This window comes from Leptosomus discolor, chromosome 2 (assembly GCF_034619465.1).
Source record: "Leptosomus discolor isolate bLepDis1 chromosome 2, bLepDis1.hap2, whole genome shotgun sequence".
NCBI classification, from domain to species: Eukaryota; Metazoa; Chordata; class Aves; order Leptosomiformes; family Leptosomidae; genus Leptosomus; species Leptosomus discolor.
In genome coordinates, this window is record NC_141392.1 from 104,355,921 (window position 1) to 104,500,099 (window position 144,179).

Below are 144,179 nucleotides of genomic sequence, written 5' to 3' on the forward strand. Positions count from 1 at the left end.
CACAAGGATGACTTGGAAAAATAAACGTTGCAGCATCAAAATTCTGGAACTGGCATAGGTGAAACCCGGTAGTATTCCTCCTGTGCGTACCAGAGTATCAGATACATGGTGGCAGCAGCTGATGTCGGTGGTCCCTGCAGTACCCAGAGATCTGGTTCATGGCCAGAAGCCAAAATGTAAACCCAAACCAAACAGAAAAGAAAACCTGACTCCTTTTGCTCATCCTGTGTTTCACAGCTGAACACTCCCATGTGAAATGCTTCTTGGTATTATAACACAATGCCTCAAGGATTGTTTGATGCTATTGCTGGCACAAACAGAATGCTTATTATATTTGTGCTGAGCAGCCAAAGATGCCTGAAACGCATTCTGCGTATTTGGAATACAAAAGCCATACGTGCTGCAGGCATGTTACACAGCATACGTTGTGTAGGTCTGATGCTGACCCCAGCTGATCTGCCTTTGTGTATCAAGTTTTCACACCTCCCTGTGATACACCCAAATAGTAGAATTGAAAGAAAAGGACTGGTTGCATCGGGAGGGTTATCAGCTTGTAGCAGATAGAGTGGTGATAGTCATAACGAAAAAGAGATCGTAAAGGCTTCTTCAGTGTTGGGCTGCATGCTTCTATGCACTGATCAATATTGGTTTTAATTTAAGAAAAAACCCAAACAGCATAACAAAAGAGACTGTATTAGTGCAGACTTTTATCACCTGAAACAATGCTCTGAACAGTCAGAACAGCTTTTAATGAGGTTGAAAGCATTTGATAAGGTTAAAAGATGGAGAACACACAGCATTTACTTAGATGAACAATTGAGAAAATGTGCACATTATCTTCCAATTCACTAAAAAGATAATAAAAACCTGAAGAATTTGAAAAAGAGAATGAAAGCCTACCCTTGCTTTTTACAGTGTTCTGAGATGATCCAGTTGACTTTTCTTCCCAGCTGCTGTCAGTCATGGATTGTCCCACCACGTGTCTCGTCAACACGTGCCTATGACTGTGGCTTGTGAGCAAAATACCTCATGATCACTACATTTCTCCCAAAATACTGTTATATCAACGAAATGCCATCACGTATAGGTGTAGGCTATAACCAGCTTTGCTCGCCCGGACAGTAGGGTTTGCACAGGGAAGGGATGGGCACGTGGACCCCACCTGATACAGCCTCAGGATGTGTGTCAGCAACGTCTGAGTCGAGTTCAGCAGTGTAGATGCAGCTTAAGTTAACTGATGGTGTCAGTTGCTTGTGATCAGGATTAAGAGCATCACAGACTGCTCTGAGCAACATCGCAGAAAAGTTGTTGCACTTACAAATCTTGGCTGAGCTAGGGGTAATCTTCCTTGTTAATGTATGCAGCCTGTGCTACCAACTCTCCAGAAAAAAAAAAAATCTTTAGAAAAGGAACATTAAAAAAGCATTTAGTGTAGTCTGACAGACATGTTCTGCAACTTGAAATGCACACAGACCGAACCAGAAAAGGCCACGGGAAACAACTTTTACCAGGTGCTTTAGAAAGCGTGAGTTAATACATTTTTTGTACCAACATTCAAGGTGACCCCGATGCTCAAGGTGAAACCCATACAATTTCTCTCCAATGTGGAATAATGGAAAGCAAAAATGAAAATTCTGTAGCCTTGCAGCTAAGCTGTATCTAGTTTCTTGAATTTAAAACCTTTCTCTTTATCTGCATTTGGGCATGTAAATATACCGATTTCAGTGGAAATTAGGTGCTTGAGAAAACTGCTGGATGCTCAGCTGAATCTTTTGATGTCAAAATACTCCTTAAATTGGATTTCCAGTGAACTCTTACAACTATTTCATCTGCCCCAAGGTGTGTCATTTTAATCCTAGGCGTTCTGGCTCATCTTCCAGCTTGGGACACACATTAATGGTACCTGCGATTATCCCTGGAGTATAACAATATGCACCACAGGAGAACTCGCAGTTCTGCTGTCAAGGCCTGTTTTGCTGGAGGAAAAAAAATTCCCTTTGAACATCTTTGAAGGTCATGCTGTGAAAGACTAACTGCCTTTATAGTGTGGTTCATGGAGCCTGGCCAAAGCACTTGAAGTGCTTTCGGTCATATATCGACACGTTGCATTTCAACACAGTAAATCTTCATTGCCTAGGAAATTTTCAGATCCTTTCATCTGAAGCTGTTGCAGCGTTGCTATTTTGACTCTTTGTTTGAGGAGGTGAAGAATGTTTCTGGCAGTTTGGTAGCTGGGCATGCCTTTAAGGAAAGTGCTATGAACAAGTAAGCCCAAGTACGACGCAGCAGCAAAATCAACCGATTCTGAGAAATCTTGAGCTAGATTTCTCAAATCAAATAGCAGATAGATCTAGCAGCGTGCAAGCTGCATTTGTGAGGACATGGGATGTTCTGTGGCACAGTGCAAGCAGCTGATGAGCCATCGCAGACTAACGATGAGAATCCTCGTGCCAACCTGTACAGTAGGCGTCACAAGTCTACGCTAGTACATATCTCTACCTCCTGACTGCAAGAGACTAGTCTCAAGTTCTAGACTGCTAGGCAACCATCCCCCATGAAGTAGGTTGTACGGATGCATGTTAGGCTACATCAGGATGAAGAAACCAGAGGCGGAGAGCCTGTTCTGCGGGTGGCACCGCACAGTTTTCATCCATGCAGTTAACCAGTCACCAAAATGTCCCAGATAAGCGGCCTTGGCCACGCTGTTTGATGGGAGCAGCGCAGGCCGTGCTCAATCCCACAGAGCCAGCTCTGCCCACCAGTCAGCGCTCAAGTTGTCGCCCTAGTCCTGGCCAGTTTAACGGCACACCCAGTTTCAACAACCACGCGTACAGGATGCCTGCAAGTAGGCGGCTGTTTAAAGGGCTAATCATGGGCTTCAGAAGCAGCAATGGCCTTAATCTGTGTGCTTTTATAGACTCACGTGGCTTCAAGTCAGGCAAACACTTTTCAACTCCAGTTTCCTCCTAGCTACGGATGATACTGATCTGCCTTCTTCGCAGGACTATTATTATGTGAAGTAGTATTACTAGGAAGATATGTAAAGCAATCTAAAAATACTGTATCAACTACGTGCTATCACTCATTGCAACACAGATTTACAGACCCCTCCAATATAGTTGCACATTTCAAACCACAGATTTTTCTCACTCCCAAATGCCTTTTACAAAAATGAATTTGTCTCTATGAGGTCAGAAAATTAAACAGGACAGAAGAGAGAGGAACAGTGAAGTCTAAGCACTGAACCACAGTTCAGGAAACCCTTCCCAATATTCAGTCCTCTCTCAAAGGGGCAGTAAGCAATTTTTAGCCCTCAGCCTCCCACCCATAAATAATGACAGATCTGGGGACAGAATCTGTCTTCAGGTGTGTGAATGTCCAGTATCCTGCACTTGTGCGATCTGTTGTCTTTCAGAACCATGTATTAAAGAAATGTCGTATAGAAACAGGAGCAAAAAGGCAGGCTTTACTAACCCAAACCATTCTCAATAACTTCTCATTTGTAACAACACAGGTACGCACAAAAAGGCTATTGCCGAGTCTGATGAATACAAGTCTCAGTATTTAAGCACAATCACGGGATTCTGCATATGTCCTTTAGGGCAGATTAATTAGAACGAATTGCCAGTTAGCAACTGAAAATTAATTTTCTCTGTTAATGCTTTTGCTCTGCAATAGTAATTTTGAATATTAATGCTTTTCATTTTTATGCTTCATGCATGCTGCCCAAGTGCTGATACATACTCCACATAGACAGCAGAGTAGAAATTCTACTCCTTAGACACTATTTGGGTCCATTGATACAAGGGTCAAACTTGCTACGTCAGACTGCATCACTTTCAGAAATTGCATTTGCTTGTGTTTAAATGGTAGAAGATATAAAATGAAAAAATACACATCTTTGTTGTCCTAATCACATATCCTATTTTCCCTTTCATGAGTCCATTAATACATATTATTCATTAATGCATGCCATAAATTCTCGCCTTCTAGTTAAAATGACGACCCGAGAAATGTACTTCTGAAGTTAATTTTATCACATTTTTTATTAAACATTTTTCTCAGTTTATACTTTGAACATAAATACCCAAGTTTTATGGCTCATGTTATAAAAGACGCTACTATGTGTTAGAAAACTTAAACAGAATATATCGTAGTGGTTATATGTGCTTCTCTTTTCCAATATTTTCCATATCTTCTATTAATCTAGAAAAGCGGTATCAGAAAGCAAAATCCAGCCTGCCTAGCAGCACAGTCTACAACAGCTATATTTGCCCGCTGCAAGAGAAACTTTGGTTCCTGCCTGTTTTCACAGTAAGGCAATACCAGTTAGCTGTGTATCAGAAAACAAACATTGCACCCTGTGCTCAGTTAGTTACTAAAAATCTAGTTCGTGGCAATGAGTATTTTTAAAGACAGACATACAGCTTCTCTTTCGCTTTACAGCTTAGTAAGTAAGATAAATAGGTACGTATTTTCAAAACAGTTGAATGTAAATCAAGTTCTGTTCTTACCGAAGTCACTGGCAAAACTCAGATGTACTTTCAGAAGAGCAGGTTTTATTGATAAAACTGAAGAGAATTACATATCAGCTGGGATACAGGATGACTTCCACTTTACCACTCTCATGCACTACTGCTAGCAGACCCTGTAATAATGCCATGCATGGGCTTCCAGTTGACTGCGTGGTGGACTCTGCTTACTGCTCCTAGTGATGAAGATCCCCAAGAAAGCAGACGTGGTCCTTCAGTCTCAAAGGCACGGACGTCGAATCCCATGCCCAAGGAGCATGCAGAATAAAACCTGTCGTCCTTTCACTGCAGTGTAGCAAAGGGATACTAGAGTATACATGCTTTATACACAGACGAATCTTTTAACTTGTTTTTCAATATACATACATTAAACTGTACAATGTCGTACTTCCACAAAGTGGGCAAAGAGCAGCTCCCAGAGCCATAGCTACGGAAGAGCGTAGAAAATGCAACTGACCTCGATCCGTCGAGGCCAGGGAGAAGGGGAAAAGTTTGGGAAAGTGTTGCCGGCTGCCTGGCTTAGAGGCACTTTGCCTTTTTTTTTTTTTTGCACCAGGGCTCGTGCCAACACCAAGCCCACGCCAGCACTGACAACACCCAACTAAAGCTGCAAGCTATGCAGCACGAGACACAGAATAAAAGCACAGAACAGAAATGAAGACCCTAAGCCTACAATCCCAACTGCAACAAGCGTCCTTCATGACTCACTGAAGTCCGTGCTATTATGGCTCAAGAATCCTGTTTCGATCAGGGTGTAGGTTGTGGGCAAAACCTCAGAAGAGAAACTGGGGTGCGTATCTGATTTTTGAAATGCCTATTTTGGTGCCACCTAGCAGGCCAAGACTGACTGCACGGTCATTCCCTCTGTCCTGCGCACTTGCTGTCAGGTGGCAGGGAAGAGCTGACATCACTCCGGTGCTCTGCCAAACTTGGCAAGTCAGCCCATGCACCGATTTTGGGGTCACCTTGACAGGTTTGCCTTTTAGAGCAATGAAAATGAAACAGAATGAAAATTTGAGAGATACACAAATCTGCTACAAAACAAAGGAAATTACTTTCAGCAACACTTTTAAAAAAACCCTACTGCTATTTTGAAAAACCCAAACCCCCCCGTATCTCATACCTAACAAAATAATTCAGTCTCTAGTACTGTTTACCTTGAAGTGTCATGTGCTGGGAAACGTACGTTGTAATGATGGCTGATGTTGACTTAAACTACGCTGACCGAAACAAAACATGGTGGGATCAAGGAGTTTGTATTAGAAGAAGCAGAAATAATTTCAGGGCAAGCCACCTCCTACTGGCATAGTAACAGTACCAAAGTAGCCAAAAGTTTTCCTTTATTCTAGTCAATGCATACGTCTGTCAAACGTTCTGCTATGGATATATTTAATTTGTGTTTTACTGAACCGATGGACAGTATTAGAGTTCTTAACATATTCAACTGAAACGTAATCGTCCTAATTTCTCTGTATCTTTCAGTCTGTTGACAAGGGAAAAGGATGTTCCTAGTGGCTCCATTCAACATGTTACCTGTATTAAAGATATTTTGACTGAAGGATGTGTCTCATCACCATTTTTGGCAATGTCTTTCTGAGCTGAAGGCTTTGTCTTATGTTTCACATGTGTAGACACCAGCGCAAAAAGCCATTTTAGTAGGAATCCCAAGTTCAAACTTTCTTTTGGAAATACATTGATTAATTAAGGAATGACAAATAGGTCTCTGCTTAGAATTCCGCCCTCTAACACTACCCAAGCAACCGCTTGCCCAACTGAGTGAATGAAGCTCTGCACGCTATTTTCACAATACCCACTTACACGACCACGCTTTGCTGAAACTCTGGGTGAAGAGAGGTGACCACCACTCAGCCATACCTCTGCTGTTGGGCTGTGACGTTATTTGATTGATGTTTGCCTGAGGATGTAGCACAGATCAGTTGATGCAGGATCTATGCCCACAGTGATTGCCTGCACTTCCTATAGATATTTCTGTATTGGCCTATTTCTCCCCAGTTATGGATTTAATTAATAATTTCATTATTAATTTACTGGATGTGCAGGCCTCCTTAGAAACGGCATAGTCCATCTCTAGCTTTGATAGGGAGCTGCCGGGGGACAATGTGTCAGCAGCACTGCAATGCACAGCTGTCCTGTATCTGCACTTTCTATTTGCCCCAACCCACAGCATCCTTAGAACTCTCTCACGACCATGAGCCACATACACAGTGCACCTACCACGAAAATTAATGCGCTTTTTGTACTGCAACAGTTTTAATAATACTGAGCATTAGAAATAATAATAATTAAAAAAAATAATCTATTTTCTATGTTGAAATAAACAAATACCAATCAATTAATGTAACTGCTTTTGTCCAGACCACACTCTGGCTTGTGGAATGATGTTACAAACTATTAGAGTAATTATCAAATTAATATTAGGTTGCATTAGACTATTTATTGTTTAAAAATATTTGCTAATTTGTTAAAATCTACAGTCCATGCGATATGTCACTTTGGAAAAAGAAACAACAGCTGATTTACATAAGCAAAAACCAGCATGAGACATGGCATGTGTTCCTTGCCTTCCCTAAGTGCTATAGAACATAATTATGATATTTATAAATGTGAATATAAATAAGGTAGAGATTCTAAAACCATTTAAAAGTGTCTAAGAGATCCTTTTTGTTCTAAGTATCAAGGACAGCATCAATGGCTAGACATTTTCCAACACCCTAACACTGCAGAATGTTCTAAGTATGTGAAGACTGTCTTGCAAACCTTGATCCTGTGATCAAAGCCTACTGAAATCGCTCCCAGGTGTATAAAGTCTATCCATTTGGGTCCTAAGCTGGCACTTGCTGCAAATGGATATCAGACTCCTTTTAATAGCAGAAAATATCTTGGATTTAGTTCAGTTATATATTTAATAGTGGGATTTCCCAGACCATCACTGAAGACACTAGTTCATCTTGTCGCTGCTGCTTGGTCTTCTTGTTCACTCTTCTGTGTCCCTGGCCACCAGAAATGACTAATACTGAACTTGCTTTCATTTTCTTTGATCTCTGTCTTTTACTTTTTAATGAGATATTTTGATCCTTCAAAAGCTCGTAAATGTTACTGTCCTCTGGCCTATGTTCTAGGGAACTCGATCCATGAGACAAAGTAAGCGATCCAGAAGAGGACGACAAGTCGCTTTTCTGTGCAATGGATCCTACTGAACCCCCCAGCCAAACTGCAGTGTCATGGGTGTTACTAAGGGAAGAGCCTGGTCTCTCGTTGGGCAGAACATTCTTTTGGTCGTCGTCTTTAGGTTCGGAGCCAGGCGGCGGGCTGTTCTTCAGTTTGTTTCTGTTCTTCTTATTTATAGACGTAGCCATTACAAGAAACTTGACTGGGCCATGGTGTGCGTGATACGACACCATTCCTCTTCCTGGAGCCAAAAGAAAAAGACAGTTAAAGAACATTATTTATTTATCACAGTGTTGCACCATAATTAGTTCACAAAATTTGCTCTGAAAAGCATAACCGTTAAAACCCTATTACATGCATCCAGTCTGTCTTTCGCCTTGTGGGTACACAATTTACAGAAAAAACCGTACAAGACAAAAACGTATTGTACCACCAGTGTTTTAGGACTGTACTAATAAATCAGCTGAAACACGGCACTACGAATTTTAGTTGACTTACTGTTGAGTTCTGTTCTCACAACCGCACGAGTACAGAAATGCTGGTAACTTCTTTTTGTTGGCATTGACACAAATGCGACACCGTGAGTTTTCTCCAGTAATTCACAATCAAAATATGTGGTTTTCAATTAATCCTATTGTACCTCTGTACCTCACCAGAACAGCGTAAGAACATCTGTTTCCTTGTAACAGAACCCTCTACACTATAAAGCAGGAACTAAAACTCATCCTTCTGGCTGGTTGTCTAGCTGCCACGGTAGATTCATGAGGAAATGACTGAACAATTATTATTTTTTTTCTTTTTTTTTTTTTTTTTTAAAGTACTTGAACAGTGGGATGTTGGTGGTATAAGGAAGATTTACACTGTGCACGTAATTAGAACATAGGAAAAACAAACTGAATGTGGCCAAATTCAGCAGCTGTAACAGTATCAGTATTTGCGGCTTTTACTACAAAAAAGAAGGAAAAAAAAATGGATTCCACAAAATCAGCTACAGTATGGAAAAGAGCTAGGCTATCAAGGGGAAAAGTCCACATCCCTGTAAATCACTCTGTCCATCCCTAACTCCCTAATGCCTTCCAGGTTATAATAAAACATACTCTGCTTTTACAGAAAGTGCCACGATATAAAGATGAATTATCGCTATTGGAAGCACAACTGCAAAGAGTCACAATTTTTTAGTTCAAATTCCAAATATGGTATCAAAGACTATAAAAATAGATCTCTAAATGTAAAGTTGCTGGATCTGTGAAATCTGACAAATCTTGACCCAAAATAAATGCAAGAATATACAGATGACACACAATAATAATCAAAACAGAAAATGGAAGAATAAAATGAGAGGTTTTTTGATTCTGCAACTATGCATTTTCTTGTACTGCATTTATTTTCATCTAACATAGGTTCTGTATTTTTAAGAAACACGTATCCTGTGTCATACTGGATTATTGCTGCGTATTTTGGTGAACACAGAGGATTTCGTTTTCATTTTGCAAAGTTACATAACCTTTTTTTTTTTTTTTTTTCCCCTGAAAGAAGCTGCAAACAGCTTGCCTCATAAAATCTGCCGGCTTCCCTCCACAGCGCAGAAGCTCAAGCAGAATTCTGAACCCAAAATGTAGCATGGCAAAGCCCCTACTAAACACACTTCTAAAATCTTGCTTCTGACGGAAGATTAAACATTTGCAAAGTGATACAGCAGCATTCAGGCATTTGTATTTCAAATGGGGTGATATGAAAGTAACCCAATAAATGCATCTCTCCAAAACGCAAACACCTTGACCATTATAAAAAAAATGAAATATATACTCTATACATTCCAAGTCTCCTGTTTGAGGAGAAAGGACACAAAACCAATTTACTGAATAACCAGTCAGACCACATACTAGATTTTCAGTACCTATGTCTCTAAACCTAATGCATCTATCTTCCCCAAATCTGGAAGAAAGATGGTTTGCATTCTCTTCTCATCCCCCACAGTATTTAATGGCACTCTGACAGGATTAATGCTTATCCTATTCTTATGCCCTAAGGAAAAACAGTTGTCCCAGCTCAAACGACCGAGACAAAACTAGAGGAGTATCTGGATATACTGTAAAGCTCAAGAAGAACAACAAATATTATTTCATCACAAAGTGCTAATGTATATCTAAACTATACATATAATTTGGCAGGTTCACCTTAAGCTATGGACAGAAGATAAATGAAATCGCCAGTATAAAACCTTTGTACTCAATCCGTTTGAGAAATCTCACTCACCAGTTACTTTGGGAATCCCCTGCAAGCGCGGCACTGGTAATGCTACGATTATACCCAGGTTTGTTCCAACCAGCAATAAACCATGGCACACCAGGAGGCTGGTCACAGAAACACACTGCTGCCCTGCAAAGTTTAGGAAGTGCGCCGTTACTTGAGAGTGAAGAGCTTTGCCCAGACCAAAGTAACTTCAGGCAAACACAGTCAGCTGTACCGTCTCATTCAGCAAAGCACTCATCACAAAGACAAACATTTGGCTGGACTGTGGTATTAAACTTTACATACATGACAATGTAAATACTACTAAACTTCTGAAACATTCAGTCCTAAATCTCTAAGCCACAGTATCTGAAAGTAGACATGGATTGTCTGTACAAATATGCTTTACGAATGGACTATGTTTATATATTCTCAATAATAAAACTGAAAGGCATTTCACTTCACAGTACTCAATAATATACTGCCATAACACACTATATGTATCTTGACACTATAGTCAAGACACAAACCTGTTCACAATCACTTTTTTCTCCCAGTTTTTATTTTGGGAAACTATCGGAAGTGCTGTGTCCCCCTGTTTGAGTGTGGGTCCCCTCATACAGGAGTGGCATTGGCATATTGGAACAAGTCCAGTGGAAGGCGACCAAGATGATCAGGAGACTGGAGCACACAGTGCACACAGAGAAGTTAAAAGTAGTGCTGTCTGCACCCATCCGACAGGAGGGTGCACAGAAGCCAGAGTCAGACTCTATTCAGATGTGCACAGTGACAGGATACGACACAATGGATCAAATTTGGAACATGGGAAATCTGGACTGTAAGTAGGACTTCTTCATCGTAAGGGTGGTCAAACACTGCACCAGGCTGCTCAGAGAAGTTGTGGAATGTCCATCCTACTCAAAGATATTTAAAAATAACAAGATGACCTCCAGAGTAATTGCCAATCAAAATTATTCTATGATTCTATGGTTTTCTACAACATATTATTTATGGGATTAACATTTTTCCAATAAAAAATGAGTAATTTTTGCTTGTAACGCTTACTAAATACGTTTGATTCAGTTTAGGTGGATTTTCAAAACAGCCTTGACAAGTTTCAGAAAGGGAAGCTACAGCCTGTCCAAACTTTTGCCACGGCCCAAGTACATGTGGAGGAGCATTTAAACACTCTTGGAATCCTCCAGGCTCAAAACCTACACGTGCTTGGATTTATGATTAACTTTACATGCAAGACAGCAGCCATTCCCATCTTCATCACAGCTCAAGTTGTTAATCACTTCATCAGTAAGTAAGGAATTTGGATTCCACCTCTGATATAACTTGGATGAACCCCCATGCTCCACACTTTGGAAAAGGACGTTAATTACAGCGTATCACAAGTGAATGCGTTTTCCATCTCGCCCCTTGAAGCTGAGCCAATCTACATCCAAGAATATATGAATCACGGACCCAGTGGGAAAGCAGGGAAGGAGCAGCTTGACTGCAGCCCAAAGCACTCAACTGGAAAGCAGGAGGCAGACCACAGTTCAAGTCTTTCCTCACAGAACTTCACAAAAACAAAGTATTAACCCAGCAATGGTGTGTCATAAAAGGCACATATATGGCCAGATCTGGAATTCCAGCTCTGGATACCCAAAGCCACACTCTAAAATACCCTAAAGGCATGATGATTAGGTCACTCTCAGCAGGTCTAACAAGCACAAGTAAGTTGAAGAGGCTCCATCTGCTCATATAGACCTTCACACCTATGCTGTCTTCCATAAACTGTAGGTGTTTACACTGGTAGGATTGCATCATCCCTCTTCAGCTAGATAAGCATGGATGGTCTATGACTACAGATAAATTACAAGCCTTTTGAAGCTTGGTGTTTGCGTTTTTGATTTTTGTTTTTGGTTGGTTGGCTTGGTTTTGGTGTTTGTTTTGGTTTTTTTTTTTTTAATGTTAATGGGATTAATTTAGTTTCCAAAACAAAGCACACAAAGGCGGTCCTTCAGCACAGAAGTTCAAACAGTGATGGCCAAACACCCCTGTGTATTGGAGTTTTCAAAAATCAGTATTTGAATTCTGTGATTTATAGCTCACCTTGCTCAAGCTATGTGTGACAAGCAAGTCCTCTCCCACTCTGGTGCCACAGCAAGTGCAAGGCAACTGCGGGTTCACTTAACCTCACTCCATTTCACTTAAAGCTTGTTTTATAAACTACAAACAGAAATACTTAACTACAATTTTTAAAGTTTTAAAATTATCAAAAACTCCAATTGTATTTTTGCCTCTCAAACTCCTTGCAGAAGCAAGATGCTCACATTTTTAAACAACAGATTTTTTTTTTTTTTAAGTGTTTAAAATGTAAAATAATATGCATGATTTCATACTGCACCCCTGAAGCAGCTTCTAACCAGTAATTTTTACCAGGGAAAACGAGCAATATGCAGTACTGCTTCCACAGGTGAAAACTGCAAATTATCAGCCAGCAACTTAGAATCTTGCACACTGAGCACAACCTTAAGTGTGAACCGTACAGTGAGGTCAAAAGGAAAACCACTCGCTTTGAAATCTCGGAAAAGCAGGAAACATCTGCATCTGAAAATATACTTTGAAACAGCATACAACAACTAAAAAAATTATATATAGATTTAAACTCCCCTATTCAAATACTAAGTTAAAAATATTAATTTGTTATCTCCTAGCCAAGATTTGAAACCATACTTTTCTTTGTTATTTTGTGACTTTTTTATTTTGATGTATTTCAAATTCAGAGGAAAAAAAAGTAGTAAAACCAATTCTCCAGAATGCGCTGTGCAGGAAGCCCAGAATTTAACAAGAAGGGAAAAGGATAAACATAAATGCCAAAACCAATCAAATACTCTTATCTTTAAGTGACAACTTTTGGATCGCACTATCTCAATGCAGACAGAACTGTTAAAACCTGTAAAATAATCTGACCAAGGTCTTGGCTTTACAAAGAACTGAAGCCAACGATTAAGCTCATACATGGACATACGGTTTAACTGCCTATGTTTTGCTCCATGTTCACCTTTCTCGGGTCTCAATTCCAACAACCACCAGACCTGGATAAATCCTCATGCGTTCCCACACAGATCTTCTGAAGTCAACCCTAGGGAGGTGCAAGGGCGCACTGGTGCATATCCTCTTACATGACCACGCTGCTCTTATTATGTAAAAAACAAGCCCACTGTACAGATCTGTTGAGCTGACCTAAAGTTTTTCCCAATCTTTTTATCGTTTTCCATCAGTAAAATCATAAACCAACTGCATTTTATGGTCTGGCACCTGGTGGGGTGGGGACGAAAAAGCTGTAAGCTTCAAGCGCAGTTTGTTTTCCGCAGAGGGGAAATGATACTTTTTTCTTCTTTTCTTTTCCCATCTGTTTCCAGGAAACACACATGCCACTAGAGGATATATGGATATAAACAGAATATAGCAACTTAAGCAGAAATCGCCTCTCTGTTAAACAGGTAACCTGCCATCGTCCTTATGAGCAATGCAATTACATGTATCAAGGTCACAGCAATCTCTTTAAAAGGACAAACTCTTTTAGAGCTGAAAGGAAAAACATGTTTAAGGATGTTCTTGAATAATGGAATACTGAATGTGACTATGAAAAAAAGAAGTGGACTGTCTATTCATGTACAGCATGTTGGTAGGGTTTTTTTGGCGTGAGCTGTGGCAAAGGCTGGTGAAAAGCTGCCTTGGTTGAGATTTCAACTACAGACCACAAACGCTAAGCGTAACTTTGCTCTACAAATGGAGTACGTTGCACTAGTGAAGTGTGTAGGTTCGTCTTCAATGTTAATAGATTTTTTTTTTTTTTCCCTGCTGCTCACAATGCCCTCTGGTCAGCTAACAGAGCTGTCCTTGGGCCACTTAAAAGCAATCCAGCTGTAAGCTGGTTTACTAGATAGTGAAACAGTTACCTGGACTTGTAACAATGATGATGCTCTTCCTCTCAACTATTCTCGTCCTTTCTCTTATGGCATTTGTGCTTTTTTGGCGTTCTGTTCCAGAACACAAGCTTGTTACATATTGATAGGAAGCATTTCTGACGATAGATGAAGTAAACGTACTGCGGGCTGCTCTGGACTCAATGTCTATCCCACGGTTGCCTCTGTGACCCTGGTTTAATTTCCAGCCCTGCATTCCTACACTCAAACTTCCCAAAACTCCAGAAATCAGGAAGCCTCCCAGCTCCATTCTTCACAATTAGACTGCCACAGATTTTAAAAAGTTACGTCCAGCAGATAAAAGATTCTGCCAGACACAGTCTGCTTTTTCACATTACTAAACTTTGTCAAATCATACGGACAATTGCCTCCTGTGCCACTTCAGAGTAACCATTCCTGACAGTGACAGTAAATTTTTCTTTTAGTTCTACTGTCTAACAACAAAATAATTTCATTAATTTCATGGACTGACATTCCTCTCACTCACATTGCTTTAAATGAAGACATAGATGACATCTCCAGGTAGCCTATCAGGCTAATATTACATATTATTGTCCTTACTAAAGTCTTGGCAAAAGAAGTCCAGCTTCTTCAAAGTTATGTCGAGATCTTGCCTTTTTAATCTCTCTTAAAACTCTTAGGAATACTTTTACGCCAATTTCTTCTCTCTCATTTCAACAGCAGTTGAATTTTTACTTATCTTTTATTTTTGCATATTAAGGAACTCCTGTTGGATTTCAGAAAACTAACGGAGCTGTTTCCTAGAAAAAGTCCTAGAAATCCTCAGGAGAGGCAAATACATATTGTGTAAATATGCAGCTATTTCTCTCCTTTTCAGTTTGTTTTGTTTTGTTTTTTTTTTTTCTTTTTTAATCTCAATATATACTACACAGAGCTTGACTTATTCTTTGCCTGCTTTTAGTTCCAAAGGTCCTTACTGCTGCTTTATTATGTAAAACTCCTACTCCTCTGTCTTTTAGCCTTTGTTGTTGCAGCGTTATTGGGATCACACAAACATGCCCAAGAGCTGCTGCTAAATAATTGAAATTCATTTCATTTTTAGAATGGATTCTCCCTTGGAACATTTGCTATAATAATGTTCTACGCCTGAAATAAATTTCCATTTCCATTCACTGGCGTGCTTTTCGTGAAAACACTGAGAAATAAAAAAAGGAACTAAAATGGATAAGAATGACACTGATGAGATATAATTAGCTAAAACTCTTTTACAAAAAATATTGTTACATCAGCAGTTTTATTACCATGGCAATGAACACTAAAGCTAAACTTCTGAAGATTTTATTATGCAGAAAATACGTATAAGGGAGGCCCTACTTCCCTTTTCTCCCCTGCTATGAACAGCAGAACATATTAAAAGTTGATCTTCCTTTTACAACTGATCTTAATTTCTTTGCACAACTGTCATGAATTCAGTCAAATGACGTATTTAAAGGCAGGCGATTTGCTGCTGTTCTGCTTTGGAAATACAAACACCACATGTGAAAAACACCCTGTCTAGAACATGATACAAATGGACACAATTTAACATAGGGCTTTATTGCAAACCTAAAGTCATTTGAAAGAAAGCAGGGTAAGACGACAGAGACCGAAGAAGTGAAACATTTTTTATGCAAGATTTATACCTAACTCTTGTAAGACTACAAATATAATCTCAGCACGGGAAGAACTGGCTTCTGCCAGAAATGAAGCAATAAAGCTGGTGCACACATTGCCCATAAAAACTGCAGGAGCTCAGTCTGTTGTACTCTGTAAGCAGGGAGAGAGACAGAAGGAACGGCTGTCCCCTCATGGACACTTTGTGCTCGGCCATGGCAGCATCACTTTTCTGTCCGTCTCTCCTCCTCGTGCTGCCACAGCTCCCACCTCATGCGCTTGCTGATGCTCAGGTGCTAGCCGCTCGCTTGCAGAACTGATAGAGGCCAGTGTAACTGTCTGTGACACTGATGATTGGGGGATGACTGAACAGCTTCTGTCTTAAAACACTTAAAGATCTGTTAAACTTTATCCTGACAACCACAGATTCCATCTTTATTTATAAGACTAACCTTTTAATTCAACAAATTAAAGCTCCAATCAGCAAAACACTGAACACGCTCCGAAATGGCAGCATGTGGGTGGTTCAACTGAGTTCACTGGGACTACTGATCACAGAATCAGAGCGTCATTAGATTGGAAGAGACCTCTAAGATCAGCAAGTCCAACTGCTGACTTAATACCACCGTGCCCACTAAACCATGTCTAGAAGCACTACATCGACACATTTTTTGAACACCTCCAGGGATGGTGACTCTGACTTCCCTGGGCAGCCTGTTCCAATGTCTAACCAACCTCCCCTGGCACAACTTGAGGCCATTTCCTCTTGTCCTGTCACTTGTTACTTGGGAGAAGAGACCAACACCCACCTCACTACAACCTCCTCTCAGGTAGTTGTAGAGAGCAATAAGGTGTCCCCTCAGCCTCCTCTTCCCCAGACTAAACAGCCCCAGTTCCTTCATCTGCTCCTCATAAGACCTGTTCTCCAGGCCCTTCACCAGCTTCGTTGCCCTTCTCTGGACATGCTCCAGCACCTCAATGTCTTTCTTGTAGTGAGGGCCCCAAAACTGCACACGGTATTCGAGGTGCGGCCTCACCAGTGCCGAGTACAGGGGCACAATCACCTCCCTAAATGATGTAACTAAACTTAAGCAAGTAGGTTTTTGCTCTGGATCCTAGATAAATTGACTCCATAATGTACTTTGATACTAAGTTCCAGAAGCAAATGCTAAGCTCTGCAAAATAAACACATTTTCATGGCAGACTGCATCGTCCTACTGCTTCACAGTCACGTTAAAAAAAAAAAAAAAAAGACTAAACAGAAGAGTCCACCTGCTTATCCATATAACTACATTTATAATCTCTAAGGAGGAAAGCTGCTACTCAACTAGCTCACTGCACACATTGTTCTTCCGGGCAGGCGGCAGACTGTGATTTACTAAAGCAAACAGTCACAAGACGGTTATCAGACTAAGTCCAAGATGGACCTTCTGATTCTGACCTAATCTACAACACTCCGGAGAACGATGGCGATAAAGACAAAACAAAAATGTTATCAGACAATGTGAGTCAGCTACCTGGCAACATATTGTGAATTGGTGTGGCAATGTTAATATCCTGGAGGTGTTTCAGTGTCTCGGTGTGAAACAGGCGAAGCGTAGATCCAGATGTGAAGGCAATCCAGATTCCCACTCCAGCAACAGCCATGTGAGAGATCACCATCCCTTCCTCTTGGTGGGCTTCAAAATGGCTCTGTAAGAAAAACAAGGACTCTGTGGGGAGATGCCACTGAACAACATCACTGAACCTTCCGTATCAGCTCTTCAGTGTAGGCACTGTATCTGTACAGTCAAGGACAAAGCTGGCTTCCTCTGCTTTGCTCAGGATATGTTCTGACTGCTGCGTATGATGTGCTAATTTTCCTGTCACTTTTTCTCGAGAGTACATCATCATTAGTATGGAAGGATTCTCAGCTCTTGAGCCAAAATTCTACCTAATGATAGAATAACTTCACAGTAACTTAGATATTGTATTTATTAAAAATAGTGCATGGTAAGGGCTGGCAAGCCCGTAACAGTTCAGACTTAAAAGGATTTTGTATTTCTTTACTGATACTCCTTTGGGAAAACTACCACAGATGAGGTTTCTGGGAGTGGGCAGAATTTTTCCTAACATGTTTTTATCTACAGCAGAACTCCTCTTTAAACAATAAAAAAATATTTTTCTTCTGTTCTGTTAGGGGGTCTTTTCAGAACACGGATAACAGAATCAAAGAAAAAGTAATCTTTAGAAAGTAGAGTGTTTATGAATACAAATACACAATTATTTGCTCAGCTATGTACATAACAATGTAAGCCTTAATACTGTGGCTTGCTTTTCGACTCATAGGCACTTCTGAATTTCACAAATATTAGCTCTTTTGTTTTCCTGTCCCTCGAAATACTGATGCTTCTCATTAGAAAGGCCAAAATCCTCCTTCTGAAGGTAAGTAATGCAAGACTTTGAGGATAGACCTTTTTCCTTGATCCAGTGCCTTCACAGTTACAACTCCTGCATGGCTCCATGAAGGCCAAAACCTCTCTACAGGCCCCTGTTAACATGCAAGATAAAGCTGTAGCAAAGTTCTTTAATCATTAACAAGAAGTAGGGATATTTTTTTTTCCAGTTTTGTCTTGTAAGTGAACTGTCTCTGAAGTTAAACACAGCCTTTTAATGTTGTGCCAGCTATTATCAAATACAGACAGCTATTCTGATAAACATAAAACTTGGCTAAATAAGTGACAAACTGTTCCTTGGATACAAATCTCTGAGGGATATGGAAGTAAATACCTGCTCTAATATTCACACTATGTATTATATACTATTAATTATATTTGCAGATGAAATGCAAAAGTATTCCCTTCCTCCTTGTAGAAGTACACTTAAATTTTCCATGCATTACAAGTTACATGTTGGTCACTGCATCAAAATCTAAATTACATGTTTCTCAGGATAACCTCTTAGCCTAAGACAGTTATGTTTTGTATACATTAGGGTTATAGATACATTGTTCAAATTCGCCATCTAAATTCAACACACAAACTAAGATCAGAGATAAACAACAGAAGTTTAAGCTTGCACAAACTGTAACTTTTGATATTATAAGCTTTCATACTTTATTACCCCACTTTCCACTGAGAAACTGGCTGTTTGAAAGTAAGGGGAATGATTGGTTTTTTCCCTTTTAATTTGTTAACACTATTCTTCAAATGTTCACTTTTTAGTAAATGAACAGAGAAGTTTCTTTTCAGCTGTTGGGGAGTGGTTCAGTTTTTGAGTTTTACTATATTACCTTTTGACTCTTTGAATAACAACACTGGAGAATGCAAGGTAAGCACCTCTGGCATGCACATTTATTTTCACTGTTTTCCTCAAGTAACTCCATTCATTCTTTACCCAACGATATATGCAATTTGAAAATCATACAATTTATTCAACAGAAGAATTCATCCACAAACATCTTTCAAAGTCAGAAACAGTTCTTATGACTAAATTTCCTGATGTTCTCATCATGCATGTTTCATTGAAAAAAGGATTTTAAAACAGTTATTCCCGTTTACGAACTCATACATCCCTACAGCAATGACCAATAAAACTTCTCAGGGACAGATCCAAGGTGACCAAAGTGAACCTGACCAGCAACTTGCACTGCTTGAGAGTAGAAGAAAAATAAAGCAGATCAAAAGAAATGAATTTTCTCTGTAGTAGTCTGACCACAGCTGATAATTCTGTTGGTGCCACTGTAAACAACTTGCACATGCATTTTTGTCACATTCCGTTTTTACCAGCCAACTCATTATACTCCCACTTAGTCCGACCTGCCATTTGTACAGCTGTCTGCTGAAACACATAGACACATTTAAAGTAAAACTGTAGCACTGTCAACCCACAAGAAGTATGTAAAAAGAACTGTTCTTCTCATTCAAAGGGTCTTCTAACATAGAACAGGAACATACCCTAAGCCTCTATGGTCTTTTACAAACACAGAAGTTTTTGTGTAAAGGATAGCTTTGACATCTGTTTCAACTACATCTATCTGAAAGTCATTAGCTGGCATTTTTCTTCAATTTTTTTTTCTTCTTATAACAAGAAATACGGATAAAAAGGAACAAAAACCATCTTAATCCCTTTGTTATCGAGAAAATTGAACCTCATTTTACTTTTCTCTTTTAGTTTTCATACCTACATTCCTCTCTACTCAGAGCCCAGCTTTCTCCCCTCAGGCTCTCTCATTCAAACTCTATAGCAACACGAGAGCTGCAGAAGACACTCTGGATGCTCCAGCCTGCCTGCACAGCAGCGCAGCCCGACACAGCTCACCATTGTTCCAGCAGCGCGCGGCATAGCCGGAGTCTTTCTTTTGAGGGAGCGCTCACTTGCACCAAACAGCTGTGCCAAGAACTGAACTACGATTTCTCAAGCTTCATGAGAGATGCATAATGGGTATCATTGTCCACAAGGTAAAACAAATGACTTTTACTACTTTAAAGAAGTAACAGCACTCAGGCAGAATACAGTCACGTATGGGGATTTTCATTTGTTTTGTTTATTCAGCTGAACATTTCAGAGTAACTTGCGTATAGCTAGCCAAGTTTTAAAAACAAGACAAGACAAACCAGGATGGAATGCCATTCAGTTGGTGACTTCATTCTGTTAAATGCTCACATTTGTTCTTGCTTTTAAACAGATACTGCCTTTGCAGAGCGTAAGGGTCTATAGGCACAGAGAGCATCATGGGATCAAGGTCTATCCCCAACAGCAATACAACCGTCAGATCTAGGGTCAAGACTAAGGACAAATGTCTTCTCCATGGAAAGAGTATCAGAGTATGTAACTAATATATAACAGCCATTGATGCATTTCTCACGTGTCCCTTGTCAAGAAGCTTCAGGCATTGTGCCCATCTGAGGCACTGTGACAATAAAAGACATTTCCTAAAACATTCTATTACAGTAACATATCCTTAAAACAAGGGAATTGAGGGTCTTACCTGTATCGGAGGGGAAAAAAGGCAGGAAAGGTGGAAAACTTCCAAACCCAATATATAGGATACCAAATCTGCTCATTTACTAATAGTTATTAAAAAAAAGCTTAAATAAGAATCTTAGAAAAGCAAGGAGACACGGCATGAGATTTTTTCAAAGATAATACACTTTGCACTTAGCAAATGCACAGACAGTTAAACATGAGGTGCCTGTGAAGCAGTGGGTGCCTCACAAGGACAAAGTTTACAAAATGCTCTTGAATATGCTCAGGGGCTTGCACAAATACGGCCTTAAGAACTAGTCAAGTGCCTTTATAGACAACGTGTATGACACCGAGCATATAATACATATGTGTGATAGTAGAAAGCAATGAACAAACAAGCAGCTGTAATTTGACGTATATAGAGCTATAAAGGGAGTTCAGCAAAGAGGCAAGAATAACAGGACCTTTGCACCACCTGGATCCCTGTTGAGGGAGCAAAGATGAATATGATGCAAAAGATCTTGCGTCAAATCATTACTACTAACTCTCCGCAGGAGAAAGCACAGAGGGAGAACAAACATTTCCTTGCTGCTGTTTCCCCTCATACAGCAACGCTTCTGCTCTGCACAGTAACAAAGAGGAAGCTCAGATGTATTCAGCTGCTGATATTGTCAAAATATTCCCTATAGACAGAGTCTAAACTGCCTCACATATAAAATAATATTGAGACAATATTGCCAATGAACATGGTATGGACATCAGAGCATATCACTTCTGGAAATATAAACTCGGGAAGTTACCAAAACAAGTCAGGTAACTGAGCAGGTAACAAAAGTGAAAACATAAGTGAGCTGTTCATAGTCTGGTGAGATGATGGAAACAAGATCAGTAGTTGCCTATAGGTTAAGACCAGTGAAGAGGCAACAGAAAATCATCACTTGTTCACCATTCTACAAGGAAGATGATATGCTATGGTATGGATATTTGTGTGGAATAAAAAAGATGACCCTCAGCCAGTCATACAAAAAAATCATCACATTCTTCCATAAAATTGTGTCAAGAAAACATTATTGAACCCATACGCACCATTTCCAGTTGTACCACTTCTTATATGTTGTTTGCTGCAGCACTGCCCGTATATTAATTATAGCTATAAAGTCAGTGGATCTATAATACTCTGAGCTCTGAATACAATGGACGGGTTAGTTTACAGAGCACTCTGGAAATGAAAAGAAACCTCCTGTGATGGTTTTGTAGGAAAATTTGTAGCAATAGCTGAAAAATGAAACTACCATGTCTGAGAGATATTGATAAAATGTTATTTTATGTCTCTGAACTTCTGTTTTCAATACTACAATCCATTAAGCTACATTGTATTTTGACAGAGGAAGCTTTATATATTCTTTAATCCTTAAAGCTTGTCTAACTCCAGTTTTGTTCTCTTGTGCCTAAACAGCACAGCATAGCCCACACTGCAGCCATACCACCTGACCTAGGAAGACCTTTGTGACAGAACTAGGCCAGAATTACCAAACATATTTACAGAGACCTGTATGTAACCAACCTCACCCAGGAACAATCTGGCTATGATCTCTCACTATTGCTTTGTATTTCTTGGTGAGAATCAGAGATTCATCATCAAAGTCTGTAGGACAGTAACCAGGTGTCCCAGAGGCTACCCTGGCCCCCCAGTGAAGTTAACCAAAGTCCATTTCAAGCACCTATCCAAACCACTCTTCCAGATCTTTCCCTCATCATATCATTCAAACTAACAACAAAACAAGCCTTAATAAAGAAAAACACAGTAGGAAAACATATATTCCGAGCATCTACTTGGACGAAACAAATCATCCAGAAAGCACAGATAAAGACAGAGGAAATTAGGATGTTAGCTATTTCCCTGCAAACCCATGACAATGACTCACAGAATCAATTGTACCAAATACACGATTGTTGGGAGAAAACACGATCATCAATGAAACAAAAAAGCAGCAACAAAGCACACAAAGAAGGAGGCTGTGAGCTCATCACGACTCCTGTTTGAAAGAACTTCACGGCTGTAAACATCATGAAACTCAGTGTAACTGTATTGTAGGCTGAAGGAGAGGCTTAATTCCTGACATTTCATCAACTAAATTTTAGACCACTAAAACATTCTTTTGGTGGAGGCTGCAATTTTGACAGAAATGAGGGCTTAATGCTTTCTGGAAAATGTGGTCACAACTAGAGCTTGATTCCTTAACACTCTTCTCTCCTTCCAGAAAAGCTGACTTTTGTATGATTTTTCATTAGAAAACGTCCTTACACAAAGCAAGTTTTTGTAGGCCACCGAGAAGCAAAAATGTGAAGAAATATATTACGAAATCATCACAACGTCCAAGTAACATCTAACTATGTAGAGGCAGTCTCTTAATTAAATCCTCTTCTGGAATTAACAGGCAATTCCTATAGGCACACACTTCTTTGCTGCCTTTCCTCAGATCTTATTTTTAAGCAGACCTCTTGCCTCAAATACTCTATGACTTTCAAGAACCTTGTGGAAACCTGGGGGAATTCGGAAACAAACCTAGGTCTAATGAGACATCAGCAGAGAACATAACATCACGGCTGAATTTCAAACCGTAGGGCGTGGGATTTAATAAACTGAAACGATATTTCATTAAAAGCTTCCTGAATGAACCTTCTTAAACAGATTTTAATGTTTAAAATTCCACCATTTATACCCTGTAGCATACTGTGTGAGCAATGCTTTTAAAAGTGCTTACCTCTATGGAATGTGTCACAGTGCTGATTATAAAAATTTGTCCACCACATGCAGCCCAAATGGTCTCCTCCATCACAAGCAGACTTCTGACAGGCAGAACTCCCAGTTTAACTATCTTCTGAGGTTCTGTGTTCCACGTCCCATCTTCAACAAAAAAGAAGAAAAAAGGTTATAACAACAAAACGATAATCTTTGTTTTAAGACAGTTTTGAAAATACTGTCTCTCAAGCCTGCTGCTCAAATCTCTGCAAGTTGCCACTTCAAGCTACACTGTGACTTACACGTTTAATTTTAGCTTCCAGGGTAAGTTTGTATGGGTAATACAACATTAAGGGGAAAACCCAAAACCAAACACTCATATATTTGTTAATTGAACAGATTTGATCTGGATTAATTGATAAACAAGGAAACCCACATAGCCGTTCTAGTACAACTGCTTTTCTTTCCAAAGGAAATACAGTCAGAAAGCCATGGCTGACAATTTTCTCCAGCTCAGGAGGAGCTCACAACTGACCTATTTCAAGATGAATCAACTTCCAACGAGGACAGAATCATCTTTTATGTGAAAAGTAGTCATCAAGATTTTTACTGTAGGTTCCAATGAGCTGAGAAGACTCTCTAAAAGCATGTTGATGGAATGGACTTCCTGCTACCCGATGCTTCATTTAAGAAATTTTTTTTTTTTAAAAAAAAAGAAATGAAAACTTAATTTTGTGCTATATCTTCACTTTTCCTATTTTTTCCCCAACTCTAATCCATAGTGTTTTCTGTGGACTGCATTTAGCAGAACCAAATTACTTCATGCACATGTATGTGGCACAATCAATTATTCAGAGACCTTCTGATAAAAACTGCATGCTGCCACTTTGGTCACTCTCCCTTGCCATCTCTTTGAATCAAGGATTAGCGGATTATTTCTCTCCAAATTTAAGAGCTAGCAGCATGGGCTTATTGAAATAGTTTTATTTCTGTCTTTTATACACACAAGTTGACATACTAAATAAATCAATAATAATTTTAATACTATTATAGTAGTTTATTTCTGTTGTAAGCACTCCTTGAACATAGTCTCAAAGACTGCATTTCTATCCATTAAGCTTCAGTAATAATATCAAAAATCTGTCAAAATCTGTTTTTACACTGAGATAAAATATGTCAAAAAGGCCCTATTTCCTCACTTTAAAGCCTTCTTCATATCATAGAATCATAGAACAGTTTGGGTTGGAAGGGACCTCAAAGATCACCTAGTTCCAACCCCCCTGCCATGGGCAGGGACACCTCCCACTAGACCAGGTTGCTCCCAGCCCCCATCCAACCTGGCCTTGAACACTGCCAGGGAGGGGGCAGCCACAGCTTCTCTGGGCAACCTGTGCCAGTGTCTCACCACCCTCACAGTAAAGAGCTTCTTCCTAATATCTGATCTAAATCTACCCTCTTGCAGTTTGAAACTGTTACCCCTCATCCTATCACTGCACTCCCTGATCAAAAGTCCCTCCCCACCTTTCCTGTAGGCCCCCTTCAAGTAGTGGGAGGCCGCTATAAGGTCTCCCTGGAACCTTCTCTTCTCCAGGCTGAACAACCCCAACTCTCTCAGCCTGTCCTTGCAGGGGAGCTGCTCCAGCCCCCTGATCATCTTTGTGGCCCTCCTCTGGACCCGCTCAAGCAGGTCCATGTCTGTCTTGTGCTGAGGAACCCAGAGCTGGATGCAGCACTGCAGGTGGGGTCTCATGAAAGTGGAGTAGAGGGGCAGAACCACCTCCCTTAACCTGCTGGACACACACTTCCTGCATAAGCTACAAAAAAAGTTGTCTACTGACACCGGCTTCAACTTGGTAACCACTTAAATTTTGATTGATGAAACCACGGTAAACATATCTTTAGGCAAGCACTTAAGTACAACTTTTTTTCTTTTTCTCCTGATACCAAGTACACCTTTTGTTATCTGCTTAGGTAAAGGGGTACAAAATATCCTCCTTCACAATAACAGCAGTAACAACAATAATGAGAAGTCTCAGCTCTGGAATGCTTCTCATTGCTTCTCCCATCTGCATGATACAACCTTCGCTGAGTCATTCCCAGGACGTGGCTCTCTTCCAAAAGCATCTTTGTAAAAATGACATTTAGTTTCAGGCCGTCAAAATAATTTTCATTATTTTAGTTTGCAAGTGAGAAGAGTGTTTCCAGTCATTAGCCTGCAAACTCTCCCAGCAATGTAAAAGTCACTTCGTGTTCTTCATGACTCATATGTACCATTAGTACATTTCAATTTCTGGAAAAGTTTTCATTTGCTAGCAACCACATTATCCTCAGATTAAATTCTCATGTGGTGGCTGCCCATACCCTGTGAATGCTTTAACCAGCGTAGGCAGTTCAGTGCCAAGCCTTCAGAGAGCGGAGCTGCACATGTGTGCGTAACCTGACTTTCGCTGCATAAGTTATGCTGACTGCAGAAGTCGTAACAGCATCCAGTACATAACACCCTTGTGTTTCCTTTTTAGGGATAAAAGCAGAACAATTCTAGAATATTCTTACTGTCTCTCTGAAGGATAAAGACCATGAATTTGGGCAAAGAGCAGATATGCTGAGCAAGAAGCTATCTTTTTCGTCTGTATCATTTTCACATTGAACAACACATTCATGTACAGACAAAACCACCCACTGAACTCAACAGCTCTTTCTCTTAAGTACATTCAAACTATACATTAATGTATATATAAAATATAGCTGATACTGAAGTGACAGGTGAACATGGATTTTCAGGATCTCAACTGTGGACTCAAATTTAAATTTTGCTTAAATTTCATTTCAAGCATCTAAGTGTTGGGTTTTTTTAAAATCTGGATCTTTATGCCCTCAACTTCCATGCAGCTCCTCAGATGGCTAAGCATTAAGCCATGTTACTAATTTTGATCAAGTCTTCTTCAAAATTACTATCTAGCATTTGCAATAGTTTTGAGTGAAAAGGAAAATTTGCATTGGTGACAAGTGGATGTCAACTGCAAAATAAAAATTCTAGAACAACTTCTGCAAGGTAAGATGGTGAGTTCAATATTACCACCATCATGAATACTACCACTGTTAAGAATATTTGATTAAACAAATCTGCATGTCAAAACTCAGTTCTCGCAAAACCATTTTCTGTTGGTGCTGTTAGCACAGCACTTAACAATCCATTAGCTTTAAGAGTTCAGTGGGACTGGACACATGAAAAAGGCGAGCTAGAGACCTGATGTCTTTCACGTTATTATGACTTCATGCAAAGAAACTGCAATCCCACTTGATGTATTGGCCCAGGAAAAATTCAAAGCTATCACTCCACCCAGATACCCTAGCCATGTGATAAGGCTATGCTTCCTGCAAACATTTCTGTCTTCCAGATCAGACAGCATCTGAGACAGACGAGGGGAAAAACAGGGCAGGGGGAGACTCTCTAGTCTGGTAATTAGGGCAGTACTTAAACGATAGGTCAGCTGTGTTCTGGTCCCGGCCTCAGCAAATGCTTAATTAATTATACAAAGTGGAATGGCACCAGGAGGAGAAGCTAAGCACTGTGAATCTCTCTCTTCTTTTGTGGCAGCCAGGGCAATCTCTTGAGAGTTGGAAGCATGGGTACAAATCCTCTCAAGCAAGGCAAGGGATTAAGCCTGGTAATCCAATACACTTCTGTGAATGCTTTAACCACAGGCCGCTGGCTAAAGGTAAGATCATGACTTCATTTTGCTGATCAAGAATTTTATCGCCCATCGCCAAAATTACTTAGCAAGTCTATGTCTAGTTCACAAGTTGTTTAAAGACTATCAAAATCACAGTTTTAAGAAACTTAATACTCTTTCTGCCACTCTCTCCAGATCTCAGCAGACCCTATTCAATACCTGCCTACACAGACTTCAGGTTTGATGTTGGCTATTTCATGCTCTTGTCTGATCCAAAGTTCATTGCTTCTGAAATCTAAGTGAAAAGAAGTATTATCTCTACTCTGCTTGTGTAAACACCTGCAGATTCAAGACATACTTATGGCAGCAGGTCCAACAACTGTCACTATCCCTGTATTTAAAATTAGGCACAGCACTTGCAAAAGATATGGAACGGCATCATTTGATGTTATAAGTCCTTGGTTAGTTACTGATTTAATAAACAGATTTTTTCCTACAAAAAAAAAGAGGCAAGAAATAGTAGCTGAGACAAAACTTTTGCCTACAGAATCTCAAGGCATACAATAGGACAAAGCCAGTGCAAGAAGCCCAGGAAACTATTTTCTGAAAAGCAGGAATTGAGCAAAAGAAAAATAAGCAATGGAGATGTATATAATGTGGCTCCTGGAGACCTGGCTGGAGAATACCTACAGGAGTGCCCACAGAAGCATGGTTTGCCTTAAAATTCTGTTCCATCGATGCCTTGTTTCTACTCTCTCTTATGGTCATTGTTGTCTCTAGAATGCTGAAAAGCCATAGACAATAAAGTCTTCTACCTATGAGGTAAGCATATAGATACCGAACGAGGTGCAATACGCAGTACATGTGTGCTATAACCAGAGGCTGGTCTGTATGTGGGAAAATCAGTTATCTGCACCTTGACCAAATAAGAGATTCAAGCCTGACACCTGTGGAAACAGAAAAGAAACAGTGGAAGAAGAGATAGGGGGTTTCCTTCTGCTTTGTGAGAAAAGCCCACACAAGTATTAATAACATGAAGATTACTGTATTTGCAAATTGTAGTTGTCTTGGATCTTACACTGACCACATCAAATCAGGCATAGACTTACTACAGGTACACCCAATGTCTAGCACACTAGACACAACAGCCTCTGGCAGTCTCTGTAACTTTACTGCAATAGAATATAGGCATCTATACGAATTGCAGGCACAGCTACTTCACAGAATCATAGAAACATAGAATCATCAGGTTGGAATAGACCTCTAAGATCATCAAGTCCAACTGTTGACCTAATACCACCATGCCCACTAACCCACGTCTAGAAGCACTACATTGACACGTTTTTTGAACACCTCCAGGGATGACGACTCCACCACTTCCCTGGGCAGCCTGTTCCAATGCTTGACTACTCTTTTCGGTAAAGAAATTTTTCTTAATGTCCAATCTAAACTTCCCCAGTGCAACTTGAGGCCATCTCCTCTTGTCCTGTATTTGCAGGAATGACTGCATATACAAAATCTGAGAACAAATATAGAAACAAATCAAGGGGCTTCTAGAAGTAAAATGTCATAACTTCTGATATTTGTATATTAGGTGAACATTTAAAACATGAGAACACAGTTTTTAGACACAACAGTGCTTATGCACTAACAGATCTGTGTTATACCACTATTTGTAATAGCCTCTGTAAGTTGTGTTACTCCACCGGCTACATGCCATAGTTTACAGCCCAATGTTGAACAGTATCTTGCAATGCTTGTATCAGGCTGTTTAGCTGCATCAAACTAAGGTATCTTATGCTTGTAAAATATTTCTAAGTCTTTAATGTATAAGGACATTATTTCCATTAGTGCATTTTGTTATTAGTCTCGTGTTTTTTAAGAATTTTAGAAAATCAGTTATCCTTCTATTCACTCAAATTTAATCAGATAGGAAAAGTTTTAAAACAATGTTCATTTTATAGGACAGAATGTTGGCTATTTTATCTTTTTGTGGTTTGTTTCCATAAAACCAAATGAAGGAAAGTAATATCATTTTACAATAATTTATAAAAATAAGTTTCTTCTTATAATTTAATTTCTAAATAATTTATTAATATTTAGCATTTGTAGTAATTATAATTTGGGGGTGCTCTCAGGTCTTCATACAATATAACCTAATAAAACATAGTTTACCTCCTCAGGAAGTCTTTTTAAAAGTTTGTGGAAGTTTTCTTTTCCTTTACACTTTCAGTCGAGCTGAACTGAACATGCTTTTTTGTTGGTAGCTTCCTTTCTCGCTTAGCAGCACTATTGATGATTTCAGCAGAGCTGCCAACACAGCCCTGGGAACAGTGGTTGTTGGTTAATTTGTGCAGTGGAGCACAAACATTTTTTCCATCACATGGTACATAAACCAGCACTGCTGAGGAATAAGATGGTAGCTACAGAAGTAAAAATTTTAGCACATTTCTTATCACTTGGAAATAAACCAAAGGACTCAGGTCTCCTCTTCTAAACAAAGTGTAACTAGGAATGTCCTGTGCTACACATGCATATAGTCATTTTATTCCTACATATGCAACAAATTCTTCATGCTAAATAGCTGACAGAGCTCCACCTAAAATTATAGAGGGGGGTGACACTTGAAGTCCCAGCATGAGATACGCAAATCAGACTGACAGCTACGTCAACATATTTCTGGTAACAAGTATTAGGTGATATTACTAACAGTGACAACACAGTCAAGACAACAGCATATATTTCTTTTTCAGTATCGCTGCTCCAGTCCTCTCCCTAACAGCTTAACCATTCCTTACTGTTCATAGCAATACTCCTCACCACGTCGACTTTAAGTCGTGATCACATGCCAGAACTGCACTCCAGAAATGCTGGAGCAGTGAGTGGATCCACCCAAGCTCTGAAGTTTGAATCCTTTACATTCCACATATTCCTCCTTTCCTGCATCTGTCAAAGTACACAGCTGTCTTCCCAAACTGATCAAGGTATCTTGCTAATGAACTGATCAGCTACCCCTTCACTGTTGTAACTGTTTCCCCTTACTTTTATATTTCCTTTCAGTTTTGGTCCTTTTCCTTGATATTAATCCTCTGAAAATGACCACTGATTAGTGTCACGAGGCCTCTTTGGACAGCTAAGTCATCAAAACTCTTGACCAACTTGAGAGCTGCCTAAGTTTTTACCAGTGAAGTCTCTCTGAAGAATGTAAACTTCTATTCAGTGCACGGCCAGAATTGCCTCAGCTGTTCCTGTTCTCGTTTCACATTAAACTGTAATCCTCCAAGTTGAGATTTTCTTCCTTTTGTAAACCTCAGAGCCAGAACTTAGCAGTGTACACTTACAGGAAAAGGCTCTGCAAAAACTTACTAGAAACACAGCTTCCACTAAAATATGCTAGAGGCTTCCCCTTATGGGTGTGTGGGCTTAGTTTTCTCTACAGCAAAAGAAGATTCACATCAGTATCTCTGGGCTTCCAGAACAGACCTCTAGCCACCCAGGTGAGGGCCACTCGGAGTGGCAATGGCAGCATTCCCAATCCCTTCTTCATGTTAAAGCTGAGCCACTCTTAAAAAAAGTGTGAAAGACTGGGTGAGAGGCAACAGAGTGAAAGTTTCTGTATTAAATAATTATTGGATAAAATAGAGATCTCTTCAGCTGAGATCTCTTCAGCCTAGTGCCTTAGCCATTAGCATACTAGATGAGAAGTTCTACATGTCCTATTTCTCCTATCCTGTTTTAAAAATAAAAGGCATGATTTGCCCTCAGCTTAAGAAACTGATCATAGGTGCAAGCTCTGCACTGTGAACCACAAGTGGCACTTCTCTAGCTTAGTGGCACCTGGAAGTAGGATGACATTAAGAAACGCCTAGTTTCAATTTCTTACTAGCTTGTTTGGACAGGCCAGGTTGGAAGGGGCTTTGAGCAACCTGCTCTAGTGGAAGGTGTCCCTGCCCATGGGGGGGGGGTGTGTGTTGGAACTAGATGATCTTAAAAGGTCCCTTCCAACCCAAACCGTTCTGTGATCAGATCACAGTCACAGAACAACTGAGGTAGGAAGAGGCCTCTGGAGGTCATCTCGTCCAAACACCCTGCTCAAGCAGAGCCACTTGGTGCTGGCTGCACAGGATCATGTCCAGATGGCTTTTGTATATCTCCAAGGATGGAGACTCCACAACCTCTCTGGGCAACCTGTGCCAGTGCTCAGTCACTCTCACAATAAAAAAAGTGTTTCCTGGTGTTCAGAGGGAACCTCCTGTGTTTCAGTTTGTGCTTGTTGCCACTGATCTGGTCATGAGTGGTGTCCCCCAGGGCTCAGTACTGGGGCCACTCCTGCTTAACATCTTTATCAATGATTTGGACAAGGGGATGGAGTGCACCCTTAGGAAGTTTGCAGATGACACCAAGCTGGGTGGAAGTGTCTATCTGCTTGAGGGTAGGAAAGCTCTACAGAGGGATCTAGATAGGCTGGATCACTGGGCCAAGGCCAATTCCATGAGTTTCAATAAGGCCAAGTGCCGGGTCCTGCATTTGAACCACAACAACCCCATGCAGCGCTACAGGCTTAGGGATGAGTGGCTGGAGAGCTGCCAGGCAGAGGGGGACCTGGGGGTGTTGGTTGACAGCCGGCTGAACATGAGCCAGCGGTGTGCCCAGGCAGCCAAGAAGGCCAACAGCATCCCGGCCTGTACCAGAAATAGTGTGGCCAGCAGGAGTAGGGAGGTGATCATTCTCCTGTACTTGGCTTTGGTGAGGCCGCACCTTGAGCACTGTGTCCAGTTTTGGGACCTTCCCTACAAGGACATTGAGGTGCTGGAGAGAGTATAGAGGTGGGCTATCAAGCTAGTGAAGGATTTGGAGCATGTCTCGTACGAGGAACGGCTGAGGGACCTGGGGCTGTTTAGCCTGGAGAAAAGAAGGCTGAGGGGAGACCTTATGGCTCTCTACAACTACCTGAAAGAAGGTTGTAGTGAGGTGGGGGTTGGTCTGTTCTCCCTAGTAACAAGCGATAGAACAAGGAGAAATGGCCTTAAGCTGCCCCAGGGGAGGTTCAGGCTGGATATTAGGAAGAATTTCTTTACTGAAAGGGTTGTCAGGCACTGGAACAGCCTGCCCAGGGAGGTGGTGGAGTCACCATCCCTGGAGGTGTTTAAGAGACAGGGTAGATGTTGTACTTAGGGACATGGTTTAGTGGTGTTGACAGAGCTAGGACAAAGGTTGGACTCGATGATCTTGAAGGTCTCTTCCAACTAGGACTGTTCTATGATTCTATAACCCTGTTGCTGGGGACACTGAAAATAGCCTGGTTCCCCCCTCTTTTCACCCTCCCTTCAGGTATTTATAGACATTGATGAGATCCCCTGAGCCTTCTCCAGGTTGAATAGTCCCAGCTCTCTCAGCTTTCCTCACGAGAGAGGTGCTCCCAATCCTTCATCATCTGAATGGCCCAGTGCTGGACTCTCTCCAGATTGCCCCTGTCTCTCTCATACTGAGAAACACAGAAACTGGACCCAGCACTCCAAGTGTGGCCTCACCAGTGCTAAGCAGTGGGGAAGGATCACCAAGCATGCTAAGCGCTGTGAATTTAATTCTAGGGGTGAGCGTGCAAGGGCTCGCTGTGGGTGCTGTACACATGAGAAAATGGTTACATATGCCAAAGTGACAGCCATTGTAATCAAAGCAGTATGTCTTTTCTGTGCATCTATTTTCTCAGCTAACTCTTTCTGAAACTACTAATATATTCATTCTTCTACTCTCTGCCACAATCACTCTGAGTTTTCTTTTTTCCTCTTTCTCTCCATACTCTTTACAGGACTTTATGGAAAGGAAATGTATATCAATGCCTAGAAGAAAGGAAGTAGCTGGAACTCACTACAGTATACTAGGAACAATACACCTATATTATATAAAGATTGCAATTTCCCTTTCCTAAGATACTTTTATGAATGGAGATCAAACATGCGCTGACCTTTTTTGCTATTACATCACTCAGAACACATCTGCTGGGCCGTCTGCAATCATCACAAAGGGGTTTTGTTTTGTTTTTTAAACAAAGACAATACAACGTACTTTTTCCTTAACCTCATCTAGGAGTGTTTTGCCTATAAATCTTCCTAATAATCAAGCCTGAGGCAAACACTAAATACACAGTATTTCAGACTGATAACCATTCAAAAGTAAACAGCACTGTAAACAAGTTTCCAACACACAAGGTGTCAGAAACTTTACAATCTGTTATCACTACTATTCCTATATCACAGAATCACAAAATCACAGAGTGTTAGGGGCTGGAAGGGACCTGGAAAGATCATCTAGTCCAACCCCCCTGCCAGAGCAGAACCACCTACAGCAGATCACATAGGAACGCGTCCAGGCAGGTTTTGAATATATAACAGCTTTTAATGCATTAGCTGTTTCACTGTTCCCGAAATTAGTCTTCTCATCCACATAAAATTAAAGATTACTGAGGATAATTATCAGGGCTCCTATTTTTAGGATTAACATATTAACTGACCTACATCCGAGTCTTTCTGTGACATTTTCACAGATCACCATGTTAGCTCACATTTAAGAACTGAGGAGATTTCACAATATCAGTGCCTCATTGACTTTGCTTTTAATTTATGTTCAAACACATTCAGCCTTAAGTACTTTTAAACTCATAAGTGAAAATACATGGATACAAAGGTGTCTCAGTGAAACAATGACTACTCTCCATAAAGGAAAAAATCTCACTGTGCTCCTTCAACACTCCCACTAACATAGAATAGTTTCAGTTGGAAGAGACCTTCAGATCATTGAGTCCAACCTTTGTTCTAGCGCTACCAACACGATTAAACCACATCTCTAAGTACAACACCTACCCGTCTCTTAAACGCCTCCAGGGATGGTGACTCCATCACCTCCCCGGGCAGGCTGTTCCAGTGCCTGACAACCCTTTCAGTAAAGAAATTTGGCATGTGTTTCCTGGTTTACTATACATACTTCTTAGCTTCCATTTTAAATTACTTCAACACAAGACTTTCTGCAGCCAGAGAGCACTCTGGATGCTGTCTACCTTACAAAGTTCTCTTGTGAAGAAAGTCAGAGGACAGCCCTTGCTAGTTGTGAACAAGCTGGGTATTCAGGTGCATTGAGCCATCTGAAAACAACAGGAGAAATCAGTGCTATTTGGGTACTGAAAACCAAATGACAGAAGTTGTGGGTCTTGTGACTACATACACATGAAGGCTTCAAGCCTCAGTGACCAAACTGATCCATTACACTTTCTGCCCAGAGAGGAAGACACAAGGATCATAACTCTGTGGATTTTCATCCTAGAAGAAAGACTATCCCTTTCCATTCACGGAGTCCCACAACAGGCTGCACAACCATTTTGCGTGTTCCTCCCACAGCATTTGTCCTTCTCAGGCTTCAAATCAAGATGTCTTGTAATGCAGTGACCATACTTCACGTTCACTTTTAAATCTTCCCTTAATCTCCTTTATGCTGACAGACCAAAACTCAAGTTGAAGTGCATGGCTGGAAAGTAACCCCCTCTGTAGAACAGAAGGCGACCCTGATGAATTGGACAAAGCTCTTCCGAGGCTGCATTCCCCCTCCCTCCCGTTTCACCACTTGGATCCCTTTGTTTGGTAAAATAGGTCAGTGCTCATAAAAACACCCCTCCAGGGCTGACTGCCTCACATGACTGCAGCAGCCAACTACAAGGAATACGCCAACATGGGAGCAGCTGATTTGCACAACTTTCATGAGGCATGCAGAACTGAAATAACACACACAGCCCAAACTGTAAGGACAGAGACTACAAGATGAATCAGAAAAAACATGAATGCCTATTTCCCATCTCAGAGCTTCAGCAATCCTGAAACAGACTGTGATAGGCTCTATGAAAACCTAGCTGCACAAAACTGATGTCTTTAGAGGAAGATAAACAGGGGACACTATGATCCTGGTCAATACAACATAACCTCCAGCTGATAACATAATTCAGTCTGGTTAACAGCTCTGCCCCGTCCTTAACATCCTCTGTAGATTTGCAACCCATTCATCCTTTCTAACCTACACTGCCAAGGATGCCACCCACGTTTTTGAAGTGGTCTTTTCTGGAAGGAGTGACAGCAATTGCAGTCCTCAAACAGCTTAAATACAACAATCCCTTTCAGAGAAAACGACAGATTTGTTTTACTATCCCAACCAGGTACAGAAACATCAAAAATTATGTTATTAGACTAGGATCAAGGCCTCACTCCTGTGTCTCCAAAATACAGAAAAAATTGCTATTCAGTCATTAAAAAAAACTAAGGGGAACCGAAAACTAATGTCTGGCTTCAGATCAGAGTCGACAGCTCAACAGGAAACCCACTGGGCTGAAGATGATAACTGGTGAAAGGAAACGTCTTTCCCAACACTTTTTTCAGATTCTTTGTTGCTTGAAAAAAAAAAAATTGCATCCTGTACCTTTCCCAAACTACATCTTTATATGATCTAACACTGGACATATGATTTGTTCCAAGATTCAAGATACTAGCTGGGCTCCTCAGTTATGGACTGGCAGGATTTAGTAGCGGAGGTATAGTGCCACACAAATGCAACTGCGCTGTGTACAGGGCCTACCTCATGAAGCAGTACAACAACTCTCATTACACAGCTCACACTAATAAGGTACACCAGATCTCTGCTGGCTCTGCAGTTTGCAAAGTTAGGTGTCTCTGTGCTAACATCTCACTTAAAAACTCAGGTTTCAAACCTTGAGTAAAGCCTTGCTGATTTTGAACTGAATTAACTACATATGTACGCAGTACTGCAGGCAAGTTAGTGAGAGGTGCTGGAGGTACGCAGAGAAGCACCCAAAACAGCTCTGGAGAAGACAGTTCCAGTTCAGAAGTATTACCTGGGGTTCTCCTTTATTCAAATTATTTTAGCCAATTACTTAGCTAGATACAAAACAGCCAGCTGTGATGCTAATGGAAGGAGTCCCACTGTGAAATACTTGAGCCACACACAAAGGAAAGACTTCTATCTGTACAGTAAAAATGGAGTTGCCATTTCAAAGGAGATATACAGGAATCTTTATCAATAGGGAATTTTTGTCTTTCATAAACACCAATACTGGGTAGTTGAGTGGAATTAGCATTGTGCTGCGTAAAATAAAGTATACTGCCCGTTATCACATAAACTTCTGGACTCTTGTAACACTAAAAACCTTAGGGTTTAAGCTAAGGGGCATAAATCAGTTTCCATATGTGTTGTATGGTAAAAGCGGGAACCGTAACAAAGTTCCTACTAAGTTCGAAAAGAGAAAACAAGTCTTTTCAGAAGTATGGAAAAGTGTAGTAACCTTAGTTCAGCAGTTTTACAAAGACTTTTCGGAAAATATAATAGTGGAAAACTACTTTTGCCAAAATATACTGACATGCAAGTTCCTCAGGATGTTATCATATCATATCACTACATTACCTTCTGCTTTTGTGTAGATTGAGATGTTTCCATTTACCAAGCCAGCAAACAAGTATTGAGACATATATGTTAAGCTCATAACAGTTGATTTTTCAGGAGTGAAGAAGTGTTGAAGTCGAATTTTCTTTGAGCCTTGGCAACTTTTGTAAACAGAAATGCTATACAGAGAAGCAAAAAAAAATAAAACTGTGAAATTATGTTTTATTTATTTCTTATTAGAATATGCCCAAAAGAGGTTTAGAATTAAAACATTTTTTGAGGAAATATTTTCTCCTTCCATTTATAGGAAGATAAGTATGGAAAAAGAGTGTCTTGACCCTCCAAAATGCCTATGTAGACAATCTGTAATCACTTAACATTGACATATGACAACAGTTTTCATAATACCTTGTCTGGAGAAACATGTATTCAACAAAGAGATATAATAAAAATTTTGCTCAAAGTCCTTATTATGAGTCTATTCAAAACTTCCTATTAGTTTAAAAAAAAAAAAAAAAAAAAGGATTAAGTGTTACCTGGGGAACTAGGGAAAAAGAGAACTAAACCTCATTACCAGTCATCAATTACACTTAAAATTCCCACCATTCCTACAGATTATTACCATGGATATGCTAGGAATACTGATTGTTAAATATGGAACTAATTGCACCTCACAGTAAAGATAATCAGTACAATTAGATGTTGGAATTTCTGGAAACAGCATTTTGCTTGGAGAATTTTGTTCTCCTTCATTCATACCAGTTAGAAACACCTTAAAAAAAATCACACATAGTTACATACTTATGCCCTCACATAACATATAACATCTATAACAAGATCTATTTGCTTCCTGACCTGTAAGCTTAGAAAATGTAGCTTTGTTCTTCAATTTAAATCAATTGATGACTCAAGTAAGGTCATCAGTTCAAACAGAGTAAAATAATTCATGTCGATAGTGAACAGCAGTATTATTTATTTGCATGACAAATCCTGCACAATATCAGTGTAGGTTAATGGGTTCCTCATTAAAACTTTGTCATTATGAAAATTTTCCAATACCGAAAGATTATGTTATAACATTACATAAGTAATATTCATATTTTTGTTATGTTGTAACATAAGTAATATTTATACTTTTCAGACATGGTGTATTATGAATTAATCCTCTTTAATCAAAGATATGCATTATTTTAATTTCAAATACAACAGTGTATTTTTAAATCACGTAGAGTTATTTTTTCCTTGATATAGGTGGAAAGGATAAGTTGAAGTCACTGCAATATCATATGAATATTTTTTTAAAAATCTTTTAAAAAGATTTTCTTGAAAGTATCTCACACAGTTTTGCTACAGAATAGTAAACCTAATGAATAAATCATACACAGTACACTAAAAATGAGAATCACCTTCCTTCTTCCATGCCAAGGCAAACAGTAGGCACATTAGAAGCTTTTGCAAGAACATTTTCAGAGTCGAGAGCCTTATTTTGCTCTTTCAGTTTCTCCTCCTCTGGTATGTAGACCATGCAGAGAATCCGTGATTCCACATTGAAGCACTCAATAACCTTGGGGCTGGAGCTTTGAAATGAGACTATTGCAATCTGGCCCATCTGATTAGTACAACTGCCAATCTGAATTGGAAAGAGGAAAGAAAAAACGAGACTAAGATTGATACCTGTCTCCAGGAAGATCAGCATTAACAAGAAGGAATGACTGGCATGTTAACTGAAAAGTGCATCTCAAGTTATATGCATGAATATGAGTTTTCATGCATTAAGACATAAACAAGAAAATAAACTAGTACAAATACAAGGGATTTCAAAACACTATATAGGCAAAATTCCCTCGTATACTCACAAAAACAGTTCGTTCTTTTTTGAAAGGTGGAATATTAAGGCCTATTCTGATGTCTGACTCCTATATACACACAATGTAACGCAATTATAGTAAGTACCTGTGTAATATATTATTTTAATAACTGGTGTTCTAAGTCATCTCTGATTCCCTTGAAACAGATAACGTAGCTGAGGCCTGTTCGTTGCACAGTAACAGGTCTACAAAGAAATGCTGTGTCCCACCAGAACGAAGGATTACTAATATAACACCCTTTGTAAACTTGCTGATACAGGATCCTAAGCTTCTCCCTGATCCAGAACTAAGTAACTCTCTTACATTTATATGAATGAAAAAAACACATAAAAGAAAGAACGAACATTTTGTGGCAGTAGAAATACTTTATTGGCATGTATTTGTGATGACTGTTTACAAATAGTGAAGACAAAAAGAAACTACATGGGTCACCTTGAAAAAGGCCACTGACAAAAGCTATTTCTAACTTCTACTTTTAATTCACCAGGGTTCCTCTAAAACTTCAGTACTGCAGTAACAAGAAAAGCTACTGAAATCATTAGCTTTTTTTTAAAAAAAAAAGTATTGGCTATCTCATTTTGTCTGCTGGAATATCTGCATATTTGGGGTCATAACAATATGCCAGAATAGTGGGTGGGTTTTTTTTTCCTATGTGCAGGCTTAAACAGATTATTTATGGCTAAAACGTTTTTAAAATATGGAAACGGACAATAGGACAGTGTGAGCTCATATGTGGTTTAGCAGCCCTCATTACAAATTAGCACATAACTCACTTCTGAATGTGCTCAGCACTTTGGAATTCGTTCTGTGCAGCACTAACAAATCACGTAAGTGACACCCTACAGAGAACAGCGAGATCACATGGACTAGCTGCCCTTCATAGAAGTCCATCCTAAAACACAAAAAACTCAAACAAATAGAAAAAAAACCCTAAACAACCCGAAATTATTTTGAGAGTCACAAAAACCAGTGCAGAGAAACAGGACACAACCCCCTTTTTAGCTTTTAAAGATTATGCTTACCCAAAGAAAACCATGTTCCACAGCACAGGAATCTGGCTCCGTTTCACCAGAGAGGTATGGTTCAGGATTATAAGCAGCACACTCAACCTTCAAACAAAGGAAAAGAGAGCAGTTACCACATTAAAAAGATACACCTATTTCTGCCTAATTTAGTCTGTAATTAACTAAAGCATTTATGGATATCAAAGAATCACAGAAGTCAAGAAGTCAGTTCAGTTCGTCCAGCTTCCCACTGGCAGGGTCAGCTGCACGTGTGTTGTTGCTGATACATTCCTTATCCACTCTCACAGACATTAAAAGCCAAAGACCACAAAGTCTGTAGCTGATCTGCCCAAGTGCTTCGTGACCTTTATTAAAGTTTTTCCAAATACTCAACCTAATGTCACCCTTGCTGTAATCGTGGGTCTGTTACTTCTCATCTCAGCCACCAGGTACTTCCCTTCTGCAGAGTCCTTTTACATATAAGGCTGATAGATGCCATGACCCTGCCTGGGTCTCCTCTTCATTAGGCTAAATTAATATTATCACTTAATTCAATTTAAAAATAGATTTTTTTAATCCTTGTTTTTAAAATTCTTGATTATTATCACTTTTCCAACTAGCATCTCTCCAGCAGATATACCAGCTTCACATATGTGACAGTCCAGAACTTTCTCACCTGAACACGCTATTCCAGCATAGCTGGGAGCGGCACTATCATGATTGCCTCTTCCGAAGCCTGTTTGTACACATCCCAGTGATTATTTGCTTATTGTAACAATACTGCATTCTTAACCAACCCTTAGCTTGCTGGTTTATTAAAAATTACTTTTACAGACCTTCTACTCAACCACCTCCTCAATCTGTACTTGTGAATTTCTTTATTTCTGCCTGAGCATACCATGTGTCTCTCCTACTGACTATCATCCTTTTTTTTTTTTTCCCCTCAAATTATTTCTCCAGATGCTTTACTCATTTTGAATGCTAATGTTATCACCCATAATACTCCAACTCCCTCTCAACTTCATGTCATCATGTTACTGTCAGTAAATTAATAACCATACTCATGATTTTATTACATGGACAGGCCATTTAAGAAAAACCTGAAAGCTACGCCAGACTCAAGAGCTGTATTTAAGTCAATCTCAACTCTGAAAATCACTGAAGCACCAAGGCTCTGAAAACAGGCACTTTTATGAGCAGTCATGGATTTCTGTTTTCCCTAATTTCCCTAATATCAATGGCAGAGCTCCCTAAAGCTTATGTAAACACTTTAAAATATATACAAGCAATTCATAACCGTGTAGAGACTAAAAAGGTTTCTGATGAGGTGCGATATTACATTTTTAGACAAGACTTTCTGTAATTCACACTAACGTTCTCGTCTCAGAGTTCAATGTCATTGTGATTACACTGCAGTACTAGAGTCGACTTGGTTAGTATTAACTCAGACAACTTCACCATAACCTGGCAACATCACCTCCCAACAGTGAATAACTTACAAAAAAAAAAAAAAAACCAAAAAAGGAAACGAGTAACCATAAGTTAAGAGTTCTAAATTTACAGTTTAGCTAATTTTTAGTTAATTTTCAAAAGTGCAAAGAATTTCACAAATCTCCCTGAAGTCAGCAGGCATCCCCAAGTGATTAGCAGTAGCAAAAATAATGTTATGTATTCACCAAAGCAATTCACTATAAGGATAAAAGATGGAAATAGATAGATGAGAAAAAGAAAAAAGAAAAAAAAAAAGAGCTATCCATGCCAGTCTTAGCATGTTTCATTTAACCCATGCTGAAGCTATCTGCTTGTAGTGGTGATTTACAGTAGTTGTGTGTGACAGCTAAATACATCACTAGTGAAAAGACAGCCTGCATGCTGGGTATTTCTCAGGCTGCTTGTTACATCTCTGTTACTTTGCATCTTAGTCAAAACTGATGCTGTTTTTCCATAGTTAAACCCTGGTAGTTCAGCTCTCAGTCTTGACAGAAGGCCTTTACCTGGGGTGTAAATGTGCTCTGATGGAAGAAGTCGAGGCAGGCTCATTACACCACTGGGCAGCCTGAGCAGCACGCAGAGAGGTAACAAGCAGAATCAGCCAAGCAAAGGATGTCTTCCCACTCCAAGCTGTGACCTGACACCCGAACTGCAGCTGAGGCTGCAGAAAACCATCATTAATACTTCAATCATCTGTTCCAGTAATACTGAGGACTTAGGAGCATCAGGCATGACAGCTGGGCTCACGCCCATGTTATCTTCAGGAACTGCAAAACTGGCAAAGTTGACCCAGAGCTCAACCAAATACTGCCACACGCTGTGTTCTCCTGAGATGACCAAGGCAAGGACCATCACCCAGCTGTACAGACAACAGGCTTTCTTTTTCTTTCAAAACAAGCAGATCCTGTTGTAACTTGATTACAGGAGTTGAGCCTCGGCCTTCAAGGCTCCTGGCATGGACCTACAGGACTCAAAACCGCACCGGCTCCAAGGACACATAATTATTTTAAATTTCCGCAAAAAATTAAATTAGCTTGGTTATTTCACCAGTGGTGACTTCAGAAAGTATTCAATACAGAAAAAAGCTGACTGTTCAGTAAGACAAGAATGACTACAGCGGTATGGCAGACCAGAGACTTGCAGTAGACTTTGGCTGCTGTAAATCGCTGCTCTGTTCTGAAAACCAGTATCATAGGAATGGCTTGATTTAACACCATTACACACTTCAAATGTATTTCCAGCTAGCAACTATTTTCCCCCAACATCCAGGCCTGTATACTCACACTTGAAGGGAAGCTGCTAGCTGAACTTCCCTCCTGTGTGGGCTGTCCTAGCAATGAGGGTCTGCAGACTTACCGCTTTAAGCAATACCCATGCAATGATGTTAGTTTAACATTGGGATCCTGGCCATACATATACAATTTTATTTCCATCAGTGTTTTTGCATAAGCCTAACTGACTGATAATGATCAATAAGAAATCCTGTTGATGCACAGGAAAAAAACAGTATCCAGCACCCTTCCCTTCCATCTGTTGATCTGGACATGCTGTACTTATTTTCATCATTAAAGCCAGTGGTCAATAAGACTTCAAAATGATATATTACTTCAGGAAATGAACCATTAAGATGATTTCTGTATCACTGTTCAGAACATAACTAGATTTTCTATAAGACTCCATAAAACTGAATTTTAAAAATTATTTTAAAACTATTGCTGTCTGTGCACTACTGAAAATCAGAAATTTGAGAAGGATTCAACATAGTTACACAGGTACAGGGCAGCTATCATGGAGATCACACACACTTTGTAAGCTGCAAGTTACTTTGTGGCCTCAAATCTTGGAAAGCTTAAGACAATTCAAAATTCCCAGCAGTTCTGTTTTCACTGACTGATGAGCTTACATCTGAAAGTGAATGTCATACCACATAAAAATAAACACCATGTTCCTTAGTGCCCAAAGATCGCAGTATTTTGCATTCCTGTGATCCTCTTGGATGTTCCATTGCTACTGGTCTTACACCAAGGCAGTAACTCTAGAGAACTAACAGATGTGAACAAACAGATTTATTTACAATATGGTATTTTTTGGCAGTTATATCACATAAGAAAAGCAATTGTAATCTCATAAAAATTCTGTTCACCTTAAACTCCTGTTGCTTGGCCATCATCACTGGCATGTGTCTAACAAGCAGAGGATGTTTCTCCTTTTTGATTTGATTCCCATCATCTTCTACACAGAACCAACCTAACAGGTTATCCTCCGCTGTAATGCAAAGAACAAACAACAAACATCCCACAGTTCTTTCGCTGAATAATCACTTACACCTCTCTACAGGAACAGAAGAGAATTCTGTTAGGATCGGTTAATACTGATCAGGCTGTTATTATGCCACATATGCATAAATGACAATGTAAAACAATGAGCAAAAAATCAATATAGTAGATTACATACATATTGATAATGCAAAAAAAGAACACCTTACACTAGCAAAACGTTAAGGGTGTTCTCTTAATGATCTTGTCAGTAGGTATTGCAATTTTAACATCTGCAGATAGATTTTCACAAAAAAATAATTTTCTAAAAAATAAAAATAAATACACTGTACATTGAGAGCTATCTTAAATTGATAGGAAATTAAAGTAACTAAGAATTACCAAGGGCCAGTTTAGCCATTTGTAAATTGTTGATCCAAGACTGTTTGATGGCAGGGGTAAAAGTATTGAATACAGCTGTAAAGAAAGTGGGTCGCCCAGACCTGCAAGACAAAAAAAAGAAAAAAAGCCACTCTAAATACACTGAGTATGAGATACAGTCAAGGCTAGAAACGTTGAGCAAGACAAAATGTCATCATTTTCTAATACTCAGACAAAGACACAGCTCCGATATAAGCATGCAGGCTATGATATGCCATACGCCCAACCTTCAAACACTTTACGTGAAATGGTATGAGAACACCCTCCTTGGTGAAAGAATCTAACAGTGGCTGTTCCCTATTAGCTGTCACTGCCATGGCTCCTCTCTTGCTTCTTGCACCTGGAATGCAGGCTGAGGAACGGAAGAAAGACAACAACACTGCCCTGGATCATGCAAGTTCCCAGGGCTGAGGCATGAGAACAGAAGTCTGAGGCTAACTGTGGAGACAGAAGAGGGGGAAGAGCTACAGATGCCCAAATCCTCCCTGGTACATCTGTGTCTAATACATAAACCCATTTAGAAAGTTTTGTAATCAAGATTACTACTGACTTGTCCTGTTTTCCTGGGAGTTGCAGCTGAATTCTACAGCGATCTGCCGCTCTGATTTCATCTTCTTTTTTCAAAATCAGTTTTTGTAAACCTGAGGTCCAGTCATGGGCTACAGATTGGTTTAAGTTCTGAAAAATTAAAAAAAACTAAGATTCAACGCCAGCCTACTGGCCTATTTCCAACAGCCTAACTAAGGCAATCTCTGCAAATAACAAACAATTCCTGGCACCTGAGCCTCACTTAGTCCACATTTTACTCATGGATAATTTAGCCATATTTATAAACACATTTCAAAAATACTTGTAAAAAATTTGCTAATGTATTTTATCTGATGATTTAATCTCACATTGCTCAGTTTGATGATACACAATTGACATTCCCAAGTATTTTTCAGATTAAGAAATACAAATTTGCAGCAGGTGTACACACAACCCTTTTACTTCATTTCAATGAGTAGTTATATAGTACCCAAAAATTCTGTTTCTAAAGAAAACCAGAAAAATGAAAATGTCTACAAATCATACTGCCAAACACATGGTTTTGCTTAAATCTTTGAGCCAAAATGTTTACAGAACCACCATGAACACTGTCTGTGTTTGGAATCTGTTTAAGTAGGTTGCTGAAACAATAGCCCTCTGCAAGCTGAGTGTTCAGTCACAGAGGGTAAAAGCACACCTGAGTGGCACTTAAAGCATCAATACTGATGAGTGTTCACACACAAAAGTACACTAATTTTCTGTAGTCAGAATTTTATGAAAATTTATATCTTTTTCAAAAATAGAGAAGCTGACTTCATTCCCCAACTGAGCTATTTATCTTACACATCTCTACTTGGAAACATTGACTGAATTCTGAGTTTTCAAAATGCAGTTGTCTCTGGCTGGCAGTACAGGCAGAAAGGGTTTGTACATGTTAATGAGTGAAGGTCTTACGGTATCTGTGCTATACATATTCCAAATAATGCAGCTGAAATTCACCTTCAAATACATGTGAAATTTTGTCCAAAAGTACTGTTCTCAAACTTCCATCACAGAATATATTTTCACAAAACATTATGTTTTATTTAATGCCCTTGACTTTGAAGGTAAGACATCCCAAGAGAAACTCAGCTTCATATACATATTCACACACACACACACATACATATATATTAACAGCCTATGGTGGCAAGTAGGAGTTAAAAATTGTGCCTAAGCATACATAAAGCAAATTAAACAAAAGGCATAAAAGCAATTTTTTTTAAAGTCTTAAGACCGTGGAGAACTCGCTTTGAAACTCAGTGTTAAAGTACTGTATCTGTTTGCCAGAACATAAGCTAAATAAAAGGGATGTAAACAAAGCCAAGGCAAATTACTTTCAAAATTCCACTGAAAATCCTTTTATATTTTTATGATTTGCACTCAATTTTAAGTAGAGCTCCCCCCAAAAGCCAGGATTATAAACTTGGATGGGCATCAAGAGCTTCCTCCAAACAACCATCCTCCTCCTAACTCGTCTAACTGCAAGAATCCAATTTCTTAAGATCAAAATGTAATTCTGTTTCCACATAAGCTTATCAGCTACTGAGCAAATGCAGACACTTGTAGTATCCACCTACGCTTAAAAACAATAAAGAAAAACAAGATTACAGCTGTAATCTACTTATAATGCTAAACAGTTAACAGTAAATGGATTACTAGAGGTAAAAATTACTACACCCTTTACAGAGAGAACTAAAGAATGTCTTGCACAGGTCCTAGGGAGAGACAATTATGCTACTTTACAACAGGAATGTATTTGAAAAAATAAATCCAGCTTTGGTTATTACCTGATAGTTTCCTTTAAGGCTGCTTATTAATTGACTAATTTGACCAACTACATTCAAGTCATGTAAAAGGTTCTGCAGATCATGGTACAGTTGACCCGGTCCCATACAGAGCTTGTCTAAAATGAATAAAACCAGAAGGTTATATATAATAAAAAGTGTAATTCTCAGTTGAAGGAGAAAAGCATGACAAAGATAATAATATTGACATATATTGCTATTTCTTAACACTATGAAAATTAAGCTTATTCAAATTGGTGATGATCTCTCTAGATTGTAAAAACAACTAATGCACCGATTTGCAGCTAGGGTCTTCATTGCTTCTGAAAGATCAGATTTATTCATACATATTTCATCGATATTTCACTTTGCTGCTCCAGGTGCTTTTAACATCCCTGCAGACGGGTAATTGTGAAATGCATCCGGGAAATTATAGGTAATAGTATGTTACCACATATTAGCTTCACATGTCCAGGAGTTACCACAGGAGGCATTTCCTTCTAGCTCACCTTATCATCACCTTCTACAATTAAGATTCAAGTTTGTTCACCTAGTATGACAAAGAGCAATATGCACGAGAACTGCAGCAAGTATCAAAGCTTCACTGGCCCGAAAGTCTCTTGCTGACGTGGCAGTTCTGCTTAGCACCAAGCAGCAGACTTGCTGTTACACCTTAGTTTAAATATCCTGAAGGCTGCTTCCGGTCACGTGATGAAGCCAAAAAATGTATTTGTAGCTTTCACTATGGTGGTTTAAAACTCAGAATTTGTTTACTTGATCGCAAGACAGTTCTGGATCATATATCCACATCCTAACTCTAGCACGAGCCTGCAATTTCACTGAACCACTTGAAATTTTATTGCAATCATGGTTAAGTGAAAAAAGGATCTGCACTGAGATCAGCAACAAATCTTAACTCCAGCAGAAATATTCAGCCCTAACCATCAATAAGTATATATGTTTATGAGGTAACATTAACTCAGAAAAATATTATGGTTAGTAGGATAAGGATTTAAATATGCGCGCAAAGCTTGCAGAACCCTGCTAATACACTCTGACTCCCAGACATGATGTTAGGAGCAGGATGGCTATGTAATTCTTGCGGAAACAACATTCTCCCTCTCCTCTAAAAAGCCCCACCCTGACTCACACAGAATCAGCATGTTCTCCCTTGGCTGAATGACAGGAACCAGGCTGGATTATCTGTCCAGGAAACCCCGGCCGATCATTTAGCTCACGCAGTGTAGTATTCAAACATCAGATCCTTTACCCTTACCACAACTTTGGAAGCTAGTCTGCGGGCAGCAAACTCCCCTGGACCAGAAGGATTTCAACCCTGTGTTGGCAAGAACATGGTCTAAATACAACGGCTACCCACTCTGCAGACAGACCAGAAGCATGGACACAGCGCGGCTGCCAGCCAAGACACCAATAGCACCTCCGTTCCCCAAGTCTGCTACAGGGGCCGGTGTATAAACCAAAATGCAACAAACCAAACACAAATTTATCAAAATAGCATAAGCCAGAATAAACATGAAAAATAAACAGACAGGAAACAGTTCTTAAATCATTAGTTTATTTTCAGTTATGTATCAAAATAAACTGTATTTTCTAAAGGCATGTCCTATTTGGAGGCATCATCACCGTTTTTTCTTTACTGCAATTCACTGTATTAAGCTAGGAGTCTGCCTTAAACCTTGAAAGGCACAAAATTTCAAGGCTAAAGGAAAATGTTACGGGCTACTTTATCTCCGAATTCTCCACTGCAGGAAAATGAAACATAAACCTGAGATGCTACACATTCACGTAAAATTTCAAGTTATGCTCTTGCCTTTAAATCTTCTGGTAAACTGAATCAATGAAAAGATTCCTGTGTATTGCCCTTGAGCACTAAACAGGGGAATGACTGCACTTACCATGATTTACCCAGACAGAGAACAGATGCAACTTTCATCCACCCTTCTTTGCCTGTTCTGAATGTTAATTAAAAGAACAATCTAGCCTTTTTTACCCTTAAAAACAAATCAGCCCATAAGAAAAGATCATTACATTTATTGTCCACAATGAAAAGAAATGACTGCAAAGTAGATTTAAGAGGAAGAGTTTTAAGATTATGGTCAGCAGAGTATGTTTGCAGATTTCTTAAAAAAAAAAACAACCAACCAACAAACCACTTTTCTGGAACTGCAGACTACATACTTTCATTAAGCTGCATTTTTACTTCCTTCAATCCAGATGCTTGAAAAATCAACATCTGAGAGTTGTAAACACTTCTCCTTGCATCCCTCTTCTGCTAGCTTACACCTTTTTTCTTACTGCAGTATCTGCAATAATTGTAATTTGTTAGGAACCAGAATTGCTAGTTCCCAGACACATTAAATTGTTGATTTTGATGTGGCTACTTGCAAAGACAGGGATGGGTCATTGTTAGCAGAAGTCTGGTGAAATCTAGCCAAAAGCCTTGATAGTGTGTTTGGCTCTGTGAAGAACACAAACGAAATCCTTCTTGCCCCAAATTTCTGTAATAAAAAGATAACTTCTGCAAAACAAAAATTTAGACTGACTAGAAGTAATTGGCAGTTTAGTTGAGTTTTTGGCAGAAGTCCATTCACTTACCTGTCATTTATAAACTCCACTACTAAACAAACCAAAATGCTGCACTAGAGAACATACTACCAGTATTTCTGAAATTCATCCTTGTGGGTTTGAACCAAGAGAAAAATCTACAACTGGTGGCTGTGAAAAGCTGAAAGTTTGTGAGGATTCCCTTGTATAGTATGGGTATTTTCATTCAAGTGAATTATATTATTTTGAAGTTTTAAAAGCCAGGATCACTCTTTCCAGCTTCATGAAGACAAAGCCACCAGACATTTCATTTTATTATTGAAAGCAGGTTGGAGAATGGACACTAACCTGCAACACGTAACAGCAAGCACTCAGGCAACTCGGATGCTGCAGGACTTTCTGCCACAGTCTTCAACTGAGGCCATACAGAAAGCTTTAACTGCTTACACAGATGGACTTGCCCTGTGCAGTACACACATCAACTGTGCCTGAAAAGAGCCGTCATCTACAATCCTCTTCCTGGACCTTCAAATGCTCTTACGAATATGCTCATTCCAGCCTTGCGAATAAGGCATAAATCTTGAATTTCCTGCAGTAATTGTCACCTGAGTCTATTTTATCTGCACCATGCATATTTTATAAGCTTTTAATAAGTTAAGATAAAAAGGATGCAACAAGAGTGTCAAAGCAAATAAACTAACCTGGCATCTGAAATTTTGTCACAGACAAACCAAATGGAAGTCATTTTAGGCTCATTCATTAAACACCACGTTCCTAGCACAGGAAAGGAAGCCAAAAAGCAAATCAATAAATAATAAAGAGAGCCTACTTCTACCCTCCGATGTGCTAGAGAAGACAAGTGGCCAAATTAAGAAGAAATTTTAATAGTCAATCAAGGACTAGATCAATAGCCACAGCTAGTATCATTCTTTCGTGGAGGTCCTTAGTGAGTACGAAGTGGAATGCAGAAAGGTAACCGGGCTTCAGAGATCAGCAGTGATGGACTCATCAGAAGAGAGCTCTCTGAGAACTGATCACTTGGTTTGTGTCTAGATAACGAGTTACAAGTTAAAGCAACTTCATTGCAGAACTGGGTCCTGTAAGGGTTACTCACAACACCTTTTAAAACAGATTTAGCTTCCCAGTGGTTAACAAAAAGTTGACTGCCAGTTGATCTGCCTGAGAATTGTCTGACAGCATTTTTCCTGGGTGAAGGGGGGGGGGGGCACACTGGTCTGTTCATCAGATGCGTTTCTCAGTTCACAGCCAAAGACTGGCTGCTTCAGCCCACACATGTTCCCTGACCAGTCGATTGCAGGCTATTTTGGGGTGGGTGTTCACTTTCTTTTTTTCCATGGAAAGCATTGAAAAGCTTCCTGGCTTCACTCCAAAGCAGATATGTGGTCAGTTCCTTTTTATACTTTGAAATATTTCACAAATGATGAAGCCATTTCCTTCGCATTTCTAAGCCACTCTTGCCAATTATCAAGCTACAAAACCAACTTATTTTTCCAATATGAAAAAAAAATCTCCATGAGTTTAGAGAAGATTCTCCCCAGATCTACAAATCCTACGTGTTAACAGCGGACGGTGTGCCCGGGCAGGAGAGAAGGCAACATGCTGTAACCGATAACCACACATGTGGCTTCGGAGGCAACGTTTTTTGCATTCCACCTACAGATCAAGGGTGAAATCTTGGCCACGTGTAAGTTAGCAGGAATTTTTTTCATCAACTCCTTTGTTGCTAAGATTTTACCAGAGGAATTCACGTCTCCCTGCACCAGGCGAGTTTACTGCCAACAACCAGTAATGCATGCAAAATACCTCAGTCCTTGCTAAGCATTATTATGAGATATATTCAAGGTTAAAAAGAAAACAAAACTGCCACTTGCTTTAGAGGGAGGAAAGGAGGCTAAAGTTTAAATTTATTTTTGCTGCGGAAAGATTCTGCTTTTTAAAACAATTGCTCCTTAGCCAAGATATATTTGAACATAATACTAAATACTTCATCTTACCTGCTTGTCTTCCAGTGTTTGTCTCAACACCACAGCTTTAAATTCACCGGTTTTGCCTGGTTTGAAGTAATTATAATTGAAACAGAAACAAACTTATCCTATTTACATCCAGGCATTTTCAAAGCCTGCAGGAAACTCCCTGGGTGTGGTTCAAGTCAGTTTACCTTGGCTTGGGCAAAATTAGGATTCGGAAGGTTGTGCATAAATATACACGTGCAAGAGAAGTGTCTGTGTACTAGTGCTTGGGTGTGGGCAGAGGGGCAGAATTCCCACCTCTGGCAGCAGGCTGCTTTCCTAGGAAGCACAGCCAGCATCTGCAGCTCTTTCCCTGCCTGGCCAGCACAGGAGCAGCTGCTTTAATGCGTGGGCAGAGCAGCCGCACCCTTGGGATTGCTGTCTGTTTGGTTCCTCTAAATTTCCAATTCTCACGTGCCCCACAAGCATATTGGACATTGTAATCCTGAACTGATCACGCCCTATTCTTCCTCTCAAACAATTGCCGAGGGACACATTTATTTACCGTGGTGATTTGTTGTTTGTACACGTTTTCCAGTAGCTTTTGCTGTGTGCTCCGAGTCTCACTTGTGAATTACTAATTTATCACAGATTTAGGCTACTAAAGGGGAAAGACAAAGTGTTACAATGCCTAGAGCAGATGCAGTCACCCATAATTTAAACATCTATTCCAAGGTAAGCAAACATAATGGCTTCAGTGGTCCCTTCCCATACTAAACTCCTGTTTATTCCCAATTAGGAGGATTTTTTTAAGCAATATATATTACATAAATCCAAACGGCATGCAAATAAAAATAAAAGCCTCATTCAGCATATTCTCAATATTGCAACTATTCTTGCAAACATTTCTGTACTGTATAACATGTTAAAGCCAAATACTGCTAATAGATACACTCCTGGATATCTCTTTTACTGCAGAGTAACTAATCTTGACAAGATCTGCCTTGAGTATGACTATGGTAATGACCTTTCTCTCACATGGTTCAAAACCACAACATGTCACTATAAATTGATTTGGCAAAAGCCATATTGACATGAAGTGAGAACCGATGTGTCATGGAAATTCAAGGTCTTTAGAAAGACTACTTTGCTTCTGGGAGATGCAGAGCCCTGAAGTCAGACGAGGTGCTACACGAAACAGCAGCTCACGAATGCTCACATGTGAAAATCAACCAAAACTGAGAAAGACCACGTCCCTGGCTATAGTTCCAGCATTATTGAGGGGTAACACAAAATTAATGATACGCTTGAAGAACATGCCAGATTTGACGACTACTCTGAAAGGCTGGTAGATCCCAAATTTGACTTGCCATTTGCAATCTGGTTTTTGAGGCTGCGCGCATTTGTATTGCTTCCTCCCACTGAGCCATCTGCGTGCATCCAGGCAGCATACTGAAACGTCAAGTGTTATGAAGGGAAGAGATCTGGAAAAGAGTCAATCCTCATCTTGAGCATAAAAATCACCTGGGATGGGGGAAGAAGTTACATATGTGGGAGGTAACTTTAAAAGTTGCTGTGTCTGAGGAAGGCATAACAAGTTGGTACTTGTATAGAATTATACACTCAGAACAAATAATAAAAAAAAAGAGGCCTCTTCTGCAACATTTAAGTCTACATTTAAATCTGAGAAGCTTATATAGTGTTCTGGAAAGCAAAGCATCATGACACCAGCTGAATTCTTGATCAATTCATAATAAACTGGACAGATTTCATGAGATTGTTAACATGTTTAGGTTAAACTATGATGTTGTAGCAGTAATATATTTAAAACTCCTAAAAGCAGTCACAACTACTCAACTGTTTTGTTTTAAATGTGACTTTGATTGTCCTGGAAATGTTTTACTGATTTTTTTTCATCAAGTAATAATATAGGCAGACAGGATCCCACTGCTCAGTTTAAGATGCCCACCTTCAGGAAGGACAAGAACGGAGACTGAGAGACAATGTTACACCTGAAGTAAAACAGTTTCCTGTACTCTGAAGAGCTTGATAATTAATTTAAAGAAGGAAAACAAGAAACCATTAATAAGGCCCAAGATTCAGTTACTGCAATTGAGGAATTCTTCCTCTATACTTGGTACTGGATCCTGCTCCTGCAGATACACTGGTATACAAAACACACAGGACAAATGCCTTACAGCTGCTCTGCGGAAAAGAACTCATCAAATAGAGGAAAAACATTCTCCCTGCGGAGGTCTAGTAGAACTAATTTTCTCAGTGCAAGTAGAAAAGAAGACCTTTACGTGGAATTTTCATATACAAGCCATCTATTTCAGCAATGGATTAACAGACCTAGCAAAAGATTATGAATATTGGGAATACCAGAAACATTGTCATTCATTTAGCAGTTGATATTGGTGCCCATCTGTTGAGTACTATTCCCTTTCCCTTTACAAAACCCTTTGCACCAGAACACCTAGCTTTTGCTGGAAGGCCAGTGATGCAGATACCCTGCGGCACTGAAACCTGCTCTTGCACAGAACTGGACAAATCCAAACACCATCTATGCACAAGGGAGGTGCCCCTGTATCTCCGATCCCTTCTGCCTGGAAATTCTGTATGAGTGTTAAAGCCAGTGACAAAGCAGAAGAGATTTTATTTTTAGATGCTGAACTACAAGCTTCCTGCACCTTGTGTTATGTAAGCAAAGCCCCTGACAGGTTCCCCACCACCCTCTTCCTATCTGTGTCCTTCCACTTGCTCACTCATGCTGCTCCTGTTTCCATAGACACCTCAGACAAGCATGTGGGTGGGTTATGTCTTCTCATTTCTCCATTATGAGAACATTTTAATAGCCATTTGGAATTTCAGTAAAATAAAAAAAAAAAAGTGAATTCAAAATCCTGGTTTAAGATGTAAGTATAAGAAAAGCAGACATTCTGCCTTACCTGTTTGTTCCTTCACACCAAATCCAACTCTTGACCTCCACAGTTGCATGCTCCTGAAAAATCTGAGCCACCATAACTAAACTGTAGCTCACCTAAGATTACATCATACTCTCAGGTCCAAACTACACAAATATTTAGAAGGTGCTATCAGCCTTCAGGTTTAGAAACTGAAGCAAATGGCAAGTCAGGAACGACCTCAGAAAACAAGAGCTCAGCTGTCAGCCATCAATGAGAAGCGGAGCAGCTGCTCATATGTAGTTTTATACCACAACCCTCAATTGGGTTTAGTAACCTAGCACAGAAAGAAGCAGCACAAACACATACATAGTATTAAGTGATAAGCAATAAAGCCCTGAGATTACTAGAACACAAACTATTAAATTCAGATATGGGGTACGCAAGCCTTATTACCAGTACAGTCAGGACCTATCGTCATCACCAACCAACATGAAGAGCATTATCATAAACATGAAATGACATTATTCAGTCTAACCATACTTTAATCATGTAAGCACCTAAAGGTAATCTTTATGAGCTTAATTATTGAATCTGATAACTTGAGCCTCTAAAACTCTTTCATGGATTTACTCTCACTGCCACACAAGATGGGAGTTCTTCAAGTCCTAATCACAGACAAAAAGCCAAATACCACATGCAACCCAGTACATATAGAGCAGAGCTGGGAAACAAACCTCCCAAGTCTCAACTCTGATAAAGCACTTTTAACACACTTCACCTCCCTGTCAGCTGTTAATACCTTGCTCTCAACTGGTAATGACATCAATGCTGAGACCTGTCTTGCTGTATGCTCATTGTGTCAGACCTGAACAGCAAAGAAAGAGATTGCACAAAAAAAGTACAGTCCAACCACAAAACTGCTTATTCACACAGCTTGAGCAACGTGAAGATAAAATCAACAGCTTGCAACTGCAAATACTGAGTAAGGTATTAAAGTCATAGTGCTACACCCTTTGTGAGTAAAATTATGCAAGAACACCAAGGAAACACAAAGCCTCTTGAGACGGTGAGAAGCAGCTCATACATTGACAGCATGGCTTCAGGATTATATTAAACTCCAGCTAATCCTGACTGCACAGCAAATTTCAGAGATAAAATGCCATAAATATTTTTCCTGGTGACAGAAGCAGCCGTGCTGTGCCAGAGATGAGGAAGGAAGTGAAAGCAATAGGAGGGAGAAACACTGGAGCTCTGATATGCTGACAAGTGTGGGCCCCACAGCCTGGCTCATCAACATCAAGCTAGCCGGGACAACTGTCAGGTGTCTTCCGGGACTACGTACTGAGTGCAGGTATGGATCGGAGGAACTCCCGTTCCTGGCTCTGTTCTCACAAGGAAGGAAGACCCGAGAGGTGCCATGGCCCTTTCCTTTCACAGGTCCCGAAGAGGAAGGCTGAAGGCAGCATGGACCTGGAAGCCCCTGCCCTCCTGAGGAGGGAGAGGGGTTGCACAAGACCTCTGGGGTACACCTGCATGGGCACAAAGGGCAAGAGAACAACTGGATGTGAGAACATAAACACTGACATAAACAGGCAGCGAAAACACAACTGTGAAGGTGTTTAAACAATGAAAGTACTGCAAGGATCTCAAGACAGGTCTGCAGGTGTCTAAACTGGCCAAGCTGCCAGAGGTTTACACTGGAGTTCTCACAAGACTATCTATAACAATACATGTGGAAATTGTACTGTGAGGAGATTACCTCCCTCTTTCATACTCACTTGCTTATAGCTAGGTTTCTACTCATTTTACTACTCTATGTCAAGACGTGGATGAGACCCCTGGTGACACAGTAAAAGGTTTATAGGAGGCGAACGTCAAGCCCTATAACCACTATAACAAATACGAAATGCAAAGAGAAGAATCTCATCCTAAGTGTGTGAGACAAACACGTAACACTAATTTATTCTGCGCCTAATCTACCAGCTAGAAACATACATCCGCTTAACAAGTGAACATTTAATGTCATCTGTTTTGCTCAGCTGAACAGGTTGTTGGGAGTTAGACATTCAAAATCTCTGGTGTTTTGATTGCATACTTCAATGACAGTTTACATTTATGAACATATTACATCTCCTTTAGTGTACAGTATTATTTTCAATGGTTTTAAAATAAAGATTTAAATTATTATTTATACGTATTTCACAGAGATTAAAGTTCAACTAGCAATTCATGCCGCATCATCCTTTTTAAAACCTACCTTATCGCCAATGCTAGAGTTAGTACCCCACTTAATATTTAGTCTTTGTTACTGTGGACATTATATTTCAATTGTCCTTAAACTGATGATAAAGCTTTTTTTTTTTTCCCTTCCTCAATCCTATATTTCTCACTAGTCAAACCAGCAAAAAACCAGCTTTAATGGCAACGGCTGTAACAGCAGCACTATCTCTGTTTTTGAGAAGAGCTGTCCTTCCACTAAGCGAGGCGTTGACAGAAACACAAGTGCACACTGTAGCCCATCACACATCCCTACCCGTTTCCCTGGCAACGCTCAGAGACCTACACGAAGTGACTGCATCAAACGGAAGGGAACTCAGAAGAGAGGAATCATGCCTGCGCTTCAGCATCGTCACTACTACATTTGGCCATAAACAAACCCCACAGAGATCAAAACCACAGGCGAGGGGAAACAGAGTACAAACGTATGCCTGGAAGTCTGACCAGAAAAGGAGAGAAGCCATGGTTTAGCAGTGCTGAGGTTTGATCTCAGTCACAAACTGTAAACCTGTGAAACAAAAACTCCACTAAACTGAAGCAATAAACACAAATATGCTAACCTGTTTTTTCATTTTACTGTTATCTCCTACACTCATCACTGCACGATATGTAGTACAGACGGGTCTTGCTCATTTTCTCTTTCAGCCTTTAGCCATATGGCTCAAATTAAATGGTTCTTTGCTTAAGTAATAGGCTATGCTGTGCATGGCTCCTAATCAACAGGATCAGCAGCAGAACACCGCTGACAGGCACTGGTTTCTCACGCAGAAATGGCAAGATGCTTAGCCCTCTCCCTTTGCTTCTATAGAGTCTCTGTAGTCTGGTCTCCTTACACAAAATCGCTGTAAAAAACTTTTACAGCTCACCCTTTTGGTTCTTGGGAACCAGAGAACAGACAACTCGGGGTGGTTGCTGTCGCTGCAGCACCAAACAGGCATTCAGCACAGAAACTGCACTGCATGATCCATCAACAGTTTTGCATAAAGTGCTGCAAACTCCTAATAACACGTGCCAGGAGTCTGAGAAATTGAACTGAAATTTTTGCTCCCATACTCCTATTTAAAGGGCAGTGAAATACATGTATTTTCAGTGACTTTATATATAGACAAATGACTTGCAAGTGAAGGTCAACTTCTGATTCTTCTAGAGGGCAATATAGTACATTTTGATAAGAAGTTACAAATTTGCCTTTGACTATACTTTTTATATCTTTGGAAGGCATATTTAAAATATGTATTAATATGACATACTAAAAACGTAGTTGTATTCATTGCTCTTTTACACATCCTCTATTTTATCAGAAAAGTCTGTGTAGCATTTAACTTTCTTGGTGCCCTCTTTCCATAAATTCAACTTCTCACCCATTTTGATTGAGTAAGCATCACTCACTAGAATACAGCGATGCAGTAAATTTCCTCAAAAGCCAATGAAAAAAAAAAATCTCTAATAAACCAAAAAACAAGGAAATAGCCAGCAGGTAAATCCTTTCAACTACTAAAGATCATTCAGGATGAAACAGCATGTATTAGCAAAAAAAAAACCAAACAACACCAGAACAAATGTGTTAATTGCTTTAGACGCTGTAAGCATCTAAAATAATTAAAGACACAAAATTCACAAAAAATTAGTAGGCAATAACTTAGTACTTGAATAGTCACAGATTACTCTTTCAGCTTCTCTGTGAGATAACATGATTATCAAAGATACCAATTTACCTGTGGGCATGTTTAAGTGACCAGTGCCCTCCATTAGACTCCCTCTGGACATACTAGATGTCTGAGGTCTTTTGAGCGTTTAGGGTTCCTACGCAGAACACAGCATGTTTTATAGGTGGGGAAAGTGAGGTACACAAATAGCAAGACTCACCCATGAACATACAACCAAACTCATGACAGAGAAAACACTAAAACTCAAGAGACCTTAAACTTAATGTTCACTTCCCCGGGTCCATAATAAACCAGTTACCTATAACTACCTTGGGGGGGGGGGGGAAGGAAAACAAAATCAAACCAATATCCCAGATGTGAATGCTGAATCCATTACTTTCAGTAGTTCACAGAAACAAGAGGTGAAATCAATACATGAATCAACACAACTGTGTGGAAGAACAGAATTCACTAACTAACATTACAGAAGGAAGACGTGTAATTAAGGGAAGTGTTTCATTTTGAACTTTTCAACCATTTAAAACCCAGGGTCATCCCCGTATCACATAACTACTTTTGCTGAGTTCTTTTTGGGTCTTGAATCACTGTTCTTGTTTCACAGAACCATAAAATAGTTTGGGTTGGAAGGGACCCTTAAAGGTCATCCAGTCCAATCCCCCTGCAGTGAACAGGGACACCTTTAGCTGGATCAGGTTGCTCTGAGCCCCATCCAACCTGACGTGGAATGTTTCCAGGGATGGGGCTTCTACCACCTCTCTGGGCAAACTGTTCCAGTGTTTCACCACCCTCATCATAAAAAATCTATTCCTTATATCCAGGTTGAGTCTACTTCCTTTTAGCTTAAAACCATTACCTCTTGCCCTATTGCAACAGGCCCTGCTAAAGGGCCTTCAACCCAGCAGCCTCACCTACCATTATAGTAGTTTTCATATCTTACCACAGGATTAAGTCAAATGCTCCAATAACCACCCTAAAATACGCTTCAAATATCTCTTACTGAACGACATTACATAACACAATTCTTCCAGCACAAGTAAATGAAGACCAAGTATATACAACTTCCTGTTCATTATGAAAATATTCCTCTTTTCCTATACTAATACAATTTTTCAGTTCTATGAATGTGTCTGTGCTTCTGCACATGGACAGATTGTGAAGGAGGGGAGAACAGCAACAGCCTACCAGAAGCAGTACAGAGATTTACTAGGGAAAAACTTTATCTTGCATTTTTCTGCACGTGGTTCTACAGAAGAAAATTAGCACATCAGGCCTCTTTGGCACACAAAGTTAACTACTTCCACAGCAACCATCCTGTTGGGATGCCACAGACTCATACTCACAGATCTTCAAGCAAGACTAACTCCAGTACATGAAACAGGACTTTGTCTGATCTCCTTAGTGAAATGTGATCCGATAAACACGCCTTTTTTTTCTGAAGACTGAGAACGTGAAACGTTTTCTGCTTTAAATACGGTTACAGGAAGCAAACGGAAATAATAATTGCACTCCACTAGGAAACAATATCAGAAGCATACAAATAAAAGACTGTGAAACAGCTGATACTTCAATCCTTCTCCATGTTCATAACTAAAAGAACTCATAATCTACTTTTGGAAATTTTCCTGCTTTCCTCCCACACCCTCAGGCCACACACTTTCTCCAGCCAAAAGACAAAGGGCTTTAAAAAAAAAAAAAAAAAAAAAAGGACACGAACTTAAAACTCCAAGCGTGTTCTCCTCTAGAATTCAGAAGTAAAAGACTGGTACACAAAGCAGAACTAGGTACAAAACTGCAAACTGATGATTTTGCCAAGTGAAAATCAAGTTCATGCAGCTCTTGTTCTTCACCTTAAAACAGTACTAAAGTACGCCCTTGATTTATAAGTACTCGTAAAACCTTTCAACCATTGCATATTAAAGCCTATATGAGGCAAGTTCAAATTCAGCTATTAATTTCTCTGTAGCACCCAAAGTAAAGTTTGCATCTTTAAGCTACGTTATCCTTTCTTGCAGCATCGCAGAAAGCTGAAAGCACCAATTGCATTTAGCCAATAATAAACAGTGAGATAAGCTTGTGATAGTTGCCTCCTCAAAAAAAGGATTTTGGTGGAGAAAAAAGATGCCATGATAAGAGAAGCGTAACCAATAACCAGTAATCCTCACAAGGACACAACCAGAATCCATTAGCAAGAATCCTTGCTAACCCCAGCAGTAATGTGAGAATACCGATCTTCCAGGGGTCAAGTATTTAACCTGGTGTGCTGCAGATACAAACCAATTTTTCTCAGTCCTCCAGAAATGGAAGAGGTGACCCCCTACTACTTAATGTTTTTACACAGAATCATCATTATTCTGTACCTCTCCAGTTCCCGCAAACTGGAAATGGGAGCTGAAAATAAGGTCTGAGACATGGATCTACATCATGGAAGCAGGATTTTGCCTGCAGCATCCCAAATTGTTCTTGATCATTAGATGTTATTAAAACCACATAGTATGAGGTCACTGGGATTCCACCACAGCAGTTTCTTGGTATACTTTGAAAACAGAGAGAAACAGAACATAACTTTATGATGACACAGTTTCAGGCAAAGAATGACAATATTTCGCTGGTAGTCCTTTGCAGTTTGTGGCAAATACCCAAGAGTCTCACCAACAATGTGATACTACCACGACAGCGTCTTGGTGGGTGCAAATAAAGACGCAACAGTGAACCATTACACAAAGTCTCACCAGTTCTTTCCCTGTGCAAGAAGACTGTACTTTCTCAGCTTCTGTAATCTTCAGCAACCAAAAAGACTGGAACTAAGGGGGTAACTCTACAGAATAACTGACACAATTAGGTGTGCATTCAAACTTGCCCACACAGGCCACTTTGGACATGTCTGCATTCAGAGTAACAGCTGGCGCAGACACAGCAGTACATGCAAACAGCAAGGTTATGCTCTCCCTCTTTCACAACTGGTTATATTCAATTTAGTTGGATCATTTAGCAGAAACGTTTGATTAAAGCTGAGGGAAGATTTATTCATTTGTATAACCATTCATTTGTTATATCCTTTTAAATTCTTATCTTTTGATACCTCTTATTAGGAGAAGACTGAACTAATACAATGATCAGAGCTTACCAAGAGAACAATTATTTCAGCTCATCTTTTACCTACTGAGTACCATTTTACCTGAAGGTTGAAACTACAAATGGTGTACAAAGTCATTTATTTTTCTCATGATATTGTCACCAAACATCACAAAGCTCAGAACCCTCAAAGACAAAAGGTTCAAGTAGGTTCTACAGGACTGTTTGGGTGAGAGTTTTTCTTTCTCCCCTCATGCTCCACTTCTCCATCTGATCTTGCTGACAGGCAAGGATTTGGTCTAATCGTCTGTGAAGCTGCCGCACAAAGTCACAGTAGGAATATTGTACAAGCTGTTCCTCCCACACTCACCTACAAGAAGGACCCCCCCCTTATATACACTCCTCTCATAGTCATGCCTACAGCAGCTGGTAAATGATAAAGTAAGAGCTTTAATCTCATTGTCTGAGTAGCCCATTAATACTTAAAAGGAGTTACAAGCATGAAGTCATCCTTGAAACTGAGACATAAGTACCTACAAAAATTTTCTGTGGCTATTTACAAAGGGAGGAGCAAGAAGACCCGACAATAACCATCCTGGAGAATATGGGAGGTACTAAATGCTGCAGCTGCACCTCAGATCATTCTGAAGGGTAACATTTATGCATCCTTATAGCACAACTGTGGGAAAATTCATGAGGCCACAGGTGCAATATAAAATAAATGTAGTGTGAAATAATGCCCAGAGCTAGCACTGAAACCAGCATAAGTTACAGTCCATTAACGGCGATCACAATCTCGATATATTAAATGCACTTAAAAATATTTAGGCAAAATACAGGATACAAAAATAACTCATTATAAAAGAAAGACTAGCTACCGAGTAAACTCTTGAAATTCATACATCTCTTGAGGGTAGTTGGTAGGCTTGTAGGATGGATTAACAAGCACAGAACGAACGTGCAAACTTCAGAGCTTGAGATTGCTTTTGGAGAGAGACTAGGAGGAAATTAGCATAGTATTTCAAAAGCATTCATTAAAATTAAAATTGAAGTTTTTTTCTGAAGCATTTGTTACTAAGTTTGAAGGGTGGGATACTATGGGCTTACCTGCAGTAACCACTTGTGTCCAGACTTTTATTCCACAGCTACAGGGTGGCTGGTCATTTTTATTGAGAGAAACCTCCTTGCTTTAACTATTGGGTAAGGAACGTATGTGTGACCAGCTACCATGGGACAGCCGGCAGAGAACACCAAAACCACCTTTGTGCACGCCCACACACATTCATGCTTTAAAACTCTTTATGCATTCATGCATAGAACTCTAAACTAGGACAAGTAACCCATGGTGCAAGGCAGGAGATGGGCTATAACTTTACGGATTCTCACTTTCCAAAGAGTTTGTATCACTGTTCATGTTACAGAAGTCTTCATGCACAAAATGCTTTCCTTTGTTTCCAGCAGCCCACTGAAATTCCAATATGGGTTATAACAAAAAAGTCTGTAAAAGTCAGTAACTCCTGTCACTTACTTGGCTTAGAGTTAATGATGACATTTTCAGCAGAGTGCTGGGGTGGAAACCTGCAGTTCTCTCCTTGTCCCTCACTGCTGCCATACTCTATGACTTCCACTTGTCCCAGTGGTACGCTCCACTTCAATAAATACCTCTGGCCAGTTGTCACGGTGCCACTGCTTTCACAGGAAGAGCTGGAAGATGCACAAATTATTGCTGTGACAAGCAACTATGTTTCATGGCATCCTATTTATTATTTTAGCTTCTAAAATCCACTGTTTGTCAGTCGGAGTACCATGCACAACTTGAAACAAATACATGCATCACGCCAACTTCTGTGACTGACCTTTCCTGGAATGCAAAGACTGGCTATGCAGGTGCAGATAATTCCGTTTACAAACAGCATAGGACTACCAACAACAGTCCCTGCACTTCTATAACAAAACATAAATGACCAGCTTTTAAGATCAACATGCATTTTTAACATCCTAATATGAGTGCTTAGGATGATACTTTGGCTCTAATTCTTTTGAAACAGTGCTCCAAATAAGTAAATGCTACATTTAGGGAAGCATGGATGATGGGACCTATGAATGACTATTGGCAGCAGGAAGGGTAACGCGACTTCCCAGGGGCTGACAAGCTAGCATTTCTGCTGAGCCCCACAGCCCAGGATATTCTTTACAGCAGATCTTCAAAGTCCTGTGGCTTCTGAGAGTAATCCCACATGAGCTGCTGCTAAAGGAAGTGTGTATCATAACAGGCATTTCAGAGGAAACAGCACACTGAGGAAGTTCACTTGAAATAGAAATGACATTAATACTCCTTTTCCTTTCTTTCCTTCATTTCCTTATTCACATTCAAGCACATACAACACACACCTATTATAAAGGACAAAAGAGATGTTAAAGTGAACAATAAAGGTCTACTTCACAGAAAGTATTACTGAAATAGAGAAGTTAAATGCTTGGGAGAAATCAGCAAAATGCATTTATTGAGAACAGTACCTAAATGCTGATGTTCAGCTACCCATTTGCAACACAGTCACACTTTTGCTTCAATGAAGGGGCAAGTATGAACAACAAACACAAGTGCTACAGCTTCAGTAAATATTTATAAACTCCTGATCTAGTTCAGAATAAAGAAAACAAGAATAGGTGGGACACAGCTGTTGAGTCACTAGGGATAGCATCCACCCTGTCCAACTGCTGCTACTCAGAAGTTAGGTCTCCGGTTCAAGCCAGTCATCTAGACTACATGTAAGAAGGACCTTCTAAGGTTTACGCACTCTTTAGAAACACACATCTTTTGCCAGCTATAGAAAATTGGTCTGGAACCAACGGTCCCCAGGCTCCTGGGATGCCTGGCTGTTTCTGTAAAGGTTAGCAAAAGGTGGTTAAGAAAAGTGAGCTGATACATACTGTGCAGCTACATGTATATGAAAAGCTTCTGAAGAAGTCTACAGCTCCAGGGTAAATCTGTAGGTATGCATGTTGAAAACCACTGCTATAACAGAAGCCTATCTTAGGTTAGATGCCTAATTTCTATATACTAAAATGAAGAGAAATAAAGCTCATCCTCTGTGAGCCAAACAGGCAAATGGTACATTCTATAGCATACGCTTATTTTGAACAAAAACTTCTGGGCTGCATACAGGTGTCATATGTGAAATCTGGCAGATGATTTCCTTCAGTCCCTAACTATATTTTGCATAACACTGGTAGTTTCTTCTGCAGTAAAAATCTAAGAGTGTCCATGAAATCATTGAGGAATCCTAAATCCACACACACAGCTTGCAGGCAGATGCACCTGCAACTGAACACCCCAAGGAAGTCAAACACCTTTTTTTTTATTAGTGAACAACCCTAAAAGTGCATTCGATTATTCTAAAAACTCACTGCTATAAAAATAAGAAGGCTGGAAAAAACACCTTAACTGCTAGAGAAAACCATAATTAAACTTTTTCAGAGTTAGCAAACCCCCATGACACATGCGTGCCCAATTACCATCCCAAAGGAGGTTGCTCAGAACCAGTTAACGCTCACGGGAACAACAGCGCTGTGATAACCCGAACTGCTAACTTAATAAGGAACCCAGGGACTTGACATAATCATGAACTTTTCACATGGAAAATGAAAACAGACTGCACATTGCCACTTCAGGGACAAATACAGAAAATCCAAGACAATGACGGTATGCAAGACGAAAAAATATAAATGGTTGAAAGCAATTTTCTTGCAAACGACTATTAGAAAATATCCAGGTGTTACTTAGCACCTGAGAATTTGTAAAGGAAAAGAATCACAGGATAATTAACAAGCTCCTTCATTCTCTGAAGGGCAGTTATTACATGGCACTTCTCACTCACTAATATGAGACTGAGAATTCACACGATTACAAAAATACGTACTGTATTCATATTTCAGGAATAAACTAAGATATCGGCTCATACCATGCTTAAGAAAAGCTGTTCTTTGAAGATTTTAATGGTCTGGTTTCTCTGTCAGAATGTATCATCACATAAAGCAATTTATGACACAAGCAACATTTGAATGTGAGTGTCACCTTGGTAGACAGAGGTACAGTAACAGTAATCACAACAGTCAACTACAACACAGAAGGCACTATGAAAGAATGCTTTCTTCAAAGCACCTCAGCTTTAATCCTTCAGTGTTTGGTCTCAGAGATAAAAACCCTTCCCCAGCTGGAACTTTGTTAGTGAGTTCCAGGTTTGTTCTGGCTATGTGCATTAGCTTTGTGGTTTTTCTTAAATTTGCAAATTGTGTCAGTTACAGATTTGTGTGTGTGACAGTATGAATTTAAGGAAGAACAGAAACAAATCCTACCTTGGCATGCCCGTGCTCCATTAAACACTAATACACAGCAATAACTACGCACTACAGAGCATTTCTATCGGTAATCATCATCTTACAAATTTACTCTAGAACTTCCAAATATCAGCAGGCAATTTAGAGGACTGTAACAAAGCTAGTGATGCACTTATTATGACTACTCTTCGAAATCATTAGCCACAGTAAAAACAACAATAAATAAAAATTTTGCTAAGTGTCATCTTTGCCGTTGAAGCTTGAATGATCATTTAAAAAATACGAATCAATTCTCACCGAATATTTACTGTTGCACACATCAGCACATCATTTAACATGAAAAGCCGTCGTTCTTTCGTTTTGATAATTTCTCCTTTGTCATTGTAAACCGTCTCAACCATATCATCAGTCCGTATGAGGTATCTGTTTCCACTGCTGAGTAGCTAGATTTCAAAAACAATCGACATTTTATGTTACACATGGTACGTCTAACACTTGTTGCAAAAAGTAAAAGAAAATTCAACAGGATATCACTTGCCATCCTAGTACAAGTGTTCACAGGTGGATTTGCCAAGTGAATTGAGCCTCTTTACTAATTTGCTTTTCATTTAGAAACGCAGTAACTTCTGCTGCCATCAGTATGGCAGGGGTTTTCAGTCTTAATATGGAACGTAATTTCTCTGAAAATCTTCCACACTGATAAAGGTCCCCTAGCAAAAACAAATTATAGCTTTCACAATTTTTGTGGTTTCCTTCCCTCATCCCTTCTTTCACAATGCATTGAAGCACTACACATGGTTCCAGCTGTCCCAAAGCAGGAAGTCAGGGTGGGAGGAGGAAGAGTGGTCCCTGCCTGCTCTGCCCACCTGGCCAAGGAGCGTGGCTGGCAGGTTACCACCAGCCATGGAGAAGACGACATGTACAAGAGATGCAGGGCATGTAAATTGCTCCTGCTGCTTGCCTTCAGGGGCCGAGGATCAGCACTGTGTGCAAGTGTGAACTAATCCCCCACAGGTCAAACACGCTCCCGTGGTGGCCAACAGAACAAAACGGCACATAATTCATTTCCTATCCATCCACCTCCTTCACCACCCATCTCACCCTGCCTGGCATTATTCCAAAACTGTATATGCAAATATTAACTCACCGGGCACACAGGGTCCTGTGTGATTTGGAGTGACTATCCATGTATCTATCAATTCATCCTCCCGGTGCATAACACAAATTTTTACAGTTGATATTGACTGACAAAAGGAAACCTAGACCACCTCTTAAAAAACACATTCTGTGTCTTGAACTCCTTCAGCTATTTATAGATGATTAGTAGCTGCTTGAAAAAGCAGGAGTAGGAGAACTATAAAAGAAAGTAAAATGTCTGAATCCATCTTGTGATGGATTAGAGTGGAAATACTGTTCCAGTATGACAATAAATTCAGTATCCCAATTCTGATAAATAGCTTACAAGTGTGTTCTACTGTTTTCCTAAAAACTATGCTTTTATGCATCACCAAAAAAAACCCCTTTTCCTTGCACTCCTTCAGCATGTCCCCATTACTCCATCCCAGAATGAGTCCAGAGTATAATCATCTGTAACTTCAAGAAAGCAATAATTGAAGCATTTATGGCCCTTCTCATTGGAAAGAAGGAACCATTTATGATGCAAGTAAGACAAGCATACATATATTCACAATACAGATAGCTACTAACAAATTCAAATGAAGATTTTTGCTTCCTTCCTACCAAATGTCTTCTACAGTTCTTTTAAGACATTTCTATTGTATGATCCAAACGTGTGAATGAAATAAGACTAGGATATGCCCTAAAACAAGGAAAATGTTGGACGCATTCAACAGCACATCTTGAATTGCTCCATAGTTGGAAGCACTGCAGTATAAGGAACTGGTCCCTTCCTTTATGCGAAAGTAATTCCTCAGTTCTAGGAAAAATTAAAAGTTGAATTCTCCCATACAGAAAATGGGCATGAGACTTCACAGCATTATTTCCTACATTGCCACAGAGCATCGATACTGCTGCCGCTACTTCAGCATGTTGCCTTCTCCAGCACACATTGGTTTAACAAGCAAGTCTGTTCCATCCTGGAGGTAGGTCACATCTCGCACCTACCACGAGAATGACCTCATGTTGTTGAGCTCTACAGAAAAAAAACGTAGGCATCTCTTTGCTGTCTATTTTAGAGACTGCTCAAGGCCCACAAACTAACTCTTCCACCATGCATTCTTACTTTCCTAACCTTGTTCAGATAACGTTCATTCATTGCTTTTGCTATTTGTTTTATTTCACAGCGCTGATCTGCATCCCTTTTCCTTTCATTTAACTTCTCCGCCAGTGTTTCGAGTTCTGTAAGAGCCATCTGTAGAGGTAATCTGTCGGGATGTCCTTTATTAGTGTTCTTCAGCATATCCTGAGGGGAAATGATAAAACAAAACAAAAATTAGGTTTAATTTTAAAGTCAAGTTCAAAAGACTACAGGATATAAAGTTACCATGACATTCTTTACCTGAGTACTACTAATGAATAAGACCAATGAACACCTAATGAATATTCAGACAGCACTTTTGTTACTTGCAGTATCTTTAAGAACTATTAAGATATCAAGGAAAGGGGTCACATACAGCTTATTTACAGTACAAAAGTACAGAGAAGGAACATGAAAATAAACGTAAAAACTGCAACTGTAAATACAAATAAAAAGATGCACAGAATATTAAACACAATTTGAAAAACAAGATTCTAGTGTAATACGTAGGTGTCTGTAAACAATGATTTAAAATTAAAACTCTTCGAATATTTACTGTTATTATTCATCACTAAAACACTGACAACATGCTCATCCCAAAGTATGAGGTATTACTTACTTCATGAAGGTCACAACAGCTTCTTAAAGTCTTTCCCTTTAGTAGGCACACAGTAGGAACAATTTGAATTACATTTTTTCTCCTTTCCCACAGCACTTAAAAATCCCTGTGTATTCACTGTGGCTTCCTGCCACAACAAACTCCATCTCTTCTGCCACTTCCAAAACTCTCACCACTGCTTCCTACCCACATGCTCCCCGCCAGCTACCTCTGCTCCTTCTCCGATAGTAATTCCTAGATTCTGCATCCCAATGTCTGCCCTCCTCTGTGGCACCTGCAAAACAAGGTAACTTGTAGTGCTCACTGGGATAGACCTGCCGTGGTCTGGAAAGAGTTACAAACAGCATAAGTTGGTCTGGAGCAGGTCTACACTGGGGAACTGTGCTCTTCCTGCACCTCACCTGCCTGTTCAGATGAGACCTGAGAAGTCCCCATCAAATCCCCGGTTTCCATGGGAAGGAAAACAAGACACCGCAGGTCAGAAGGAAGCTGCAGCACACTCCAGCAGGTCCCGTGAGTCAAGTAGTCAAGGAGAGAGCGCACTTTTGTTCCACATCCCATGTATATTCTGAACTGAGGCATAAATTACATCCTCCTGTATCTTTCTTAAATGTAAAGTAATGGCATAAAGTTCCTAGTGGTATTTTGAAGTGTTATTAGCTAACGAACCGATATCAACAACTAGCACAACTGAACTACAGCTTTACTGTGAAGTGACTTACAAGCTGAATCTAACCTAGCAAGTAATCTAGAGTAAATTTAGTTTACCAAGATTTTCCTGCAGTGTATTTACTGCCTGACCCTGCAATCAGACTATGAGATCAGCATGTTATGATGCACTGAAATGTCTTCTTTTCATTTTCCCATGATCCAGTGGTCACTTCCACTGCAGTTTGCTCCGCCAGTAGAAAACAGCTGCCACGCAATCCCACAAGCAAATCCAAATCACGTAAGAATGCAACAAGAGCATCACTTTGGTAAACATTATTTACCTGCAATAGTAGAATGAACTGAGGAAAGCGCTGGATAGGTTTCATCATCAAACCATACAGCGTAATTCGATCAGGGCTTGACTCCTGGCACTGCTGCAATGCAAGAAAGCTACTCTGTTTATGTAAGCACATTTCAACCAGTTACAGAATGAAAGGAAAACATTTCCTAAAATTTTTTCTACATCATTTACATTAATTATAACAGTGGTACTATAAAGACTTCATTTAAAAATATTATATTTTTTTTTTAAAAAAAAAACACTCAAAACAATGGCATGTCACTGAAATTTAATCTCCTTGTTAAATAAATACACCTGGGATAAAGCCACATCAGCAATGCAGCACTTACATATATATTGATAAAGCACAATCATGCTTTCTGCATAAGCAGTGCACGAAACATCTGCTTAACTTCAGGCACACAAAGGGAATGTACTTGTTCAAGATCTTAAATTTGAAAAACTTAAGTGATCTGTTGATTTATAGCCTGTAATTTACTATTGCTGCTCTGTTTCTTGTGGCTAAGAGACTATAAATCTCTAACTACTTACGTGTTTTTAAGAGGAAATCTAAGGAAAACATCATAATCTCTAGTGCTATGCAAACAAAAAGAGATTTTAATTTTCTTTATTAAAAGCAACTAAGGAAAAGAACATTGATTTATGTTTGGAAAGAAACCAGAATAATGGATTCGTATGTTTTATCAGGACTGGCAGATAAAACCAGAAAAATTTCATCTGCATGTGCAGAAAAGCCCTGTTTGTACAAGACATTTCAACATTTGGAAATATTTTGGCTGGAATTACAGCTGACCCAAAATAAGGAGTGTTAAGGAAACACTCAATATTAAAAACAAAGCAAACCCAAACAATATTGAACTACTGTTGTGCTTAAATTGCTACTTATTGCTACAACTATCAGCTTCACAACAATTTGTTTCCATACTTATCTCCACAATTCCACAAACATTTTTTTTGCCCAAACAGCAGTTGTGAAGATTCTAGTCTTCACTGCTGCTGGGCAAGCAAAAAAAGGAAGGTACAGAAGTTTCTTCTACTGCATGTACCAGGCTCCCCATGCTCATCATCAGAAGCATCATATTCATCGGGGTAGTAAGCATTCTGCACAAAAATCTTCAATTTCAACCCCAAATTGGAAACATAATTTTCAAAATACTAGGAAATTGTTGTGGAATGGAAATCTAGTTACACTACTCTGCACAACACAATAAACAAGTTAGATGTAAAATAAATCCCAAAAAAGAAGAGGCCTCAGAAGCTCACCTGGTATGAAAGAATTCCAATATTTTGCCAAGTACAGTCATGCCAACACCAATAAACAGATCTGAACAATGAAACTACTCTGCATTTCAAAATACATCCTAGATCTAACATCATGTTATTATTCTGAAAAGACAGTAGTGGAAGTGAATTCTCTGGGGATTTTTTGTTCCAAACCCATAAAACATAGAACCAAAGTCTATAAAAACAGTCTCACAATATATAGTATCAGCAGTCAAATTTCCTCCTAACTCATATTTTATACTGTCTTATTTATATCTTATGCCTAGCTGTTTTAAGATTGAATGAACTCACCTTTAAGAAGTCTAAAAAGGCAGGTTTGGTGGCACATGTTTTCTTGAGAATCCCTACTGCTGTACTAAAGTTGTTTACATATTCACTGTATGCATCCAATACCATAGATTTAGAAAACTGGAAAGATAAAAGGGTAAACCTTAACGATAAATACAAAAGATCCCTGAGAACATAACTATCTAGACCTCGGACTGTAGGGACCCGCCTTGCTTGGAGCTAAGGGCTTTGCTTGGCCTATTGCTGGCTCTACAGAAATATTGGTAATGCCCAAAATAATCCTTCTGTAGGAGACAGGCTGTAAACTTAAAGATGTTACAGCTGTGAATTACAAAATGAAAATTTACAGAAATAGCTTCATCTTGGCTACAACACTAGGACTGGGCAATCAAAGCAGCCGCTGGGATCCCCTGATCATCTCACTGCTCCCTATCTTCCACATTTGGTGAACCAGCAAAGTCCCAAGGCCTTCATGCCCCATCTTCAGCTGGCAGGGTTTACCAAGAAAGCAGACAGATTGCGCGGCCTGCAAACAGCCATGTGAAGGGTAAGATTGCTGCCCATTGCCTTCTTAGTAGTTTTATCCCTCTCTTCTGCAGAGGTGGTCTCATGAACACTATGTAACTTACTTCAGTCAAAATAAGTCAACTTGCTTTAAACAGCAAGTCTTTAGTAACCGTTTAATTTTGACTGAAATGGGGTCAAAGCACTCAGAGACACAGATCCCAGCTCTCTTGCAGCAGGCATGAAAAGGTAGTAATTTCCAGCAGCTGGGTGGCAACAGAACAAAGCACTCAAGCCAGCAGGTAGGCAGCCTTTTCCACCCACACACTTGTGGTGGGAACAATGCCTTTCTATCAACTAAAGCCATTTCTTGTTTTCTCTAATTTAAAGCAATGTCTAGTTCAGTCCTTTACTCAATGGACTTCCGTTAAGGATGGGATAGTGTTTTACAAATACTTCTTTACCTGTGCCCCAGGCTCAGTTAAAACCCAGTAATTCAGGACATCATCTACTTCGTTTTTTTCCTACTCCCGAACATACTATGTATGACTACCTACTTTTTAAGAGATGCTGAGCCTCAATCTCACCTTAATTTCGGAGGGTTTGTGAATATCTTCTCAAAAAAAAAAAAACAAACCAACCCTGTTTACTTAAATGTCTGAAAGCTTGAGCAAAGCCCGAAAATTTTGCCCACAAACCTTTCATATCTACCAACCAAGACGAAGACATGTGGTGTTGTAAGTTTCCTTAGCAGGACGGTACATACATACTCTGACAGTTGCCACAGGCATGGGAGAATATGGGAATAAAGTGGCCAAGTTAGACAGAAAGATATGAAGATGCAATAACAAGCCTAAAATACAAACAGATTATCTATTCAGATGCATTTGCTTACTGAAGCAACAAAGACATCACCAATCATTTCAACAGAGTCCCACTCAGATACACGACTCGCCAGTGCAATCTGAAACATTGAATGGCACTGAAGAATTTCCTTAATTCGATAAAAGACCATTTTGAGTTTTCTTTCACTCAATAATTTTGGTTCCATATCTGAAAGGGGCTTCTCATACTGCTGTGGGAGAAAAAAAAAAAACCATAAATAGATTTAAACACACAAGCAAAAAATGGGTCTTCTACAAGCAGAAAAAAACTTATGTAAGTCTGCACACACAAAATCTTCAAACATTTGGCAAAAAGCATCTGTAGCAAAATCTGCATAAGTCACAGTACAGATTCTTTAAGGATTTGATTATTTTTCAAATTTCCAGATTATAAACTGCAAAAGATATTAAGGTACCTCCAGGATTCTTTTGAGAGCATCCACATAATTCTTCTCACTGTCAACTACAGAGCCCAAAATATACCTTCTCACAACCTGTTGAAGAAACAAAGTTGTGTGTGAAGCTCTAATCAGGTAAGACGCTGACCATAGTTGGGAATGCTGCTGATAAAACTCTCACACTACTAAAACACAAGAAAAATAAAGCAATTTCAATACTGGGAAGTGCAATAAAATAATACTACGCCTCTTCACAAGTAATTAAATTCACTATTACTCTCAAATTATTTATTTATTTTAAAGAACACAACCGTCCGTTATTCTATCTATATTTATAATCTTTGCTGACTGTTGCAATTCCAAGCTTTACTTTTAAAACTTGTCTTTTAATTTTAGATGTATAATTTTAGGCATTAACATAAACAATAATAGCTATAAGATGATGCTGGCTACTTCGGTGAATTTCTGCAACAAAATAGGTAACCAGTTTTCAAAATCAGTCTTCAAGATTAATTTTCTTTTTGTAATATGTTTTACAAATCTATTAGAAGTAACCTGAAGGATAAAGAAGCAAACATTAATTGCCTTCCTAAGGTAAGGCCATATAAACTGCACCACTGAGAAAGTATCTAAGTCAGCATTTTTTTGGCACACAAGTTAAAACCCCGTTTCGTCTATATTCATACCCATTGACAGAGCAGTAAGAGCTTCAGGAAATGCAACCGTATTTCATGTTTACAAACTACAGCCTATTTACCATACCTCCTTCCCCACCTCCTGCTTCGGCAATTCAGCTGAAATGCATTTGTATGCATGTGCAGATGACATGACAGAAAGGACTGGGGAACCAAGCTGGTTTAAAATTTAAACTTCTTACTGTTACTGATTAGATTTCTTGCTGGTTTTAAGGATTTATTTTCACCCAAATCCATTTCCTAATCCAGCTCATCCCAGGGCTTTCAAAAGCAGAACTCTAAGGGAGAAGACAGCAAAAGGGCAGGATCAAACCACTTCCTACAACTACAAGGGAAGGCAAAACTGCTTCTTTTGCTATTTTAAGCTAGCCTAAACGACCATGAAATTCAAATCTCAGACTTGCTTCTCTCTGCTCCTGATCCCCATGGCCTCCTGCCTCCTCTGCCACGGCTGCCTTTAATCCTCCGCATTTGTATTTTGCGTTATTAAGTGCAGGTTTTGCAAGGATTTTCTTTCAAGTACTGATATTTCAAAGGAAGACTTCAAAATTATCTGAGGCCTTGCTTAAAGATACATATGGTAAAATTAGTTGTGGCTAATTTGTGTTTAGAATGGATTTAGCAGTGTCTTATTTGGTATAATGTATCAGCTGGTCTGGTAAAGGATACTGACTCCACTTTTAGTCACAGCTCTTCCTTCTGAAAAGAATAAATATCTGTAGAAAATGTTCTTTTCAGGCTCTATAATACACAAAATAGATACTTAATATGCCTATAGGTTATTGCAATAGAGGCCTGCATACAAGCCTTACATTTATATTCACACTTTTGCTAGGAACAGTAGCTTACAAACATAAACAACTTTCAGCAGACATTCAGGCCCCTGCATGAGAACGAAGCAACAGCTGCCCCGACCGAGACCCAACCCAGGACACAGCACTTGAGCGGGCACCAGGTTTTACACAAAAGCTCTCGTGCCACCTGCTGTTTAAAGCGAGCACACCCCCAGGGTCAGCTCCGCGGTGGCAGAGCAGGCCCGGCTGCAGGGGCCTGCTGGCCTCCACCACAGCTCTGCAGCTGGGCTGCCTAGGGCTGCTGCGCAGCCTGCCGGCCCCCGGCCTCTGCCTGCAACGGCGCCCCTCCGTCCCACAGCCGGGACCGCCGCTGGCCTCTGTTGAGCTGCTCGAGTTTTTCTGTCCACCTCAGCCCGTCAGAGCCAAAGCCCTGCCCGCCCCGCCCCCCCCCCCCCCGGCCTGCTGCACCCCTCCAATTTGGTATCTCCTCCCAACACACGCTGCAGCCGGTATCCAGATCGTTAATAAAGGCACGAAACACCACAGGCTGCGTATCCGCTCCTGAGGGGCACCACTAACACTGGCCACCCGCAGGACTCAGTACCATTGACTACCTTCTGAGCATGGTGTCCTTGCCCGTTTTCCACTCATCTTCTAGTCCACCTAGATGAACTACATCTCACCTATGCAGCTAGAAAGGTACTTTAGGAGACCGCTGAAAGCCTTGCTAAAGCAGAGGTGACTGACATCCTCTGCCCTCCTCTGTCCACAAGCCAGTCATCTCAAAGGGACTCAAGCTGGTTAGGCACAAATGGACTCTGGTCCATCTATGCTGACTGTTCCTGACCACCCTCCTGTCCTTTCAAACCCAGAAAGAGCTCTCAGGAGCATTTCCTCCATCATCTTCACAGAGACTGAGGTGAGGCCACCCTGGATCCTTCTTCTTCCTCTTCCTATGGATGAGTGTGAGACATTTACTTTTTCCAGTCTTCTGATCACTGACCTTAGACAACAGAGAAAGGCCCTACCCTCAGCACCCTTAAATCATCCCCTCTGGTCCCACAGACACCTGTACGTCCAACTGGCCTCAGCACCCCCTGACTCAGGTAATGCTTCTCTCCAGCAGGACCTGCCTCTAGGCTCAGGGGCTTCAGAGGCTGAGGATGAACCTCACCAGTAAAAGCTGAGGCAAAGGTGGCACTGAGTACCTCAGTCTTTTCAGTGCCCTTTGTCACGAGGTCCCTGCCCCATCAAGCAATGGACCTGTATTTTTCTTAACCTTCCTTTTGCTGCCAGTGTACACATAAGAAAACTTTCATTGTTGCCCTTCACACCTGACCAGCTCTAGCTGAGCTTTGGCTTTCCTAACTCAAATCCTGCCCACTTGGGCAGCTCCTCCTGGTAGATAACCAACATGCATCATGACCTACATAACAATTACCAGTTTCCAAATTAAGAGCACCCTATTTTTCCAAAAGGGGACACATTTAATGTTAATTACGTACAAAAAGCCCCAGTGAAACTCTCAAACCCCTATTTGGCAAGAAGGAAAATATAGCATTCAGACTGATGCTCAAATCTTACACCATAATGAAATCCTACAGTAAGGTAAGACAGTTTGGTAGTTGCATTGTGCTAAACATTAGAAAAATAAACCTCACCAAGCAAACCAAAAAACTTATAACATTCTCCTCAACTGCCCCTTAATCTGTTTTTTTGCTCATTTTCTGAAGGTACTGACCAACTCATGACTTGACACCCCAAAAGCTAAAAAATCTCATATAGTTACTACCTGTTGTAACAATACAAGTAAAATGAACCCTGAGGATTTATTTTCAGCCAAAATTTTTAACTGATGCTGATTTCAGTGGTTTTTGAAGTGGTTTCCACAATGACTACAGAGTTTGAGGCGGAAAAGAGCAAAATATACTCTTCTGTAGACTTGTCTTCATTTGGGACAATTTTTTTTTTTTTTTAATCACAGAATGTTAGGGGTTGGAAAGGACCTTGAAAGATCATCTAGTCCAACCCCCCTGCCTGAGCAGGACCACCCAGAGTAGATCACACGGGAATGCGTCCAGGCAGGTTTTGAATGTCTCCAGAGAAGGAGACTCCACAACCTCTCTGGGCAGCCTGTTCCAGTGCTCTGTCACCCTCACAGTGAAAAAGTTTTTCCTTATGTTAATGTGGAACCTCCTGTGCTCCGGTTTGCACCTGTTGCCCCTTGTCCTGTCATTGGACATCACCGAGAAGAGCCTGGCTCCATCCTCCTGCCAATCACCCTTTATGTATTTATAAACACTAACAAGGTCACCCCTCAGTCTCCTCTTCTCCAAGCTGAAGAGACTCGGCTCCCTCAGCCTTTCATCAGAAGGAAGACGTTCCACCCCCTGATTCATCTTTGTGGCTCTGCACTGGACTCTTTCAAGCAGCTCCCTGTTCTTCTTGAACTGAGGGGCCCAGAACTGGACACACTATTCCAGAAGCACTCTCACCAGGGCAGAGTAGAGGGGGGAGGAGAACCTCTCTCGACCTACTGACCACACCCCTTCTAATCCACCCCAGGATGCCATTGGCCTTCTTGGCCACGAGGGCACATTGCTGGCTCATGGTCACCCTGCTGTCCACCAGGACCCCCAGGTCCCTTTCCCCTACGCTACTCTCTAACAGCTCAGTCCCCAACCTCTACTGGTACACAGGGTTGTTCTTTCTCAAATGCAAGACTCTACACTTGCCCTTGTTGTATTTCATTAAATCAGGAGAAACCTTAAGATTCAGAGAGCATACAGGATATTCTCTACATTTAAAATACAAATCCCGGAGCACCTGGAGCAATGTCTTCTGACTCAATAAAAATGCTTATACTCTTCTTTTTCACTCAAAACCATCACATTTAGTTTAAGTGTTCAGATAGTGAAACAACCTAATTATTACAGAGAATTTTATAATGCAAAACAGCATTTTGCACCTCTGGCTGAATTCAGGACTGATGCAACTATATGCACACATATCAACTCTCAAAAAACCTACTTACTCAGTTCTGAATTTGACATCCACTTAATTTATGTCAAACACCAATATGTTTGAAGAGCAAGGCACCTGGGAGCCACTGACGTAGAGCAGAAGGGGAGGAAAAAGAGGCAGAAGACCATATTTCCAAAAGCTTACTACCTGCTGCTGTGATAATCCTTCAGGCATAGGAGTCATAATTGCTTCTGTATGCACACAGTCCACATCAATAAATAAATTTAGCTCTTCTTCTTCCAGACACGATGATCTATGATCTACAAAAAAATGAATAAACAAAATGTCAACTTTTACAACATGTAGACTGAAAGAAGAAAAAAAGGCAAAAATCCTATCATCCAAGTACAGCAATTACACAGCAGTCTTATTTTCACTTATCAAGCAAAAGAAATTTCCCAGCACTTCTGTGAATCACATAAATACCATCACCAATGGGTGCTCTAATACAGAGCATCTTTCAAAGGTATCTCAAAATTCTAAAATCCATACAGCAGGAGACAGCCTGCACATCTTTTGCTTGACCTCTACTCCCTCTTCACAGCAAGGAGAACAGGGCTGTCCAGAGTGCAGGACATGACAACTAGAGTTAAAATGCTGCATCTCCAGAGCTGGCAGTTTTGAAATAAAGACCTTTGGGAAGAAATTAAACACTCCGATAATATGATCCAGCTTAAAAAATTCCATACATCCTTGCATAACTGAACTAAAATAAGTAGCCAAATGTACCAAAACGTTGACTTTCATCAGAAATGAGAGTAAGGGATTCTGCATTGCTCCCTATGTACTAATTTTATGCAAAAAGCACCTCCAAAGTGGAGTGATAGGTGGCAGTATGCAGCCAGCCAAACAAGCAGACACAAGCAGAGACTGAGAAAGAACAGCAGGAGAAACGGTGTCTTAGAACAAAAAGGGAAGTAAGCGAAGCAGATCTGTTGGCTGGGAGGAATTAATGAGTTTATTTGACAAATTTGTCACTAGCTCCCTGCTGATCTGCTAAGTGGCTAAGCGATTAAACAGTCCACAGATAGCCTGTGTCTGCTACCTAACCTCTAGAAACGTAACAAGGAATGCCACATCCACTGTAACACTGCCCTGCTGAAGCAGATCATTTTCTCAGGTGCAACAGCAAGAAGTTGAGGATGCATTTTTGATCACTACAGTTTGTGTGAATTAGGTAAGTTCAGAAGCAGTTAGAGGCCATGACAAGGATGTAAGATGTGTCCTGGTCCTTACAGATAGGATGTAGCTTTATGTTAGGTCGCTCACTAAAAAGCTCTTGTTCCAGTCTTGTGTTTTTAACTTCCTAAAACTGTAGTTTTATAAGCTCTGAAGTTACAAGCGTTCAATTAGTTGAGCAGAAACTTCAGCAGAAAGACACACTACCTCTCAGACTTATCCTGAAGAAGAAATAAGTATTCAGTTACTGCCCCCTGCCTCTTGCAAAAATTAACTGTGGACTGCTGCTGCTGAGGCTCATGACAGAGGGCTGATGTTTGTTCTTAACTACAGCAAGACAAACACTTTTAGCTTTTTTGATTTTAGATGACTGTCTTCCCAATCTAAACTCAGCTTTCATTAAAAATCACCAAACTGCGATAAAGCAGAATAGTCTCTTCCCCTACTTCCGCCCTTTAGCACAGAAAGCATTTGTGATCTCTTGGCCATGACAAACTTTTTAAATAGTCAACTATCGCTCCACTGAAAACCATGTCATAACAGCAGACCTTCCTGACATTCATGAGTTACTCAATGGAGGGAACTGGACAGACTTAGTACCTTAACATGATTTCCATACCCCCATATCCCAATACCTAGATTACCCAATCTACAACTCTGGTGGGACTCCGTTTTAAGTGGACCCTTATCTGTGGTCCTCAGGTTTCTCTGGTCACTCAGGTTCTTGCCCCAAGCCTAAAACTACTCAAGATGCATTGACCATACTGCCATCTGAACTGAATACTATACCATACTTTATTGACATAAAGCTGATTTCATGCATCCAGTACTCAGCTCCCAGCACAAAAACCTGTTAAGCCACTCACTTCCTTTTTCAGAAATGGCTAGAGAGAGTAACACAGTATTATTGGCACACACCTTGAGAAATAAAAGATTTTGTTCTGATGAAAGAACGACCCTTTTTCACAGCTGCTTTTGTCCTTTCGAGACCATCTTTGGTACCTTCTCTAGCAGCTCTCATAAGCTTTTGCATCTGGAAGATAAATAATACAGTCTACATGCTCAGTGAATAGGATCATGCTTGAGCATACCATGCAGAATACTTTTAATCAAAACATCTTTAAAAAGAACACTGTCAAGTTTTTACATATATATGTATATAAAAATAAATATAGCCCAAAGTCAAATGAATATATAGTAAGTATGCAGATCCATCAAAGCTCAGACTGAGCACCTGTACTTTTTCTTAATAAAATCAAACCTGGAGAGAGGGACTTACTTCATAGCAATACTGTACACAAGCCTAAAATAGCAGAAATGCTTAAGAACCCTTCTGCATCAAACATCTGAACTCAAATGCTCAGCTTTACATTATATAACAAATAAATACTATGGACAGGTCATCAACAGCCAGGTTTCTTGTCCTTCTTCCAATGTCCCACTAACTCTGCCAAAGGACTTCTGACCTGAAGATAATCCCCTAGACTATTAACTATATTTTTCAGTAAACACTGTTTTGCAGAAAATGTTAGAACTAATAACTTCATTAATTGAAGAAATAAGTTGACTTAATTAAGAATTGCATAATTTTACAGTACACTACTACAGCAAATAGAAATTTCATGCAAAAAAAAAAAAAAACATACTCAGTGCTGTTTTGCTAGGAAATGTTTATTAAAAATACTGCTTCGTGCTTTTGCTTTACCACAATGCCACCACGGCAAAAAAAAAAAACCACTACTGTCAGAGCTGTGCTGACATCATCAGCGACACCAGAACACAAATAAAGCTGTCTTGCAGCAATCAGGCAATTTCTTGGTTTGAGCCAAAGCTCTTAGCAAAACCCCAGCCTTTTCATACTGGCTCCATTCAGAATGGAGAGCAGGGAGATTCTGACTCCTGCAACTTAATCTCGCATGGCTGGAGAGCCAGGGTCAGGCCAGCCCGGCGGAGCTCACCCGGGTCTCAGAGGAGCACCGGGGCTGTATGCCTGGCTCATGCTCTGGGATAAGGGCACCAGTCAGCAGGGAAGGACAATGCTCTCTCTCATCTTCTGAAACTGTTACCATTAAAAATAAGCATGAGTAAAGGTCCTTGACAAAGCACTTTTAAGACAAACTGCATAATAATAATCCTGTACATTTAGCATTCATTTCATACAAATTATTGTCTGTTTTTTCAAGTTACTATGAAAAGAAAAAGACAACATTGTCTGTGTGGAAAAACAATCATTTAAACATAGCTAGTTACAAAAATCAACTACACTACCTTCAGCTCATGTTTTTGCTTTAGTTGCTGAATCTCTACCGCTGCCACAGTGTTTGCCATCAAATCTTTCATCTTTTTTTCATAATGCTCCTTTAACCGCGTTAGGTCATGAGAAAGCTACAGTGTATAAAAAGACACAATCTTTTCAAAAAGCCTGCAGTGCAAACTTCATGCTAAAGTACTCGCGTATATCATGCATATTGCCGCATCTGCCTACTGATACACAGACAACTGAGGGGAAATTACCATTTAGGGAAGCTCCAACCTGACAAATGGGCCATCACTCCTGTGCATCACTGAACTTTCTGAAACTCAGCCAGGCACCTTTCTGCTATGCTGGCAACTATGTAAAGAGAGGGGCAAAGTCACTCAGGCTAAGCTAACCATATTCTAACTGTATTAACTATGTTGTGCACATCTCTTATAAACTGTGGGGAAACAACACACCAGCTTTAACCACGAACATCACTTGTTGGAGCACAAACCCTAGTGAGTATATCTCTGACTATCCTCCCAAACGGAGGATCAGAAGAATTCTCAAAGGCTGAAGAACCTGCAGAGGTTGCTGGCATTGAAGAAGGTGGAGATCAACAGTACCAGTGAGTCAGGTAAGGAGACACTAACAGGAGGATGCACAGTCTTGTAATTTCCATGTGCATCTATCGTAGCCTCATTGTATGACCATGAGTGTAACCATCTGGTACATGAATTAATCCATTTGCAAGGTATGGAAACTATTACAGATAAATGCTGCTAATCAGGATTTGTTAAACATTTTGAGAAAGCGAGATAAAAAAGGTTGAAATGTAACCAGAAAAAAAAGGAAATATTTAGTGCAGCCTATAATAGAAGTCCAAATGGAAAAACCCTCAGCTTGATGTCAATAGAGTTATTTGGCAAGAGACAAAAGCATCAGGAAAGAGAAGGCCTACTGAATTGGAAAAAAAGGGTCAGGTCCAGCATTTAGCTCCATGATACTGAGTCAGGATGCGACTACCTCCAACATGATGATTCTGGCATTACAGCAGTATAATTAAGAACAACATCTAGTTCACAGACTAGAAATATTTAATAGCGCAAAAACCTGCCCATCTTAAAATAAACAAAAAAATAATAAGCAAGAGTCATAATAAAAAAGTGACTTTGAGGGAAGTCATACCAACACTTCAAATTAAAAAACCCACCTCAAACCTTCCCATACTTTTCAACAGACACTAAAAATAATAAGCAAGGCAAGTCCCTCATAGGCTCTGAAAGGCTACAGAAGGAGATGTGCTGGGAAAATACTGTAACATCCATCAGATGACCTGAGGAGAAGTGAGAGTTAGTACAAGGAATGGATACAGAGAAAAGGTATAAAGTAGTTTCTGCCTGTGTTGAAACGCCGCTGCAGTGAGGTTTGGGGGTTTTGTTGGTTTGGTTGGCTGGGTTGTTTAAGTTGGGTTTTTTTAGAGCAGTCTAAAGTTTCTGTCTTTCCTCATTCTTCACCAAACCCCTCCTCTAGTTTCCTGACTTCGCTACCTCCCAGTAACCCACGCAGGTGCAGCAGTCTCTCTGACTTCTCCATCCACCAGCTAATGTGTTCCTTGGCTCCTCATCCCATCCTCACAAGACAATCCTCTAAACCTTTTGTCACAGGCCTGGAAATGCCAGCTGCAGGGCAGCAGCCCAGCACATGCCTCACTCCTCGGCCTCCTGCTCAGACACTCTGTGCCTGATCTTGGTACGATCACTCTCAACCCACTGCTAACAGTTTCCTGTGACAGACTAAAGTATACTTGTAAATGTTTAAAAAATGGCTTTAAACCTTGCTTTGTGCACATGTATAAATAGATTCCTATGACTATGGCCAAAGCTGAAGCTACACGTAACAGGAAAAGATTTAAAATAAAAAGAACAAAGCAGCAACCATGTTAAGACTTACACACTCACGTGCAAAGTCATTTCCTAGTCTCTTCCAAAGGTATTAAAAATTAAAAAAAAAAACAAAACAAACCAGACTCAGTTTTCTTGAGTGTAGTTAAACTCAGAAAGAAAGAGCTGCAATAGCTTAAACTTGTTCTAGTCAGGACAAAACCAAAACAAAACCAGAGAATGAGCACTCAGCTTACAAAGTACTGGTTTGGGTGGGCTCAAGTCTTGCAGTTAATTCCTCACTCCCTGATTTCCAAAGGGTGGGCAGCAAGGACAGAGGTGGAGGGAGAGCAGATAATGTGTACTAGAGGGAAACAGACAGTGAGGTTCTTATTCTCATCAAGATAAGAAACCTGCACAATGAAAATAAGGGTCCCATGGAAGCTGCCCCTACATCCTCCAGACACGGGGCACTGGAGCAGCTAGCAGTAGGCAGCTGTGAAGCGGCTCTTGTGTGCCCATCTCTAGCCAGCACGCTCTGGGGGGCCTGGAGGACCTGACAGTGACTCCGGGCCCTGAACGCAGCCCTGCCTGACCCCACCGTGCCCCCACACCTGTCCTCCAAGCGCTCAGAGCAGGGAATGAGCAGCGGGATGCTGCCCAGGTCCCAGGCAAGACTCCCCTCTCACAGAAAGGGCACAAGGGCAGAAGGAGAGGAGCCGAAGCAGTGAGAGCACGGGAGTCCGGGGGTCCTCCCGACATGCAATCAGACAGATGCAGCAAGGGCAGGCACCCATGCCATCGTTGTCGTCCTGCCTCCTGTGGCATGGATGTAGCCAAAGATACTAGACCAGAGATGTGTCACAGACAGATCATTTTAATCATGTCACCTCTCTTCTCTCCTTAATAAATGGTACAGGCTTCTCTTTGATCACAAACCCCTTTTATTTTCAGGGTTTTTTTTAAGCTCAGTCAACTTCAAAGAATGAAAGTGATACAGATCTGAGACAGAAAGGGGTAAGGAACACTGATGAACAGTTTTATGACTTTTGAGCACCTGAAGGATCCCAAAACTTCTTGTCATGTTTACCCCCGTTTGTTCTTCACATTATTTTCTATGCTAATTTACCACTTACACTAATCCAGCAGCTGTAAAAGAAGAAAAGGTGAGGAACTGCCCACAAGCAAAAATAACGTTATTTTAAATTTAGCTTTTATCAAATTTGACTTTTTCATTTTTTAAGGAGCTTCTGTTTGGTATTTTCATCTTTTCCCTGTTACATTTTGTTGTGGACTGTCACTCCCGCACTGATTCACGTCTCCTTTAAAAGACGCTGTTGGCAGTTGAAACTGGATTGAGAAGAAGGGAAATACAGGTGAGAAAGGCAAGCATTGGAAATCAGGATAACCTCAATGACTGAGCAGCACTGCGGTATACATACATGTCTCTTGTGGTTGCCTCGCAAAAAGGAGCTGGGAATTCCATTCTTACACTCAGAATCACTCTGTTCTTCATAGCTTTCAAACTCACTTGAACTCCACCCATATTCCAGTGAGCTGTTTCCACCATCATCACCATTTTCAACATCATCATAAATCATTTCTTCTGCAATAATTAAACCAACATTAAAAAAAAGCTACACTGAAATTTCTGTTTGTTTAAACACCAAAAAACTTGTTCAGAATGTATTATAAAGAACTATATAGACTTTTGTATGCACATTTTAAATGTGAATTAAATCCAGGATTCAAACAGCCAAAGTGAGTTGTATTTGTTGAAACAGAGTACTAAAAGAGGACAGTGTTATGGGTACATACCACGATCCTTTTAAAAACATGCCCTACCCAAACTACACTGTTATGTTCAAATCCCTCAACATGTTTTAGAAGAAATTCAAAGCAAGTTTGCACTGTAGCTGTGAACACACATCCGCACTGAGAAGAAGCATCCTTCCATGTGGAAGCTTGCCGTTTGTCCCTAGGAACATCATCATCAGTTCAAACGACAAATGCTAAAACATTGCAAGAATCAAACGAAAACGTCACTACTTCAAGCAGAACAGATCAGACCAAAGCACCAAGAAACATGTTACACTATGGTATTTTACAACTTTTCATTCTGTAACTCCACCCGTCTCCCATATCTCCAGGTTACCTTGCCCATAATCTAGTCTAAAAGCCTGAAACGCTAACCTTTTCAAGATATAGAAAGCTATACTGCGGAGGCTGACTAAATTATCCCCTGTTAAAGACAGGTCTTTTTGTTAGCACAGATGTCAAGTACAACAAACTGACTCAAAACAAAAGAAAATTTTTAGTGCCAACTACTTGTCAGGAAACAGGCACGCACCCTACATGCAGCATTGTCATTACAAGTAGAGAAGTGTGGACACTTCTGCCAAGGATCCCTACTGTCAGGGGCTATAACACAGCATTTAAAACTGTCTCACATAAATTCAGTGAACAAAAGGGGTGCTTTCATTTTAAGACTGAAGTTTTATTTAAAGCAAGGAAAAATATGTACTCAAAAGAAAAGTTGACGTACTTTACTCATCCATCTAAACCCTGGATTCTGTGATTTAAAAACTACATTTTGATCAATAATAACATTTTAATATTAACATTAATTACATTTTTTATAATTAACAAAAAGGATTCTCCTCTAATTTGGAAGACTCAAATTTTAAGAAATTCTTTTTTTAGACCTCCATGCATATCAAGACTGTCCTTAAAACACACTTACTGAAGAAGACATTTTAGTGGTAATCTAGCACAATGAATCATTTAAGAGAATCACAGAATCACAGAATTGTTTAGGTTGCAAAAGACCTAAAAAGATCGAGTCCAACCCTTAACTGAGCACTGCCAAGTCCAACACCAAACCACATCCCTACGCACCACATCTACACATCTTTGAAATACCTCCAGGGATGGTGACTAAACCACTTCCCTGGGCAGCCTGTTCCAGTGCTTGACAATCCTTCTAGTGAAGAAGTTTTTCCTAATACTCAATCTAAACCTCCCCTGGCACAAATTGAGACCATTTCCTCTCACCCTATCACTTGTTACCTGGGAGAAGAGATCAACACCCAACTTGCTACAACCTCCTCTCAGAATCATCATAGTAAGTCAAAGTAAGTCAAGACTTAAGACAAACTTGCAATGCCAGTATTGGGGCAGAATTTACCCAGTGATTCGGTGGATGTATCTTGTCCATGTGCTAATGCAGACTTGAGCTCTGACTGTGACTTTTTTGGAATAGTTGTGTCTCCCTGACAAAATATACAATTAATGAACATCAAGATCATGAATGTACAAAGATGAAATTTCCCTCAGTACGTATTTTCTCAGAATCTTTCAATGTCTTTGGGGACAAACAGAAAGCCAAAATTCTAATTAATGTCTTCTGGGTTAAGCTGAAAATTCTGACCAAGATGCTCAGGAAAACTTTGCTCCACATCCCATATCCCTCTCCAGCTCAGCCTCCTGGCCTTGGTACACGTGTTTTGTGACTGAGCAGCGACAGCATAAAGATGTCCCTTCCTGGAGCAGCACAGTCCACTGAGGCACCTTCCAGTAATAAAAGCATTCGACTCACGAATGTAACATAACACTTTCAAAGTTTAAATTAAACAAATTTCAGTAATAAATTGTAAAATACCTTGCCTGAATGCCACTAAGGACAAGAAATGAAAATGTTTAAAGATAAATGTAGTTTTCACACAAAAAAGCTTAAGAGTTTTCTTGAATCATTAACAACTTCAGTATCAAACACCCACACCCTCTGAGAGCCACGACAAGCAGACACTGAGTTCCTAGTAAGCCAATCCACTCAAACACAAAATCAGTTAGTAGCAACCAGTCTTTAAGCACGGTCTTCACTATAACCAAGAACTGCAAAACAAATCTAAGCGTGAACCCATTGAAATAAGCTCCCTGAGCCCTAGGTCCACCATTCCCAGTAAAGGTAAAATCTTGGCTCCAGCAACTACTTTAAGATCTATTCTGCCCCTTCCAAATGTGGTCACACCATTAGGAGCTGGACCACTCCATAACCGAAATAAAACACTTCTGTAGAGTCACAGTCAGGATGGTAAACAGCCGCTCTGAATCTCCTTTTCCATCTATTAGGTACTTTTATGTTGAAGGGGGACTTTCAAGAAAAGAGTAATTCTCTCTATAATGGTGACAATGATGCATTATCATACATTAGTTAACTATTTAAAACACCCTTTTCCTACCTACCTTGATGTGTTTAGGTCACTATAGCTACTGTAATTCTCTAATATACAGAATACTCAAGCACTTGGGACAACATCTACAGAATAAAGCTGAATTCAGCTTCTGAGAAGAGCAGTGTAGGATACCTACTGAGATAAAGTCTTTCAAGAGTTAGTTTAAGACCTACTGATTATTGACACAGTGTTAATTCCATTTACATAGATTTTAGGTACTCAGTGAACCTATCTATTCAGTATACACGCACATAATTACATATTGCATTGCCTTCAATGTGGGCTGTATTACAAAGACCTCAAACCTGGTTCAGAGTCTGAATTTTCTCTTGGCACATCATCATAAATTACTTCATCTGGGTCTAAAAGCAAAACAGAAAAAAAAAGAATTGAGAAACCCCCTAAAATTTGAATGGGACCAACAAACAGTGTTTAAGAGGCATTTGGACAATGACCTTAATAACATGCTTTAGCTTTTGGTCAGCCCTGAAGTGCTCAGGCAGTTCAACTAGATGATCATTGTAAGTTCCTTCCAACGGAACTATTCTAAAGAATTTTGATTATATTAGCACATATGAATACAACGGAGGTATGACTCATTCTCCACTAGCATTTTGCTAGTACATCTAATCATCATTCAAATAATGCAATAATGCACAAAACCGGTATAACGTATTTGTGAAGTTTCATGCAGTTTCACCTGCACTGTTTATGATGACTTTTGGTAGCCTGAAAACAGAAATCCACTTCAACAGCCAGCATTTCTCTCTCCTTTCTACAGCACTATGGTATGGTTGTCAAGGACTGCTCATTGCATTACTAAATGGCTGCAGAGAAGCTGTAATAGACATTTTTTTAAAAGAACCAAAACTAAATAATGTAACGATCATTGTAGTACATTAAGAGGCAGAACGAGGATGCAAATCCTTCAGCCGCTTCAAGTGACACGTCAGATGAACATCTAGCCCAATGGGAACAGCTGAGAACAGGCAGGATAACCTGTCGTCAAACCCCATGGTCTCTTGTTCTGGTTTAAAAGCGATTCCACAGACTCCAAAAAGCACTCCATGGAAAACTGAACGTTAACGTCATTCTAAAAATATACGATTTTATTATACTGCTGAATGTTTTAACTAGTATAACTTGTTTCTGGAACATATCTGAAAAAATACAGTAAAAGTGACCACGAACGTTCCTGTAAAATACGTATGTGCATATAGATACACACACACTGTTGATCACAACTTAAAACTGACCTTCTTCTATGCTGTACTTCGGTACTCGCTGATACTTACTTTCCATCCATGCTGTATTTGCAGGATCCGCAACCCACTTGGCCAGAGCATCATCCTCTCTCTTGGCCTGGTTATCTTCACTTGAAAAAAAAAAAAAAAGGCCATAAAGTAAAAGCATTAAAAGCTACACCACGATGTGTTTAAACAACTGTGAAGACAAGACAATAAATATCTTGCTGCCTTCCAGTTCCCACACTGAGGCTGCTGATTACCTAAAAACACTGCTTCAGTATATAGATAGGAGATTAATAATCTATTCAACAGTCTGACGATTTTAGTCCAGAAGTTGAAAACACTTCCCTTCCAATCTCAAGAAACATTTTGCTTTTGAGTTCTTCTACCAGAATACAGAAAACTCTCTCTTAAAAAGAACTGAAGTGAGAGATGCTCTTTCACTGTAAATAAGACTAAAGATGTTCTGGGCCTCATCAGAAGCCTCTGGGCTTGACCAGGCTGTTATCCTCCTCTGGTTTGTGCTGGTGAGGCTGAACCTGCAGCAGCATGTCCAGTCCAGTTTTAGCTTCCCAACACTCCCCTTCTAGACAGTTGGTGAGAAATTGAAGCTACCTCTAGAGAAGCTACCTCAGAGAGATGTGGAGAAACTGAAGTTCGGGACTAAAGCACATGGCCTACAAGGAAAGAGGTGGAAGATACAGAGCTTATTCAGTCTGGTGAAAAGGATGGTATGGTGTGATCCAACAGCAGCTACAACTATCTGAAAAAGAACTACAGCAGCAGGCTACAGCAGATGGCTAGACTACAAGATCTCCAGCAACCTGTTGCAGCTGACATTGCTATGACTCTATAAAACTTAAACCTAGGTTCTTCAAAAATGTCATGCACAGTTGCACATACAGACCTCAACCAGTGTTGATTTTGGTACACCAGATTTATGGAGTTAAGATAATGAAAATAAACAAACACGGAAGCATCACACAAGAAAAATAAAATATTTACCAAGTGTAAGCTTTCTTAGGAATTAAGGTTTTACAGAACATTAAAACATACTGAACTGGTAATCACCTATTTTGAGCCTCCTCTGAGTTTACAGAATTATAATGACATTCTTCAGTTGCTGACTGTGTACCTGCTAAGTAAAAAAAAAAAACAAACAACCAAATCACCCAAATGCTTGGAATAAAATGTCACTGTGGTTCAAATGGTATGTTTTAGCATAAGAAACTGATTCTACTAGTTCACTGCTCATAAATAATCTACTTCTATACAGTATTTTTGTTCTTAAACACATCTAAAAATTTAGAAGTTTCTTCACACTATCCATTTTTGCAAACGAAAGAACTCAGAGACACAGTAATCTGGTATAAGACTTATTAAGAGGAAATTACAATATCTGATGCATTTAATGCTAATCTCTCATATATATATTCCTCTACAAGTAACAGCAACCACATAAATATTTGCTTTTACTTGCCAATATTCTTAACCTTGATAGACAGCAAAGGCTGCAAAAAAAAAAAAAAAAGTATCACAGTACATAGAATTACAGTAGAATTGCTGTCTAGCTAAAGAACAGTATATTCAAAATACTGGAAAGAAATAAAAAGGCTGGATAGTGGGGAGTTTTCTGTTCCTCTTGCCCTCTTGACACTAATTAGGCTGTCAGCTTTACCAATTCAAAAACGGGAGGTTGTTCCTGTTTCTGTAATAATCCATAGTTATTTCCCTTTCAAGTCTTCTCTTCTGTCTTAAAATTGTACTAAAGGACAAACAGAATCCCTCAAATTGTCAAGGGAAAAATCCCACAGCAACTCTAAATCCACAAGCATTGGAAAATAAACAAACTAACAAACAAGCAGAAGTGCATATAGAAAAGGTAAAAGGGACAGGAACTCCGCCAGGACCTAGATAAAGCATGATAGGGTATGAGAAGAAACCATTTGGCTTGAACACTGAACTATGGCTCTGGAAATTATTTAATGACATTAAAAGGGAATTAGCATTAATCATTCTTAACGGCAAGATAAGACAGGAGTCCTCCCTTGTACTATATGTTGTAATATGGTGTCAGCAAAACAAGGACCAATTTAAAGAAGGGCTGGGAAAGAACTGATAGTGTACATCTGTTTTTTCTCATGTGTCTTCACCTAGGTATCTCAATCCTAACATGACAAACAGGGTCCCATAGGAACTTTTAAAAAAAAAAAAAAAACCCACATAAAAAAAACAAAACAAAAAACCTGACATTTTTCTTCCAAGTATAAACTAAAACTTCTTGTCATACTGCAGGATAGAGTTCTTTTTCTATTTTGACACAAAATCTCCCACGCACGTCCAAGCTGAGTGGTACATAAGCATTTACAAAACAGCACAGGTACCTGCAGTTAAACAAGGATTCACCTTCAAATACAGTGTGCAAATACAGTACCTTCTTCGTCTACAGAAACACTCCGTATTATGACAGGACTGGAGTATGCTGGCAGTATCAAAGGTAAATTAGATGGCACAGCATAGCCACAGGGGACAGGAACAGAATATCCACCGGCCAAGTTTGGACTTGCGCATTCCTCTTGAGGACTTGGTTCTGGTGATGAGGATGGATCCTTGTCTTGTACTGGTGAAATATTTATGACTGAGTAGGGATTTACTTTGGCTGGAGCGCCTCCTGCAGCAGCTTCTGATGTTCGTAGCTTCTCGCTGTTTTCTAAATTATCAGCCCCTTTAGTTGAAAAATTAAACAAACAAACAAAAGTTTTATTTTTCATACCCATTCAAGCTGCTTAATATCATTTTTTGCAAATATCCTAAACACTGGCATGATCTTTACCACACAAGTTGCTTAGAAGCTATGACTCATAAAATTCCTACACAGTAGCGCTATCCTCCCCGTTTTACAGATGAGGAATGCAATAGCAGCAAAACAAGCTGGGCTACAAGGATGCCTGTGGAAAAACAATAACTGAACTCTAAATCCTGAATAGGAAGATTTCTGACAAGTAGCCAGGGTCCTTTTTTGGCTTGTCGTAAGCACACAGCTCGAAACAGCCTTAAACCCTGAAGATTAAAAACTTGATTCTAGATGACTTTGGATCTTATAAACACAAATACAAGAAAAATCTTTTGAATAGCCATGAGGAGAGAAGTGCACTGGAGAGATACTCCTCAAAGAACAGTCCTGAAAATGCTCTTTAAGAAAAAGGGAAAGAAAGTAACTTTCCAAGTCTTCCTCTTTGAAAAATAAACTATTTTCTGTTACATAAAGTTTCTGGTATTTCTTGAGACAAGATGAGGTACAGCAGAACCAAAGGTCCCTTCTGAAGCGAACTACAGAACTGCATCACAAGCAATCAAAAGTTTTTGAGCTGTAAGTACAACTTCATGAAAGGGTGAGCGAGCAATGAATTTTCAGGGAAAGGTGGTGGTTAAGTTCCAGGTTGTCAAACTGCACAGTCATCTGAAGAATTATCTATCTTTAATTGCCATGAGCACAATGACTCTGCTTACAAAAGAAAACTGGATCAAAGTCAGCAGAATCAGCTGTTGTCAATTTGAGCAGAATACATCTATTTCCACACTACACCTCAGCAGTGGGAACATCTGCACATGTTGTAACAAATGTTTTAATGTTTAATAAAACAAGACAAGGAACAAAAGGAGAATTTATGACCTTTGGAAGGAGGGGCAGGTCTCTCATAAAGACTATAAAGAAGTAATGAGGCTATGCAGGGAGAAAATTAGGAGAGCCAAAAGCCCAATTAGAACGACCTGAGAGGAAACTGTAGAGAGGTAGGTGCTGGTCTCTTCTCACAGGTAATTAACGATAGAACAAGAGGGAACAGACTCAAGCTGCACCAGGGTAGGTTTAGGCCCTGACATTAGGAACAATTTTTTCACTGAAAGGGTTGTCAAACATTGGAACAGGCTGCCCAGGGAGGCGGTTGAGTCACCATCCCCTAATGTGTTAAAGGTCATTTAGATGTGGTGCTTGGCGATACGGTTTAGGGGTGTGCTTGGTAGAGTCGCGTTGGTGGTTGGACTTGATGATCTCAAAGGTCTTTTCCAACCTGAATGATTCTATGAGTCTAAGACTTCTGTTTATGAACAACATACATACATTCAAACTCCATTTATTTTTACGCATGTCATCTTAAGATCAGCAACCAGCAAGCTTAGCTGTGAAAGCAGCTTATCTCAAACCATACATGTGCCATTAGAGCTGCAAGGGCATAAACTTTTCCTGTTGCACGGCACTGTGACTGAGACCAGTCCATTGGTTTGGATGTCACATTTCGATGGGAAACCTCACAGGAAAACCATGTGATGGTCATTTGCCTTGTTAAATGTACCATGAGTGTAACTAGCAGGAATATTCAAAACACTTGGATATTTCCAGGGAAACCTCTTTTTACAAGTACTTTTACTGCACTGTCCAGAAAAGGCATCCTATAATCAGTCTTGACTATTTAGCCTAGTGGAGGCACACCCCGACAAGCTGACTCACCTGTGGCGTTACCTTCTTGGTGCTCTACATTATTTCCAGGGCCAGGAGGAGGTGGCACAAGGGCTTGCCTGTCTGCTTCTGGTATCTCATCTCCACTGTCAAAGTCAAACTGTTCTCCCTCATCCTCCTCTTCCTCGTTTGTACCCGTGGCTTTTGGTTCATACTCTAGAACTGCACAGACAGACACACTTTTGGTTGTTTGCTCTTAATAATAATTTCATGGGACCAGCAAGTATTCCATATTACGAATGATGCTTATACAATGAATCCTTAGATTTTTAGGTTACTGGAACAGAACAAAAGCTCCTTGACATGTTGATAACCACATGCAGTTTTCAATGAAATTACTTGGAAAGCAATTAAGAAGTGATAATGCAAATACCCTTGCTTTTATCATAATGAATCAAAACCAAAACATTTTTAAGAAAACACTTAAGTATCCGATTCTGTAAACAAGAAAAGTTCAGAGATTAATTTAATTGTACAGGGGCTTGGGGACTTTATAACTTCAAGCCATTTTTCCTTTCTAACTCAAAGATCTAAACCTATTCTTTCCTAACAGTGTCAAAATGCCAGTGATGGTAACTTCCTTCACACACATCATGAGAGACTAGCAGATTGGTTTTCCTACTCCAATCTGAGATAGTTCAAAACTAAGAACCTCATGGAATGTGCTATTAGTCCTATTACCACACACAACATGCACTTTGGTGGAGGTGGGGGGGTGACTTTTCAGTTCTTACCTTTGATGAAGTAGTGGCTGAAATAATTACACTCCAATATGAATGGGAAATGGGAGCAGGGGCAGAGAGGGTGTCTTTGCTTAGGAAGACTCTGCAGCACAGATTTGGCACTGTACACAGGGCTTGGAAGGGGAAGCAAGAAGAAGTGCCTGGCAGTTTCTCTCTGTGTTCTTACCTGCAGGAGCCTGGAGAACTCACGAAGATTTAAACCCCCTCACCACCTTACCTACTGCTTTTTTTGCGGCAGGTTCAGGTTGCAAGAAGCCCGCTCACAGCATCCAAAGCTTCTGTTAGAGACACTGCACAGAAAGAGGCATAGCCAGAGCAGCTGCAGAGAGGGATGTCCTAACCCTCCAGCCTCCTTGTTGCTTCCAGAAGCCTTCACTGCACCTCTCCAAAATAAAAGGGCTTCATCCCTCCTTCCTAGACCTGCCTTAGCTGCTCTCCCACTTTCTGGAGAAGAAACGCTTATCAGAGGTCTCCCTGCGGCAGAAATGTCATCTGTGGAAATTTTTTGGCCTGGCTGACCTTCCTCCCAAGCTCTTCCTCAAACCCATGTTTGATACCTGACCGTTACTTGAGTGTTCAAAAACGTATTTTAAATGTTATTAAAAACCTCCATAACTATAGCATTAAAATATATACTAAAATAGATAAATACATAAGTATACCAATGTGTTATAGAAATATACATGAAGTTCATACGGTTCCCCCCACCCCCTATTCAGGTAACACAATATGAAAAACAAAGTCTTGCAAGGACAATTTGATTTCCTGAGTCATGGTGATACTATCAGCTTTTCTATCATCCAGGACACATTCTGTATCTTTATGATAAACCCCACACAAACCACAACTCTAGACTGCTTAGATTGTCACGGTAATCAGCATTCCCACCAAGGCTTCTGTTTCTTCAGGCAGGCTGAGCCAGCATATTTTATCACCACCACAAATAACAAGATCTTTCATGCAGCCTCTCTGCAGGAGAAAAAGTGAACTAATTGCAAAAATAGTAAGGAACAAAAAAGGGCTTATCCTCCATTTATTGTCATGGTTTATTGTCATGGTTTATGGCTGAGGCAGCAGGACATTTAATTTATTTTTTATGCTTTTTAAAAACCCTTCTGCACAAAGCCAGCTTTGGATTAAGGCTTTTCATTTTTGCTTTTGTACGCTAGCAATTTTTTTTTTTTCTGTGAAAGATGCAAAAAATCGTGCAGAGCTCTTCCAAGTGATTCAAGACAATCACAGCATTCTTCCCAACTCAGCATCCATCTGACTAGACTGTACTACTTGATGCTTGACAGTAGTGGGGGAAAGAAAGAAAAGGGGGGTGGTGATGGTGTTGTTTTTCTGGGCTTTTTTTTTCAGTTTCTTTATGTTTTCAGTATGTCTGCACACTTCAAATTTGGAAAATACAAACCTATGAAACACTACGTAGAGTGTTTTTTGTGATTACCAGTGTGTGAAATGTTGGTTAGCCACACAGGCTAGGCAGGTAAGTAAGCAGATGGCAGTCACGAGCAGGTAACAGCCACAAAACCATAACTCTTCATGTGCTATCTGCCTAGATACTCCTCTCACTGTACTATATAAGTGAACCACAGCAGCAACCACTTCAAATACATCAAGTAGCTCTGTCTGCACTTTGTATGGTGGGAGGAGGGGGAAGATGAGGTTAGTGGAACAAGCTGATCATTTCTGCAGGATTAGGTCGTTCAGGAAACTGGGGTGTTGCTGGAGCAAGGCTCAGCCGAGAGCCATGAACCCAGCTGCTCACTGGAAGGGAATTCTAGACATTGACAGAAGAAAAAGCGTGTATAGAATCACCGAATGTATTGGGTTGGAAGGGACCTCTGAAGGCCATCTAGTCCAACCCCCCTACAATAAGCAGGGACATCTCTGACTAGGTCAGGTTGCTCAGAGCCCCATCAAGCCTGACCTTGAATGTCTCAGGGATGGGGCTTCCACTGCCTCTCCAAGCAGCCTGCTCCAGTGATCCATCACCCTCATATTAAAGAGCTTTTTCCTAATGTACAATCCAACTCTACCCTTTTCTAGCTTAAAACCATTACCGCTCATCCTATCTCTGCAACCCCCTGTGAGCAGTTCTTCCCCTGCCTTCTTGCAGGGTCCTTTCAGGGACTGGAAGGTCACTATGAGGTTCCTGTTCCGGATGCTTACAAAACGTCCAAGACATGCAGGGAAATGTCATGGGAGTAGCAGGCACCTCTGAGTTTCTGTGGCTCCTGGGTTAGGGAGCTTCTGCCCCAAATACATCCTTAGGGCATTTAAAGGTAACTGAGGAATCAGATGTCTGGTAACTCTCTACTGTAGCACTTTTACACAATTTCCCAGGCACTCAAGTCCAGCACAGTGCCATTTCTCAGAGATAGACAAGACCTGACATAGGCAAAAAAAAGGTGATTTGAGACGCTAAAAGCAAAAGGAATGACTCAGGACCCAGGAGCAAAATCTGGTCAACCAATGCACAATTCCCTTTCAATATGCCTCTGCATTTCCCCCGAAACAGCAACCAACCCATATTTTATGATTGTGGTAATAAATACTAACATAGGAATAGATTTTCTCAACTCGGGTAAAAAAACAGTTGAAGGTGCCTCCCAATTAATGCTGCCTGTTAATGCTGCAGTGTTCTATCTATGCAGAAACATTTACTTTGCACCATAAATAAACAAGGCACAGAACCCTGTAATTGGGCATTACAGCCTGGAAAGATCCCCTAAACTGCATCATTGATGGGGCAGTGGGTTAAGATTACAAAACAGACCGGAAGAAAAAAAAAAAAAAAAAAAAAAAAAAAAAAAAAAAAAGAGAAAGAAATTCCTTTCTCAGATTATGCGTCCTTTATAAAGGGCTAACTGGAGACAAATACCCTCACTTCAGAAAGTTTTAAAACTGTATTTCAGCTTCGCATCACTTCCGCATTTGCTTATTTCTGCAGGTATAAACTTTAACCCTTTAAATTTACTGATCCCTTCAGTCTCATATTTCCAAAAAAACATTCTCCTTTAAAAGTTTAATCTCAAGGGCGTACTATTTCATTTGATGGAAAAAGTATTTTAATAACAAAAATAAAGAGAGGGTGAGGGGCTTTTACTTCAACTGAAGAGCTTCTCAGCACTGCAGATACAGATTAGGTCATACAAAAAAAGTCACCTTGAGTAACTATAGTTTTGAAAATATGTACTTTTTCTACAGTTGTTTGTGTTACGTCAAAACAACACACACACACAAAAATGCTTGTGAAGTGCTACAATTAGGAAGACACACAGCATAGTTACACCTGGGCTGAATCTGGCTACAAAAAACCACCACAGATCTTGCAAAATTTCATGCTCATGAAGAAAGTCCCAGTTCTTCCAACCCTTTAACTGTAAATCAAAAGGATCAAATCAAAAAGTGCATTTGCAGGCAAATGCGCTTGTAGAGAAAAACTGGGGGGGTGAGGGGGGGATTTCCAAAGGCACACCTCCATCCCCAGAAAATCACAGATGACAACTACTTTTTTTTTTTAAAATATAATTTTAAAATGCACTATTTTTGTTGCCAAAGTAATAATCTCAGACTGCTTAGCATTACACAGTCTGACTGGAATTATTTTGAATAATTAAATCAGTTAGTAAAAATCCAATTTTTCCTTTCATCACCACTCACATCCTTAACTTTATGTGCGCCAACCAGAGCAAAGAGAATACAATAATTGATTAAATTTTTTCATCTCATGCCAATACCATTCTGCAGCATTTGCTTTGCAAATGCTTCAAGGAAATTCTTGTGTTTCTAAAAACTTCTCTTTGGAGTTTTAAAGCATGAAAAAAAAAAAAATCTGATATAATTGGAAAATTGCCTTCAAGTTAAATTAAATGTGGAAGTGAAAATTTAGGACTAGAAAAAGGAATATATACTCTCATAATCGTTAGCACAACACATGGATTCATTACTTTTTTCTGTGGTGTGTTATTCAGTGAAGCGATTTTTTTCTTATGCTTACTTCAAAAACAAGCTAACTTAGGCTGTGTTTACAGAGACCTGCTGGGGCATAAGCAAATCTAAACAATTTTTGCTTGCTCTGCCAATTGCAAAGCATTCTTGGCAACATCTGCTTTCCCATTCATTTTCCTTAAATTATTTATAGTTCAATGTAATACAGCTACAGAGTTAAAACAGTGACATTAATTTTAAAGCCCTGATTAAGCTAGTCATAGCTTTCTTCAACAGTTTAGAGATACAGCAGTAAGACAACATAGCTCTGCACTTACAATCAAGTGCACTTTGAACATAGTGCAAACATGGGCGGGGGGTGGACGACACACGCAAAAAAAGCACCCCAAAACTCTGTCCTCACTTGCAATCATGTAAATCAGAGACGATCCTGAAGTAGTCAACTGAGTTTCTTCTATGGAAAACCACTCTAAATGGAGAAAGAAACGGAACCCCACGCAAGAATAGTTCAGCACTCTGGAACACGGTAACAACAAACCTGGGAGCCCTGGACATAAATAGGCATGCTGCCACCAAAAAATAGGAGTGGTTTATGTTATAAATTTTAAAAAAGTGTCTTTAGACACCAAAGTAAGGCTTCTGTTTAATTAGTAATTAGCAATGTCACTCTTGCAATCAGTTGTAGTCCTTTTATTTTTATTTTTTTTTTAATTAAGTTATCAGGGAACTAGGGAACAAAAAGAGGAAATGCATCTATTATATTCGAAAGACTCCATGACAAAGAGTTTTCTAAACACCGCAGAACATGGTAAATAAGCATGTTCTTAGAACAGAAAACTATTTTTCCTTTCTCCCTCTAACAGTCGCTTTTCTTCCAACACATAAATTTTGGAAAAAAAAAAAAATTGTGGGGGGCGGTGGGAGGAGGCCTCTAAAATGCAGTCTCTTGTATATTCACTCAATGCTAGATTTTGTTTCTTCCTAAATGATAAACATGTTTAGTCATTTTACTGTATCACCACCTTACACTGACCAGTGAAGAAAATAAGTGTACAATGCTCAGATGGAAAATATCTAATTATTATTTAGTGAAAAAATATTAATACAATTGAACTTAAAGCAAATTGGCAGGAGCTGCTTTTTATTATTCCAATGTCCAGTTTCAAAACATTTATCTTTTTTACTCATGTATTTTGGATTGCAACAAGACACTTGGGACTGCGTAGACCCACCTTCCTTCCTTCAGCCAAATTCCCCAAGTGTTTCAACGTTCTACAAATTCCCGAGTATCTTGAATACGCAAAACTTTTCAGTAAAAAACACAAAAAGAGTTTACTATCTCAGAATATTTTTAGGTATTATAAAATTTGATAACTTACAAAGGTTACAAATCAAAGCAAACAGCCAGGCATAGCAATCTGAGTGCTTACTACTTAACCTTGATACATTCCAGAGATTTCTCAGATGAGATACATTTGCCTTTTCAGACTCTTATTTCTAAAGAGTTCAAATCTGCCCAGCTCCTTATGTATGTGTACGAGGCACTAGACAGAATTAAGAAATGGAAGTGTGCAGGTACCAGGAAATAACTGAATTTTTAAAGTTATCATTACTTCTGTAAAACTAACCGTTTGGGCCCAAACATACCATGCTGACCATGCTCCATAAAGAACAGGGCTTTCCAGCTGTACATTTTTTGTTTCAGGTGAAATTTCATAGCAGAGCGTTTATCAGGAAGGTGAACCTTGTGCTAGGAAACAATCATGCCTGCAGAAGTTCCCTGATTTGGCAGACCTGTAAACCTCTGGAAAATGACGTTGGAGTCATATTCAGCAGGAACTTGCAAAAAGGTTTTAAGAGACACAGTCGCTGCTGGACAGCCTCTCGTTTCTCCCCGCTCTTTAGCACTGATTAGACTCCATTCCTACAGCTATAAAGCAACACTGTATTTTCTACCTGCTCATGCCTCCGACTTGCGACCACTATGTCTTTGCTATCAGGAGGGAAGTTAAATGTTGTTTCGCTCTGGTACGTGGCTTACACTTCTCTCTTCTGCCCCTCCCCAAATGACACCTCTGCTGACATCTGCACAGGGAGGGGGATGTAGAATGACTGGGCAGGGCAGGAGGGACCCCATAGGAGGAAGGCTGGCTTTTAGGAGCAAGTGCTCCTTGAAACGCTGCTCACACTCCCAAGTCACAGCATGACACCTGCCAGCACACAATTGGCATCTGCCAATCAGCTCCTCGTACAGTCTGCGCAGATGGAAACTGTCGATTTTGCTGGGGGGAAAGAAAAGTCTAAAGCAAAACTGTTTATGCAAAAACACACGGGTGAGCACTCCTTCCCATGGGAAGCAGATCAGAGCCAAGGACTTTCATTCCCCTTTCACTTGCAGTTGTGCTAAGCTGGCGCTGCAGGAAACCCAGTCCCTGCGGTACAGGCACACTGCTAATTACACACAGCTTGTGCACACATCCAAAGCATGACCACAACCTCAGCATTACAAGTCTCTGTGGAAAACAGTTACAAAAAAACCTCAACAAAACTAAACAGTACATATTCGTGCAAAAAGCATTCCCAGTGATGGAAACAAAAGCAAAACCACATGAATTAACAGGGTCTCCCTGCAAATAAACAACAAAGAAGTAAAAATGTCTCTCTAGTATTTCATAAACAACACACATTACATCCTAGTTACGTTGTCAATCATGCACAACAGATATTATCATTCTAGACAAAAAAACCCTCAAAATTGAAGTCAAAAGAATGATGAATCTGCCTGCTCAAGTTTCAGAGACTGCTAACAAAAGCGTGTCTAACACTAAAGAATTTTATTTCTTGAAATAAAGCCCAGATCTGTGGATGTTAGGAAAGACTCAGAAATACCAAAAACACAGAACATTACAAAGTACTCACAATGCTAAAAAAAAAAAGCTTAAAGTTAGCTAAAAATTAAAAGAATCAAGTTGCAAAAAATCAAACAACATTAGACATGAACTAGGCTGTCCAGAGAGCAGCAGCAGCAACACCAGCAGACCTGTATGCCTTTATAACTCCAGAAGATGCTTTCCAGTGCTGCCTACGCTATAATCAGAAAGGCTACTATGTAAAATCAGCATTTTGTGACTACTTATTTTAATTGCGTTTATACTTGGCATACTGGTGGCACTGGTATTGCCTGCTACGGCCAGAAACGTAAACCTAGCCTGGTCCCAAGGTCTTTTACACCTCAGCACCATGTCAGTAGATTCTGCCATTAAAATTTCACCAAGAAATGTTGATGATGTGCAGCAAGTGAAGCCCATAAAAGGAGATGCTGTAAGGAAAGTACAACCATTATTTGGAAATATGCGTAAATACAGGATAGATCCCTATCTACCCTGAAAAACATCTCTCCGTATTACTGGCTATTAGCTTTCCATCAGTATTAAAGGAATACTAATACACTTAACACCTAATAGTACCAAGGTTACCAGTCTGAATTAGTATAAATGCCATCAGGCACGTAACATGAGGTACGGCAGTTACAACACAACAGCTACCTCGCTGTCTGACATGTCTGTTGGTAGAGACAGGTGCTGATGACGGCTGTGTAGCCAAGCTCAGCCTCAGCCGAACTCGCCTACAAGGGAACGGCACAACTCTGCTTGGGCCCACAGATCCCACCAGTCCTCTGCGCCACGCTGGTCCTCCCTCCTCACTGTCTGGCGCCGCAAAGCCCTTGAACATCGTTGGGGGCTCTGCGGGGCGCCGCGGGGAGCCTCGAGCACCGGGCAGCGAGCAGCCCCTCATGGGAGGCAAAAGGGGGGACTGGCACTGATCCCCCAGCTGCTTCCCCCCACCGCTGGCCCCCCTGTGCGTACTGCAGGCACATCACCCTCCGCCTCCCGTGAGGGACCGCTCGCCGCCCCTGCCGATGTCCAAGGGCTCTGCGGAGCTCGCCGTGCAGCCGGGAGGACTGGCGGAATCTGCCCACCCACGGAGAGCTGTCCCCGCGCAGAGTTGTCCACACAGAGCCGTCCTAGACCCTGCCTACAACATGCTGCCAAATGGACAATCCACGCAGGGAATGGGAAGACTAAAGAGCTTTAATAAAACAGAAATCAAACAGCAGAAGAAAGGCTACAAAGTCAGTCGGAAAATGAAATATCCAGCTCTGGCAGTGCAGGGATGGAGCACATTGGCTACGCACAGGATACAAGTTCATGTGAAGAAAAAAGGAAAAGGAACATTTTCTAGGAAATGTAGTTTTGACCACGTAGTTGATACATTTATGAGAAAACAACCATTTTTAAGGAATTTTCCGCCAGTGAGAGCAGTCTGGCTTGCTCTTTATTTCTTCACATTTTTTCTAGCAGATACCATCTATTAACATCTAGTTTTCCAAATAATTACTTTTTACATTGAAGCAATTACTGTTTAATGGTTTGAGGAATATGCATTTCTCTAATATAGTCTGTTTAATTCTAATTAGCAACATGAAATTACTGTGTATCTGAAAGGACTGAAAGGACTTGAAGAGTAATTGGGAGTCCCATGAAGCAGAAAGTGGCAGAAAGAGACCCTGGAGGCCTGAAACAGGGAGCATGAGATCCTGCTTTCACAGAAAGTAAACACACAGTTCAGGTGCATAAACTGTATATAATACTAAAAAGAGCTGAAACCCACCCAGAGCAAAACCTTAAGTATCCTAGGTCTTGCATCACACCTAGCAACAGCTTTCTACCAGGCTGACATGTCTGAGATACGAAGTAGCAAGGGATCTGACTTTATTTTTAGATTACGTTTCTTTCTCTGCCTTGCCAGTAACTGTACATACCTCCTAGACCGAACCTTCAGATGATTTAGGCAAAGCGAAGCCTAAATTCCGGGTCACTGGTCCGGGCTGAACCATCCTTTATCTCAAACGTCAAAACTAAAGCACGTGCTGGCACTCCCCAAAAGCAGCACTTTGAACACCTAAAAGCATCTGACTTCCTTACCAACATTGGAGATGTTCTTATGTTCAGCCTCCTTCCATGGCAACGGCCCAGGCGGGGCTCAGAAGATGCACGCAGCTTCGGGGATCGATTTGTCTTTTTGGACACACTGCTACAGGTTCCTTTTCCCAAGTGTAACTCCATCTAACACTCCCACAGCACTGCGTGCAACCTGTTCACACGCTCAAAAATAACTTAATTTAGCTATTTGTGTTTTCTCCTCAGTGTATTCTGAACAAGGAAACAATCTAGAAACCAACTTTACAGCAACTTACAGCATCTTCTACTACAGAAAAATTTACAGCCTAGAACAGAATCGTTATGTCCTGTAATTCCACACTGGAAGTATTTTGGATTTCAGCTGGCTTCTCACCTTCTCATTTCTGTTGTTACCCCTTCGGCCAGCCTAAAGAGCACTATACAGATAGACTAATCTGTAAATGTATAATATATGCAAAGTTTAACAAATCCATTATCCCAGCAACTAATGGGGAGGGAGTTCTATAGCATCCCCTTTCTTAGCATTTGTTTTAATTATCATTTTAATACATCTTGCTCTTCTTTGCCCTAACGTACTAAGGTCCTGCTATAGCTCAAAAAAGCATACCTGTGGAATTCAAGCAAACTCACAAAACCAGTAATTTTTACATCAAGACTCACTAACTGAACTCTCCAAAATCCTGTTTTACAATACCCTTTTAACACAGCTTCTACCAGAAATTCTGTCACCTCAGTGGACACTGGCTTGAGGGGGGCAACCACAGTGTTTTCCCGGGACCTTTCAGTCCATCAGTCTGACAGTCCTTCTCATTGCCTCCTCTTATAAGCCATGGAGGGGAAAGGAAGCCCTGCCTTGGCCCCAACATTGGCTGAAAACAACCACCATTACCAAACTTCAGGATTCAGAGCTTCAGCCTGTCCGCATAGAGGTCAAGAAGGAACTTCTTCCAACATGAAGAGTCTTCTTAAGAATTCGGCTGGCAAGTGCTCTTCATGCGCAAACATGAGTGGGTCATCATCAGATATGCAAGTGGGAAAAAGCAATGCCAGCCAAAGTTAATTTCACTTCCACCTTCCTTTGCAATACAGGAGAATGCTAAGATCCACCGGACACGTTACGCTGAACCAATTCACTGCACCCAGGGCAGCACCTGGATTTCCCTTTGCCTCTCCCTGCAACATACAGAAGTGGGAAATACGGAGAGTGGGAAGTTGCCCATCAGTGTTGGCACCCCCGTGGCACAGGAGCACACACGTCCTTCTTCCAGCCCCTGAAGAAACCTGTACCAGCGTAACAGAGGATTTTTCAGGCACTGTCATGCCTTCACCTAACCGAAGTTACTGAGCTCAGCAACACACTATTTAACAATGAGATGTATTCCTGCAACAACCCTTCTTTGACCGACTAATTCATCTCCTGTATTCATTTTAATGAAACTATGATGAGGTTAAAATAATCTTTGCGGGAAATGCAATGAGGAAGAAAAAAGAAAATCTATACAAGGAGTTGGAAGCTTTTTCCTCAAAAAATGTTTATCAAGTATGTTTTCTTCAGACTGCTAGGCATAGTTTCAGTTCCTGTCTGCAGCAAAAGCAAGCAGTGGCTAATAAATGTTTCATTCGGTAATTCAGATGCTTTATTTAACTTATAATGGAAACAAGTTTTTATCCATGCTCACGCACAAGATAAAAGAATTATAACAATGCATAAAAAAAGTTAATCTCTCTGTAAACTCTAAAGTAGAATCATTACAGAGGCTTTAGGCATGGTTAATGAATATTTACTGGTATCACTGAAATAGAATTTTAAAAACCCAAACCCAAAAAATTCCTCAATTATTTGGCAGCAATTTATCCTTGCCAGTTAATGCTAGATACAAGTCCTAAAAAGGCAAAAAGAGCAAAGAAAAGAATTAATTCACATCCCTCCTTATACGTTGGCTCACTGTTTGAATTCAAAATTTCAGAACTTAGCTTACACAAATATTCATTGAAAAAATAGCCAAAAATCAGTACAAATTCCTTTACAATTTGTCTTTCAAGCAAACAATACTAGTTACCCTAGACCAAAGATAAAGTTTTGCTGCAATCCCTTGGAAGCCCTTTATCTCATCATCAACTGCTCTTTTCAATCAACATGTCTGGGCCTTGTCCCTGCACACAGCTAGCCAGTTAAGTCCAGCAGTAAAGTCCCCTCCTCACAGTGCAGCTGAGTGAATAGAAAAAAATAACTGTAACTTATTATTCAGAAAGAAAACACAAAATACTATCATAAGGATGAAGTCAACCTCTCAGAAATCTGACAGTAAATCACATTTGATCATTTAATACATTATAAACATCTAGCAAAGATTTTACTATACTACTTCAAAACAAAATGAGATATAATTACATCTCTGTAAACTGTGTTTTCTTTGGAGATGCTAAAAACAGAAGTAAGATTTTAATTAATCTATTTAGTTTCTGTTTCTTGGTTTCCCAACACTCAAACACACTTGGCTAGGAGAAAACATGCATCATTAGGTGTGACCTGTGACACTATAGCTGCATTTTTGCAATGGGAATTTTCTTGTCACTCTTTGTTACACAACTTGTCTGAATTGTGACACAAAATAATTGATCCTTACCTTAAACAATGCATTTTCCTTTATTTACTGAGAGAAATGTGATCTTTAGAAATAAATAAATTGTTCTGTTACAGATGGGATGTCAGACACCAGCAAGCTACTGCCAGCTTCAGAAACAAGGGACCATTCATAACTACAATCCATATTCTGTTCTCATTCTCCTGAAATCTTGGCTCCCCTTTTACCATCATTTGTAACTGTCTGTATGCTGAAAATAGATATCTAACAAACAATGCTGTTTAGCCCAAGACCAACTCCCTTTATAATTTAAGCAGTGTTCTTATTTCCATCCCCCAATCATAGTAAGTATCGTCTTTTTATTTTACTTTAGCCCAAAATACAAGCTGAGGTCCCCCCCACAGTGTTCTTCGCTTCCATAAACTAAATCGTAAAATACAGCGAGGGCTTTTCTTGTCAATATTATAGAAGTCCCAATTTAACTGCCTCTTGTCTCAGTCACTAAATCAGCTTGATAAAACCTAAATAAACTATGAAATAATTCAATAAACAGCACAAAAGGTAATTAAATAATCTGAAAGAAATATACACAGGACACAGAATAAAAAGCAGCTCCTCTAGCAGAGAAATACAGTCATCTCTACAGCGAAACACAGCAGCCACCCAGCAGCTCCCTACTAGGGTTAATAAAAAATTTTTCTAAGATTTTTTTGTTAGAATATGTAAAGCCATCCCAATGGGAACTTTGATGAGAGTCCAGTTGTTCCTACTTCACCCTTACCCGCAGACTCAAGCCAGACTTCCTTCTCAGGGACAGAGGAACTGCGACTATTTCAGTGTTCTGGCACTGACAAAAAATAACTGCGGAAAGACACAATCACAGCGCTCGAGCACATACAGGATATCCAGATTTAAGCCCTTGGCCTCCTTGCTCTGTGTCTCTCTGTATCAGGAACAAAGAAATATCCCACTTACAACCCTACGGAGTGGATGATTTGTATAAAAACGTGTACAAAATGTTTTTACGATTGATGTCTAGGAGATACAAGTCTGTTTTCAGTTTTTTAAAAAAAAACCCAAATTTCATTGCACTGAAGAATATCTTAAATTCCAAACTTCATCACAACAAGGTTTCTCACCTAGCTTTACCCACAGTACTGAGGACAGTGGTGTAGGTGAGTGAACATTCAGCTCTCCACTACACCTGGTCTTTAAGGGCACCTCTCGCTTCCCAAATAAAGAGTTACAAGCGATTCTCTCTCAGGTAAAGAAAGTATTTGGCAGTAATACAAAGACTATGCTATCGAATTCATTCTCACAATGTCCTTGTACAAACACTGAAATCTCAGTATTTCACTTCAAAATTTTAATAGAAATAATGTTTATTTCTTATAATTAGGAAACAAAATATACTATTTGTTCACGATTCAAGAACTGTATTGCAATGCAGCCATACTCCAAATCTCATTACTGTATATTAATCTATTTTGATAGACCAAATTATAAAACAGAGCTTAAAGTTTATTTTAGGTCTTATAACTGTTGTAAAAGGCAACTCGGTGTTGGACAACAAGGTTGAATCGTTGGCAAGTATACTCAGTACGAGCAAATACACCCAACATTTTCTAATAGTTTTCACAGAGAAATCATATGAGGTATAGTGCCACGTACCAGAAAGAGTGAGAGACATATTCAGAGATGAAAATGCAAACCCAGAAGCCTATTTGACACAGAGAGTACACCCCCACACACTTTCCCTTGGGCAAGAAGATGTCTGTCAGGTATTCATCCTGCTGAGCAAACAAAGCAGGTTTTCCTTTTGAAACAGGCCCTGATAAACACCTTTTAAGTCCTCTCAAAGAAAAGGACTTCCACTTGCAAGATCATAAGATGTTTTTCAAGAAATGAAAAACAGCCAGAGACCACATCTCCTAATAAAGTAGTAACAGCACAAGCACAGGCCATCACACATACACACCATCCTAGCATTAAACATACAATCTCCAGTCCTAGCTGGCCAGCATGAAGATGACTCCTCTACAGGAGAAGCATGATGTGATTCCTGATTCTCAGAATTACCAGCTTTTTAATTCCTCCCTGCCTAGTCTACAGCCCACAACATATCCTTCTCTTGTTTAAATGGGTTTGGTTGAGCGAACTTCATTATAGTAGCCAATTAAAAACATAATTATAACTTACAGCCAAGACAAAAGTGGCCATTTTCATTTAGCTTTTAAAAAAGGATTTTTTTTTGTTGGTAGAGAGAACAAGAATCACCCTCTAGTTTATTCCACAAAATAGTAATGAATTTTTTTTATATATGAAATCTTAAAATACCAGAACTTCGTGCATAAATTCACTGCGCAGGCACCCTAAAGAAGGGAACACAAGCTAGTACTGTCACCTCAAGTGTCAATTTTGGAAGCAGTTTTTTTGATTATGCTTCTAGCCAACGAAGCCTTTGCATCTACCCCCCCCTCCAACTGCTCCCTGGTTGCTAACATGTTCATGCAAAATATATAGAGAAAAATCCTAGGGAATTTTTAATCATGGCTAGAAGAAGAATCTCTTTTTAAAGTAGTCTGGAGGAGGTGCATATGGGCATTATTTGTTCCGAAGTTACTCATACTTGAATTTGCTCTGAGGTAGAGGAATTAACGAGAACAAACTTGCCACTGCCTAATTAACAACGCATGAATGGAATACCCAAACAACTATAAGCAGATATGTTGCATAAGCATAACAAAATAAATAAATAAAGGCAAAATACATTATCTTCCATTCATTGCACGTAGTTTTTCCCTATCAAGAAGTGGCAGAAGCAGCTCTACTTGACCCTAACTGTACCTCAATTTGAATAAGGTATAGATTCAGACAGTTACTGCTAATGAAAAGACATTATTTAACATTAATTTAATCACGTAGCTTTCATACACATTCTTACAACAACCCCATGACAAAAATGAAGGTTCATCACTATTTCTCCCCTTTGTATACATTAGGATTGACACAAATAAATTTGTGGAATCTACTTGTCAAAAGCATAGAAAACCTGCTTGACAAGAATAAAACTGACATTTGTAGTCAAGGTATACACCTGTAAACAGAAAGTAACCTACAGGACTTTCAACACTACAGCTGTATTTGTTAGGACAACAAATAGGTGAAATTCCCATGATGTCACTGGAACTTTAAAAAAAAAAAAAAAAAAAAAAAAAGGCAAGCGATTTCATTTGTTGCCCCAGTTCAGGATTTTAGAATCATCATGCAAAAGCTAAAAATGTTTTTTAATCATGTATCAAAGAGTCCTGCACACAGCAGGAGCCTCATGCTCACTAAGAGCCACAGTAACTCCCCTAAGCACCCATTACCTGAAGGCACCAACAGGTGCTGCTCATCTGTTCGGAGCAGCCACCATGGGTGGCCAGTGCATATGCACGCCAAAACAACCTCAACCATTACAAAAAAATCCTGTATGTTTCCTTCCTGTAATTGTTATGGGTATTTGCAGTTGTACTTGGCTCTAAAATCCTCACTTTTTCTCACCTGCAAAATGGCTCATGAGCATTTCCTAGAAAGTGAACTAAAGTGTATTTTAGTGTAACTATTAAAATGTATCTTCACTGATATTCCTTTATTAATGTGCTTTTTTAAGACTTAGTAATGGCAAAGCAAAAAAATATACAAGTTCAAATAGTTTCAGACAAAGCTTTTTTGAGATGACAGGGAAAGCATCCATTGATGCAAGATCACATAGAGCAGAATCTCAATTTATGTTAAATAAATCTAATCCCAGCCTATGAAGGAGTGACAAGTCTGAAAATAAGGACGCAATATACAGTCGACATGTCACAAAGAGCTTTGCAGAGAAAGAACCTGAATTATGGAATTGTACTGAACTACATCACCCTGAATCTTTGTCAGAGTATCCCACACACTGACACGCTGCACAAAGTTGGAGCTGTTGCCACAATTATTAGCTCTCTTTGAAAAATGGCAGCCCCTGCTCAAGTGGAAATATTGATTCCTTAGGGATGACTCTTCCTCCACAGCACTGCATTGCTTTGGAGATGTATTATCCAACAGAGACAGTTTCACAGCAACTGTCACTGAACAAAACAGAGCTAAATTCAGGGTCCTGACCACATGAATTAGGACAAGGACAGGAAAAGCATTTTTGTCAACAATAACCTCAGTGATATCTCAGAGCATAAATAAAACTGTCAATAATGCTGGCCAGAAATCTAACACATTAAAAGCTGGTTTCATAACTTTCTGCTTCTTCCACATTCCAAATTTCCTAGGTAGTATCTAGTAACAGACCTCTATCTGTCACAGTTTCTCTCCAAGATAGACAGAAAGCAGTTTTGATCTAACATGGCAATTCTCAAATTCCTAAAGAATCGCGGCTCAACAAAACTAAGATAAACCCTCTTTCATACTTAAATGGCTTCATATCGGTGTAAGTTCTGTGTGAACAGTAAGTAAAATGTCCTATAAGCAATAATGTATATTACTTATATATATTAATATATACATATATCAGTGTATATAGTAAGAGTGTAAGTCCATAAGGAATTATGTCCTATATAAGGGACAGACCAAAAATTTATGGCAAAGTCACTATCTATACAAACTACACTAGCAACATTACTGAAATAAGAACAGCTGTACTGGGTTCAACCACAGTTCTCCATAACCCATGTCTCCAGAAACTTCTGCTTTCAGATGATCAGATCAAGCACACGATACTTCTAAGAGGCCTCCCAGCATCCAACTACCAAAAGCCAAATGCTCTTACAATTTAAAATACATAACAACAAGCACTATGCAAAAGTGTGTTTAGAGGAAATCAAACAGGAGAAAACCCCAGCCATGTGCAATATTCTCTTAGAGAGGATAAACGCAGAATGTAATTACACCGTTGTCTTTGTAGATCCTACCTTTGTGCCCTCTGAATCCTGGGCTATACCTGCGGCCATACAGCTACCAGCATACAGCAAGCAAGGGGCACCAAGTGCTAACTTTACAGAACCAGCTCAACAGTCCAACATATATAATACTCTTCCATACATCTCTGTGCTCTGACCACACAGAGGTTCAGCTGTGCATGCTTCCCACTGCTAGACAACTTCAGCATCAGAAGAGGGTCCTTCAGCTACAGCCTCAGCAGACATCACCCAGATTAAGTATGCTTGGTGGAAGCAGCACAAGCCCTAACGGAAACAACTCACCCCTCTCTGTCCTCTCAATTCAGACTCCAGATCTGTCCAGGCATTTGAGACACTGGTCCAAATATCCTGCCCATGCCACAAGGTTCACTTGTTTTTTCTCTACAGGACACTGCATGCACGAACACTTGAGGCTGACAAACCACGCGAATACTGCCTTAGAAAACATGTGTTTGCAAGATTTGGACCGTAAGGACCAATCGCTCCCCAGGCTTCTTCCCATCACACTGTCGCAACACCAGCAAGTAAGGTCCAAGAACAAGACAGGGTAGATGACAGGAGCTCAAGTTTCAACAAAATACCACTGGGGCCAAGTCTTAGGTGATAAGGGGAACGTGAGCGCTGGGGAGGTAAACAACACTTTTGGAAATATAACCTAATTGTTACAACAAAATTGGCTTTAAACCCAAACCTATTTCAATTACCTTCTGGTGGTGGGGGAGGGAATTCCTCTGTGTCCATCCTAGTGTATCCACCGTGGCTTTAGCAGACTGAAAAACCCTGCAAAAATGAAGGGAACATGTTTTGTAGATGAACATAATTTCCAAATATTGAGACACTCCTTTTCAATTTGGCCAAGCTCATACCTATTAGCTAATACCATTACGGAAAAAAAGGAAATGTGCCTGCTTCCTGCTCCAAAATACATCTAGTCCAAATTTTTATGTACACAGCCCTTCGTATTGGAGCCAATTCTTTTAATGATCTCAATAAGCCAGCTGAAGAAAGATGTTTTCCAACTATTTGGTACTCTGCAGCTCCCACTGTGACAATCACAAGCAGATTACTAAAACATGTTATTTCAATGCCTGTTTGGAGTATTTATTCTGTTTCAAAACCTTCGTGAAGGGGAAAGGGATAAAAATTATAGGAAGATCATCAGTTTTGATGATGCTTTTCTCCATTTGACAAATCAGAAATGACAAGTTTTGCCTATACACTTTATACACAGCTCTGTTTTGTTTTGGTTTGGTTTTTGGCAACCTTAAAATCTCCACTGGAGCTCCTTTACTTTCACCTCTCCTGAGAAGAGTGAAATACCAGAGAGTAGTCTCCTGAGCACTTTCTTCTTTCTCCTCTTTTCTCCAATGCCATCGATTTCATGTTCTAAGGAAAAGAATAAACCTATAAAGCATTCCCATTCATGGTCTTGAATACACACTGGGAGAGACCAAAGCCCAGAACCTGTGAGAGAAATTTTCCTTCCTTTCCCACAACAGTACTTAACAGTGACATTTCAGTATCATCTGGAAGGAAAAACTGGACCTGTTGCGCTGAGCAATGCATGGACTCTGCCTCAAACCCATTTTCATTCTAACTCAAGAGACAGTATGTCAAAAAGATAGATATCAGATCAAGGCTGAGGAGGAAAAGTAAGTTTCCAAAAGCCACACAAGACAGTGGAAGAGCCAATGCTGAATTTTCTGTCCTACTCTTGAGTAGCCCATAGATGTTAATCTCAAGAAGCTACCACTCCTGGTGGCAACAGCTCACAAAACTGCTCAAGCCCTTGGAAAGTCTCCATAGACAAAGTACGAGAAGAGTAAATCAAAGGAAATAGTAAAAATCATGGTACAGTGGAGAAATAATAAACAAAATTAATTGGAAGAGGTCAAATCAATTGCCACTTACAGAAGAGGTGGCAGTGAATTGAAAGAAGTGCCTCAAGAAAGGATCCAGCCTTAGGAGGTACCAGGCAATTTACCTCCCTGACATCAGGTATGCAAGGGCTAATCATCAGGACAGACGCGCCAGGAAGGACAATAACTCGGAAAGCACAAGATCCTCATATAGTGAGACAATTCATAACAACTTTCATTTTCTAAGCATACAAAATTCCCTTTTAAATCATCTTAAGCTTTGGTAACTCTTAATCAAGTCCTAGACAAAACCAAGCAGCGTCCAAGCCAAGGCTCAGAAAGGATTCATCCATGTATACAACATCTGTCTATAACTGAGAAAATATTCTGTTACATGCTTTCACTATACAGTGTCCTTTCTAAAGCCTCTCTATAGTTTACATCTGCAGAGCTCAAAGGCGTGTTCCTGCTCACAAATGTCTGGAATGCATCTTGCCACACCAACACTGTCAGCCAAAATGAAGGAAAATTATAGTTTGAAGAAAAGGGTATTTTTCTTTATTCTTTCAAAGCCGAATCATCACTGGAATATAGATTTTCAAGCGTGAAACATGCAATAACCAGCAAATCTCTGAAAGCTAGTATTAGCACCTCTTCTAAATACATGTTTAAGAGAGTGGCTAAAAGGCCTTCAGAATATTTTTTTTTTTAATTTAAAGTTATGACAAGTTTTTAAATACCTGTGGAAGTTAACTTCAATAATGATTTTTAAAATCAGGTTCCTCCTCACAAGCAAATACTAACAACATGCAGAGCTAAGCTATGGAAGTTTTCAGCTCGTTTTTCATTTTGATCTGGCTCACAGTGATATGCTTCAAATTACACAAGAATTGTGTTGAGGAAGGACACAGACCCAGAGAGTCCTAGCCACTGACCTGCTGCTCCCATCTGAACAGTGCAGTTATTCAGAAGAAGAAAGATACACTTTCTCACTTAAGAATGCCTTAGGGGTTGACTTATACATTGCATTAATTCATCTTGAAGTTCCACATATTTTTCTCTACTCTTTAGATGCTGAGAAAAACATTGCAGCAGAAAAGAGAGCTTGTGTATTGTACATTCCAGTAATACCCTCCATAAAAATAAAATAATTGCTATTTTACGTAGCAGATGGCACGTTCATGAATGATCTCTAACAGCACCATATTTCAAGGAGAAGTTTTTCACTCTTCTATTGAGAGGCAGAAGAACTAACTCAAGTCAAAGATGTTTAAATCAAGATTAAGGCAGATGATTTGATTAGCAGCATACGGCACAGTTTGTGTTTGCAGCTCAAGTGGCTTCCCCATTAATTCTGCTGCTAGCAAGAGTTACACACCACACAGCTACACAGGTGCAGTCAAACTGTAACTGTGGAAATCACAGTTCAAATTAAGCTGAAAGGGACCTCTGAACGTTCTCTCATACACTCAGGACAGGCATCTTCAAAATTACATCAGTTTGCTCAGGGCCTTTTCCACCCAACTTCCAAAACCCCCTAGAGGCGGAGGTGTCACCACCTCCTGGGGCAGCCTGCTCCTGTGCAACTCCAAGAGGAGTTTCTCCCTTATGCCCAACTGGAATTACCCGTGCAGCAGCTTGCGGCCGTTGCCTCTCATTCTCCTGCTGTGCACCTCTGAAAAAAAAAAAAACGGCTCTGTCTTCTTTCCAGCCCCGCCTTAGGGAGTAGAGGAATGCAATTCAACCCCTCTCAGTCCTTTCTTCTCAAAACGACACAAACCCACTTCCCTTGGCCTCTTCTGACCTGTTCCCACCCCCAACCATGGCAGTGGCCTCCGCTGGACTCTCTCCAGTTTGCCAGTCCCTCACTTGTACTGAGGCCCCACACTGAACACTGCTTTCCAGACGTAACACCTACTCAGTGGTCACAGTGTTACTCGGTTTAACGTAAAATTATTTAAGAAATTGAACGGCTATGTGTTTAAGACACAGAATACTAAAATTTCATTCCAAAGGTATTTAAAAACTGAGCAGGAAAAAAAACCCTATTAAACATGAAACATGTGAGCTACTATATTCACGTGTATTGCATCATGAAATTATGAATCTGAATAACTGAACAACTGCCCTGATGTACCGGATGTGACACAGAGGTTATAAAAACAGAGAGCTTTTTTTCATATAAAATTGATTTCTCAAACATAGTATAACCTGTATTTAATGACTCAAACCACTCCCTTCCAGGCTCCACAGGAACCACAGAAACACATGGTAAGAAAGAAGTTCTTGAAGCTACCTAGCCCAAAGTTTAAGATTTCCTATGGGCTTCCAGATGCCCAACCAATTCACCTGACTCAGTGCTCATCACCTTCTCTGCTTCACATATGGGTAGCTGTAGCAGTAGCTGGTTTGGACCATAGCGATGGTCTAGAGATTGCCTCCTTTCTGTCTCTTCCCCCACATTTCCCCTGCGTATACAACGTACAGCAGATGCAGAGAGAGAGGCCAAGGAGCCCCCAGACATTTTTATGGAAGGCAGGTGACCCACTCTGACCAAAGACTCGCCCTTGCTTCCCCTGCCTGCTTCCAGATGATTTCACCTGGTCCTTTCCTGTCAAAACTTATGAGGAACAGGTAACTCATCCATATTTGCAGACTGGAAGAGAAAAAGCAGCTTTCCAACTTTTTAAGTTCCCAGTTTAACTGTCCACTTATAATAGGTTAGTCATTGAACCAGCTTATCTGAGCAAACTCCAAATATTCCAAGCCTAGGAGACTACTGCTGTTAAAAACACTATTTGCAGCAGAGTAGCATGCTTTTATTCCAGCCATTTAGCTAGTAACTTCATAAGGTCATCTTGAGAAATGAGCAATAACCATGTTAAATGCATGCATTTTGAAAGAAAAAAAATTCAGATCCCTTAATATACTGCAACATATTCAGGTCCTCACCAAGTTTGTAGTGATTTTTAAATTATAAATTTATATTTAAGGGGGAAAAAAAGGAATTAAAATACCACATTAAAATCAGATGTCCTTGGATGATGTTTCTCACGCAAAGAAGTCTCATGGAGTCGAAGCAGTCATATCTCAAATGGCACTCACAGCAGAAACCAGAATCAACTGAGTGTGAAATGATCCCCAAAACCAGCTCTCAACACTTATTTCAAATTTTCCACCAAAAGCACTCACCTCTAACCGTGAAAGCTGATATGGAAGGAAGTCGACTCCCACTTCTTCCACAGCACACCTTACAATTTCAGAGTGCTAACACCTGTATAATAGAGGCTATGGCCTAGCACCTATGAGGCTAAAATTCTGATTCCATGGCAAATGGCAGTTTTACAAAGAAAACAAAGGCACCTTCACACTTGTCCAAAAACTATGAAGAAAGTCAGTGCTTCTCTCTGTGACTCAGTTTCCCTTCTCATTACCTCAAGTAACTCCTTCTGCCTCCAGGCCTAGGTTTCTCAGCTACACTGCGCATCAGACTTTGATAGTTTCCTCTAACTGTGGGATGAACAACAGACCACCAGTTCTCAGCTACAAGAATAAAAATACTGATCAACATCTGCACTTCTACATCATCGAAACTATTTTCCAGAAGTCATCACTTGTACAATAGTCAGCATGTAACAGAAACAGGACCAATGTAAACTCCACCAAACAACGCAGCGTTCAGACCTGGCCGCACAGTACCTACCTATACATTGAGCTACCAAGGGGCACACGCTGCCAAGTTTTCCAGCCCTACCACCCTAAGAACTGTAAAGGTGACATACCTTCTCTTTAAGAAGGAGTGTGCACTGCAACTGCAGCGACATCAGGATTCTTCATTCTTAACACTGCAGAAAGAATGAGCCAGTAAGTATTTTTTAACAGGAAAGAGAAAAGATGAAAGAAGGAGACTGATTTCCAAGGAACTGTGACTCATGGAGAAAGCTTACTGCCGGCAAGCTGCAAAGTAACTTGCTCTGAGAAAGCCTGAAAGCTTAAAAATTATTTTTTTTTAAAAAAAAAAACAAAACTGCAAAGACAAAGCCCACAAACACCTAAAATCCTCATGTCCACGTCACTTACTGAATATTGCTATGTAACGCTCAATTGAGTCTTTTTCCACCTATAACAACAGAGCTGCTAGGAATTTGCTCAAATTTGATATATAGACTCTTTTGGGGGTGCAGAGAAGCAAGGAGAAAAAAAGAACGCAGAAGAAAGAAGGTTGATTTCCTTTTTTCCCCCCCCCTATATCTCAAAAGGACTCTATTACACAGAAAAAAAATAAAATTGATAGCACAATTTATTCTCCATGCAAGACTATTCCTAAGAAACACAGAGGGCAGAAATTTTTTTTAAGAGATGTTTTTATACTACAATGGGTGTGAATGAAGCAGGCATTTATATTATGACAGCTTACCATCACACACTGTAAGCCGTAGAAGAAGGCTGTATCAAGACTGAACTGTTACTTCTTTTAATGTATATTTGGTTTTATTAACAGCTAACAGTAAGCCCAGCAGGGGCCCTGCTGCCTTTCCTACTGTACCAATTTTATTCTTAAATTTATCAAAGAAAATTACCTCAGTCATAAGCAATGGAATAAGGAACTCCATAGGTTCCAGTAGAAAATAAATATAAAGCCCAGATCCTGGCACAGTTCAAGTCGGCAGAAATTCTATTACCAGCCACAATGCAAACAAGGTCAGATCCGCAGAGATGCACATTTTTCAGACTGCATGCAGAATCCACTTCCTCAAAAGCTACTTTGCTTCTTTTTCTGCCACCCGTTCTCACACCAAGCAGTATCCTACTAAAGCTCGAGAACACAGCAGCAATCCCTGAACAAGCAGCAATGTACAGGGACACCCTGTGAACACGGCTGAAGATTGGTTTTCTGAGCTTTCTTTTTAACGGATATTATTTACAACATTTCTTCACTTATAGTGGATTCTTGTCCAGTACATCATCTGAAGGAGGGAGAAAGAGGAAGAAAACAGAGACTGCAGTCGCAGATCTGTCTGAGGGTTCCTACCCACAACACAAGCAGAAACCACTATGGGGTTTTTTTAGTATTTCTGTTCTTCCCCTCTACAGGTTATTATTGCATGGCAAAATTACAGAATCACTGACTGATAGACTCGCTCAGGTGGCAGGTTCATTAGGAGGTCATGTAGTCCAATCTGCTGCTCAAAGCCAGGTCAGCCATCAGATGAGATCAGCCTGTGTTATCTACTGAGATGCTGAAAATCCCCAAAGGCAGAGGCTGCACAACCTTGCCAGGCAACCTGTTCTCTCACTTGGATGTCCTCCTAGAAAAAAAACCCACTGCCCTTCTATCTAGTTAGAACCACCCTTACTTCAGTTTATGACCATTGCCTGTTGCCCTGCCACCTTCTTGAAAATTGCCAGCAGACAGGGGCAGGCTTCTGTCATTAGGCCACCATGAAGCATTGCTTCTCTAAGCTGAAGAATCTCAACTCCCGCAGCCTCTCCTGCAGGGCAGTGCTACAGCTCCCTGACATCATGGTGGCCTTGTGCTGAACTTGCTCTAATTTATCCACATTTCCTGTACTGGGGCAGGGTGGGCTGAGGACACAAAGCTGGATGTAATACTCCAGGTGTGGTCTGACAAGTGCTGAGTGAAGCAGAACCCTTCCCCTCAGAGGAGCTCTTCCTTCCCATGTCTGCAATCTTGCCCTTGTCATTGAATTTCACAAAGTTCCTGCCAGCCAGCTCTTCCAACTTGCCCAGGTCCTTCTGAATGACCACCCTGATCTCAAATACCTCCGCTGCTCACCCTCTCCCCCAGTTTGGTGTCACCTGCAAAATTCCTGTGCAAGGGCTGGTCGACTTCCAAGCCATGTGTAACATTAAACAGGACACATCCTATGAGAGATAGCTGGGGCACTCCACTGGTTAACAGCCTCCAGGTAAGTTATAACCAACTAGTCACCCCTAAGCCCAACCATCCCACCAGCTTTTCACCCATCAAGCAGTACACTCACCCAGATCATAATGACATTCTGCAACAGACCTTGCTGAATCCAACACAAACATGTGATTTTATTAAGCTCAGCAGCACTACACTTAATTTACAGATGGGAGAGCCAAGACCTCCAAATATTTAAGGAATGAGAGGGAGCAAGGATAAAAATTTATTGAAATGAGGGGAGGGAACAGGTTCCCAAACATGCAGGCAGGTCACCTCACTTTTAGCGAACAAGCCTTTGCTCCTGCCTCTTGTGCTGGCAACTGTTTGAATACCCAAAGGAAGAAGAGAGGCATCACACCAGGTTTTGGAAGGCATCCTGGAGGTTAAATGTACCATAACAAATAGCGAGCATCTGAAGAATTAAAAGTGAATGCTAGCATCACAGACTTTTAATTGGGACTGATTTTTTTGTTGTTGTTGTTCTGTGCCATACAAACCAGAGGACCGTGTCGCTGGTTCAAGCCCATGATCTTCCACACCGCATGCACAAGCAAAATAAAAATATATGAATTCTAAGAGCATTTTTCTTAATTTGCTCTAAATTAGATTGCAATCAAGTAACTTCACCTGGAAAAGTAATCTTAATTCTGAAATTTCCTCTTTTAAACTTAATCCAAATTAGTCCCTTTTAATACTGGAGATCGAGTATTACCTTAATTGGAAATATCCTCAGTAAGATTTCTGGGTTTAAGTCAGAGAAGATCCTCATATGCTGCATAACACTTCAATTGTGACATAAACCTACATATGGTTTAGTTGCACATATGTTACTATAATACACATGTAATTAGAATTATTATGCAGAAACTTTATAAATGTTGTTTTATTAAAAAATGCACCAAAATAGTCATTTACTCTAGTAATACTGATCAGCCTCACATCTAAAATTTTTGTCACAGAGAAAATGCCCCCTCCTGAACCCTATTTTGATTCTCCAGCAAATCAAGTTTTTAGCTTCCAAAAAAAAAAAAAAGACAGGGGGGAGTGTATTTTATGGATACAGTTGACAAAGCATTTTTTCCCCTTCCAATTTTACTTCATCCGTACATCCACTGCAAAAGCAGAAAGTCTCGGTCAAACTTGCATTAAATCCATCAGTCCTGGTTTTACAAGGCATAGCTTGTCTTTCAAAATACTGATGACAACTGACGAAAATCTCCATCAGAAGCTCTTTCCAACGATATAGGTGAAACAATACACTGAAGTGAAAGCTCACTTACTACCGCTTTCTGCAAACCTAGTCCTGACAGAGACACTTTTCCTAAACATCTTCAGTTCTCTGGATACGACTGTCCTTGGAAAAATAATCACAGTTTCTCATCAAGGACAACCCATTACATCCGATCATTACAAAAGTGCTCATTAAATAGACTTATTTCAACTGATGAATAAAATTATTAATCATATATATACAGACTCTTATTCCTGCATTTCTAAAATAACTACTTGAAGTAAAATATGGAAATACATTTCTAATCATAAATTACAGTCATAATGCATGCCCTAGAAAAATAACACAATTGTCATTGATTGTCTTTTTATAACACCAAAATTCAAATAAATCAGAAATGAGGTAATGCAGCCATTAAATCATAAATTAAAGTAAGAAAGAAAAATAGTAATAGCACCTGCACAAAATAGCCCTCATCTTCAAAAAATGTATAATGGAAGGCAGTTTTCTGTGGAAGTCTAAGTTCTGCACCTAGTCCTAATATCAACTGTCTTCACTCTTTCCTTGATTTGGAAACGATCAAGTAGAGCTTGCTCTTCTCCACCTTCTATAGTTCAAAAGCGAACTTTTTAAGACTCTAATTAGTCAGTCCATGGTTTGCAACAACTTTAAATACTATGTATAAAATTTTAAAATAACATTGAGGATGAGACACTGAATGCTTTAAAATGGTGAAAAAAATAAAGTCAAGAGCCATAAGCTCAATACTCACTGTGGTCCTAGCAAGAAATCTAAATATTGCCATCTACTTCCCAGTAACTTATGATTCCGTGTTCCAAATAAGAAAATAATGTTTATCCCGTTTCCTGAAATTTCTGAGATTCTGTATCTCCAAGGGAAAAAAAAAAAAATACATATGATTTCTGCAATCTTTTTGAAAGCATTTCGAGAAAAGAGATTGCAGAACAGAAACAAGAGTGAATGTTTGACCTTGACCTTGGATCCTAATAGTTCGTATTCATGGTTCAGTCCCAAGTAACAAGTGTTGTACAATACAGTAAGTCACTGAACCAGATTTTCCTAAGATAATGCCCCTATTCAACACCACATAAGTAGAACAATTTATTTTGCTCTGGTTAACTGCTTCACCCACACATTTGACATTAAGCTTCAGGCTTCCTGACTGAGCAGTGAACATGCAGTACATGAATCAATGTTGTGCAGTTATGCATCACTTCCCACAGTCTTGCTGATTCAGGCAATTCAGAATAAAATATGAATCAAGTTTTTGATCTAAAAACACAAGTTTGAAAACATTTTTCAAATCTTGTTTAGTATTACTTGTCATCACTCCCTTAAAAACAACTTGTACTTCTACATGTCCCCAATTTCAAAATAATCCGAAGTATTTTGGTGTGAGTAAAACTCAAGATTCTTTACTGTAAGAAAATGTCAGAGTGATTTAAATCTCAAAAGATGCTAATAATGCATTAGTTTCCTTCCACAGATGTGACAGACCTCAAGTCCCAAGATTCCGCTCTCTGCAAACCACATATGGACATAATGACATTACTGAGAAAGATCTGAAAATGGAAAGAATATTTAAGGCATAGTTGTATAGGTCCATAATGAGAATTTTGGTTTGTCTTGCTCACGTACCTCCCCTCCTTATCATAAAGAGCACCTCCCCCTCATAACATGCCTGCAGTCTCCCTAAGTAATTCTCAGGCTTCAGTTTATGAATTCCTGATAATTTCCAAGCATCCAGGCTTGCAGCTCCTCCACTCTTTAAACTATTTCTAGATTCAGAAACAAATTTACCAATATTAATTTTCCACTAACGTTTAATAACAAGAAAGACTTTGTACAAAAATAGGAATGAGGTGGAAAAAAAACCCGTATCTGTAATGAATGTTTATTTTAATACAAGAAGGTCTTGTATATGAAAAACCTCCCTCACATGTAGTAGAATACATAAATATATACAAAAATAAAAGACTAATTCATACCACTATCATAGAATCACAGAACCATCATAGAACAGTTTGGGCTGGAAGTGACCTTTAAAGGTCATCTAGTCCAACCCCCCTGCAGTGAGCAGGGACAACTTTAGCTGGATCAGGTTGCTCTGAGCCCTGTCCAACCTGACCTGGAATGTCTCCAGGGATCGGGTTTCTACCACCTCTCTGGGCAAACTGTTCCCGAGCGAGCTTCACCACCCTCATTGTAAAAAACATCTTCCTTTTATCTAGTCTAAATCTACCCTCTGTCAACTCTTTACCCAACTTTCACTTTTAAAACTGTTACCCCTCGTCCTATCACTGCACTCCCTGATAAAGAGTCCCTCCCCACCTCTTCTGTAGTTTCCCTTTAAGTACTGGAAGGCCGCTGTAAAGTCTCCCCAGAGCCTTCTCTTCTTCAGGCTGAACGATCCCAACTCTCAGCCTGTCCTCACAGGAGACGTGCTCAAGCCCCCTGATCATTTCTGTGGCCCTCCTCTGGACCCATTCCAACAGGTCCTTGTCCTTCTTGTGCTGAGGACTCCAGAGCTAGACATGGTACTCCAGGTGGGGTCTGACGTAGTCACTCCATCGCAGAAGGCCACTAGGTTGGTCAGGCAGGACTTGCCCTTGGTGAAGCCATGCTGGCTGTCTCGAATCACCTCCCTGTCCTCCATGTGCCTTAGCATAGCTTCTAGGAGGATCTGTTCCTGATCTTCCCAGGCACAGAGGTCTGGCTGACAGGTCAGTAGTTCCCAGGTTCCTCCTTTCTACCCTTTTTAAAAATGGATGCAATGTTTCCCTTTTTCCAGTCACCAGGGACTTCACCTGACTGCCATGATTTTTCAAATATCATGGAGAGTGGCTTGGCAACTGCATCAGCAAATTCCCTCAGGACTCTGGGTTGCATCTCACCAGGTCCCACAGACTCATGTATGTTCAGTTTCCTCAGGTGGTCATGAACCTGATCTTCTCTCACAGTGGGAGGGACTTTGCTCCCCCAGTCCCCATCCTGTGGCCCATCCACTCAAGAGGTGTGGGAAGAGAGGTTGCTAGTGAAGACTGAGGGTAAAAAGGCATTGAGCACCTCAGCCTTCTCCTTGTCCGCTGTTACCAGCTCGCCAGTCTTGCTCATCAGGGGGGTGCGCTTTCTTTAACCTTCCTTTTCTGGCTGACATACCTGTAGACGCCCTTCTCATTATTCTTTGCATCCCTTGCCAAGTTCAGCTCCAGCCGTGCCTTGGCCTTCCCAACCCTATCAATGAAGCCTCATTTATTGCCCCATTATAACATACAAAATGTTCAAAAAGTAAGACGCACTCGACAATTGCATTCATAGCGTTTAATTTAATGCTGTAACCCCAAAAGACGTTTCTCTAATAGATAACCACTGCAACAGACAATCCACAAGAAATATCCAAGGATAGTACAGAAATGCACTTGAGGCTCAAAACGCCATTGGGAAGCTGAATTTATGGAAAGTTTCAAAACTGCCTTTAAATTTAGAGGCCACAAGACAATTCCCTATGAGATTCCTTCTACGGTTCTAAACTAAAATTAGAAAATGGAAGGACAGAATTAAAGAAAAACCAAAAAGTTAAACAGAAGTTATTTTAGAGAAGCAGAAAGAAAATTACTAGGACACATATGTAAAGATGCAGAAAATGAGTACTACACACTGCTTGTGTCTCCATCACATGAAAAACTGAGAGCAGTGTAGTATTATAGATGCATGAATAAACTGACTGCAGCTCTGCATAACATCTAGATTTTAATCTGAAAGTCTGAATCAAAACTACTCCTCCTCCTGGACTGCAGAATTTGTTTCCTGGCTTCTTCAGAAATAGACTGAAGTTTATAAATTTTCTAGAAGAGATTCTAAAAATAATTTCTACTTTATATAGAAGCAGTTAATAGACTTCCTGTTTTGCCAATGAGCGATGCACTATTCCCAGTTGCATTACATTCCATTAACAACTATGAAGTTTGACAATAGCCTTTCAGGTTTTAGACAACCTTGTTGTCTTCCTTCAAATGTTTGTAAACCATGCAAGGACTCCTAAACAGCTCAGAATCAACTGAAGAACTCCTCTGGTGTTGAGATTTCTCATATCAAATTTATTAATGCTGAGACTAAATACCCTCAATTGTAAAAGAAATAGAAAACAAAAGACAATCGCAACAGTAAGTAGTAGTGTCCTGGCAAAAAAAAAAAAAAAAAAAAAAAAAATCAGTACAAGATTTTATACCTACAAAATGATAACCAAGAAAACAAACAGACAAGGAAAAAGGTCTGTTAAAAAGAGTAACTTAGACTGAAAGACGGCAAAAAAATCCAAAAACATTCAAAAAAAGCTGTGATGCCTAATACTAAAAATTCAGCCTACTCAAAATCAAGGTTGTACCTTACTTAAGACATGCTTTATAGCTACTAGGTTTAGAATAATCGACATATTTTCAACTACAACTAAACTGAAGTCTTTAGACTTAGTATTTCAACCCGATGTAACTGAGCACACTTCCACTGAAGTTAATGGGTTAGAAGAGAAAAAAACCCAAAATGCTGAGGTACCCAGACCCTCGATTTCCATCACAATAAAAATGAGAATCTAAATACTATTTGTGTAATACTGTGGATTTTAAAAGTTAATCTCAATAATGTTAAAAGTTTGTTTCACAGTATTCTACTCTGAGAAAGGACTGTCGCAGCCTACTGATCAATAGGATCCTGCCAGGTCCTGGCACTCAGCAGGAGCTGACAGACAGCACGTTCCTCAAGCATCATTCTGCTTCCATGGTCCTTTCTCTCACCACATCCACCTGTGGGTATCAGCCACAAAAGCCCAGTGCACTGGCCACTCAGTGCCTGTCCCATCATAAGACACCTGTCACCACTCATGTAGCAGGTCATGTCTCACGTACAATGCCACAGCTAAGCTAAGAAATCCATAGACTGTATTATAAAAGTCTTGAAATCTCACTGTAAAGCCTTCAGAAATATCAGATTTCAAGGTAGTGTCTGAAGAACCAGATAAGCACATGTAACTAGTTCATGGGCTACTGAGCCCGAGGGTGAAAAAAGAAAAAGAAGACAAGATGGATTAAACAAAGCAAGTCAGACAGATTATCAAGATCAAACAGATCACCCAAGTGAAAAGAATGAAGAGCCCACTGAAGAAAACAGCTGAACAGCCAGAACCCCTGCCTGAATAATGGGCTTGCAACTGTCAGCGCCCAACACATCCTATGTTCAGGCAATAAATCTGTGTCTCCTGAGTGCCAGCAGAAATTTTTTTTTTAAATGCAATACTTTATTTCTTCCGCAGAACAGATTGTTCACCAGGGTTCACTGGGCAGTGGCAGTGGGTAATTTTCTTTACAATAATAATAGGCACAATCTAATATACATTGGTATATCCTCACTGTATTTATTCAGCATAAGACAGCTTTTAAACAGTTAATCTTTCTTATTTCTCGACTCACGCAAAAAAACCCCAACCCTATACCTTTTTATGGTAACAGTTAAATTGCACAACCGAAAAAAAGACACTTTTTACATTGCAGTTAAACAACTTCAAACCTGTTAGCACAAGACAAAAGCCATCATCTTAGTAGCTTTGGGAAAAAGAAGGAGGACTGAACAAATACTTAAATGAAAGAGGACAGAATTTAGGATGGATAAAATCTTTTTGGTCAAAAATAAATGCACCATCTAAAGGCCTTTAAAGTAAGCCTTTGCTATGGGCAAATTACTAATAGCTGTCTTCCCAAGCACCTGGTATTGCCTACCGACAAAGATCATTCACTCACCCAGGTGAATGACTGGCCAATTTTTTAAAGCCATTCCTGCCCTACCTTGTAAGAAGAGGACATCTTTCAAAAGTAATGACGTGGTCTGGGATCTCCACAAGCAACTTTATCACTCCTCCAATAGTTAAAGTCTTAATCACAAAGAAACCAAAGACAATTTTAAAACTTCCGTTGAAAAAAAAAAAATACAGAAATGGACAGTTGTTATTGTGCCGAAGTTATCTTCCCCTGTTTCAAGAAAGCAAATTTAATTCTAGAAGCCAATTACAAAGTTGGTGTTGAACACAGTTCTTGAGAAGGGGGGAGGAAAGGAACCCAAGTCCCTCTGGAGCCTGGATTTGCCACAGCCTTGTCTGTACCCGACAAAGAGGAGAGGGAAGCTGGAGCCGGGCAGCTCCCGATGCCAAAGAACACGGAGATGCACACACGAGCGAAAACCCCAATGAAAACCTTGGGGAAGAAACTTCGCTACAGATCAAGAGCGAGACATTTGGAAAAGGAGCCAATGCGTTCACTAACGGTCCCTCGCACCCCTGCTTCAGTAACTCGCCAAGCCGCGTCACCCTGGCAAAACCTACCTAATAACAAGGTTTGAAACCTCGGGTTTTCCTCCTCCGCACCGAGGCGGGCAGATTCCCCGCTACCACCTCGCAGCCTCAGCGAGACCGGCGCCCCGGGGACGGCGGCGGGGAGCGGAGGGACGACAGCGCCCGGGCGAGGGGGGGGGTGCCTCCGCACCGAACACCCTCCAAGGATCAAAGGTGCCGTGACTAACAGCGGAGCGAGACCCCGGCGTTCCCCCGGCGGCTGCAGCCGCCGGGGAAACACCCACCTACGCCTCCGCGGCCAGCGCCGCCGCAAAGAGCTCTGCGGCGGCCGCCGCCGCCCGCTCCGCTCCGCCAGGGCTCCGGCGGCTGCCCCGCGCCCCGGACGCGCCCTCACTCCGCCTCCCGCCACACCCCCCGGCCCAGGGGCCCCCGCCGCCGAGCGCGCACTCACCGCCGAGCGGAGGTCCTGACTCCCGGCGGGGAGCCGCCTGCCCCCGCCTCGCTCCGGCCGCCGTTACCGCCTCGCCGCCGTCGCCGCTCCTGGCCCGCCGCGCCCCGCCCGCTGCCGGGCCTTTCGGACAGCGCCCGCCGCCATTGGGGCAGCGCGAAGCCCCGCCGCCTCCCGGTTGGCGCAGCGGCCCGCCGGTCGCGGCGGGGAGGGGCAGGCGGTAGTCCCGCCCCCTCGTGTCCCCCCGTCCGCCCCCCGCCCCGGACCCCCGGCGCATTCCTGACGCCGCACGTGACGCCGCCGCCGCGGCGGGAGCCCGGCCCCTGCCCACCGCCGCGGCTCCAGGGCGGCTGCTGGCGGCGGGCAGTGAGAAGGAGGCCCGGGGGGCAGCGAGCGAGAGGGACGGGGCGGAGGGTCGGTGGCGTACCGGGTAGGGCAGAGCTGCCCGGCTGCGGGAGGGCGGGAGGCCAGCCCGTACGGGGCTGGAGAACCGGGCACACGCGTGGCGAGCTGTTTCCCCCTCGGCCTCATTGTCAGGGCGAGCCCGTGAGCGTGCTGGGAGGCACACTAGGCCACGGCAGCTGTTCTGGAATTCAGTCTCATTTATCACTGGCAACCCTCCAATTGTTTTCAAAATTAAAGGTTTTTCTGAAGATGCTGGCACCCCGTACCTGACCTTTACATCTCTGCTCTCTTCTCATCCTTCTCGGGCACTTCCCCGGCAGCGAGCATCGCTGCAGAGCCATGCTGACCCAGTCAACCGCACGCCCCTCACAGCCCCTGTCACGCAAGCAGGTAGCACTTATCCTGGAAGTAACGGCGACCACTTGAGCATTCACCTGAATACGGTCCAGGGCTGAACGTGCCCTTTCCATAAAATCGAAAAAAAAAAATCTTTCCAAGACACAATTATTTTGAAAATTAGTACTTTACAATATATCCTCATACACATCCATCGCACTTCGATAAAAAGAAACGGTCCTAAGTACATGAGAAGTCCTTGATAATCAATTACAACTATTTATTATTGCTAAATATTATTTAAAGTCTTTGGACCACTTCTAAGCATGAAAACTTCAAGCTAAATGGTGTCCAAAGACCCATGCAGAAGTGATCCTTGCCTATTTTAAGTGCACTCAAGCTACAGCCAGTAATGAAATATGCCCACGTATAGTAAATTCATTACCATTAAGTGACAATATTAGCAGAAAATGGTGGCATTTCAAAAGACATTTGATTAATCCATCTTTTCTCCTACATTTTTCACTTGTCTATAGTTCAACAACACACATGCACAACTATCCCATGTCTTCACATGGGTTCATACAACATGAATTCCAAATTAAATATTTAAAAGTATTACTTTCAAAAATGTTTTTGTTTTCAGAAAGTTATTTCTTTTTAATGCAGTTCATCACAGTGTGAACTTAAAATAGTTCTCACATAGCTCTATAGGCTCAACATAAGAAAAAATGAGAAGATTGGGCCATACGTGAAGGTTACGGCCAGAAATACAATTATGGCATTCAGTTCAGCTTCCAGCAGAGACCACTTCATCCTGTTATTTCTGTAATTTTTTTAATACATTGCATTTCACTCACATCCAGCCATCACTCCAGGAGCTGAAATGGCAGGGAATCTGTCTTTGGCAAACTGTTTATAACTGCTTATCATTAGATGCCACGTTAAAGACCCATAGCTAGACTAAGTGCAACTAGCTCAATTCCATGATTAAAAGTATCATCTACTAGCAATATCCATCTCCTTTTGACAGACAACTCATTATCAATGTTCATTAATCTCTCCCTTTCATAATTATCTTTCACTGGTAGACGAATTTCAAATCTTCCCTGTAGTTCTTTTCTGAACCCTTTTCACCTTTGACACCCACGTCCGGACCCACGTGACACCATGGTGTGAAGAACGGACCCCCTTTTTTCTCTCTCCCTGGAAATTAGGGTGATTGAATGTAAACTTAGCTTGCATGACACCTAAGGACATACAACATCATTCCTACAGCTTGCTTTCCAAAATGTTGCATGAAATCTGAACAAGATAACCAAAACTTAAGTTACCAAGTTCTCCAGTGAAGCCTGATTTTCTCAGTTTCTTCCTTCTGTTTACCAGCTGATGTAGCTGGCACTTTCTCTTAGGGAGTTTTCATCCACTGGAAATTCAGAAATTGTTTCTCCTGTTGCTGTCAACTGTGTCTCTCACAAAGACAGTATGTCATCTGCTTACTGTAATCCTTCAGAAAACACTCAAAGCCAGGACATCCGATGGCCTTGCTTAACCTGAGCATCTGCAGAACTCATGCTGGAGCCTTGTAAAGCCTTGTAGATGGCCTTCTACTTTCCTTCCAAACAAGGTTGAGTGACAATACTTTTTAATTTTATATATATATATATGTATATGTATATATATATATAAAGAGAGTATTTTTCTTAAAAAGGCAAATCACACAACTTTCTTAAATTCAGACTATTACATCAAAATAATATTTGATTTTATTAAAGCATTGCTCATTCACATTCTAATATGATGCCTACTGCTGGCCTGTCTTCCAAGTCTGCCTGAAGCACCAGCAGCACTACTGGGAGGCGGTTTGCCAGTTCTGAGCATACCAGTACAGGTTAACCTGGCAACTGAGTTTTATAATACTCTGATGTTTTACCAGCACTAGAACTTCTTTCATTAATGCCTTTAAAAACTCTCTGCTTACAATGAGTCTTTGCAAGTCAAATTCTCAGACTGCCAGACAGACTAGGTACAAATTTTCCTAAATTTTAATATTCCTCAGCACCAGAGTCCTTGTGTTACATCAGCTCCCTGTTGTCATGGGTGGCACGTAAGCAATAGCACAACCAATGCCATAACTGACTGCGGTGGTTCACCTTAGCCAGGCACACACCCCAGCCGCTCTCTCACTCCCTCTCCTCAACAGGACGGGGAGAAAATAAGGTGGAAAGCTCATGGGTCAAAACCAAGACAGGGAGATACTTAGCAACAGCTGGCATGGGCTGAACAGACTCCACTCGGGGAAATGTCATTGATTGCCCACTAAAATTAGAGTAGGATGGTGAGAAACAAAGACAAATGTAAAAACACCTTCCCTATCCCTCCACCCCTTTCTTCCCAGGCTCCACTACTTCATTCCCAACTCCTCTGCTTCCCCCACCCCAAGGGATGGGGAATGGGGGCTGGGTCAGTCTGTAACAGCTCCTCTCTACCCTCCTTCCTCCTCACCTTTCTCCCCTGCTCCAGCATGGGACCTTCCCCCAGGCTGCAGTCCTTCAGGATAAACCTGCTCCTGCCTGGGCTCCTCCAGAGGCTGCATGGGAACCTCCGCTGCACACCAGGAGCGCCTCTTCCCCTCTCCTCCTCTCACCTTGATGTCTGCAGAGTTTATTATCTTACTTTTTTTTTCCTTACTCATTTTGCCTGTGTCATGTTTTTGCCCTTTCTCACCTACACTTCCCCAGAGGCCCCACCACCTCAGCTGCAGGGCCCAGCGGTGCCCTGCGGTGGGGCCTTTCTGTAGCCTAGAGAACCAGGTCTCATCGCTCCTGCGCCTCCCAGCCAGCTGGAACCAGCTGTGTCCAGCACAGGGCAGCCCCAGCCACCCTGCAGCCCCCCCAGGCACCAGCACCCTGTACAGGAATGTACACAAGTTATTTCTGTAACACAAAATTCCTACTTCTGGTCATTTCACCACACTCTGACTGCTCTGCTTCATTCTGAAGCTAAGGATGGGGAAAACTTGAACAAATTCACTGTCACAGGAGGACAGTGAGCACTAAGGCCATGCAACCGTGAAAGACGAACACAACCTTCAACTGAAGTGGAGCTATTTCCAGTGGTGGAAGGGAAGTACCAGTGTAATACAAGGTACTGAGAAGACTTTATATGAAATAGTAGGAACAATTCCAAGCCACCAACATTTAAGAAAAAGGAATTTGAGTGGGAAAAGTGGCAAATAAAAAGTATTAGGATGGCTAGGAAGATAAAAGAGCAGATTGATTTGTACTCGTGGTTATGCAAAAGAGCCTCCATGGGTAAAAAATAATTACCTAAGATGAAAAGGCAATGATAATACAAGAATAAATTACTATAAATTAGAACACACTGTAAGCTCCTTCAGCCTTGGGCAATACATTGCTTGGGAACTTTAATGTCCTAAAAAAAGGTCCTGAAACTTATACTCAACTAGTGATACTTAAAACAGTATGTTGCTGAGGAAAAAAAAAAAAAGCATTAAAGCCAACAGACAATCTACAAATTCAATGTCCAACTGCAACCTGGTCAGCACTGTACAGTGCAACAACCTCAGCTACCTCAACTCAAAGCCTCCTAACATTTTTCACATTTATTTCCTGTGACTCCCAAGCAAGACTACTGCTGCTTTCCAGGATACACTTTCTTCCTCTAAATATGACCCACAAGACAAGACGGTTAAGCAATGCTCCAGGTTAACCTAATGCAAACCACCTGCCTATACATTTGTAATTTGCCTGCATGGCTTTGTTTTTCAAGGTATTGTAGTTATCACCTTGATTTACTCTTAAAAGAGCCTGACAGCAGAACTGGATGGTCCAGAAATGTAGGAAAGTCAACCCTCTGCATTCTACAAAACCAGTCCTTTCTGACGTGTATTTTTCCTCCCTGCTCGGTGCAAGCCCCATGCTTTAGCTTCAGTGAGCACAGTTTCAGTGACAAAGTGAAGCGTTCACGTGGTGAAGTACTTTTGGCAGCAGAAGCAGCAAAGCAGGAGAGGGAAGTTGCAGATCTATACAACAATAGCGATGTGTCAGGCTGAGTGAGTACCTGGAGCTGCCACAATCAATTATCAGTACCAAAACAAGGTACATCCTCACAAGTCTTTACGGTAAATGTCACAGAACTTATTACTGAAAACTGTCAGCTTATACAGCACTCTAACGTGAGCTCAGCATTCAAAGGAGCAGAGGCAGCTAAAAACAGACTTATACAAGGAAATAAATATTTCAGATGAGAAGTAATGCATCCTTTACCTGATAAAGCTAGTATTAAATTTCCACCCTCTCTGCTCAGGTCATATCCTTAAGGACTCAGAAGTGACCCTAGCTGACTCATCAGCACACACAGCAGCAAGCCACAGCACGGAAAAGTTTCTTGCTTCCTCCTTCTTTGTGGACACGCAAGCAGGCCCCGCTCCTTCCCTTCCTTTCAAGCTAGGCCTGTCTGCCACTTTGAACACTGTTACGTCCTTGCACGTTTCCTGCATCATTATCTTTGTCCTTCTACCTCACTCAGCACTGTTGTACTTACGGAAAACAGGAAGGCACAGTGTGCTGCAGGAACGCTTGTTTCTGCTCTGTGACACTACCACAGCACGCCGACTAGTCAGATGCAGAGCATGCAACATCTCTTCCAACATGGGAACCCCTCTGGGGGCCAAAAACTAGAGCAACAGACATCACTCAATGACCATCACTTATTTTTTTGTTCCAAATTACCAACTTAAATACCAGTGCCATGACACGAGATCAAAAGACTGTAATTGCTGAATAACGCTGAATTACTTGTTTTAGCTTAAACCCGGACACTGTGCTCTAATACTTTTCTGGGAATACAGTAAGAGCTACTAAGTAAAATATATTTACCTATTAACTGAAAACATCTGGATAGCAAAACATTAATAATATTTACATTCTGTTTACAATTATTTACCAAAAAAAAAAAAAAAAAAAGAGATGAAGTTATTCATACAAATACTATTAGGCATTGTTCTTCTCATCCCTGTCTGCACCCACGCACATTCCACAGTTAGCGGAGCTTTACACATGAGCGTCTTTCTTCTGCTTCAATTAGTCTTGGGGACTTCACTGCAGAGGCAGCTAGCAAAATTATGCCAGCCAGTTGCTTACACAGTACATTCTTATAAGAATAATTAAAATGCCAGTAATGACGCTGTTTTCCATCAGCTCACATCAGGAATTAAGTCCTGCAAAGCACCACACAAGACACACGCATTTAATTGTGCTTTGTTATTTAGCAATGAGACAAGATTGGGTTTGGGTGGGTTTTTTTTGTTTGGTTGGTTGGGTTTTTTTTTTAAATAATTTAAGGTAGCTCATACTAAACCATGAAGTGTCCTGTGGTACGAAATGAAGTGCCTTCACAGTTAGAGCCTAATGCAAAACCAGACCGCACAGTCCAAACACACAAGCCAGAAGGGTCATTTCCAAGTGATGCTTTTTAACTTTTTAATACATACTTACATCTAGTACAGCTTCTAGTGTTGTAGTCAGGTAACTAAACATGCTCCTATTAATATGTTAAATGTTGGTGAAGGGACATTAGCTTGCACCTTTAGAGCTATTTCCATGGATATGACATTACCTTTGTCGAGTTTAACAGAATATTGCAAGTCATCTTTTTAGTGCATGCACTGCAAAAACTGTTTAATCTACAAATAGCAAGTAAAAAATAGCCATTCTTTTCATCAGTAAATGAAACTCACGGTAGACAATTATTCAATAAAATATTTTTATTTATGTACACAGTGTAAAGATGCTGTACCATTCAACAAACATATTGTACAAGAGCAGACTTGAATTTGCTTAACACTTCTAAATTCACTTTAAGTGTGACTCTCCCTGAGGTTAAGAAAGGTGTCATAACTGTACAAGACATCAATATTTAATCTGTGTTACCAGGAAAAGGCAAAAAAACCCAGAAGATTTGGACACAGGTATTTAGGGGAAGAAGGGCCCAACAGTACGTGCTGAAAACTATCAGACAAAGATATCGCTGTGGTAATGCGACTGCTGCAAGATCATGACCAGTACTGCAAGTAAGAGTAAATATTATCGAAAAATTGGTGGGTGGGAGGGAAAAACGATGACAGGTTTTAAAAAAAAAAACAAACCACAAGACAGGACACAAATGGAGGCAAACACAAACTGTGATTTAGGAATGCTGGAAGAACCAGATGCCTGGCCAGAGTGTCTTAGATCAGACATTTTTCTTAAAAAAAACAAAACAAAACCAAAACAACAACAAAAAAAACCCCCAGAAAAACAACAAACCAAACACAAAAAACCACACCCCCTTGCACCCTCCAAAAAAACCACCTCCCAAACCCCACCCCATCATGGTTTGTTGCTTGTTTGTTTTTAAAAAAGCATCAGCCATAACAGTGACACCAAGAGCACTCCTTGAAGAAGCTTGTCCAACAAGAAAGCAGGATGAAGTCTCCACGTCCCCCAGGCAAACAATTCATCCAAAAACATACTGTGCACGTTTTCCAAATCATGGCAGCAGCACACCCTGTGACCTGATCCAGCCACTGCTGAAGCTGACTGACTTTTTTTACATTGGATCACAGATGAGGCCTTACAGGAGGCCCAATAGGACTGGGATTAGTTTCAGATTAACAAAATTTATAAACAAACTATGGCTAGTCCACCTTTGGGCTGAAAAGCAATACTTGGTTATAAGAGTAATTAGACACCAAAACCCTCAGTTACTGAACTTTTTCAGTCTTGTTTCAGGGCAATGAGACAGTCATCCACAATCATTAACCAGAAAATCCTCTTGAAGGGAACAGCCATGAAGAAAACACTCAAGTATATTTAAAAAAAAAAAAAAAAAAAAAAAAAAGAAGGCTCTGTGTCACAGAATTGGTAACTCCAGCTCTAGGCCATCAAGGTGAAGAAAGGTCATCTGTATTTTTATGTCCCGTTGGATTTCTAGCTGGACTGTAAAAATCCCCTCGCCCCTCAAACCAACAGAAACAAAGTGAGTGCTGTTATTTGCTTTATTGCATAGTTCTCTTGGTCTAGCAGTGTTTTAAGTTGACAGGTGCTCTTAGGTATTATCATTTATATAGTTAAGACATGCAAAAGATTTGACAGTCTTTCCCTGAAAAAACTCACACTAAGATGCATACTAAAAACATTGCCTTATTATGATAAAAAAATACTTTTAATGGAAGATTTAAAATACGCTTAATAAAATTACACAAATTAATAATACAAAATACTTCACTTTAGAAGTCTGGTGCCACTGACATTAGCTATCCACCTGTCTGCTTGGACCACACCTAATCTCTTTTTTCAGTCCCAAATTCACTACTCACCCAAACCCTCCATATTCTTTTATTTTAGCACATAGAAACTTCACCTCCTTTAGCCTGCCACTGTAAGGATTACACACTTGGCCCAAACTTATTTCTCTTCTGATGCTTCCATTTTCTGTTAGGATTCTGCAGAAATCTGTAGGTGGGGTTTTTATAATTATTACCTTGTTTTATCCAATCCAAACCTTTAAGTTTTAAGCTGTGTAGAGCACGCCATTTTGGTATCTGGTGACTTATCCTCTGCCTTCCCTCTGGTACTCCTGCAAGTGAGGTATTGGATTCTGCAAGATATGCATTTGGATCACATATATGGCTTCTGTTTCTGCAGAATTCATCCCTCTACTTTCTTCTAAAGTACTTTTACCGTTGGTCTCCCACACACAACCCCTCAGGGGAGGTACATAATTTCAAGTTTTAGAGAACCCTTTTTTCCATAGGATAGTGTCCAGACAGGCAACACTGACAAAACACTGCAACCTCATTCTGGCCTGCTTCGAAATAAGAAGGTGGCACAAAATTTAGATTTTTCTCTACTGACTGTCAGCAGGATAACAGATTGGGTTGCTGTGTAAAATTACTATGACCCCCTCAGCCTAGTTTTCAATGGGCAATTTCAGATGTTCACCACTTCATTATCAATGCTATCTGGCATATTTGTGATCTAATAGCAAGAAGGTTCCTCTCCCTCAATAGGGCAGCTCTTCAACTCTGTGCTCACACAAAGCCAATTAGGGAACATAGCAACCTGACCACTGGCTTCTTCCCTTCACTCAGAATAAAATCAAAAAGATGGTCCCACAAAAATTAATAAAATGGGGTTGTCTACACCAAAGTGTTTCCCTTACACATTTAAAACAACACGCTCCACCGCAGATCAGTACCCAAAGCCTCTAACCTAACAAAGCCTTGACCTAAAATTCTTACAGCTTGGGCTTGCCCAGTCTTACTACTTTGGAAAGTAAACCCGTGTAGCAGTCACGTCACACTACACAACAAAGTTTCAAATGACAGGCCTTTTCTCTCGCTAGTCCGGTGTGCCAAAAGGGACTAGTATCTTTGTCACTCTCCGGCCACTAGGCGTCACTCTCTCCTAGCGTTACCTTCATACGGGCACTCACTGCCCAACATGTCACCGCGGCACCACTAGACCAGCACTATTAGCAGGGGAGCGTCCACCACAATTTGCCAAGCTCCTGTCGAAAAAGCAACCCGATTCTTTAGGTCAAGGATAGATTTAGTGATGTGGCAGATAAAGTGCAATGGATTGTTTGCGTCACTTTGTGTATTCTTCGAAGTAAAATAAAAATACTAAACCCACAACTGAACTCCTAAAGGAGGTGATAACAGGCTTTCCTCCACAGAGGAGTCACCTCAGATTTTAAATCCCTCTATAACTTAGAGAATTTCCAAAAATAAGAGTAACTAACAGCAGCACTAGTGGAACTAACTGCATGACCGCACACAGGGGACCCATAAGGAAAGTAATTTTGCTAATCAACCAGCAATCTTTTCAAGGACAAACCAGGCAAACATTCTGTTGTTGCCTCTTGTATTTCATTGATTTCGGGTTCAGGAGGGACCACTATGATTACCCAGCTAGACCACCAGCATAACGAATGCCTGCATCCCCACATGCATGTGTGTGGTGGATATGAACTCCTCCCATACTGAGGGCAACCTGGAAACTACAACTCACTTTGACACTAAACACTCAAATAATTATCTTCCTCAAGTGCACTTAAAAGAAGCAAAAAAAAAAAAAACCCACCACCAAACCAGCCATGACTGCATTCTATCACTGACCAGTTCAGCCACTTGGAATGGTTTAATGGCACACACAAGTGGCCATGCATATGTAACTTGTGTCATAATTGATCTTAATAAACAACTTAACATAATTTCCAGTATCAATATCTCTGACACCTGTGAAATAGGATTCAAGCTAAACTTGATTCAAGCTGAGCTTAACAGATAAATTAACTGTAAAGCCACTTTGAAGCATTAGGAGGACAAAGGATGCCATTAGAGAGCATGTCATTACTAAATCATGAAATACTGCCCAACCTGACAAAATTGTTGGCATAATTTGTAACTAAGAGGTTGAAGATCTTATGTGTATGCACATATGAAACAAAAACGATGCTTTTAAATACTTCTGGTGCATACAGAACACTATCAACAAGGAATCACTGTATTAACGAGCTTCTTGCAAAAGCTTCTAGTTCACGGGCAAAGAATTACTTTGCATTGTATTCTTCCACTACCCTGCTAGGAAAGAGCTGTTTCTGTGTTACATCCTCTTCTTTTCTTGTGTTTCACCATTTAAGTTTCCATTTTCCATCGCTTTATTTTCAAAGTTCCAGTCAGTTGGGCGGTGGAGTTGCTGAGTTTTTTTGTATGTCCAGTATGGGTTAAGTATTAGTGTAACGGCAAATAATCCCGAGAATAAAACAATAAAATGAAGAAGTCCCAGATTTTCCACCACAGAATTCCAGTTGAAAATACACACCCACCACATGTGGTAAGTAAGAATCATGCGGCAGTGAAACAGGTGGATCATCACCCACTGGTTTGCCTTCCAGAAAAAGGTGTTAGCACAGCCAGCCTAGAAAAACAAGAAAGTATGCAGAAGTGAGATAGTTGCCTCAAGATAAGGCACTGAGGAATCTGCAGAACTAAGGCAAATATCCAGCTTTCATGTACACACACTCTCAGGCATTTTTTCCATGTAGAGCTGTGATATTCCACATGCGTATGACATCTCAAACTCAGAATAAGTCTATACCAGCTCACTATCCACAGCACACAGTGTCAAACAGAAACCTATATGGAGGACTACAGAAATATCATCACAACAAAAGCAGGTACCACAATAACATGGACAGCTTTTCAGCAAAACTCGTTAATCTAACCGGTATCTAGACAAACCACACCCATAGACAAGATGACCTATGGACAATTGAGATGCATGAAAACTGTTACAAATGTAATTTGAAAATTACCACATTCTTACCTTTAGAAGCATCCAGGAAATGCACGTTGAGGGAGTACTCATCTCCAGCAACATTCCCATCAAAGGCAGATAATGCCCAGATTTCACATTAATTACTAGACCAGCCAAGCCACCAAAAGCAAGCAAGTGATGAAGTACCAAGAACACATCAAATGTTCTAAAAATAATGTTGGACATGTGAACAGCTACATTTTCAAGCAAGAAAAATCCAGCAGCTATTAAACAGTTAAACCAACTCCACTTTTGCTGTGAATACACTTTGTCAGCATGAAAAACGGGATCTATGAGCAAAGCCCATAACCCAGCAACACAACTCTGAAGTCCAAACACAGCACGTGTGACTGCCATATTCCAAAATACCTTCTCCTTTGCATACAAGGCACGGTAAGTGGTACTTATCCATGAAGACAACAAGTGAGATAGAAGAAATACTCCCAAGTAGATTAAAAAACCAGCAGCTAAAAACATCAAACGAATTTCCCATAAGAGATAGTCCCAGTCAAAAATGGTCCCAAACACTGGATCATCGCTTGTAGGATTCATTTCTTCTTTTTTTACAGAGCAAAGCCTTGCAAGGGGCTTGACACTCCTCACCCGCACTATAGGCTCCTTTATGCCTATTCAGCCTCTGCTATTACGCAAACCAGAAACCATGAACTCTTCCATCTGGAACAAGGAGAAAAAAAGTTAAGTGAATTTAGGTCATCCACATATATAGCTTCTAAAGCACAGAGAACTCACTTCCACTGCAGTTACGACTGTGGTCCTGTTGCCATTAGGCACAGTCATCCCAAAGACAAGGCTTTTTGTCTGTGTGTCTACCTAAGCAATGTGTTTAAGATTAACAACCGGCCTGCAAAATCTGTACTACTACAAAGTAATGCACTGAAACAAAAGCTGAAGAGGGCAAAGTAGGAAGGCAAGAAAAAGGAAGAGAAAATACAAGCAGCAAACCCTGGTTTTTTACTTATAAAACTTGTATTTCAACAGCAGCATGCAGTTACTCTCCTACTCCATTATTCTCCTACTGCCCTGCTTTTCCCTCACTGATTTTTCCACCAGTTCCTACAGCTTTGTGTGCAATTCAGAATCTCAAATACAGATCTGTGACATAAAACTACAAAAACTTAATCCAGTAAGTGGGACGACTGACACAGAAAAGGGCTTTCAGGGTATCTCAAAACAAGACTTTGCAATCAGTTTCTGAACATTAAATCACTTTCCAACAGAAAACATATTCCAAAAATGCATAAAGAGTACGGAATGCAGACAAGCAGCATTAATATATATTATTAACAACATTAGTGTAATTAACTGAACAGCACATCAGTAAGTGCCTTAAGTCAGCTGAAACTTCCTGAACACACCACAGTTCAAAAACAAAGATTCGTGGGAAGGGAAAAGCCAGATAATACTGAAATATTTGAATGCCAGCTCACTTTATGAACTATTTAGGCAATATCAGCATGACTACTAAACCCACCACAGCCTGAAATGCTCAAAACCACGATGCGTTTGGGAACTTGGCGGCAACTAGACGGATGAAAAAGCCACGACCCCCGAGTACGGAGCCCCGGGTGAAATGCTCCCGCCTTGCTTCACCATGCGGCAAATACCACCACAACCCAGATCCTGCAGGGACCTACTCACCCTGGCCTTCACTCGCAGATGCTCCCCTCCAAGACGGGGCGGTAAGCTAACAGCCCAGGTCCGAGGGCCCTACGCCCGCCCCACACCTGACAAGACCGACTCGAAGGTGGAGCCCCAGCAGCCACCCTCTATCTCCCGGGGGAAAACCGGGGTAAACCACACTAATCCGACAGCACGAAAAGGCCCTGAGCAGCGCGACCCACTGCGGCAAGCCCTGGCGCCAGCACCACCGCGACAGCTCCTCCGCCCCCACACAAACACCGGCAGCAACTCTCCCCGTCCCCGCCCCCGCCCCCGCCGAGCCCCCTCACGCAGACCTGGGGGGCCGCCCCCGGCGCACAGACCCCGCTCGCACCCGCCGCTCCTCACCCACAGCACTGCCCGCGATGGCGGGCCGGCCCTTCCCGGCTCCGAGACTGCCCCGGGCGGCAAGCCGCCCTCACCGGCCTCCCGGGAGCGCCCGGTCCGACCCGACCCGGGAGGCCCGGCCCGCCGCCGTTCCCACAACAACCGCCCTCAGCTGGGCACCCGCCACGTGCCCTCTGCGCATGCGCCACACGCCGACGCCGCCCCCGCCCCCTACGCGCTGGCCCGGCGGCACGAACCACCGGGCGTCGCGGGAGGACGGCGCGGCTATACCACTCGGGCGGGGGGGGGGGGACGCCGAGGCTCGGCCAGGCAGGGGCGGGAGGCGGCGGGCCCGGTTTGTTGCCATGGCGGCGCCCCTCCAGAGGCGCCCCTTGTTTACAAGGAGTTTTTCTTCAGTTAACAGCAGGCCCACCACCACCACTAAAAATATTTAACAGACGCCTATTTAACAACAATAATAATAAAAAAAAAGAAGTAGCCAGCCGTGATGCCATAGCAAGTACCTGTAATTACCCAATTCCATTAAAGACAGCAAATTACTAAATGGAAGTCATGGAGTTCTGCTACATGATTCTCTCCATACTTCTGAAAACTAACACAGTCACCGCAGTGACTCAGTTCGGCTGGATCTTGCGAGCATCACGGGGCAGGTCACAGCACACTGGGAGGGTTCCTGGGCTGCCCCTCAGCCCCACACCCAGGGTTTAGTTTGGCTTCAACAAGAGCCACTGGCAGTGACTGCGAGTTTTGCGAAGGAAAAGCCCAGTCCCACAACAGGCCAGGTGATTCCACCAAAAAGCGATCAATAAAATAAAGTCTTACACAGAGGATTGGCCTAGAACAGCCGAAATCCTAAGCTGGGTCCGCTTGTGGTGAGAGACCTAAGCTGGGAAATCAGTCCTGGAAGCCTGACGGCTGCTCAGTTTCCAGACGGGGAGAGGGAAGTGCCACCATTCCCTGTGGAAAACTGGGTCCTGCCACAGCAGCAGGATAACTGGGCGGGAGGGGTTTTGTGTGTTTTTTTTTTTTAATTGGGATAACACTGTCCCTGACGGATGCCCCGAGCTCTGTGAAAAGGAAGGTCTGTTCATATGCCACCTCAGCAGTTTGGATGCAGGAAGCCAGCCTCAGCTGTTTATGGGAAAAATCTGGGAGCAAAATCCACTGCTTGTGTCTCCTTTTTAAGGCACTGGATGTGAGGCGTTACACCTTCCCTCCGAGCTCCTCTACAAAGAGCCCTAAGGGACACCAGGCTTTGGCTGAAGCCGAGCCCAACATGCTGGGACACTACCTGTGTGCCACTGGGGTGAGTCACACACCTGAGCACACCTGACTGCACGGCAGTAGCCTCGCCTCTGCCCAGGAGGCCCAGGCTCAGCAGTAAATGCAGGGCAAGACATTTCAGCCAAAATACTTATTTCATGCAGAGAGCATACTCGTGATCAAGTGACAGAGATCCTAATGACATGCGCTGGCCAGATGGTCTTGTAGACAGAAGGATTTGTCTTTGCACAAAAGTGAGAGTAAATTTGTTGCAAAGCTTTGGGGTACAGTCAGAGCCATTTACTAACCCTGAAGCGGAAAAGGGGCTGGTAGGCCCTGAGAGATGCTAAGTAGAAGATTTGGAGGAGCTATCACTTGGAAAGTGCTTCCTAGCTGGTGGTGGATATTCATTTAATAACCTCTGTTCCCTAACAGATGCCAGGCCTGTCCTAGGTACCATGAAAAGGATAAGAAAGCTGAACAAGCAAAAGCTGGGTGAGCTACTGTCAGAAGAAGTTGCTCTCTCAAGTAAGATGATGGGGCTGATGCACTAAGGGCATGTGTTTTAGCTTCCCCTAATTTTATTTTTCCCATAGCTGTCTTTAAAGAATTCTATTAAATTATAACACCTTGAGGGAGGAGATTTTTTTAGTTACATATAAGGAACTGTGGTCGTACTGTAAAAAACAAGATCACAGATAGGCTGTTGTCTTTCCTGGGGATTTTCCTTGTCTTCACTGCCTTACTTGCCTTCCTAAGCAAAATTGCATTCTTTAATTACTACCAGCCATAGCCATGATGAAATAGTTTAGTGTTACTTTCTGCATCTACTGATACTACAACCATACTTAGGGACTACTTTTTAATAGGTGCCTCATTATGGTAATTATGATCACTTCAGGTATTTCAAAATACTTCTTCCTGCAGTGAGGCTCATTTCCATATTATGTCATATTCAGTCCTCCCTTTTACAGCCATTCTTGCTGGATGCTACAGCATTCCCTGTACAAAGCTAAATTTCCTGACTATCTGCACTGTCTCAATTTTGGAAGACTTTCTTGGTGTCTTCAGAATGCCATGGCTGGAAGAGCAAAGAGCACCTCCAGGCAGGGAGCCCTTCCTGCAGTCTGGATGATCCGCCCCTTGTAGCTAAGAGCATTTTTATACTGGTTCAGTAGTGCTTGCCCTCAGTCAAGAACTTTTTTTGTACTTTACAATATCTGCATTTTGTTGCCTCAATGGCTACATCTATACAGCCCCCCATGCGGGGGCTGCCTTTTACTTTGAAACGGGGTGGCTACATCCCAGCTGCCCATTGAATATGATTTTGGCATACACTGTCTCCCAAAACATCCATAGAAATGTTGGCTTCAGAAGGTCATTTTGACCAGACTCCTGCTTCAGATAGGACCAATGCCCAATACCCAGGAATGATCTAGAAAAGTACTAGTTGTCACAGGCCAAACTTCTTCCAGGTAGCATACTAATAAATAAATGTTGCATGCAGTAATGAATCAGTAGCTCTTCTGTTGTACTTATGAATATATACACAGCTGATGATAGTTAAGAATGTCTTTAGTTTCATCGCTTTTTTTTCTTCATTCCCCAAATCAGAGTGCCAGGATCCCAAGTCCTTTTCCTGCTCGCTGTACTTTCAGAGGCAGGCTAGTACGCTCTCTTCACAAAGTTTTAGAAAAGCTTGCACATTTACAGACACAGAACCATGCGTATGCGCACAACTTGTGCTGACTGGTCACGTAATCATATATTTTCAGTGATGTGCTTCTTAAATTCTTTTCTTAAACTGAAATTTGCTGCTTTACCATCTACTAAACTGTAGTCTGCGTTCAAGTCTACGGGAGCTTTACTACTAATTGTGGGAGCTTTACTTCAAGTCTGTGGGAGGTTTATTACATGACTGCCTCAAGGAACTCTGTGGCAATACCAAATGTGTAATCTCACTTTGTTAATGTTTTACACATACTCTCAATGTTCTCCCGATTCTTGTCCAACAAGTACTTATGCAGTATTCCTACATGTAAACTACAGTTATTCCAAGGAGCACTTTGAACATGCTTGTTTAAGGCATTTTTCCTCTCAGCTAATAGGAAGCATACTTGACTTCTTCCAGAAAACCTGTATTACAAGGCTTTCACGTGTGCCAAGGATTCAGAAAGTCTTTACATTGCATAACATGTTCATCTACCCAGGCTGGTTTGCTTTCCTCAGTACTTGGAGATCAGCACTAGTTTCTACAAACTCTTTTTCTATTTCACTTACGGTCAGTTTTAAATGTGTTAATCAACTCCTTATGCTCCAGAACAGATAGTGATAATAGTTGCCTTGAAGCACTTGATAGTCTCAAAATCTAAAAAAAATCAAATTTGCTGAGCATCTAGACTTTGAGCTAGCAGTTGTGGGAAAAATCACAGCAATGAAACTGGCTGTTTCTGCCTGCTTGAATCTTTCCAGATAATTCAAGTAATGAAAAAGAACTGGGGATACTTTTCTCAGTCCCTTTCAAGATTATCCCCCATTTCTTTTTACTTTATGAACATTTAATGACAATGCTGGAGGTATACAACTGCTGCTGAGTAGTGCTGTATATCCCAGTCTCACTGAAAAAGCTCTATTGGGCGTAGTCACAGTTCAGGATGTTTATCATACCCGTGCTGAACCTGTGATGTCTGGCTGTTCCCTGTCCACTCTTAATTGGACCTCACCAAGTACAGCCTTTGGGCAATTACTTCTTCAGTATTTTCTCCCTTCTCATTCTTTTACTTCCATTCAAGGCAAGATATCGGACCCCTTTTTCTTCTAATGCTAATTTATTTCTGTTTTGATACAAGATGCTCTCAAGGTCTCTCCTGCTTTGTCCAACCATTTCTTTCAAGAATTTATCTAAATCTGAACTTCTCTCTCCCGTTAGCCCTGCAATTAATCTGCAATGCATAAGTCGTTGCTGCTTCAGCTCTTCTTTGTCTCCTTAAGTTCACACCTTACTCCAAAGCCTTCCTAGTTTCTTTCCATTTTGCAAGTTCCTCTTTATGATCCATGTACCATAAACATGTCACTTGAATCACTGCTTAAATATATTTAACCACATAATTTTTTCCTCCCTCTTCTCCCTAACTCTGTAAGAACACCGGCCAGTCAATGCCTCTTTATGCTTCTCCCTGAGGATTTTCACCTCCTGGTGCCCAGCATCACTGGTGACGCTATAACCACTTCTTTTACCCCGTAGGAGTAATAAATAAGAATAATACCAACTGTATCCAGTCCTGGATGTAAGTTCCTTGGTTGCTTCTGGTTAGCTTCAGGTAACTAGCATGAGGTAATGATACAAGCTTGGGTTTACAGTTGAACCTTTTTATTCCTCCCTCACCAATCTACATGTCTTAACAGTGTTTGCTGGAGCAAGTTCTTCTGCCTCAGTAGTTAGGCTCTTGCTTCACAGCTGCAGTCATGAAGATTAGTCTGGCGTTTCAGGTTCACCCAGAATTTCTAGTCCTTCTTTCTCATTTCTCACACAGGTACCTCCAGTATCTCCTCAGGAATCAAAAGTCAATCCCATGTCTGTCTTATGGAATAAATGCTTATAATTTTGGAGTTTTATTAGCTCCAGGTGGTCTCACCTGAATAGAAACCAGGGACTTTACCAGCAGGCAAAATGATGTTTGTCAAGTTAGAGCAGCCAGTGACTGGCTTACCAGTGGGTCTCTAGCAAGGGTTCAATCTCAGATTACCACCTCAGACCATCTTTCAGTTGTATCTGTAGACAGCTGCAGTTCCCGTGAAAACTATCTGAGATGAAGTCAAGGATCATACAATTACTGTTTGGCAATAGCGGGCAGAAACCAGGAACGTTTCTGTGGCCTCAGTTAGTAATCTAATAGGTTTACTTTTGGGAATTTCAGTAAAATGACAGCAAATCCATCATATTGACAAGGTTCTCAGTAGCCTAAATGACTTCGTGGAATAAGCAGTCCATAGGCAGTAAAGAGAATGAAAGGTGACAAGCTATTTTCCTGTTTTCAGCTTCATCCAAGTGGTGACATTCAGGTATTTCACAAGTTGCAGTACTGTGCAATAATGACAACAGTATAAAGCAACAATTAATATTAGAAATGGAGAACAAATGGAAAGAAAAATTGTTTTCATTAAAACATTTTGGTGGGGATAGTTCAAAGAAATGTAAGATATGTTTAAAACAGGAACTGCGAATGAGCTTCTTTCATGGCAGGTTATTCTAGACTCACAAAAGATGGAAATCCTTTTTTATGTAGTCTATTTATATTTATTTAGAATAAGAAGTTTCTAACCATTTACTTCAGATATTCCTAAAAATAGATTCTAACCTGTATTAGTGTTGGTAAACAGCAGTTATCGAGTCTCTTTTCATATTTAAAAAAATTAACTAAAGCTCTGGTGCTGAAAAACCTTCCTAATATCTCCTTCCTCTCCAAAGCTAGCTTCATATGCAGTGGTCAAGAGTCAAGCATTTGATATCTGCCACAAATCTGTCAGAGTGTTAAATGAGCCTAGAGTTTTCATCAAGTGCTATCTACTGCATTGTAGCAACTCTGTGGTGTGCCGGAACAGACAGCATCATCCAGCACATGACCACTGAACAGATTAATACCAATTCATGGTCAGGCCTTGTGTGGGCTTTTTGTATTTCTTTGTATTCTGTCCTTCCTGAATTTTCACTTTCAGTAAAATGTAAACTGGCCTTTGCACTATTTCGCTAGACTCTTGCATATTACAGTAGCTTTGTCAGATAGTTTAATGTGAAGGGTAAAACTTAAGCCCTTCCATTCACAGGAGTCATATCCACAGAGGGGAAAGAATATATTTCAAAGGTGAGAAGAAAAGAAAGAGAAATGTGGCAGAGAATTCTCTGCCAAGTTATTCTCTCCTATTTCTTACAAGCTTAATCAAAACTCCACTGAAATAAATCATAACAGGTTATGGATATAACCCACTCTAGTAGCCTTTGGAGTATTTTAAGGAGTTTTAAATGAAAATTAGAGCTTGGACTAGATGACCTTTAAAGGTCCCTTCCAACCCAAAGTATTCTATGATTCTATGAAAACACAC

General features: G+C 40.6%; 2 protein-coding genes across 2 annotated transcripts; both read right to left on the reverse strand.

Annotated features, from left to right (window-relative positions):
- Positions 1-7,447: 7,447 nt before the first annotated feature.
- Positions 7,448-100,047, reverse strand: ARHGEF10 (Rho guanine nucleotide exchange factor 10). The gene is made up of 28 exons (XM_086460470.1): positions 99,861-100,047; positions 91,607-91,777; positions 89,534-89,824; positions 88,171-88,237; positions 87,148-87,227; positions 86,158-86,214; positions 83,060-83,223; positions 79,764-79,880; positions 78,414-78,528; positions 76,464-76,576; positions 71,822-71,899; positions 71,417-71,596; positions 70,021-70,137; positions 68,426-68,518; positions 66,809-66,979; positions 64,855-65,000; positions 61,748-61,923; positions 45,766-45,881; positions 43,959-44,086; positions 43,370-43,470; positions 42,856-42,977; positions 39,240-39,326; positions 37,756-37,979; positions 36,371-36,528; positions 23,263-23,405; positions 17,068-17,242; positions 9,978-10,100; positions 7,448-7,962 (listed from the first exon to the last, which is right to left on the reverse strand). Exons 1-28 carry the CDS (start codon positions 100,045-100,047, stop codon positions 7,448-7,450), a joined length of 4,215 nt encoding a protein of 1,404 aa, XP_086316596.1.
- A 32,402-nt stretch (positions 100,048-132,449) lies between these two features.
- Positions 132,450-136,404, reverse strand: CLN8 (CLN8 transmembrane ER and ERGIC protein). Its single transcript, XM_009961118.2, has 2 exons — positions 135,798-136,404; positions 132,450-135,389 (listed from the first exon to the last, which is right to left on the reverse strand). The coding sequence occupies exons 1-2, from the start codon at positions 136,338-136,340 to the stop codon at positions 135,075-135,077; spliced, it is 858 nt and encodes a 285-aa protein (XP_009959420.2). The 5' UTR covers positions 136,341-136,404; the 3' UTR covers positions 132,450-135,074.
- Positions 136,405-144,179: the final 7,775 nt, after the last annotated feature.

Bases quoted from the DNA above. Each gene is read 5' to 3' on its own strand.
- ARHGEF10 (XM_086460470.1), bottom strand. From the start codon at position 100,047: ATGTTCAAGGGCTTTGCGGCGCCAGACAGTGAGGAGGGAGGACCAGCG. The intron at 87,228-88,170 runs GTGATTACCAGT...TTTTTTTTCAAG, and splicing joins TCAGAGGAGGCTCAAAATAG to TGAAGATAACCAGGCCAAGA. The intron at 37,980-39,239 runs GTAAGCATAATC...TTTCCAATTCAG, and splicing joins TGGAACATGGTTTTCTTTGG to ATTGGCAGTTGTACTAATCA.
- CLN8 (XM_009961118.2), bottom strand. From the start codon at position 136,340: ATGAATCCTACAAGCGATGATCCAGTGTTTGGGACCATTTTTGACTGG. The intron at 135,390-135,797 runs GTAAGAATGTGG...TTGTTTTTCTAG, and splicing joins TTTCCTGGATGCTTCTAAAG to GCTGGCTGTGCTAACACCTT.